This window comes from Erpetoichthys calabaricus, chromosome 10, assembly GCF_900747795.2.
Source record: "Erpetoichthys calabaricus chromosome 10, fErpCal1.3, whole genome shotgun sequence".
Classification (NCBI taxonomy): Eukaryota; Metazoa; Chordata; class Cladistia; order Polypteriformes; family Polypteridae; genus Erpetoichthys; species Erpetoichthys calabaricus.
In genome coordinates, this window is record NC_041403.2 from 8813976 (window position 1) to 8930382 (window position 116407).

At 41.7% G+C, this 116407-nt stretch overlaps 1 protein-coding gene across 1 annotated transcript; it reads right to left on the reverse strand.

The window, feature by feature from the left end:
- Nucleotides 1–17189: 17189 nt before the first annotated feature.
- Nucleotides 17190–116159, reverse strand: ap1m3 (adaptor related protein complex 1 subunit mu 3). Its single transcript, XM_028810855.2, has 12 exons — nt 115957–116159; nt 84739–84895; nt 70836–70903; nt 67443–67573; nt 56438–56585; nt 43348–43474; nt 40415–40557; nt 30735–30806; nt 30056–30214; nt 26683–26808; nt 22504–22579; nt 17190–18225 (listed from the first exon to the last, which is right to left on the reverse strand). Exons 1-12 carry the CDS (start codon nt 115996–115998, stop codon nt 18203–18205), a joined length of 1272 nt encoding a protein of 423 aa, XP_028666688.2. The 5' UTR covers nt 115999–116159; the 3' UTR covers nt 17190–18202.
- Between the last annotated feature and the right edge of the window lie 248 nt (nt 116160–116407).

Here is a 116407-nt window from a genome sequence, read left to right on the forward strand (position 1 = left end):
GTCACCTTGGATAACGAGGTCGGTCAATCAGTAAGTAGCAGGTACAACCACAGTTTTCTGAATGTGTTGTCATTTCAGATGAATAACGAATGATGGTGGACATCCAAGACTGAGGTCATGTTGTTGATTAAAAAAAATAAAAAATAATAATTAGGTGACCTGAGCTTATAAATACTGGAGTGTAAAGTGTTTATTGTAGCCCCTAGCGCCCAAAAAAAAAAACAACAAAACAAAACAGAGCCACTAACAAACTGTTGGTGTGTGTGTGGCTGTCCTGTGAATGTCACTCACATCTACAGCACAATGGCAGGGCAGTCATTGAACAAGTCAGATGATTTGAGTCATGTGCCCAAATAAACCGCCCTTTGTACAAATACAGCCACCGCAAAGCAGAGGATGACGAGCTGCAGGAAGTACCCTCAAGTGCCAGGCTGGAAATCAAATATTTGTTTTCTGATATATATATTTTTTTTAATTCCCCCATACATAATGATGTCATAATATCCATGAAATGGGCCATTGTCTTGTGGCTGCTGATAGTGCAGCACAGCATCGCATTTCAACAGCTATGGCACATAAATCACTAGTTGGCACTTAGGGCACAATGAAAAGAGAGACTCATCCTGCTGTTAAATGGGCAGGTCGGGTAGGGGGTGGCACAGTGCTTGGCACTTTAGTCTCACTCTGTACATTCTGAGTTATTTGTGAATTTCCCCTTAGACAGATAGATATGAAAGGCACTATATAACAGATAGATAGATAGATATGAAAGGCACTATATAACAGATAGATAGATATAGTTTATTAATTCTATCTATCTATCTATCTATCTATCTATCTATCTATCTATCTATCTATCTATCTATCTATCTATCTATGTTATATAGTGCCTTCCATATCTATCTATCTATCTATCTATCTATCTATCTATCTATCTATCTATCTATCTATCTATCTCTATCTGTTATATAGTGCCTTTTCTATCTATCTATCTATCTATCTGTTATATAGTGCCTTTTCTATCTATCTATCTGTTATATAGTGCCTTTTCTATCTATCTATCTATCTGTTATATAGTGCCTTTTCTATCTATCTATTATATAGTGCCTTTTCTATCTATCTATCTATCTATCTATCTATCTATCTATCTTATATAGTGCCTTCCATATCTATCTATCTATCTCTATCTGTTATATAGTGCCTTATCTATCTATCTATCTATCTATCTATCTATCTATCTATCTATCTATCTATCTATCTATCTATCTATCTATCTGTTATATAGTGCCTTTTCTATCTATCTATCTGTTATATAGTGCCTTTTCTATCTATCTATCTATCTATCTGTTATATAGTGCCTTTTCTATCTATCTATCTGTTATATAGTGCCTTTTCTATCTATCTATCTATCTATCTATCTATCTATCTATCTATCTATGTCTATCTGTTATATAGTGCCTTTTCTATCTATCTATCTATCTATCTATCTATCTATCTATCTATCTATCTATCTATCTATCTATCTGTTATATAGTGCCTTTTCTATCTATCTATCTGTTATATAGTGCCTTTTCTATCTATCTATCTATCTGTTATATAGTGCCTTTTTCTATCTATCTATCTATCTATCTATCTATCTATCTATCTATCTATCTATCTATCTATCTATCTATCTATTATAAGTGCCTTTTCTATCTATCTATCTATCTATCTATCTATCTATCTATCTATCTATCTATCTATCTATCTATCTATCTATCTATCTATCTATCTATCTGTTATATAGTGCCTTTTCTATCTATCTATCTGTTATATAGTGCCTTTTCTATCTATCTATCTGTTATATAGTGCCTTTTCTATCTATCTATCTATCTATCTATCTATCTATCTATCTATCTATCTATCTATCTATTATATAGTGCCTTTTCTATCTATCTATCTATCTATCTATCTATATATCTATCTATCTATCTATCTATCTATCTTATATAGTGCCTTCCATATCTATCTATCTATCTCTATCTGTTATATAGTGCCTTATCTATCTATCTATCTATCTATCTATCTATCTATCTATCTATCTATCTATCTATCTATCTATCTATCTATCTATCTATCTATCTATCTATTATATAGTGCCTTTCATATCTATCTATCTATCTATCTATCTATCCCTTTTTTTTTTTTTAATTCAGGTAGCACTCGTCTGCATCCATTCCTCCAGTATACTCAATTTGGAATTATGGGTGTTTAGTGCTTACGCCAGAAACACGGGGCGCCAGCCAAGAACCAACCCTGGAAGAGGTGCCAGTCCGTTCCATCCAGTCTAGACTGACACATTAGTCTAATGGAGGTATTGTTGAGGTTGTCAAAGGGAGAACATACAAACACTACACCAGCGGTGACCAGACCAGGAACTGAACTCAGGATTATGAGGCCCCACCAGGCGTTGTTAAGTGACAAACACAAAGCTATTGTGTCATCGTCACTTTTTTTTTTTTTTTTGGTTCGTTCCTCCTCAAATCGCACAGTTCAAAGTGCTGTGTATGGGGATGACGACAGCCATTCTTTTGTGCTGCCCAGTGAGTGTTTGGTCACCCTGGCAGTGACAGAATTGTCAAGCGGTGGCATTTCCATTCAGACAAAGAGGTTGCTGACCTTAAAGCAGACCCGCTGATGCGTGGCGCTTTGTATTCTGTCCAACTCGACTCCGCCGTGGCCTTCTGCCTAGTTGCTTTCAACACTTGATGTATCTCGTCTCAGATTACAGGATTGTTTGTAGTTAATAATGGCGCCACCTCTTCTGATTACAACAAATTAAATGCAGATAAAGGAAGGAAAGTCCTTGACAAGGCTGGGCTTGCGCATCTGGACATTCTGAGAGGTCACCTCCTTGCATGCCAGCCAGCATTTCCATTTCAAGTTTATTGTTGTGTCTACGTAATCCAGAAAAACATCTGACTGACTGGCACCCTGGTCAGCAAGCAGGCAAACAAGGACCGGACCTTCAAGCCTCTGGATCAGGGGTCCCCATCTCCAGTCCTGGAGGACCACTGTGGCTGCAGGTTTACATTCTAACTCTTTTCTTAATTAGTGACCTGTTTTTGTTGCCAATTAACTTCTTTTGAATTCATTTTAATAGACTGTTTTTTTAAGATTTGTTCCTCTGAATTGCTTCAGTTCTTTCCTTAAACAGAAATAAAATGTGAAGTGAGGGAACCAACAGAAGACCAACTAAGTCAGGGCCTCAAACTCCAACCAGTTGCTTAATGAGGCACCGATTCTTGTTGTTAATTAAACTCGTTCTTTAATTCCGTGGCTTGTTGCTGCTCTCATCGTGCACTAGCAGACATTTAAGAAATTATTGATTTTCTCTTTTCTAAGAGCACTGGAGACCTGAGACATTCCTGAGATCTTCATCTTTCTTTATTTTCAGATATTGTGTGATGGACACCAGTTGTTTTGGCCCATTTTGCATTTCATTATTGTTTGGCTGCTAATTAAGGAAACAGAAACAATTGAGGGGTCTGAATCTTCAAAAGCAAGTCAATTAAAATTAATTCAAAAGACGTTAATTAGCAGCAAAAACCTGCCACTAATTAAGAAAATGGTTAGAATGAAAACCAGCAGCCACTGTGGCCCTCCAGAACCAGAGTTAGGGGACTCCTGCTCTGGAGCTTTGCTTTCTTTTCCAAGTGACAGTCCAGGACCCGATGGAAGATCTCTACTACAGCACCGTCCATAATGTCTGAGACAGAGACCCCCTTTTTTTCTTGATTTGCCCCTCTGCTCCACAGTTTAAATCTGTAGTTCCCAAAGTTGGTCCTGGGTGGACCCCCTGTGGCTGCAGGTTTTTGCTCCAACCAGATTCACTATCTATCTATCTATCTATCTATCTATCTATCTATCTATCTATCTATCTATCTATCTATCTATCTATCTATCTATCTATCTATCTATCTATCTATCTATCTATATATAGGGCGGCACGGTGGCGCAGTGGGTAGCGCTGCTGCCTCGCAGTTGGGAGATCTGGGGACCTGGGTTCGCTTCCCGGGTCCTCCCTGCGTGGAGTTTGCATGTTCTCCCCGTGTCTGTGTGGGTTTCCTCAGAGCGCTCCGGTTTCCTCCCACAGTCCAAAGACATGCAGGTTAGGTGGATTGGCGATTCTAAATTGGCCCTAGTGTGTGCTTGGTGTGTGGGTGTGTTTGTGTGCGTCCTGCGGTGGGTTGGCACCCTGCCCGGGATTGGTTCCTGCCTTGTGCCCTGTGTTGGCTGGGATTGGCTCCAGCAGACCCCCGTGACCCTGTGTTTGGATTCAGCGGGTTGGAAAATGGATGGATGGATGGATATATATATATATATACTAGCCATGTGTGCCCAACTACGTTGCGCGTGTTAAAGTTGTCTGTGAAGGGCTCCCTGTTTAAACGCGGCTGCCAGTTGTGAATTGGGCCCTTCGTCACACAGCATTATGATTTTTTATAAGGGAAACAAAATTACAAAACAAAACCCTTGGACATTGATTCAATAGGAACGGCCTTCTCGGAATCACTGTCCGAATAGTAATTATGTGGTGGTGGAGGAGAATTTCTGCTTCTCTCTGTTCACAGTCCGTCTCGTTTTCACGACGCTGTCGTTTCCTCTCACAATCTCTTCTCAACCTTTCTCCAATCTCATAGGTTGCTTTGTGGCAATCCAAAGAGTAAGGAAGAACCAATGTTTCTTTCTTGAACTCCAAACACCGACTGATGGAAAATCACAGAAGTGTGTCCGACTTATATACTCTGACTGCCGACTCCAAGAAGCGGGTGAACATTCGATTTGGAGGAAGTGCTGCCAACGACGGTCGATAGAAACAGAAAAAACCACAGTCTCGACAACGAAGCAGGTGTTGACGCCAGATCTAAACACAAAGAGTGGTATCGACAGTGTTTGTAAAGAAAAGTAACAACCAAGGCAGTGTCAGGGGAACATGAATTCGCGGACAAACAAAGATCAAGATCCAAATGAAGATTATATATAAAGATTAGTTAATTTAAAGCACAACAATTTGTTTAGTTTGAATGTCTGCGTTTTGAGGTGTGACTGGAGTACTACAGTCTTCAGTACTATAAGCCTGGAGGAGATTCTTAATGCAATGCCTATGTTTTAGCTGTCTCTCTACTGCCATCTAGTGCATTCACGGACAAACAAAGATTAAGATCCAAATGAAGATTATATATAGAGATATATATAATGTCATTGTGTGTATGTATGTATGTTCCAGCACCACATCTGAACGGCTGGAGCGATTTTAATGAAACTTGGTACACGTTTCTCATTGGTCGACTAAAAATACTGTAGGATGAAATCAACCCTATCTCACCCCCTTCTGGGTAGGGGGTGATCTTGCGGTCTTGTGTGCATGTTATCATCCAGTTGATACTCGGAATGACCACCAGAGGGCGAACTGGGGGTGACTGCCAGCATCCTTTATGTTTGAGCGCCACCACGGCCCTGTTGCTTTCCAAATTAAATAGAGTTGGCTGGTTCGGAGCGTCAACTGGATGATAACATACACACAACACCGCAAAACAAGCACATTAGTGAGTCTTCATTGTTTGTTAATTTATTTTTATTTTTAAAGTTTTTTTTTTAATTATGTTTTTCCTGCGGTGGGTTGGCACCCTGCCCTGGATTGGTTCCTGCCTTGTGCCCTGTGTTGGCTGGGATTGGCTCCAGCAGACCCCCGTGACCCTGTGTTCGGATTCAGCGGGTTGGAAAGTGGATGGATAAAAATGTTTTTCTCAAACAATTAAAAAAAAAAAAAATACTTTATTTTCCTCCCGGGCAACGCTGGGTATTTCAGCTGGTAAGTGATAATTACTGATCTTGTTTAGTTAGCCGCTCTTTTTGTTTTCATCCATCCATCCATTTTCCAACCCGCTGAATCCGAACACAGGGTCACGGGGGTCTGCTGGAGCCAATCCCAGCCAACACAGGGCACAAGGCAGGAACCAATCCCGGGCAGGGTGCCAACCCACCGCAGGACACACACAAACACACCCACACACCAAGCACACACTAGGGCCAATTTAGAATCGCCAATCCACCTAACCAGCATGTCTTTGGACTGTGGGAGGAAACCGGAGCACCCGGAGGAAACCCACGCTGACACGGGGAGAACATGCAAACTCCATGCAGGGTGGACCCGGGAAGCGAACCCAGGTTCCCAGATCTCCCAACTGCGAGGCAGCAGCGCTACCCACTGCGCCACCGTGCTGCCTCTTTTTGTTTTCTCTTTTCTTATTCTGCATTCAGAAATGCACAGCGGTATGATTTTTATATTATAAAAAATTTAGAAAAATTTAAACTTTTTGCTTTAGCTTTAAATGCCTGTTTTTTTTTTATTGTTTTCCTCTTCCTTTTCTCTTATTCTGTTGTCTGCTCCCTTCATTGTGTCCTAATAGTGACATTTAAAAAACGAGCAAAGCAGACACCCGGGGTGAAGTGGAGGCGGAGTGGTGGCTCTGAATTTAGGGATCTGCACTGGCAATCGGAAGGTTGCCGGTTCGAATCCCGTAAATGCCACTAGGGACTCTGCTCTGTTGGGCCCTTAAGCGAGGCCCTTAACCTGCAATTGCTGAGCACTTTGAGTAGTGAGAAAAGTACAATATAAATGCAAAGATTATTATTAAACAATTATAACACTAAATGATTAAAGGCTGCAACTGCTTTAGCGTCGGACCCTCTAATTAGTCAATAATGGAAAGGCAGAAATTAGGATGAACATCCATACAAAATTAAAAAACAAAACATCCAGTTGTAACTGCTTAATTGTATTAAGACACTTAATTTTGTCATTTCTTCATCGATTCCAAAACCCAGAAATTGGGAAATAACAGACCACTTAATTAGGCTAGGAGTCCAATTGAAAACAGAACAAAACCTTTAGCCCCAGGGGGTCCCCAGGACTGAGTTTTGAAAACCATCAGTTTAAAATAACAAATCAGACAACTCGGATTAAAGTGCACATTGCAGACTTTCATTTAGGTCACACAACACTTTATCTACATGCCCCCTCACCCCAATTTCAGGACACCAAACTGTTTGGGACAATTTGATATTACAGGTGATTTATGATTCCTCAGGTGCTTCATGAGTTACCCCAGCTGGCTTCTCCCCTTTGGAGTCTGTGGCTGCCATTGTGCAACATGAAGACAAGAGCTGTGTCAATGAAAGTGAAAGAAGGTATCATGAGACTGAAAACTATTGGAGACATCAATAAAACCTCAGGATGACCAAACTCAACTGTCTGGAATATCATGAAGAATAAAACACACTGGTGGGCCAAGGAAGATCTCCACTGCTGATGAAAGCAGAATCCTCACTGTGGTCAAGGAAAAGCCCTAAACGCCTGTGCAACTGACCAGAAACAGTCTTCAGGGGTCCGATGTGTGTTTGTGTGTGTCAGCAGAAGACCTCATGAACAGAAACACAGAGGACACACTGCAAGATGTAAACCACAAAAACAGGATGGCCAGATTAAAAAGAGCCTACAGAATTCTGGGAAAAGGTCTTGTGAACAGACAAGACAAAGATGAATCTCATCAGAGTGATGATGAGGAGTTAAGTGTGGAGACAACAAGGAACTGCCCGAGATCCAAAGCAGACCACCTCATCTGTCAAACATGGCGGTGCTGGGGGGTGTTATGGTTGCCCACAGGTGCTGGACCCACATCTCTTCATCGGTGATGGAACTGCTGACCACTGTGGTACAATGGATTCTGAGGTGTGGAGAAACTTTTGCTCTGCTCAGAATGAAGCTGTGTGTTGGGGGGGGGGGGAGGGGGCATTTGCAAGCACTGGATTTTGCCGCTTTTCACTACGCACTTTTGAATTGGTTGTCTACAGACGTGTATTTGCGTTTGACAATCACGTCTGGACCCCCGAGATTAGGCCTGAATTGAAAAGCACAGCCAACTTTAAACTGGTATACTTGTTAGAGGCCCATGGAAGGGAGCAAGCGAGCGAACCTGTGCTGTCGGACTGTGGCTGCACTGACTGCTCCATTCAATGCCAGCCATACGACTGTGGATCCATTATTGTTCATTAGCCCCTCATCAATCATATTCAAGGAGGAAAAAAATACAATACAGTACAATACAATACAGTAAAATACAGTACATCCCACTTGCGTATACATGAAAAATAATTTTTTAAATGGCTTGTTTCTATCTGAGCAGCTCCAGTGTTAAAATCAATAATTTGCATAGCAGGTGTTGACCCTTCAACCATTCCACATTTGAACCCTATTTGTATACAGGACAGGAAGGAGCCTGGACAGTATGGCTACCTAGTAGCCGGCCTGGTCAGACATGTGATGCCACACGCAGTCCTCTTCAGTATGATTTCCTGTGTGCTCGCCATGGCAAATAAAAGTTAAAACTGGCCAACGGTCTACAAGAGATCATTGGGGTTCATTGGAGTTTGAGTGAACTCAAAACTACAGAGAGGGGGACCCCCAGTGGTAAACATATGCACTGCAGGAGAGCTTATTACAGGGAGAGATCATCACCAGACACCAGTGAGACTGAGAGACCACTGCGACTGTCCACGAGTCCACGTACAAAAAAAGGTCAATATACAAAATCCAAAATTGAAGCAGAAACCTTGACAAACTTTTAAGAAAAATCTGGAGGACATATGGGGGCTTGATGGAATGAATGGTCTCCTCTTGTTGGTCAAATTTCTTATGGTCTGTGATTCTTCTAACCTTGTTCTGTCTGTCTTGGATAAAAACAACAGTATGGACCAAACTCCCTAACCCTGTGTTTATTCTCCTCTATTTCTGTTTTATGAGGGTGAATCAGAAGGTAAAGGCAATTTGAAAATTATGGACTAACTGCAAAGCCTTGAAGCTAATGGAATATATGAAGAACGTTCAAAATGTTTCCACACTTTTATATTTTCGTTGGAAACGGTGAAGGCGGGAGGAGTATTAATTGGGCATTAAAAAGTTGGTATGACGCTGGAAAAATTGCATCGCAAAGGAAGGGGAATACGTATAAAAGTGATGTCATTTGTTTTTGAAATTCATAATATATAGAGTTAAAAACAAGTGCGGAAATGTTTTGAATGTCCCTTGTATATCTATATATAATATATATAAAATCCAACGTCTATCTGTCTATCCATCCGCTTTTCACAAGAGAACTACTTAACGGATTTAGATCGGGTTTTTTTTTTTTTTATATAATTTGCTTGAATATTCCGGTCGATTTTGCGTCTTATCTCATTGCATTAAGAATCATAGTTTGCTTGCAGCACCGATTTATGTGCACAAATCCGAGAGAGTAGGCTGCGGGATGAGGGTGCAGGGCCGTCTTCACTCATGCGCCAGCCTTGGGGCATATCTAACATCCGTTTAGCTAGCAAACGACAGAACTACAGTCATATGAATAAGTTTGGGAACTCCTCTTAATTCTTTGGATTTTTGTTTCTCATTGGCTGAGCTTTCAAAGCAGCAATTTCCTTTTAATATCTGACATGTCTTATGGACACAGTAGGATTTCAGCAGTGACATTAAGTTTATTGGATTAACAGAAAATATGCAATACATATCATAACAAAATTAGACAGGTGCATAAATGTGGGCACCCCAACAGAGATATGACATCAATACTTAGTTGAGCCTCCTTTTGGCCTCTAGACGCTGTCCTCCTATAGCCTCTGATGAGTGTCCTGATTCTGGATGGAGGTATTGTTGACCATTCTTCATACAAAATCTCTCCAGTTCAGTTCAATTTGATGGACAGCCTGCTTCAAATCATCCCATAGATTTTCGATGATATTCAAGCCAGGGGACTGTGACGGCCATTCCAGAACATTGTACTTCTCCTTCTGCATGAATACCTTTGTAGATTTCCAACTGTGTTTTGGGTCATTGTCTTGTTGGAATATCCAACCCCTGCGTAACTTCAACTTTGTGACTGATGCTTGAACATTATCCTGAAGAATTTGTTGATATTGGGTTGAATTCATCTGACCCTCGACTTTAACAAGGGCCCCAGTCCCTGAACTGGCCACACAGCCCCACAGCATGATGGAACCTCAACCAAATTTGACAGTAGGTAGCAGGTGTTTTTCTTGGAATGCGGTGTTCTTCTTCCGCCATGCAAAGCGCTTTTTGTTCTGACCAGATAACTCAATTTGTGTCTCATCAGTCCAAAGCACTTTGTTCCAAAATGAATCTGGCTTGTGTAAATGAGCATTGGCATACAACAAGTGACTCTGTTTGTGGCATGAGTGCAGAAAGGGCTTCTTTCTCATCACCTTGCCATACAGATGTTCTTTGTGCAAATTACGCTGAATTGTAGAACGATGTACAAATACACCATCTACAGCGAGATGTTCTTTCAGGTCTTTGGAGGTGATCTGTGAGTTGTCTGTCACCATTCTTACAATCCTGCCCATATGCCGCTTCTGTATTTTTCTTGGCCTGCCAGACCTGCTGGGTTTAACAGCAACTGTGCGTGTGGCCTTCCATTTCCTGATTCCATTCCTGACAGTTTAAACCTCTGAGATGGCTTTTTGTAGCCTTCCCCTAAACCAGGAGACTCAACAATCTTTGTTTCCAGATCTTTGGAGAGTTGCTTTGAGGATCCCATGCTGTCACTCTTCAGAGGAGAGTCAAAGGGAAGGAAGCCCAACTTGTAATTGACCACCTTAAATACCTTTATATCTCATGAGTGGACACACCTGTCTATGAAGTTCAAGGCCTAACGAGCTCATCACACCAATCAGCACTGAGTAGTGACAGGCATTCAAATCACCAAAATGACAAGGGGACCAACATTTGTGCACAGCCAGTTTTTCACATTTGATTTAATTTCATACAACTAAATACTGCGTCACTAAAAATCTTTGTTTGGAAAACACCGCAGTACTTAGATGTTCCTAGGAAATGAAAGACATACCACTGGTATCTTTATTGTTGAAAGAAGAGTCAATTATAATTATGCAGGCTGAGAGAGATTCCCAAACTTTTTCATATGACTGTACTTAACGGATTTAGATCTTTTTTTTTTTTTTTTATAATTTGCTTGAACATTCCAATTAAATTTCTGACTTCTGTCATCGTTAAGTATCATAGTTCACTTGCTGTACCGATTTATTTGTGCTAATTCATGACAGAGGCTGCAGGCCAAGGGGAGGGGGCAGCGTGATGTCAGGAGTGGGGAGCCGGGTAGGGCCCTCCGCACTTACATGCCAGCCTGTGTTTGAGTCGGTGTACTTCTGCATTTTGGACTGGACCTAGTGATAGCTGTTTGTTTATTGATTTTTTTAAGTTTGTCCTGTTTCACTATGTGGGCGGAGCTTGGGATATAGATATATATATATATATATATATATATATATATATATATATATATATAATATATACACACACACTAGCTGTCCCCACGGCTCCGCCCACAGATAGATAGATATACTGCTCAATAAAATTAAGTGAACATTTAAATGACACATCGGATCTCAATGAACAAAGTGGAAAATCTTTACTGAGTAGTCCTGTATAATTCGGTGAGAAAAAAATGATGCACCAGTGGTCAATGGAACCAAAATCACCAACCCATTGAGGTCTGATTCAACATCACACCCAAAATGAAAGTCAAAAATTGAAATTCCAGGCTGATTCAACTAGTGTGAGTTTCAACATGGCAACTCCTAACATGACTCAGTAGTGTATATGACCCCCCACGTGCCGACAACGTCAGGGCCTGATCCTGAGGAGACGGCCGATGATGTCCTGGGGGATCTCCTCCCAGACCTGAATCAGGGTATCAGTGAGCCCCTGGACAGTCTGTGGTGATACTTGGCGGAGTCGGATGAACTGATACATGAAGTCCAGGAAGTTCTCAGCTAGATTCAGGTCTGGGGAACTTGTGGGCCAGTCAATGACATCAATCATGTCGTCATCCAGGAACTGCCAACACACTCTGGTCACATGAGGCCGGCCATTGTCCTGTACCAGCGCAATGACTCAGAGGATTTCATCCCAGTGCCTAACAGCAGTCAGGGTACTGTTGCCTGGCATGTTGGAGGTCTGCGTGACCCTGTAAGGATATGCCCCAGAGATTATTAGTGACCCACCGCCAAACTGGTCATGCTGGATAACGTTGCAGGCTGCAAAACATTCACCATGACATCTCCAGACTCTTTCACATCCATCACATGTGCTCAATGCAAAACTGCTCTCTTCTGCTGTCACAAGATGGTGGACGTGCCAATTTGGGTATTCTCTGGCAAATGCCAGTTGAGCTGCAGGTTGATAGGCTGTGAACACAGGTCCAACTAGAGGATGACAGACACACATATCACCCTTATGGACAGTTTGTCAGAAATATGCACAGCAACAGCCAGCTGCAGGTCATTTTGTAGTCTCTGGAAGTGTTCCTACTGTTCCTTCTTGCACTAATGAGAAGATAACAGTCCTGCTGCTGGGTTGATGCCCATCTACGGCCCGGTCCAGCACTCCATTTGTAGTGACCCATCTTCTTGGTACCTCCTCCATGCTCTTGAGACTGTACTAGGAGACACAGCAAACCTTCCTGTGACGGCAGGTAGGGATGTGCCATCCTGTAAGAGCTGTACTACCTGTGCCACCTGAATGGGCTGCAGTTACTGCCTCATGCTACCAGTAGTGAAAAGGACACTAGCAAAACTAGAGAAGAATCAGTCAGAAAGGAGAAAGAGAGAGAAATTGTCTGTGGCCACCATCCCCTTTTTTTGGGTGTCTTGCTGTTGCCTCTCCATGTCACCTGTTGTCACTTTTATTTGCACTTTCAAGAAGGTGAAGTTGATTCACAATTACTCACTGGACAGATTGATAGCCCTGATGCTTCACTGACTTGCTGTCAGATGGGGATGATTAAGTGTTCCCTTCAATTTTTGAGCACTGTACAATAAATATAGTGTGTATATAAATTATATATACGAGAGAGAGAGATGTGTATGTATGTATATACAGTGCATCCGGAAAGTATTCACAGCGCATCACTTTTTCCACATTTTGTTACGTTACAGCCTTATTCCAAAATGGATTAAATTCATTTTTTTCCTCAGAATTCTACACACAACACCCCATAATGACAACGTGAAAAAAGTTTACTTGAGGTTTTTGCAAATTTATTAAAAATAAAAAAACTGAGAAATCCCATGTCCATAAGTATTCACAGCCTTTGCTCAATACTTTGTCGATGCACCTTTGGCAGCAATTACAGCCTCAAGTCTTGTTGAATATGATGCCACAAGCTTGGCACATCTATCCTTGGCCAGTTTCGCCCATTCCTCTGTGCAGCATCTCTCAAGCTCCATCAGGTTGGATGGGAAGCGTCGGTGCACAGCCATTTTAAGATCTCTCCAGAGATGTTCAATCAGATTCAAGTCTGGGCTCTGGCTGGGCCACTCAAGGACATTCACAGAGTTGTCCTGAAGCCACTCCTTTGATATCTTGGCTGTGTGCTTAGGATCGTTGTCCTGCTGAAAGAGGAACCGTCGCCTCAGTCTGAGGTCGAGCGCTCTGGAGCAGGTTTTCATCCAGGATGTCTCTGTACATTGCTGCAGTCATCTTTCCCTTTATCCTGACTAGTCTCCCAGTTTCTGCCGCTGAAAAACATCCCCACAGCATGATGCTGCCACCACCATGCTTCACTGTAGGGATGGTATTGGCTTGGTGATGAGCGATGCCTGGTTTCCTCCAAACGTGACGCCTGGCATTCACACCAAAGAGTTCAATCTTTGTCTCATCAGACCAGAGAATTTTCTTTGTCATGGTCTGAAAGTCCTTCAGGTGCCTTTTGGCAAACTCCAGGTGGGCTGCCATGTGCCTTTTACTAAGGAGTGGCTTCTGTCTGACCACTCTACCATACAGGCCTGATTGGTGGATTGCTGCAGAGATGGTAGTCCATCTGGAAGGTTCACCTCTCTCCACAGAGGACCTCTGGAGCTCTGACAGAGTGACCATCGGGTTCTTGGTCACCTCCCTGACTAAGGCCCTTCTCCCCCGATCGCTCAGTTTAGATGGCCGGCCAGCTCTAGGAAGAGTTCTGGTGGTTTCGAACTTCTTCCACTTACGAATGATGGAGGCCACTGTGCTCATTGAGACCTTCAAAGCAGCAGAAATGTTTCTGTAACCTTCCCCAGATTTGTGCCTCGAGACAATCCTGTCTCGGAGGTCTACAGACAATTCCTTTGACTTCATCCTTGGTTTGTGCTCTGACATGAACTGTCAACTGTGGGACCTTATATAGACAGGTGTGTGCCTTTCCAAATCATGTCCAATCAACTGAATTTACCACAGGTGGACTCCAATGAAGCTGCAGAAACATCTCAAGGATGATCAGGGGAAACAGGATGCACCTGAGCTCAATTTTGAGCTTCATGGCAAAGGCTGTGAATACTTATGTACATGTGCTTTCTCAGTTTTTTTATTTTTAATAAATTTGCAAAAACATCAAGTAAACTTTTTTCACGTTGTTATTATGGGGTGTTGTGTGTAGAATTCTGAGGAAAAAAATGAATTTAATCCATTTTGGAATAAGGCTGTAACATAACAAAATATGGAAAAAGTGATGTGCTGTGAATACTTTCCGGATACATTGTATGTGTATATATGTATGTATAATATACTAGATATATATATATATATATATATATATATAATAAAAAAATCTTGGATCGATACGTGATCTCCTATGGAAGACACTTTAACGTCCTATGAGACAAGGCAGTGAGACACAAGGACAGCTGCTATACAGGCTTTTAAATGATCGACACGCAGCAAGCTGAACACATAGCTCAGCAGAAAGCCAGCAGCTGATCCGTCCGCATCTCCTTAGCATGTGTTCAGCTCCCCCTCCCCCTTCACAACGTAAGCGGCACAGACTCGGGAGCATAACGCACCCCAGGGGCGGGTGAGCAGGGTGTAAAGACCCCTAGTATATCTATATAAAGAACTTCTATTCTTTGCAGTTACCACATCATTTTTAAATCATATATATATGAGGGAGAGTCAAGCTAAAGTTAGAAAATGTGATTTATCAGAAAATGGAACACACCTTAACAAACCTGATGCTGTCATTTCTCAATGGCTTTTCCACTCTTCTCAATGCACTTGCGCCACCTGCCTGGAAGTGCTAGTGGAATAAAAGGTTTTGTCTTGTCCTCACCACCACTTGTGCATCCGAGTTTTTGTCGAACGCTACATGCAAAGGGGAACTACAGTCACTAGGGCAAGTTACTGTGACTTGCTGGAGACCAACGTGAAGCCTGCTATTCGATCCAAGTGGTGAGGACTGCTGTCTCAAGGAGTCCTTTTGCTGCAAGACACTGCTAAGAACACCAAGGCTTGTCTGGAGAAACTGAAGTTTGAGGTATTGTCACATCCCCCTTATTTGTCAGATTTGGCACTGTGTGATTTCCACCTTTTTTGGAACTGCTAAAAAAAAAACATCTGGGTGTGGTTGTCGATTCAAGACAAATGACGACATGAAGAAAGCGGTGCCCGAGTGGGTTGTAAGGACAAGACGAAACCTTTTATTCTGCTGGAATTTCGGCAGGTGGTGCAAGTGCATTGAGAAGGGTGAGAAATGACGTGATCAGTTCATTTTTCTAACTTTAGTTTGAAACCCCCGTGTATATATATATATATATATATATATATATATATATATATATTATATATATTATATACACACACACAAAGGTAAATGAAAAGAAAAGGCAATTTGAAAATTACACGGTAACCGCAATGGATTGGGGCTGACACAATACACCACATTTGTGATGGCTTATGGGTAGTCTGAACAGACACAGCACAGCACTCTGCCATTAGTAAAGTTGACACCAAAGTCAAATGAACACAAACGCTCCACTGTAGTGAGATTTCTTTGGGGCAGTGGGAGTAAAGCCTGCTGAAATTCGCTGAAGGACGTTACGTTATGCAGATCAGTAAGCTATTTGGGTTCCCATCTTAGGTCCTCAGGCACTGTGGCCTGTACAGATCCATAGCTGATATCCAAATGTGCAGCAACAGCAGACAACATAATCCATCTGCCTTCTTTGATGAAGGCATTCGTGATGTCAACGTGGGCTTGTGAGCTTGATGTTGATGGCTCACCAGATCGAACTTTGTCGGTTGACTTGCTCTTCCCGCTTTAAACCTTTCTAGTCATTCATAAACGTTTAGGTGAGTCTGCTGAGCCAACATCCTTTGGTGAATTTCAGCAGGTTTCACTCCCGCTGCAAAAAAAAGATCTCACTGTGGCGCAATCCCACAGAAGGCATCCAGGTTCCTTTGGCTTCAACTACACTAATGGCAGAACACTGTGCTCTGCATGTTGGAACTACCCATAAGCCACTGCGACTGTGTTGTATCATGTCAGCTTCTATCTTTTGTGGTTACCACGCAACTTTCAAATTGCCATCAATTTTTGATTTACCCTCACACATGGCTTTAAATATTAGTGTTTCTGGTACGACTGTGATTTGGGATCTTGGGTGTTCCCCTACCTGTTTCCCGCAGGCTTTGGCACCTGTTGTACTTAACATGATTTATTATTTTGAAGCGGAAATGTTGATCGCGTGTTCCGATGATGCAAGGCCTATGACCGCAAAGGTTTGAATCCCAAGCCTGGTCACCTTCCGTGTGGATGTTTTTCCTGTGTGGGTTTTTCTTCCAAATTATAAAGCACAGGACTGTTCCTACTTTGCATCCAGTGCTGATGGGAGGTACTGGACTCCCCATGAACCTTAATGGCTGGACGAATGAATGACAGTGAGGCTACCAAACTTCTTAGTTTGTGGTCCACCGTCCATTATCTCTCAATGATTTTACGGCATTGTGGATACAAAACAGGAACCATCTCTAGACAGGATAACAATTCACTGGAAAATACACTCATAAAATTTGGAGGGATCAATCAAATTAGCAAGCACACTTTTGGGATTTATAAAGAAACAAAAATAGCCGGAGTTAACCCCAAGCCCATCTTGTGACAGCATGTAAACTCCACAAAGACCGTCAGTCAAGATTAATCCAGCCAGCAGCACAACCACCACACTGTCCTGCTGCCAGCGTTTTATAGTACAGGGTGGCATACGGAAACGGGGAATTTTCAATTGACGTTCAAAGCACGAATAAACACATTGCAAAATACATTTAATGATGAAATGTATTGTACAGGATACGCAATTAATGATGGTAATCAATATTCATTTTTTTGTTTTGAAGAAAACATCATGAAGGTGTTGTCCATTTCTCCATACAGTCAGACAGCCTGTTGTAGAAGTTCTGCATTGCTCGACGTAACATGTCAAGAGGAAGGCCGGCGATTTCTTCTTCAATAGTTCTTTTAAGTTCAGCAATGATTTAAGGACGTATGCGGTACACTTGGCTTTTAAGATGTCCCCGCAGAAGAAAAATCAGAGATCTGGGGATCTCGGAGGCCATGGAATGTCACTGTTGTGTGAAATGACGCACCATCGATTCTCGGGCATTATGCGATTTGGCTCCACCTGGGGACTTCCTTTTTTAAGGCTCAACCTGTTTCTTCGAAATTACGGACCCATTTTGTAATCGCATGAGCAGACGGGACACGATTGTGACGTCCTAACTGGTAAAGACGCCGAATTTCCCTTTGTGCAGCAGTCACACTATCACCATTCTTATAAAAGGCTTTCACAGCATACGCTCGTTGCACACCACTCCACTGGTCCATTATAACTAAAATGAGGTCGCATTTGTCCCAAACAATTGCCGATGCCCCAGGGTTGCCAACACCTAGTTCCAAAATTTCCCATTTCCCTGCACCACCCTGTGTACTTTTTGGAAATCATTTTTCAAAATAACACCTTGCTTTTTCATTGCTTTTAGCAGCTTCATTACAGGTTCACATACATCATAGAAAATTTATAATAAAGTTTAGTGTGTTGGACTAATTGGAAAAAAAACTCTTTCTTATAAATATGACAAAAAAATTTCCAGGGCCAAATGGGAATTCCTCAAGTTTAGAGGCCCTAGCCTAGATCAGAGAATTTCACTTTAAATGGAAAACATGGCAGTCTCAAGAGTGGGGAAGGATTCGGTGGTTAACTTGAACATCTTATTTTGTAAAAATGCCTTCATTACCAACAGAAAAAGGTCTTCAGAAATCCTTTAAGTTGTCCGAATCTGATAATCTGTTAAAAAGAAAAAGATAGAGTAAGGATTTTTAGATTTCATACTTTCGTGGAATAATTCAACATCGCAGCAAGTAAGAGGTTACAAGTAAAAAGCCCAGTCTGAGAAGATTCAAATTAAGAGTCACTGGCAGATTTCACCTTTCATTTTTTTGTTTTTTCTTTTTTAGGGTAAAAATAAATATAAGGAGGTTCATTGCTCATATTATGTAAAACATCTAAATAAGAGGGTCTTAACACTAGAATGCCTTAACACTAGAATTACCAGAGCCTACGAAAAAACTCGTAAATCCGTCCCACCTTAAATCGCGTCTTAGATCCGTTTGCACCTCTCCGCCAGAGTCCTTTGTCATCTAAATGTGCTGATAAACAAAAGCTACTAGCAGCCAGCTATTCCATCCCCCCACCGTCTTAGAACGAATTTCTCCTAGCTCATGGCTTGCCTTGATTTGATTTTCTGGGATTGAAGTGGAGTTTTAGAGTGGAAATAATATAGTGTTATTTGGAATACACGCATTTCATGTGTGTTCCGTTGCTATAGTAGTCTGTGCAAGCATATTTTTAAAACAGAAACGTTTTTCATATTCTAATAGTAAATGACAAAATGTAGGCATAAACTATATAACGTATGAAGCCTGAAGTCCATATATCAAAGAAACACTTTCACAAAAGGTACAAATAAGAGAACACGTGCGCTTTTCTTCAAAAATATAACTGCACAAAAAAAAAAGCCGCGTTAGCATGCCACATTGACATTCTTACTACAACCGCCGCGGTGGCGTAATGGTATCAGCTCCTGACTGGGGATCAGAGGGTGGCGAGTTCGATCCCGCACGGCTCCACTTCGAGAAATGAACTGCTCTTATTCTTACAATTTTAGAATAACAACAAAAATTTGATTTCAGTCTGTAACAGCCGGTGTAACTTATGATACTGGTAAAGGTTAGCTTTTTTTTTTTTTTTTTAATTCACTTTTCATTCTCGCAGTCGCATTCAGAATCAATCCATACAACCCCATCTGACATAAAGACGCGCTATAGGTCTGCAGTGTACCACGATGCATACTACCGTAAAGGGTTCTGACACACAAACGCTGGCGAAGCTGCCTTCTTCGTATCTCACCGTCACTTGAAATCAGCAGTTCTTAGCTGCTTATCAATCCATACAACCCCATCTGACACAGCTGTTTTCACATAAATAAAAGTGTACTTTTATTCAAGACTATAACCGAAGAATAAAGAAAGCAAGTTACAGTTGGTGGTTGATATGACAGCTTGCGTGTTTGCAATGCTAAGAACTGCTGATTTCAAGTGACGGTGAGATACGAAGAAGGCAGCTTCGCCAGCGTTTGTGTGTCAGAACCCTTTGCGGGGGGGGGGGGACGGTAGTATGCATTGTGGTACACTGCAGACCTATAGCGCGTCTTTATGTCAGATGGGGTTGTATGGATTGATAAGCAGCTAAGAACTGCTGATTTCAAGTGACGGTGAGATACGAAGAAGGCAGCTTCGCCAGCGTTTGTGTGTCAGAACCCTTTTGGGGGGGCGGTAGTATGCATCGTGGTACACTGCAGACCTATAGCGCATCTTTATGTCAGATGGGGTTGTATGGATTGATTCTGAATGCGACTGCGAGAATGAAAAGTGAATTAAAAAAAAAAAAAAAGCTAACCTTTACCAGTATCATAAGTTACACCGGCTGTTACAGACTGAAATCAAATTTATGTTGTTATTCTAAAATTGTAAGAATAAGAGCAGTTCATTTCTCGGAGTGGAGCCGTGCGGGATCGAACTCGCCACCCTCTGTTTCCCAGTCAGGAACTGATACCATTACGCCACCACGGCGGTTGTAGTAAGCGTGTAAATGTGGCATGCTAACGCGGCTTTTTTTAAAAGCGCACGTGTTCTCTTATTTGTACCTTTTGTGAAAGTGTTTCTTTGATATATGGACTTCAGGCTTCAGACGTTATATAGTTTATGCCTACATTTTGTCATTTACTATTAGAATATGAAAAACGTTTCTGTTTTAAAAATGTGTTTGCACAGACTACTGAACGGAACAGAACACACATGAAATGCGTGTATTTCAAATAACACTATATTATTTCCACTATAAAACTCCACTTCAATCCCACATAATCAAATCAAGGCAAGCCATGAGCTAGGAGAAATTCGTTCTAAGTCGGTGGGGGGATGGAATAGCTGGCTGCTAGTAGCTTTTGTTTATCAGCACATTTAGATGACAAAGGACTCTGGCGGAGAGGTGCAAACGGATCTAAGACGCGATTTAAGGTGGGACGGATTTACGAGTTTTTTCATAGGCTCTGGTAATTCTAGTGTTAAGCCTACGAAAAAACTCGTAATCCCGGGCCACCGTAAATTCCTTTGCACCTCTCCTCATCAGCGTCTTTTGTTTTGTAAATGTGTCGATCAGCACAAGCAGCCTGCTATCCCATCTAAAACAACCCCCCTCCCCGATGGAGCTGAAGTCAGTCGCAAACTTCTCCCATCTCAAGCCTCATTATCGTGGTGTGAGGTGCCTGGAGTTTTAGAGAGTAAATAATATATCTTTATTTGGAATCCATCCATTTCATGTGTGTTCTGTGTCTACAACGATCTGTGTAAGTGTAGGATGAAAGCAAACGCAACACAAGAGATGCTGAACACACAACCTAAAGCAGAAACTTTTTCCATGTTATACTAATAATGACGTCAAGTGTATAATGTGTGAAGACTTTAGTCCAAATATCAAATAAACATGTGCACATTTATTCAAGAATATAACCAAAGTAAAAAACAAATCATTCAATTTGCATGTTGCTGTCAATGAGTTACAAACCCAAGCTCAAATGTCAATCGACAGAAAGTTCATATGTCTTCTTGGATGGTGCGGAGGTAAGAACTGCTGCCTTATAACCAAAGTCCGGGCGATCCACATTTTGAATAGTGAGCTGCTATTATTATTACTATAAAATAATAAAAACATACATTTGATTTGAGTCTGTAGCACCCGGTGTAAGTTTTGGCTACTTGTAAAAGTTAGCACTTTTCTTTTTTCATTATTCAGTTTTATTCTCTTCGTGATGTTCACATGGTACAGTGAACTTGCCTCTCCCACTCTGAGTTGATGGCGTTTATCTCCATTCTTTTCACAAGAACAGAGATGCCCACCGTTGCTGCTGTGGTTAATGCCTGCCCAGAACTGTTTTGTTGTATTGTACAAAACGTCCATCAGAAAAGGGGAAAAAGTCTGATGTGTCCATCACGTAGTCTCCTCAGTGTTGTGTGTAACCCCCGGAAAAAGAAGCCAAAAGCTATTTTTTTTTCCCCCAACAAGAAACAATGTTATTCTGTGTAACAGAAACTTGTAAATACCAAAATATCAACTGTGATGGACACCAGGGCATCAGACTGCCCACACTCCCAACAAGATTACAGAAGCACAGTTCCAAATCCAAATAAATGAAGGTTTTATTTAAAATACCTCCAAAAATATTACAAATAAGCACAAAACACTGGTGTTTCTCTCTCTACAAGATACTCTCTCACCACCGCACTGCCCTCCTCCAGTCAAGTGTTGCCTCTCTACCACCCAGCTCCGACTCGCCTGAATAAGGGAGTGTGGCCCCTTTTATTACAGACCCGGGAGTACTTCCAGTGCCAGGGCGATTGCCCGATGGAAGTACTTCTGGGTTACACGGGAGTCCATTATTTGAGTAGGGAGCTTGACGTTTAAGAGTTCTTTCGATCAATGTCAAAAAAGCCAAATTCAATCCATTGTGACTTAACGTTGTATAATAATAAAATGTGAAAACTTCCAAGGTGGTTGAATACTTTGCACAGTATATGCCTGTAGTAAGATTAGTTAGCTCAGTACACACACATAGACATCAGTCACTCCAAAAATAGATAGATTGTTAGATACTTTATTAATTCCAAGGGGAAATTCACATTTAACTACTTGAATAGATGACTCTCGGCGTGTAAAAATCCATGTCCACGTAGTAAAAGTAAAAGTGTCCAGGGAACGAATCCACATAAAAGAAATAAAGTGATAGGAGTGATCAATAAAAAAGGAAAGGTTAGAAAAATAAAGTCGTACCCGGAGCTGCTGAAAAGGCTGCCACTCTCGGCGGCACCTGAGTCATGATTGATATGTTAATGCCAATTAGCCAATAAAAGGGGTCATTTTGCTTGACTTTTCACTACATTCATAATGGCTAACACGGTACAACACCCTAGTACCACAGATTCCATCTACTAAAACACGTTGACTCACCTCCACTTTGGGTGATGTACCTCACCCAAGGAAGGGCCTGGTATCCACTCTTCTCAATAATCTTCAAGTAGCGGACCTGTAATACAAGAAGAATTACACGCCAGCATGACGTCAACTCACTTTACTGTGATTATAAGCGAAGGAACATAAGGAATGTTACAATCCAGGGGAGACCACTAAGATCATCGAGCTAAACTAAGTTACTCCATTATCCTATCTCTGCCTTAACCACATATTATTGCTCCAGATTCCTAGAGCCCTTTCCTTGCTTAAAATCATTCTCCAAATAAACTGTATGAAGGGAACAAAGTTTATTCAGCTGGAAGAATTCTGCAGATTTTCAAATGCAGCTTCAGAGATGGACGAAGAACTGATTCGATTTCTCACTAGCCAATCCAGCTTTGTGCACCTCGAGGAACGTTTTTCACAGTTTGCCAGTGGCCATGTTATTCTGTCCCTGTTTCTGCAAAGTAACAGTTGTGGCCCCATTCTTGGTGTCGAGACCAATTAATTTAAGGTGAGACGAGAATGTCACCTGCATCATGTCACCCCTACTTTTTTGATCTTAATGAGAAAGACACATACCAGGTTTGAACAGTTTTGATGTTCAAACCCAAATTTTGCATCTCTGCTGTCTGTGGATGATACCATTTTGGCTCCATCTGACTGGTGTCTTCCATGCACAAATGCTATCTGCAATTCTGTGTGATGAGAAGCAGTCCTGTGAAGTGCCAGCACCTCTGAAGGTCATGATTTGGTAAGGTAAGGGTTGAACAGCTCACCCTGCTGCCATTCTAGGTGAACTAGCATTCCATCCATCCATTTTCCAACCTGCTGAATCCGAACACAGGGTCACGGGGGTCTGCTGGAGCCAATCCCAGCCAACACAGGGCACAAGGCAGGAACCAATCCCGGACAGGGTGCCAACCCACCGCAGGACACACACAAACACACCCATACACCAAGCACACACACTAGGGCCAATTTAGAATCGCCAATCCACCTAACCTGCATGTCTTTGGACTGTGGGAGGAAACCAGAGCGCCCGGAGGAAAACCACGCAGACACGGGGAGAACATGCAGACTCCACGCAGGGAGGACCCGGGAAGCGAACCCAGGTCTCCTAACTGCGAGGCAGCAGCATTACCACTGCGCCACCGTGCCGCCCGAACTAGCATTCTTCTATTAGTATTCTGGCATGGTGAACACTTGGGCGGAAACATGTCCAACGAGAATTATAAATAACCTGATCAAGTATTAGAGCAGAAGGGAACAGGATAATAACCACTGGGCTTGTCGCAACGGCAACAGGGTGGACCCGGGACGCGAACCCTTGATCACCGTACCGCCTGGCAGCAACGCCACCACTGTGCCACCTGCTCATAATACAAGTAAAGGCACCTGATCATTTGGAGTATCACTTTATTATTACAAAGTGTCATAAATAAATAGTTTCAAACAGATTTTTTTTAAAAAGCCACTTTCGAGCAAAAAGGGTAGGTAATTACTATTATTATTACTTTTATCAATCAAAGTTATACCTATTTCTTTGTCAGATCGGCAAAAGATATTTTTTGGGGTGTCACCGAATATTACTAATTAGTTTATGTATGCCATGAGATGAAAATAAGGTTGAAAATTGTTGGTTTAAAACACACTTAGAGGATTTCACTTTGCATGGACAGGTAGAACGCAGATAACGAATTATTGGGCTTGTGCAACGACAACAGTGCTGCAGCTGCATTATAGTGGGTATAGAAAAGAATCCCCCCCCCCCCTTCAAAATATTCCCATTTTTTTTTTGCTTTGCAGCCTTAAATGAAAACACACAAACTAATATTTTTTCCAGCTTACTTACTTAATGCAATCTCTAACATCCAAGTGAAATATATCACAGCTACAGTTTAGAAAAATTTGAAAAAATAAAAAAACAAGAAATACTGAGATGAATAAAAGATCACCCCCTTTAAATATGGTAAAATATCCATAAAATTGTTAGATAGGCCCCAAATAGTTGGACAATCTCTACCCTCACTTTTTAAAAAGACCCCAAGGTACTTAAACTCCTCAACTTGGGCTAGCTGCTCGTGTCTTACTTGAAGGGAATAAGTAATGTTTTTCTAGGAGAGAATCAACTGTGCTGACGTTTAATCTCTGATGAGTGGGCCAAAGCTGCAAAAGCAGAAGTGCAATCCTTAGTCTGCAGACCAGGTACTCTGTTCAGATTGGCTGTCTCAGCTGTGGAATGGCCAACTGGGGGAGGCAGCTTGATGGCTGAGGTCTCAAGGACTCTAAACAAATCCAAATCCTATTATGTGATATCATCTACTGTTAAATTCTGTTCCGTACTTGTAATATTTTTATTTTTATACTGTATTGAGGTTTACTTGTGTTCTGTCCTATGTATTGTATTGTATTGACCCCAGTGGCGTAGCTATTGGGTGGCAAGGGGGAGCATCAGTTCCCGGGCGCAGCATTCAGGGGGCACCAAACTGATGTTACGAAATTTTAGAATGAAATGTTTTCCATTCGGGGCGGCACGGTGGCACAGTGGGTAGCGCTGCTGCCTCGCAGTTGGGAGACCTGGGGACCTGGGTTCGCCTCCCGGGTCCTCCCTGCGTGGAGCTTGTATGTTCTCCCTGTGTCTGTGTGGGTTTCCTCCGGGTACTCCAGTTTCCTCCCACAGTCCAAAGACATGCAGGTTAGGTGCACTGGTGATTCTAAATTGTCCCTAGTGTGTGCTTGGTGTGTGGGTGTGTGTGTGTGCATGTGCCCTGCGGTGGGCTGGCGCCCTGCCCGGGGTTTGTTCCCTGCCTTGTGCCCTGTGTTGGCTGGGATTGGCTCCAGCACACCCCCGTGACCCTGTATTTAGGATATAGCAGGTTGGATAATGGATGGATGGATGGATGTTTTCCATTCTTAAATGCACTAAAAAGTAAATAAAAAACATACCCAACAGACAATAATGTATCCCCTCCACTACTCTAACATGTTCGACTCCCACCCAGAAACATTTTTGACGTTATTAAACTGATTTTACTGACTGTTGGAACCTCTATCACCAGTTATGAAAGATCTTTCAGTAAATTAAAACTTATCTTGTCCTACCTGACATCATCCATGGGGCACAGGAAAGATTGTCAGCCTTGGCTTTGCTGAGTGTGGAGCGGGAGGTCACCGACGGCATACGTTTTGATGAACTAATCAATAAATTTGCAGCAACAAAGGCTAGGAAAATTTCTCTTTGAAGTTAATAATTACATTTAGAGCGTTATACATCAAACTATTTTTTTTACTTTACACTAACTTCATTTTCATATATAACTTCATTATATTATTATATCCAATGTAATGGTTAAGTTTTTGCAATGTTATATTCGAATAATATTTTAGAATAATTATATTTTCGAACTACCATTGTTGTCTTAATTATTTTACTTCATTCTGTTTTTATAAATTTAGTGAAACCTTGAAAATATATGCATAAAAATTTAAATATTTAAAAATTTAAAACTATTTAAAATAAAAAATACAACATTTTTTTCTTAAAATACTATTATTTTAAATTAATTTTTTAAAATTTTCTTTTCCTTCCCCATTGCATTTTGGCAAACAGGAGAGGGCGCGAAATCTTCAGTTGTCCCCGGGCGCTGAAAACCCTAGCTATGCCTCTGATTGACCCCCTTCTTCTTGACACCCACTGCACGCCCACCCTACCTGGACTGGTCTCTTTTTGAACTGCCTTTCCAGAGGTTTCTTCCATTTTTTTCCCTACAAGGGTTTTTCCTTGTCGTCTTAAAGAGTCAAGGCTGGAGGTCAGTGTCAAGAGGCAGGGTCCGTTAAAGCCCATTGCAGCACTTCTTGTGTGATTTTGGGCTATACAAAAATAAATTGTATTGTATTGTATTCGCCAAGATTTGATACCTTTTTTCATAAAAATTAAAAGAGGAGTTGGCACACTTGGCAGAGTCCAATGTCCACATTAAGCCAACTCAACGTAATTCCGAGTTTGTGAACATAAGGCCTGCTACTCAAGCCCAGTGCTTTCATTTCTATCATTTTGACTAGAACTGCTGTCTGCGAGCACCTGAAAGGCAGACTTGGAGTATTGATTTTATTTTTCTTTTTGAAAACTTTGCTATACTTTTTTAATTTACCTTCTCAGTTCCCGCTTCTTACCTGTATTCCTGAAACGGTGAAGTATGGGATTTCAAAGTTGACGGTGATGGGCGGTTTCCCCTCCAGTTCCTCGCTGTCAACACTGGGCAAACCGAAGTGAGCCCGCATAAGGAATTCCTTTCCCCCCTTTAATTACAGTACACAAAAGAAAAAATGGAACATCATCAAGAGTAAAATGTATATGCAAGTTAATAAGTCGTATTATACTTCATACAATCATACTGAAAATGAATGATGAATAAACCCTGCGGAGTTTGTTTTGCAGTGTCTTTGGCAAAATCAGGGAAATGTATGGCATCTTTGCCAGACTCAGAAATAATTACTGAAGACAACGAGGAAGAAGGAATGGAAATAGTTTTGAGTTCCTTATAATGGTCCAATAGTGTCTGAATTGTCCCTGGGGGTTAGGGAAGAATCTGCCAGCTATGAGGGACAATTACTGTGGCCAAAAATGTGATCTGAGCTGTTGGGCAGTAGTGCTAACTACTACTCCACAGTCCCTTAAACAGCAAAAGACACAGATGGAAAGATAACCACAAAGAAAATACGACAAATGGCCACAAACCAGCAATAAGTTAAAAAAGAAAAAAAAATACATACATATATACATTTACATATACAGTAGAGTCTCGCTTATCCAACCTTTGCTTATCCAACATTCTGTATTATCCGACATCCCACCGCAAAAAAAAAAAACAAAAACGCATCAATCGGCAACAAGAACTGCAAGTTGCGAACGTGAGCGTAGTCTATTTTTTGTTGCTAAGTTCATTTTTTCAGTTAAATTTTTCTGCTGTTTTGATGTAAAACATGATTACAGTGGCCCTCTCTGGTGTGTGTGTGTGTGTGCGTGCGTGCGTCTCTCTCTCTCTCTCTCTCTCGCGTGCGTCTCTCTCTCTCTCTCTCTCGTGTGTGTGTGTGTGTGCGCGCGCGTGTGTCTCTCTTTCTCTCTCTCGTGTGTGTGTGTGCGTGCGTGCATTCGTGTGTGTGTCTATCTCTTGCATGTGTGTGTGCGTGTCTCTCTTTCTCTCACGCGTGTGTCTCTCTCTCTCTTGTGCATGCATGTGTCTGTCTGTGTCTCTCTCTCGCGCTCTCTCTCTAACGCTGCACAGAGAATGCACAGGGAGAGACTGAACACGTGCGGAAATCATCGGCGCGCACAAACCGAAAGGGAAACTGGCCTGTTCCTATACCGAGTGTGTGGTCGTGCACAGAGGCAAAAGTTTGGCAAACTTTATGGTCATAACCCGATTTGTACATGTTCAGAGATATTCGTGAACTGAGGTTCCACTGAATTAGGCTCGTAATGTGTAAAATTATAACATAGTTTGACGTTTAATAGGCTTTTTCTTAACACCTCCCATTATCCGACATTTTCGCTTATCCGACGTTCTGCCGGCCCGTTTATGTCAGATAAGCGAGACTCTACTGTATATATATATATATATGTATATATACATATATATATATGTATATATACATATATATATATATGTATATATACATATAGGGTGAGTCAAAATTATGTTACCATTTGAATGGCGGAAACAATTTTATTCACAAGACATACTTCATATGTGCAAGATGATTAACAGGAATGTCTTGTATCATGTTCAACACACAAAAACCAACGAGCTGCAGTACCATTTAAAGCCCGGACACACATTTCGCAGAGAATAGATGATACCACAGTCTGTATTCTGTCCTTTAGGTCATTGATTTCACAAACTTTCCTGCTATAACACGCATTCCTTCATCATACCTCATAACCAGAAATCACAGGGTGTCAAATCAGGGGAGTGTGGAGGCCATGGCAATGGTCTACCATGACCTGGAAAGGTGTGGTCGAGATAAAAATAATCCATTAGTGTTAACATAATTTTTATCATTTTTATTTATTATTTTTATTTTTTTATTTTTTAGCTATGTTATATGGGTTGGAGACAGTGGCACTGACCAGAAAGCAGGAGCTGGACAGAGCTGGAGGTGGCAGAGATATTAATATTTGCATTGGGTGTGACGAGGATGGACAGGATTAGAAATGAGGACATTAGAGGGTCAGCTCAGGTGGGACGGTTGGGAGACAAAGTCAGAGAGGCAAGATTACGTTTGTTTGGACATGTGCAGAGGAGTGATGCTGAGTATAATGAGAGAAGGGTGCTAAGGATAAAACTGCCAGGGAAGAGGAGTAGAGGAAGGCCTAAGAGGAGGTTTATGGATGTGGTGAGAGAGGACATGCAGGTGATGGTTGTAACAGAACAAGATGTAGAGGACAGAAAGATATGGAAGAAGATGATCTGCTGTGGCAAACCATAACGGGAGCAGCCGAAAGAAGAAGAAGAATATATTTTTTTCTTTCTACATCCTGTAAAGCACTTTGAGCTATATAATTTGTATGTAAGCGTGCTATATAAATAAATGTTGTTGTCCATCCATCCATTATCCAACCTGCTATATCCTAACTACAGGGTCACGGGGGTCTGCTGGAGCCAATCCCAGCCAACACAGGGCACAAGGCAGGAAACAAACCCCGGGCAGGGCGCCAGCCCACCGCAGATGTTGTTGTTTATATAAATATAAAAATATAAATATATATGCCATTATGCTCATAGAGTTCTACTCCTGGGGCACCCATTAGCCATGCTACAAAGCAGTGGTGTGAGATAGATGATTTGTATCATTTTCTTCCATGAAGAAGAAGAAGACAGAAATGCCTTGCAATCAGTAATATATATTTGTTAATTAATTATTAATTTAAATTAATGAATCATTATTATTCATGGTGGCACCAAAATCCGTACTAACCCCTACTCTCTCTTCTGTTCTTTGTCTGGTTTTCTGATGTTGGCGACCGGCGCCACCACCACCTACTCAAAGCACTGTGATGTCCCTCCATTGATAAATTAAAGACCAGAAGTCCACATGACCGTCATCATCAAGTCCTTCCATGTGAACCCTGAATACCATGAGGACTGATTGAGGTCATTTATGTTAGGTAGAATGCCTAAAGGGGGCTGGGTGGTCTCATGGCCTGGCACCCCTGCAGATTTTCTTTCTCCAGCTGTTTTTTTGTTTTTTCTGTCCTCCCTGGCCATCGGATCTTACTTTTAATGTTAATTACTTTATGTTAATTAGTGTTCCCTCATTTTAATTCTTATTTTGTCTGTTATTTTTCGTCTTTCTTCATCATGTAAAGCACTTTGAGCTACATTATTTGTATGAAAATGTGCTATAGAAATAAATGTTGTTGTTGTAATCATTAGAAAATGACCTAATCAAAAACACAAAGAAGAAAAACATGAATTTATGATATAATTTAAAGGCAGTGTACACCAATTAAACTATAGCTACAAATATGCAAATAGAAGCTTACCGGAAATGACTTGATTGTCCACACCACCACATTTTTCTCTGGAACCCATTTAGCACTACCAGTGCTCGTCTTGAACTTTGGAGAATCTGCATCACTTGGAACTGGCACCATGATCTCAACGTTGTTTGCTGTGGAGCGTTGTTTGAACTGACTTTTAGCCTTAAGGAGAAGGCACACAGTGGTGAAGTTACTCAGAAATTAATCAAAATCATTTTCACACTGAGACCACAAAGGAGGTTGGGAACATTCGCTGTTTACAGCTCGTTGCCGCACCCATCACACAACGAACCACCTGGATTGAGATCCGAGTGCAGGCCGTTCAATGGGTGACACCTCCATACCACACTAAAGAGTATGCGTTTTTTTTATAGTGGCTAGAGTGCCAGTCCTTCCACCAACCCCCAAGTTGTCCCTGCAAGTTGGAGCTATTGTATACCACCCTGGAGCAGTTTTTAGGTTAAGGGCATTGCTTGAGGGCCCAACAGAGAACTGGCAACCTTCCAGATATCAGTGCAGATCCTTAGCCTCAGAGCCACCACTCCACCTGTATTTCCCAATTGTGCAGTCTGTGTTTTGTTTCTTAACTTTTATGCTGCAAAACAATTTCACTCTGGCATAATAAAAGTCTACCCATCTATATCTAGGTTATAAAAATAATCTACAAAAATGAAAAAAATACCTTAACCATGATTTCCACACGGCTGTGAGAGTACTTTTCGATTACTGATTCAATCCAGAATAGCGGCTTCACCTGACCAAGAAATCAAAGGATTAGCGATTTAATAATAATACATTTTATTTATATAGTGCCTTTCCCATTCTCCAGCACATGATACACCGATAATCAACAATGTGCTATGTTTAAAACATTATTCAGAATCTTGATTTTTCTTTTTCTTCCATTCCCTTTCACCCTAATAAACCACTTTAACCTGAAACAATTGAAAAAGCCAGCATTTCACCAAGAAGTGTAAGTAATCTCATGTCTGCAGTACGCCTTATGGCAGTGGTTCCCAAACTCGATCCTGGGGACCCCCTGTGGCTGCAGGTTTTTGTTCCAACCAACGTCCATTATTCATTGGACTCTTAGCCTAATAAAGTGAGTCCTTATTTACCAGTTTCTGTGTTTTGGAGTCAATGTAGAAATTACAAACTAAGTTTGACAGATTTTTATTAAAATGTCATAAGCAGTTATATGGGGAATATGTAGACCCTCATTTTACAAGCATTGCAGCCCCATTGTTGCACAAATCTGTTGGCATCCTCGTGTCATGCATGTGCATCTGTGGATCATCCTGAGGGTTCCTCTAAGGTATGTAGTACCACCTCCGGGCGAGAGGGGGGGCACTGTGGATAACCGTGTCCTATCCTTTTCCTCCAGCGACACAGAGAAGATGTTCCCTGAGGACACCTGATATGATATACAGTCATCCCTCGCCATATCGATTTTCACCTATTGCGGCTTCACTGTATCACGGGTTTTTTAAATACAAGTGATCGCCCGCCTATCGCGGAAGTTACGTTCCAGACCCATCAGCGATAGGTGAAAATCTGCGATATAGAAAGATAGATAGATAGATAGATAGATACTTTATTAATCCCAATGGGAAATTCACATTCTTCAGCAGCAGCATACTGATACAATAAATAATATTAAGTTAAAGAATGATAATAATGCAGGTGAAAAACAGACAATAACTTTGTATAATGTTAAATGTTAACGTTTACCCCCCCGGGTGGAATTAAAGAGTCGCATAGTTTGGGGGAGGAACGATCTCATCAATCTGTCAGTGGAGCAGGACGGTGACAGCAGTCTGTCACTGAAGCTGCTCTTCTGTCTGGAGATGATACTATTAAGTGGATGCAGTGGATTCTCCATAATTGACAGGAGCCTGCTGAGCGCCCTTCGCTCTGCCACAGATGTTAAACTGTCCAGCTCCATGCCAACAATAGAGCTTGCCTTCCTCACCAGTTTGTCCAGGCGTGAGGCATCTTTCCTCTTATTGCTGCCTCCCCAGCACACCACTGCGTAGAAGAGGGCGCTCGCCACAACTGTCTGATAGAACATCTGCAGCATTTTATTGCAGATGTTGAAGGACGAAAGACCATATAAATAAACATTTTTATAGTTTAAGCCTTAAAATACCCATCCCACACGCTTTAAACACATGTAAACTTATAAAACACACTTTGTTAACACATATGATATGTGGATGTCGAGCTAAGGATATGAGTAACATCTCTCTATTATAAAACATTTTAACTTCAGGCAAGACAAGGCAGTGAGACAGGAAAACAGCTGCTGTACAGGCTTTTAAATTGTTGACACGCAAAGCGAGAAGCAGCACAAAGCCAGCACATTAGCATGTATGCTGCTCTCACCATTCCTCCCTTTGCAACGCAAAGTGGCAGGGGAGGGGGGTTTGAGTAAGGTGACCATCCGTCCCCATTTTCCGGGGACAGTCCCCTTTTTCAGACAACTGTCCCCACTCAGAAACATGTCCCCGTTTTGTCCCCGGTTTCAGCTGGTTCACTTTTTTGAACATATCACCACGATAATTTGAACTTGGCGTGCGTGCGCGGTGTTTTGACGGAGGTTATGCTGTACCGCATCCTACAACTTCGGCGAGAAATCACGTGATAAGCATTTCGCTTTGTACTCTGTAGTGTTTAGAGTTCCTACTCGTGATCTGTAGACTCTAGCCCCCATGTGTCCCCGGATTGGCCCAAAAAATTCTGATCACCTTAGTTTGAGCGAACGTGCATTCAGCCCACACACATGCCCCCCCCCGCCCCACTCCTCCTCCTTCACAACAAGCACAAGCAGGCATTTTGGCAGAGGCAGCACAAAGTCCACTTCAGCTTAGCGTGCGTTCAGCTGCCCCCTTCACAAAGCGAGTGGCAGACATATCGAGGTCTGATCGCTGCGTGTAGTGTTGCTCTGCGGTGTTTAAGAGTATAGAAAGTGTTTAAGAGCATAGGAAGTGTTTAAAAGAGTGTGGGAAAGGTTAATACCCGCAGCGTTGGGTATCCTGAAATACATTAGTCGAGCTCGTTCGTATTGGAGCCGTGCCCGCTTTGCCCGCGGCATTTCAGACGCGTGTTGTAGGCGCCTGCGTTCATTGATTTTATCCAGGCGGGCTCGTGTTTGTATATCCGTCAGTCAAGCTCGTATTGTGTTTGAATTTGGTGTAAAGCGTTCAGCGGTTTGTACAATCCCAAGCAGCACATTATTCCTAACTTCACTCCGCAGGAATGCCACACACAATATGGCGGCGACGCCTGCGCCCTCCGTACCAACATTGTGGACCTGTGGGGCTGCCGTACCCTCTTCCGTTTGAATCTGGGCTGCAGCGCAGAATCCTCTTTTTTGTGTGGTCGTGTCGGTAGTCGTTAGCTATGGGCGAGTTGTCGCTTCATTTCTCATTCACGTCAGTTGAGCTCTTTCGTTTTTGGGCCGTGACTCCTTCGTGCGCGGTGGATATGACTTCGCGTGCGGTTTATGAGACGTGCGCTATACGCGCCTGCGTAGTACGTCTCATGGTCCCATCGCCGTGTACCTGCGTCCATGCCATCCGGTTTACCATTCTCAGTTAGTAATATGGATAATAAAATAAATATAGGTCGCTACTTTGCGGATTTTCACCTATCGATTTTTTACTAATTAGCGGCTCTAACACTGAAGTCATTGTAGCTTTCATCATCCTGGGTGTCTGCTATGCTGGTTGTTAATTGTCACTATTAGGTTTAAATGAAGGGAGCAAACTACACAGGAAAAGGGGAAAGTAATAGGAAAACAACAAAAGAGAGTTAGGCAATTATAGCTTTCGAAAAAAACAGAAATATTTCTAAATGTCTTATAAATGTAAAAACCATACTGTTGTGTTTTTCTGAATGCAGAATAAGTGAAGAGTAAAAAAGAGCAGCTAATTAAATGAGATCAGTTGTTAACAATTATTATCACCGATTGTGAAGTTGGTTGGAACAAAAACCTGCAGCCACAGGGGGTCCCCCAGGACTGAGTTTGTGAAGCACTGCCTTATGCTATTAATAATATTCAAAACGCTGTACAGTGTGCTGTGATAGTTTTTCTGTGAAAGGTACTAAATACAATAACTGATTTTGCACTTTTTTTTATTGACATACTGTCCAGAATAGAATAGTTTTCACATTTCATAATTGAACATTTCCAAATCTGCTTAATCCAATTCAGACCTGCAGAAGAGCCAGAGAGCCTTTCCTGGCAGCACTGGGCATACAGCAGGAGCCAACACTGGACTTTGTTCTTTTTGAACTGTACTGCCAGGATTGCATTTGAGCAAAATGGGCACCAATGAATGCAGAGGCCATATCAGCCCATACTTTGAGGGCTTAAATTAGGAATTGGAACTGGCATTTTCAGACTTGGCAGGTTTAATCATCTTAACGATGTATGAGACGATACCTCTAGAAAAGAAAAGTGATTATGAAATAATAATTTTGAACTGCCTCTGAAAAAAATATAAGCATTCAACAGTAAATTACTTGGATCACGGGGCCACACGCATGTGCATGGGAGCCATCGTTAAGGGCTCTGGTAATAGTAATCTCTTCCTCTTTCTACAGAACCAAAGACTGACAGCCATTCCACCACCGACATCACTTCCATTATCCTCTTGGACAGCTTAGAACCCATATGACCAGAAGTTCGATCATTTCGGGTCAGTTCAATTCTGAGCTTCTGTCTGAAAGAACGTTATCAGCAACCTGTTGCATGTTTTTCATTGTTGCCTTATTTCTATATACAGGGTCACCAGGGTGGGGCCCCAACACTTTGACATCGTTTTGTCTCCTCTTTACATCGGCAAGAAGTAACATAACACACCATTCCCAAAGCCAAAAAATCAATTTCAGGGTTGCAACATACAGTAACATCAGGTCAAGTAGGAACCAGTCCTTCATGGGGTGCCAGTCCAGCGTAGAGCCCACTTACTCTCACACACACCCAGCCATGAACTTGTATTCACACAAGATGAATCTGGCATCACCAGTTCAGAAAACCTGCATGTTGGCCATGCTGTGATCAAAGGAGATTGATGGGTTGAAGCCACTCCACCAGTTTGTCAGACATCTTGTGTATCTGATGTCTAAGTAGGGAAAGGAGAAGGGCTCTGCCTCATGCTGTTGTAAGAATAGTTAATCATCTATATAAACAAGCCACTACTGCTTAAAAAAGGTCCTGTAAAGAAGATTAATAATATATAGGAGAATCTTGATCTTTGGATCAAATTGTTGTATTGAAAATTGAAAATATGTTACTTAAGAACATAAGAAATTTGACAAAGGAGAGGAGACCATTCATTCCATCAGGCCCGTTTGTTTAGCTAACAGCCAAGCTGTCCCAGCACCTAATCCAGATTCTTCTTAAACGTCGTGGAGGCCTTTGTCATGCCTATAAAACAACAGTGTTTCAGAGCATCTTTTCTGGTTTGTGTGTAGGATCTTCATTCTGCACATAAATGTATTCTGCATAACCTGCTTAATGTTTTACTGCCATTAACAAAACAGCTTATGTCCATCAGTTAGGATTTTTTTTTATGGATCCCATAATTTTTTAATGCTTTGCGATGTTTTAATTTAGTATGCGTTTTGACAGGTTCATGCAAATTGCTCAAGTCACATGGGTTGTACTTACAGTGTGTAAGTATGTGGAAAGGCAAATGCAGCCATTTCTAATCAGAATAATAATCAACTGTGTGCAGTCAGAAATAAAAAGTAAAGCCCCAAAATACATATGCAACATAAAAAGCTGGATAAGGCACACGTGACTAAGGTGTGTAACACTATTTTTACAAAATCTATGGTATATTATTATTATATATGGAAATCTGTAATGCACAGCTTGCTCTGTTACTATTAAGACACACACCAGGACAAAGAAGTAAAGAGAATAAAAAAATGCTCTAGGAGTTTAGCTTCACATCCCATAAATTGTTTTTACAGTAAGTTCAGATGGTGAAAAATATATGTAAATAATTGTACTATAACTCAGGTGTACTGAAAAGGTACTCACTATTGGTGCTTTGTCATACAGTCTGGATGAGAACAGGCCATTCTACCCAACAAAGCTCGCCAGTCCTATCCACTTACTTCTTCTAAAATAACATTAAGCTGAGCTTTGAAAGTCTCTCAAGTCCTACTGTCTACCACACTACTTGGTCGCTTATTCCAAGTATCTGTGGTTCCCTGTGTAAAGATAAACTTTCTTATGTTTGTGCCAAAATTTATCCTTAACAAGTTTCCAACTTCCTGATGAACACATTTTAAAGTTATAGTTTTGATCCACTAGAATTAATTTTAAACACTTCACTCAGGTCTCCTCTTAATCTTCTTTTGCTCAAACTGTAAAGGCTCAGCTCTTTAAATCTTTCCTCACCCCCTGAATCAGCCTAGTTGCTCTTCTCTGGTCCTTTTCTAGTGCTGCTATGTCCTTTTTGTAGTCTGGAGACCAAAACTGCACCCAGGACTCCAGATGAGGCCTCACCAGTGTGTTATAAAGCTTGAGCAGAACCTCCTGTGACTTGTACTCCATGTCAAGGCACTAGATAACCTGACATTCTCTTAGCCTTCTTAATGGCTTCTGAACACTGTCGGGAAGTTGATAGCTTAGAGTCCACTACAACTCCTAAATCCTTTTCATGAGGTGGACTCTTGATTTTCTGACCGCCCATTGTGTATTCAAACCTCACATTTTTACTTCCTATGTGTAATACTTTACATTTACTGACATTAAATTCCCTTCATAATTTTAAACACTTCACTCAGGTCTCCTCTTAATCTTTCTTTGCTCAAACTGTAAAGGCTCAGCTCTTTAAATCTTTCCTCATCATTCATTCCCTGTAGCCCTGAATCAGCCAAGTCGCTCTTCTCTGGACCTTCTCTAGTGCTGCTATGTCCTTTTTGTAGCCTGGTGACCAAAACTGCACACAGGACTCCAGATGAGGCCTCACCAGTGTGTTATAAAGCTTGAGCAGAACCTCCTGTGACTTGTACTGCACACATCAAGGTGCTATATAACTTGACATTCTGTTAGCCTTCTTGATGGCTTCTGAACACTGTCGGGTAGTTGACAGTGATGAGTCCACTATCTTTCTCGCCAGCAAACCCGCGATTCTCAAAAGAATCGCAAATCCAAGATTGGCAATCACTTTCTGTTCCCTCTGATATTTGGAGGGAAGAAAAATCATGGAGGGTGAGTGCATTCTGGGAATGTTTTCATTTAATTAAATAAATATATTTCTACTAAAGCGGTTTCTTTTTGGAGCCGTGACTCATCTGGTTCTGGTGTTTCAGAAGCGCGTTGTAGGCACGTGCGTTCATTGTTTTTATACATGCGGTCTCGTTTTTGTTTTTCTGTGACTGTCGTTAGCCAGAAGTCGTTTGGTGACGGCGGCGGTTTCGCATGCTGAAGTGACCATGGCGGCGGATCCGGGCTTGGAGGGCTACATTACTAAACGAATGCACAACCTGGCGTGCACGCTTTACCTCAAGTTTAGTTTACAGGTCGTGTTGTGTTGTTTGGACGCCACCTACTGACTCTGGGAAGTTGCTGGGTTTGACTCGGGGGTGCTGAGGCGCAGTGCGGGTGCGCTTTCGGTGCTTCTTCCATGAATATATACAAACATCACTAAACGAAGGTTGTATATACGGTGGTGTTCGCGTTCGGGCAGCGGTTGCATTGTGACGTGAACTTTAGTTTACAGGTTGTGTTATGTTGTTTGGGCGCCACCTACTGACTCTGGGAAGCCGCTGGGTTTGACTCTGGGGCGCTGAGGCGCAGTACGCGTGCGCTTTCGGTGCATCTGACATCCGTGCATATATACAACCTTCATTTAGTAATATAGATAAGGTGTTATTTTAACTTTCAAAGCTCCCATTGTGTTTTCAAAACCTCACATTTTTCCTTCCTATGTGTAATACTTAACATTTACTGACATTAAATTTCATCTGCCAAAACTCTGCCCAAGCCTGTCTGCTATCCAAGTTCTTCTGTAACATGTCACTACGGGGATACGTTTGATGATGAAACTGAAGTGTACAAAGTGAGCTGAAGGAAGATGAATCAGTGGCAGATTTTAGTCAGTATGATTAAAGTTGTTTTTGCATTTTTAGTTGTAAATAGTCACTGAGAGGAAAGTGGTTGTAGGACAAAATGCAGAGCCCTTTTCGGTTAGGCTTTCATTGGTACACAAGGCCGTCCCTGTTAACAAAAACAGACTTAAGAAAGATTCCAGGACTTTGTTTCAGCTGTGTCTCAATTCAGTCTATATTCCAGGGTGGGCAAAAAGCTAGAAAATTATTTGATTTCCTGAGCTGCAATCTGGGCCTACTGCTACCTGTACAATCCATCAGACCACATTTAGAGGCCAATGACCGGCTAGCTTTTTGAATTTTACTTTGTAACAGCAGGGATGTGCACAGCTGTAGTAAATACATGGGGATAAAATTGATGAGCCACAGCATGAAGCTATGGGAAAGAGTAGTGGAAGCTCGATTAAGAAGTGAGGTGATGATTAGTGAGCAGCAGGATGGCTTCATGTCAAGAAAGAGCATCACAGATGTGATGTTTGCTCTGAGGATGTTGATGGAGAAGTTTAGAGAAGGCCAGAAGGAGTTGCATTGCGTCTTTGTGGACCTGGAGAAAGCATATGACAGGGTGACTGAGAGGAGCTGTGGTATTGTATGAGGAAGCCGGGAGTGGCAGAGAAGTATGTAAGAGTTTTACAGGATATGTACGAGGGAAGTGTGACAGTAGTGAGGTCTACGGTAGGAGTGACGGAGGTGGGATTACATCAGGGATCGGCTGTGAGCCCTTTCTTATTAGCAATGGTGATGGACTGGTTGACAGACAAGATTAGACAGGAGTCCCCATGGATTATGATGTTTGCTGATGACATTGTGATCTGTAGCGAAAGTAGGGAGCAGTTCGAGGAGACCCTGGAGAGGTGGAGGTATGCTCTAGAGAGGAGAGGAATGAAGGTCAGTAGGACCACAAAAACAGAATACATGTGTGTGAATGAGAGGGAGGTCAGTGGAGTGGTGAGGATGCAGGAAGTAGAGTTGGCGAAGGTGGATGAGTTTAAATACTTAGGTTCAACAGTACAGAGTAACGGGGATTGTGGAAGAGAAGTGAAGAAGAGAGTGCAGGCAGGGTGGAGAAGAGTGTCAAGAGTGATTTGTGACAGACGCATATCAGCAAGAGTGAAAGGGAAGGTCTACAGGACGGTAGTGAGACCAGCTATGTTATATGGGCTGGAGACGATGGCACTGACTGAAAAAGAAGAGACAGAGCTGGAGGTGGCAGACTTAAAGATGCTAAGATTTGCATTGGGTGTGACGAGGATGGACCGGATTAGAAATGAGGACATCAGAGGGTCATCTCAGGTTGGATGGTAGAGAGACAAAGTCAGAGAGGCGAGATTGCGTTGGTTTGGACATGTGCAGAGGAGAGATGCTAAGTATAATAAGAGAAGGGTACTAAGGATAGAGCTGCCAGGTAAGAGGAAAAGAGGAAGGCCTAAGAGGTTTATGGATGTGTGTTATTCAAGATATGGTCTCATCTCTGCTCATCCATATTAAACTTTGTAAACACGTATGATGACCTCTTACCTATTGTAATATAGGTTTTATATGGTCTCTGAAAGTGAACTTTGACTTAATAAACAGAGACTAGCCCTGTCCTTACAACTAGGTGAGTATTTTCTCTCGCTGGACACTATCTGATAATCATTCTGAGCACCCAGGAAGAACACAAATTAAGTTCAGTTTCTGGTGACACAACCCAACTTGTGTGATGGAGAAGCCTTACATCAAGGAGAGAATCTCTGTACTGTAAAGCGCAGTAGTACACATTAGTCAACTGCCATAAAGAGTCACAGTTATCCCTACAAAGATGCAGAATAAACAGCAAAGAACCTACCATTCCCATTGAGGAGGAGCATGAACGACCTAAGGACCATTTGGTAGGGACAAATAAGTTCACTTCACAGTAACTGAAACGGAAAACTGGGTGAAGCTATACTCACAGAAGCATGATCCCAGGGTGAGTGCATGCAAAACAAGGTAAATGAGCTAAGGCACAGTTTAAAGGCATTTCTTCTTTTTCACCGATAAAGAAAAGAACCTAGCAGGCCAGTATAGAACACTTTTGTGACAATACGACAGTTCTCACAATAAAACAACTATATAACGTGACACAAAGTATACAGAAAGAAAGTGCAAGTGCTGTCAATGCATGCAGTGTCTGTGGGAGTAGCAGAGGGGGGTCTTTTTTGATCACTAAATTGGACAGATTTGCACAGAGGATGGCTTCTTACTTACATGTGTATTGAGCCGATAAGACATAAGTTCTGACTCTCCATCTGGAGGAATGAAGGAAATGGTGCGATCATTTTCAAAACGGGAAAGTCTGACACACTGATGAAATTTCACATCTTCCAGTTCCACTGATTTACTCTTGTCTCCTACAAAATAAAAATAGTACACTGTTTTTACATTGAACTTTAACTTTGGAAAAAAAAGTTCATTTTTAAAGAAATATATATTTTAGGTTACTTGCTCATACAATAAATGTAATAACTGTACAGTACTCTGATACCTACTGCCTATACTATATACACTCAGTAGCCAGTTTATTAGGTCCACTTGGACAATAAGACAATAACCTGCTTCTCCAAACAACCAATTATGTGGTTGCAAATTGGTGTATAGCATGCAGATTTGGTCAAGAGGTTCTTGTTCAAGCAAACATTAGAATTAGTAAAACCAGCTTAGACCATGAGTATCGATGGTGCCAGACATGGAGGTTTCAGCTGCCACCTAGTGACTTCCACACATTATACTCTGAACAATACATACACCGATTTAATATTACTAACTGATTTCAAGTGTAATCTTAGGTGCACATGTGACTTAAATGATTGCATAAGTACTCACATACTAAATGGTCTTTTATCCCATGACTCAACACATTCATAACCAGGTCAAAGAGGTAAGGACTTCAAGAAGATCCCTGGTGCAGACCTCCTCTAACTGGGCTCTTGTCTGTGACCCTGACTCCAGGTCCTCACTCCCTCATACATATCCTGGACAATCCTCACACACTTCTCCAGCCCTCTTTTCTCTCTCATGCATCTCCAGACCTTTTGACATGGCATTCTATCATAAGCCATCTCCAAAATTGTCTCCAAAGCCAGATCCTTACTTGTACCAGATGTTGTAGATTTAGACAAAAAAGGCTTCAATTAATAAAACTCTAACAAGATTTTTATTATAAACAAACAAAAGTAAATGGCATTAGTGGTATACTTCTTCATTCAACTGGATATCCATCATATTTCTGAATACACTTTCCCCTTGCTTGGGTTTCAAAAGGCAAAAGCCTGTCCTAGCAGCGGTGGAAACTAGGCACAATCCATCAAAGGAATGGTAAAAGAGATAGATAGAAAGGCACTATATAATAGATAGCGTAGTTGGCAGGATTAGATAGAAAGAAAAGCGCTATATAATAGATAGATAGATAGATAGATAGATAGATTCATATGAAAAAGTTTGGGAACCCCTCTTAATTCTTTGAATTTTTGTTTCTCATTGGCTGAGCTTTCAAAGTAGCAACTTCCTTTTAATATCTGACATGCCTTATGGACGCAGTAGGATTTCAGCAGTGACATTAAGTTTATTGGATTAACAGAAAATATGCAATATGCATCATCACAGAATTAGACAGGTGCATAAATGTGGGCACCCCAACAGAGATATGACATCAATACTTAGTTGAGCCTCCTTTTGTAAATCTAACAGCCTCTCGACACTGTCCTCCTATAGCCTTTGATGAGTGTCTGGATTCTGAACGGAGGCATTGTTGACCATTCTTCATACAAAATCTCTCCAGTTCAGTTCAATTTGATGGACAGCCTGCTTCAAATCATCCCATAGATTGTCGATGATATTCAAGTCAGGGGACTGTGATGGGCATTCCAGAACATTGTACTTCTCCCTCTGCATGAATGCCTTTGTAGATTCTAAACTGTGTTTTGGGTCATTGTCTTCTTGGAATATCCAACCCCTGCGTAACTTCAACTTTGTGACTGATGGTTGAACATTATCCTGAAGAGTTTGTTGATATTGGGTTGAATTCATCTGACCCTCGACTTTAACAAGGGCCCCAGTCCCTGAACTAGCCACACAGCCCCACAGCATGATGGAACCTCCACTAAATTTGACAGTAGGTAGCAGGTGTTTTTCTTGGAATGCGGTGTTCTTCTTCCGCCATGCAAAGCGCTTTTTGTTATGACCAAATAACTCCATTTTTGTCTCATCAGTCCAAAGCACTTTGTTCCAAAATGAATCATCACCCTGCCATACAGATGTTCTTTGTGCAAATTGCGCTGAATTGTGGAATGATGTACAGATATGCCATCTGCAGCCAGATGTTCTTGCAGGTCTTTGGAGGTGATCTGTGTGTTGTTTGTCACCATTCTCACAATCCTGCTCATATGCCGCTCCTGTATTTTTCTTGGCCTGCCAGACCTGCTGGGTTTAACAGCAACTGTGCCTGTGGCCTTCCATTTCCTGATTACATTCCTTACAGTTGAAACAGTCAGTTGAAACCTCTGAGATGGCTTTTTGTAGCCTTCCCCTAAACCAGAAGACTCAACAATCTTTGTTTTCAGATCTTTGAAGAGTTGCTTTGAGGATCCCATGTTGTCCCTCTTCAGAGGAGAGTCAAAGGGAAGGAAGCACAACTTGTAACTGACCACCTTAAATACCTTTATATCTCATGATTCGACACACCTGTCTATGAAGTTCAAGGCTTAACGAGCTCATCACACCAATTTGGTGTTGTAAGTAATCAGCATTGAGCAGTGACAGGCATTCAAATCAGCAAAATGACAAGGGGACCCACATTTGTGCACAGCCAGTTTTTCACATTTGATTTAATTTCACACAACTAAATACTGCGTCACTAAAAATCTTTCTTCAGAAATCACCGCAGTACTCAGATGTTCCTAGGAAATGAAAGACATACCACTGGTATCTTTTTTGTTGAAAGGAGAGTCAATTATTATGCAGGCTGAGAGGGGGTCCCAAACTTTTTCATATGACTGTATACAATTATCAATTGTCTAGGGGAGATATGCAAGTAAGAATTTAAATGTATTATGTGCACATAATAATTAATTTGAACTTGATGATATACATCTTTAAAGTGGCTCATGTTCCAAGTGCTCAGCACCTCTGTACTCATCACTTACGGCCTGTAATCTCAAAAAGAACTTTGTCATTGAGTCCCAGTCGTAATTCCGGCATCCCTGATAGAACCACCTTCAGCTTGACACTACCCACAATCTCGCTGCGCAGCACACTTCCATTTGCACTCACCTGAAAGAAACACATACAATAGTCAAATACCAAAATGAAAAACTCACGCCAGTAAATAAACTAAGGAAAAAAAAACACACAAACTACCCAGATACCACTAATCCTGACCATAATTCCCACTCAAACATTAACCGTTACTTTCAGTTTTATTAGTCCTGCATTTCAAAATGCCCTTTTTGTTGGCAAACGTTGCAATTTGTTTGCATGAAAACATAAATTCACACTCAGATTAACAACACTATACATCATTACACTGAGCTGTTGGTGTTATACTATTTTGGAAAGACCAAGGCAGTCTGGGCAGCAGAGTAAAGAAATACAGGACTTATATGTGCAGCATTTTCTCACAGACGTCTTTTAAAAAGTACTACCTAAGATCAAGATGACACCACAATCTTAAAAATCTGCATCTAATTTCTTGGGGATAAGTTTCGTGGGACATGAGGAACTACATACCCCGTTTATCAATGTTGCTTTAAAAACCTCTGAGAAAAAAATCCCCATGTTTTCTTCCTCTTCATCTTTTCCCACTTCTATGTGGAGTCGATGTGCTTGATCAACCTTCTCCATACTGCTTGGTCCTGCACCTTGTCTGTAGTCGGATCCATGTTCTTCAGATCTCTTTTTACTTCATCTATCCACCTCTACTTTGGTCTCCCTCACTTTCTCTTCCCCTGGACTTCCAATCCCATCACTCTTTTGCCCACATCTTCCTCGTCTGTCCTCATCACTTGTCCATACCACTTCAACTTACTTTCCTGTACTTTTTTAAATATCTCTTCCACTTTTGTCGTACCTCTGATTGTCTCATTTCTTATTCTGTCCTTATTTTGTAACTCCACACATCCACCTCAACCTTCTCATTTTTGCCACATTCAACTTCTTCTCCTGCGCTTTTACTGTCCATTGTCTCAGCTCCACACATCATAGCTCGTCTTACCACTGTCTTAAAAACTTTACCTTTAACCTTAATTCTTCGATCACCTTTCACCTTCTTCCAATTGTTCCCTCCATAGTACACTCTATGGGTTATCTCTGCTTCTAGTTGTCCATCTCAAGCTACCACTGATCCTTGATATTTTAATTTATCCACTAACTAACTTCTGAATCCTGATCATCATTAAACCTCATATATTCTGTCAGACCCCCTGATGTGGAACCTTCTCCAAATCAATAAATACCATATGCAAACCTTTCAGTTTTTCTCGATGCTTCACTGTCAGCTGTCCCAATGCAAAGACTGCATCAGGTGTTCCTCTTCCTGGCATAAAACCAAATGGCTCCCCCCTATTGCGGCCTCTTCCCTAAATGAGATAAAAAAAATGCAAGTACCACTTATGGCCTGCATCGTCACGTGACCATGTCATTTTTACTCCCATTGCCTCCCCTCACAATTCTCTGTTTATCTTGCCCTTTCCTTCCAATTTTAAGTTAAATAAACCTTGGCATCGGAGACCATCTTTTTGTATTCAGTATTCCCTATCAGATCATGCCTGTAAATTGCTCCTTCACAATATAATCTGATGGCTTCCAGGGTCCAAGAATGCCTCTGATCTTCTGAACCAAAGCTGAAGAAACCTAGACTCCAGTAGCAAAATTGTAAGCAGCCTGGGACTCCAGCACTCTTATTTAGCAGATTATTGCTTGGCAGAATTTGTTGCGGTACACCATGGCACTTAATTTTCTCTAATATTCCCTAATGGTTTCTTTCAAGGGAAGTCTTTGGTAATACTTATTTTACCGTATCTAGTAATTCATGTAATTTTCCAGCACTAAACTCTGAAGATGGTGGAAACACTACTGCAAGTTACTTTCACATGAGGCCCATGTCATATTCTTCCACCAGTGACTGCTGCTGGTAACTATTAGATGTATTTGGATATCAGAAACAAAAGTGCAAGAACTTTTGTGCAGCCCAACACACACACAAGGGGATATCACAAAAAACTAAATAACAGTGCTGTCTCATTGGGCCTTGGCAAACAGTTCCCAACATTAAAAAACTTGTGATCCTCCCCCTTTCATCCCATCTCATCCCTTGAGACTCTATTAAACTGGCAGAGCACACGGCACAGCAAACGTTCGCAAATCCACTGCTAACCCTCGAGACTCATTAACATCTCTTGGGAAGAAAGTGCTTTCTCCTGCTACCACACGGCACCCTTGTCTGCTTGGAAGAAATATCCTTGCAAGTCAAGCGGGTTTAATTTCTAATATGCCACGTGTCATACACCGCGCTGTAAAGAACAGATGTTCACTTTTTCCCTCTGTCTACTTTCTACCATCACTTCTGTCTTCCACTGAATCAGTATAAATAGAAGCTTTGCATTCCTGTCTACACATTTGCTTAAAACGCATTTCCTTAAATTAAACCTAATTTGAACATTTTAGTAAAGTATGTGGTTGGTTTGGGGAAGGGTGGGTCCACCATACACAAATTAACACGAGGACACTAACCCTTACATACTTTGACACATTTCCATAATACCTCCCATGCCCATTAGTCTTTGCAACAAATGACATAAAAATATTTCACTTAGGAGCATACAGCAGTGCAAGTGTTTTTCTTGGAGTCCGTGTCATATCTGTTTCCATCTCTCTCTCTCTCTCTATATATATATAAAATCTGTCTGTCTGTCCACTTTTCACAAGAGAACTACTTAACAGATTTAGATCGGGTTTTTTTTCTATAATTTGCTTGAACGTTCCAGTTGATTTTGAGATTTCTCTCATCACGCTAAATATCACAATTCGCTTGCGGCACAGATTTATTTGTAGAGGGCTGAGGGGATGGGGGGCAGGACTTTCTCACTCATACGCCAGCCTTGGGTCGTGTACCTCACCTCCGCTTAACTAGCGAATGAGAGAACTACTTATCGGACTGTGATCGTTTTTTTTTTATAATTTGCTCGAACATTCTGGGTTGATTTTGCAATTTCTCTCATCGCACTAAGAATCATAGTTCGCTTGCAGGAGTGACATATTCACGCTAATCCGAAGACAGAGGCTGCGGGCCAAGTGGAGGGGGAAGCGTGACGTCAAGAGTATGGAGCCTCATTGTCCTCTTTCACTATTATGTGGGTGGAGCCACGGTAGATGGCTAGTTTATCATAAAAGGAAGAGATGAATGCAGAAGTTCTACGAGTGATGTAACCTTTTGAGGGACAACTGGATTCTAAACTTTGAGGAAGTTGGGGAATTACCTCATGTGGGAATGTCTAACATAATGTGTTATTCCCAGGGTGTCCCGCATGCAGTTTCCAGTTAATACAAACTGCTGTTGCAAGAATCATTACAAGAACTAGAAAGTACTACCACATAACTCCTAAGTCATTGCACTGGCTTCCAGTCATGCTTAGGAGTCATTTCAAAATCATCACCCCTATATAAAGCCTTAAATGGCCTAGGCCCTACTTACTTGGGTGTAATTACCATTACATACAAACCAGGGAATGCATTAATATAACAACATGACAGTGTATCAAAGATTCTAAGGATCAGTAAAACAGCAGTTGGAGGTTTAGCTTTTACAGCAGGTACAAGAATACAAAGTTGTGGAATGATCTGCATGCTTGTATAAGCGTTGACCCTTTGGTCCCAGCATCATTTCCAAACTGAATATTCACTACTGTCACAACCTGAATACCAGAGCAGATGGCCTGCTAGTAGTTCAGGACAAACTGGGTCCAAGGGTGAAATAAGTGAGGTAGATGTACAAAAAAGGTAGACTTTTATTCCACAACTAGACAAAGAACCCGTTTCGACAACGTAAGATGAAACGGGCACGAGTTTGTGTCACCAGTGTATGAAGAACAAATGATAAGTAATGAAGAAGTTGTTTTGTAATGATTGTAGTCCGCTTTACTCATTACTGTACAGGCTTGTACTGTTAGTGGATGAATTTTCCAGGCCTATAGTATAATATTGAATGATGAATGTTCCAGTACAATATGGAATAGTAATAAGAATAAGCACCACAAGCCTGATATAGGTGTATTGGATGAATGCGTAATTGAATCAGAATGCGTAATTAGGCCTCGAGCTGTAGTCGAAATCGCCTTTCAGGCCTCTAGAGCTTTAATCGAAGTCGCCTCTCTCTTTGAATTTTTGCGGCCGTAAATCCGCCGCCTGCCGCGATGTTGGGGGTTGGATGTCGGTCTCGTAAGGTTTTTCGGGCAGCTGCGCAGAAGGCGACTGCGCAGAAGGCTTCGGACGGACGTGAGTGAGTGAGTGAGTGAGGAGGCAGGCGAATTATGTATTAAGATAATTTACTTTAAAAAGAACACACAGTTCTCGGTGAAAAAAAATGCAGTCCAGAGTCCAAACAATTCTGGGTGAGAGAACTGCAAAACAAAATCATAAAGACAAAGAGAACAGTAAAAAAACAAAGTCTCTTTTCCTGATGTTTATTCAGTCCATAAAGTGTTATTAGCAGCCTTAAAACAACAAAAACTGGACTCTGCTACAGCCCATTCCAAAAATCAAAGTATCAACAAACGTAAAATACACAAATAAACATAACCAATCCCCATCCAACATAATTCCACCTTACCTTGAGATTACTATTTAAAAATAAGAAAAATGGTAAGGTATAAATCCATTAATAAGTGAACAGGACTCGCATGTGGCTGTCTTTCTGGATTCCCAGGCTCACTATCAATTTGTAAACTGATAAGCATGGAATAACACGTGTGAGGCCAATAGCGGAAACTAATGGCTGAAAGTCGGAAAATTAAGAAACCACCCTCCGGTTAAGTCCAGAACCTTGTTAAATACATTTATATTTCCAAAAGTATTGGGAGACACCTCCAAATCATTGAATTCGGGTGTTCCAATCAATTCCATGGCCACAGATGTATAACATCAAGCACCTCAGCATGCAGACGGCTTCTACAAACATTTGTGACAGAGTGGGTCGCTCTCAGGAGCTCAGTGAATTCAAGCGTGGTACCACGATGGGATGCCACCTGTGCAATAAGTCCATTTGTGAAATTTCCTCGCTACTAAATATTCCTCGGTCAACTGTTAGTAGTATTATAACAAAGTGGAAGCAACTAGGTACAACAGCAACTTAGTCACGAAGTGGTAGGCCACATCAAATCACAGAGCGGGGACAGCGCATGCTGAGGTGTGCAGAAGTTGCCTTACTTTCTGCAGAGTCAACAGCTACAGACCTCCAAAAGCTCAAGAACAGTGCTGTGTAGAGAGGGAGCTTCATGGAATGGGTTTCCATGGTTGAGCAGCTGCAGCCAAGCCTGACATCACCAACCGCAATGCAAAGCATCAGATGCAGTAGCATAAAGCCCACTGCCCACCACTGGACTCAAGAGTAGTGGAGACGTATCCTCTGGAGTGAGGAATCACACAATCCGATGGACGAGTCTGGGTTTGGTGTTGCAGGAGAACGGTAATTGCCTGACTGCACTGTGCCATTGTGTAAAGTTTGAAGGAGGGGGGATTATGGTATGGGGTTATTTTTCAGGGGTTGTCCCCTTAGTTCGAGAGAAAGAAACTCTTAATGCTTCAGCATACAAAGCCATTTTGGACAATTTCATGCTCCCAACATTGTGGGAACAGTTTGGGGATGGCAACATGACTGGGCACACACCAGAGCACAAAGCAGGGTCTATAAAGAAATGGAGGAGTGAGTTTGGTGTGGAAGAACTTGACTGGCCTGCACAGAGCCATGATCTCAACTTTGGGATGAATTCGAGCAGATACTGCGAGCGAGCCAGGTCTTCTCGTCTAACAACATGGCCCGACCTCACCAATGCTCTCCTGGTCACAAATTCCCATCAACACACTCCTAAACCTTGTGCAAAGCCTTCCCAAAAGAGTTGAAGCTGTTATGCTGTATTTTCTTTTCCAGTGTAAACTCTGACAATTATTTATTGGTGTAAAGCTAATGCTTACGATGTATCTTGCTGGGCTCATTCAGGTGGTACTGTGCTGTGCTGCCATCATGTTGAGGCTATAATGTCACAACTACTTTAGCCTGGCATACCTGCTTAGTAATACTGATTACCTGAACTTGGTATTACAATCATTATGACCTATCACTGCCCCCATTCTCTTTCTGGTATACTACTATGGTCTGCTTTAAGCTGTTTTCCTGTCCATGGAGAAAACGTAGAAATACGGGTAGCCTTGCATTCCAAGAATGAAAAAAAATGTGTCTTCTTATTAGACCACTCAGCACAAACATAAAATTATACTATATAATATCCAAGAGAGGGTGGGTGACCAGCTGGACTAGGTCTTTAGAACTGTGACTTTGTCAATGACTGCATTATAATGGACCTTGGACCTCCAGACAAACCCAAAATCAAAAACGAAACTGCTGAAGAAACTGTTTTCCTCTTGCTGTTGAGTGTTACCTTTATTTAGAAGAACCCCCGTGACCCTGTGTTCGGATTCAGAGGGTTAGAAAATGGATGGATGGATGCACACAATGCTGAGCATAATTATGATACTCACCACACTCTTGTGACATACATGCATGACACAGCCCCTAGTAACGAGTGGCATCATAGCAACCCAACTCAAAACATTACATGATGCAGAATTCATGACAGTCCTGACATTCAGGCCACATGATGAATTGCACAATCACTTAGGAATTTAATTAAAGGGTATGCAACCACACCACCATATGGTTGTTTCTTCTTGGCTTCAGCTTCAAGAAAGCTACAGTCATATGAAAAACTTTTGGACCCCCTCTCAGCCTGCATAATAATTGACTCTCCTTTCAACAATAAAGATACCAGTGGTATGTCTTTCATTTCCTAGGAACATCAAATGTGGGTCCCCTTGTCATTGTGCTAATTTGAATGTCTGTCACTGCTCAATGCTGATTACTTGGTGTGATGAGCTCGTTAAGCCTTGAACTTCATAGACAGGTGTGTCCAATCATGAGATATAAAGGTATTTAAGGTGGTCAATTACAAGTTGGGCTTCCTTCCCTTTGACTCTCCTCTGAAGAGTGACAGCATGGGATCCTCAAAGAAACTCTCCAAAGATCTGAAAACAAAGATTGTTGAGTCTCCTGGTTTAGGGGAAGGCTACAAAAAGCCATCTCAGAGGTTTAAACTGCCAGTTTCAACTGTAAGGAATGGAATCAGGAAATGGAAGGCCACAGGCACAGTTGCTGTTAAACCCAGCAGGTCTGGCAGGCCAAGAAAAATACAGGAGTGGCATATGAGCAGGATTGTGAATATGGTGACAGACAACCCACAGATCACCTCCAAAGACCTGTAAGAACATCTCGCTGCAGATGGTGTATCTGTACATCGTTCTACAATTCAGCGCAATTTGCACCAAGAACATCTGTATGGCAGGGTGATGAGAAAGAAGCCCTTTCTGCACTCACAACACAAACAGAGTCGCTTGTTGTATGCCAATGCTCGTTTAGACAAGCCAGATTCATTTTGGAACAAAGTGCTTTGGACTGATGAGACAAAAATGGAGTTATTTGGTCAGAACAAAAAGCACTTTGCATGGTGGAAGAAGAACACCACATTCCAAGAAAAACACCTGCTACCTACTGTAACATTTGGTGGAGGTTCCATCATGCTGTGGGGCTGTGTGGCTAATTCAGGGACTGGGGCCCTTGTTAAAGTCGAGGGTCAGATGAATTCAACCCAATATCAGCAAATTCTTCAGGATAATGTTCAAGCATCAGTCACAAAGTTGAAGTTACGCAAGAGTTGGATATTCCAACAAAACAATGAGCCAAAACATAGTTGGAAATCTACAAAGGCATTCATGCAGAGGGAGAAGTACAATGTTCTGGAATGGCCGTCACAGTCCCCTGACTTGAATATCATCGAAAATCTATGGGACGATTTGAAGCAGGCTGTCCATCAAATTAAACTGAATTGGAGAGATTTTGTATGAAGAATGGTCAACAATACCTCCATCCAGAATCAGACACTCATCAGAGGCTATAGGAGGACAGCGTCTAGAGGCTGTTAGATTTGCAAAAGGAGGCTCAACTAAGTACTGATGTCATATCTCTGTTGAGGTGCCCATATTTATGCACCTGTCTAATTTTGTTATGATGCATATTGCATATTTTCTGTTAATCCAATAAACTTAATATCACTGCTGAAATCCTACTGTGTCCATAAGGCATGTCAGATATTAAAAGGAAGTTGCTACTTTGAAAGCTCAGCCAATGAGAAACAAAAATCCAAAGAATTAAGAGGGGGTCCCACACTTTTTCATATACAATACAATACAGTTTTTTTTTTTTTTTTGCATAGCCCAAAATCACACAGGAAGTGCCGCAATGGGCTTAATAGGACTGAACTGAAGTAGGATAGGCCTCCTTGCTGTTTCAGTCCTCTGCTTGAACGCTATTCTATATGTGGCATCACTGGTATGTCTCAGACTGTGGCAATCACGTAGCATCCTTCTCTTTCTGTGAACTTAGAGAGCTCATTTTTGAGATGTAATGGTAACACCACCTCATAGCTATACTCTGTTATGAGTTTTTTCATGATTTTTCTCATTTTTGGTGCTTCTTCCTACTTTTTGCTTAATGGATGATATTTTTAACCACAATCACCCTTCTTTTCTAATTTTCTTTTCTGTCATTTTGCTACTGTTGGATTAAGTGGTTACAAGGTACGATAATGAAAGATGTATATCTGACTCATTTCTGTTTAACTCTTCATTTATCCATCCAGTTTTTTTTTCCAGTAGTGTCAGTCCAGTGCCTGGTAGAATGGCACACTAGATGGGACAATAGTCCATTACAGTGCATTCAGAAACACAGACATACACAAACACACACAGACCCACCAATACAAGGCCAGCATGACATAAAACACATCCAGCTGCAACGAAAAATCCCAATTAACTATTAAATGTGTTTCCATTAAAGATCACATGAACGTGAAGACTGCCATTAATATTATTATTATTGCCTTTCCAACATTATCAGCTGTCTATAAAAAAAAAAACTGAGTGGATAAAGTCACTGTAAAAAATCTGTACTGAGGAAGATGCCATACAGTCTCATTCTTGTTCCCTAGTTTATGAGATGACTAGCAAAATACCCGCGCTTTGCAGCGGAGAAGTAGTGTGTTAAAGAGGTTATGTAAACATATATATACATAAACATATATACTTATATACACATCTACATATACACATATCTACATATATATATATATATATATATATATACATATAGACATCCACATATATATATACATATATCAACATATATATACACATACATATACACACATACATACATACATACATACACACATATATATATATATATATATATATATATATATATATATATATATATATATATACACACACATACAGACACATATATATATATATACATATAGCAAAATACCTGCGCTTTGCAGCGGAGAAGTAGTGTGTTAAAGAGGTTATGTAAACATATATATACATACACATATATACATATAAATACATATCTACATATACACATATCTACATATACATATATATACATATACACATATCTACATATACATATATATACATATACACATCCACATATATATATATATATATATACATATACAAATTTACATATCTACATATATATATATATATATATATATATATATATATAGATATAAATATAGACATACATATATACATACATACATTCACACACATTATATATATATAATATATGTGTATGTGTGTGTGTATATATATATATATATATATATATATATATATATATATATATATATATACTACCAAAATACCCGCGCTTCGCAGCGGAGAAGTAGTGTGTTAAAGAGGTTATGAAAAAAAAAAAGGAAACATTTTAAAAATAACGTAACATGATTGTCAATGTAATTGTGTTGTCATTGTTATGAGTGTTGCTGTCATATATATATATATATATATATATATATATATATATATATATATATATATATAATATATGTGTATGTTTCCTTTTTTTTTTTCATAACCTCTTTAACACACTACTTCTCCGCTGCGAAGCGCGGGTATTTTGGTAGTATATATATATATATATATATATATATATATATATATATATATATATATATATATATATACACACACACACATACACATATATTATATATATATATATATATATACACATATATATGTATACACACACATATATATAATATATATATATATATATATATATATATATATATATATACACATACATATACACACATACATGCAGTTTCAATAACATAGAAATCAATATAAACAACATTAACATCATTATCATATGAGAATATGAAGTAATATATAAGAAGCACATTTCATATAAATATAAATTATTAAACAGTAATATCCATCCATCCATCCATCTATTTTCCAACCCGCTGAATCCGAACACAGGGTCACGAGGGTCTGCTGGAGCCAATCCCAGCCAACACAGGGCACAAGGCAGGAAACAATCCTGGGTTTTTATTTTTATTTTATTTTATTGTAGAATCAACTCCTATCTGCGCACACCAGGGCGGCCGTGGGCGGATGCGTATGGTGTATTCACTCCATGTTATCGTGCATTGCGCTGTCACTGGTATTTTGATAAAAGAATTTGAACAACATATAAGAAGCGTATAAATTATTAAACAGTAAAACATTAACATTTAAGAAGTAAAGTAACATTAAGTACTACTGCAGTGCCTTCGGGTATACCTCATTTTTTGTTTGCTCATTACATGCTTAAATGTATACATTTTTTGGTGCACCTACCCGAGAACACGCGACATATAACCGAGCGTGGGAGAAGCATGGATTTTAAACACGCGTTGAGTTCATCTGCTGGTCTCCCTTGTGGAATAACTGGTAATGTTTGACTAAAATCTACAGCGAGTAAAACGACATTACCTCCTATTTTTTTTTTTTTACGATCTCTGAGATCTTGCTTTTTTTGGTTCAAGGCTTCATAAGCTCTTTTATGTTCTATGGTGTACTTATCCCAAACCATCATCTTTGAATGTTGCAAGACTTTCGCCTTGTATGTAGATCGGGGGTAATTACATTCATTGCATTCCTAGTCTGAATCACAATCTGATGGTATGGGTGGTTACCTGGCACTGTAGGGTTGCCACCCGTCCTTTAAAATACGGAATCGTCCCGTATTTGAGAATGAAATTGCGCGTCCCGTTTTGAATCAATACGGGACGGGATTTATCCCGTATTTTTTTTATCATTTTTTTTAAAGCAGCGTCTCATGCAAATCATCCCACACGCATTTTATGAAGATGCCTCCTTTCGTAGTTTTGATTGGGTAATACTTGACGTCATCGTTAGTTTGATTGGTCTTTTTAACTGTCCAGTGAGGAGGGCGGGTCTTTTAAGTACAGTCTGCAAAGTGTTGGCACCGGGATGTGGCACCCGCTGCAGTATGCGTCCCTTATTTTTTTGTATTAAAAGTGGTAACCCTACCTGGCAGGTAACACTTATGTTTGGTCATGAAGTCGTCTAAAATCCGCCACGTGCCCTCTTTTAAGTGTGAGAAGCAGATATATATAGCCAAATTCTCGTGCTTCGTTGCGGCGAAGCACTGCTTTTAATTTTTTAAGAAAAGAAAACCTTTTTAAACGGATCGAAAATACAGTATACCAATAACAATTTGTTAAGGATCTGTTTTTTTCTGAACCTCGCTTTTCACAGCTGTCGCGCTACGGCTTGTGTTTCGTTTATTTGACAGTATGTAGATCGTGGTAATTACATTCATGTCATTCGTTTTCTGAATCACAATCTGACTGTATGGGTGGTTACCTGCCAGGTAACGCTTGTGGTTGGTCAGGAAGTCGCCTTACATCCACCACGTGCCCTCTTTCTGTTCCCAGAAGCTGATCATAGAATGGTTTTAATAGTTTACTTTCAAATAATGCAAAGAGTATGCGACACGTGTTTCTCCCTAATTCTGGGCTCATCAGGCATACACACTCACTTCATCCCCTCTCGGGAATCGAATCTCTATCGTCAGCGCCAGAGTTGAAGCCCCTAACGTTGCGGTCAGCAAGTCGGCTAACATCCGCCATGTGCCGTCTTTCAGTTGCGAGAAGCAGATCATAGAATGGTTGAAACTGTTGCCCCTAACGTTGCGCTACGGCGTGTGGTTCGTTTATACCTCGTGTCTTCTCATTAAACTTTTATCTCGCGAATATGTTATTGCAATCCGCAGCGGGAGCGTTTCTATAAACTTAATTTAAACTTATGTTTTACACCCGTGCTTTGTTTCCCTTATGAACATGCTTGTATGCTTCACTCGCTGGCTTCTTATTGTTTCGCTCCCTTCTCAATTGTTTAGTGAATTTTTTGTTCTTCGCTGTTTGCGGCTCTTCCTTCATTTCTCCCTACTGAGTTCTTTTATCTCGCGAATATGTTATTGCAATCCGCAACGGGAGCGTTTCAATAAACTTAATTTAAACTTACGTTTTACACCGTGCTTTGTTTCCCTTATGAAGATGCTTGTATGCTTCACTCGCTCCCTTCTCAATTGTTTAATTAATTTTTTGTTCTTCGCTGTTTGCGGCTCTTCCTTCATTTCTCCTTACTCAGTTCACAGTCTTTTCACGTGATTACGTGGGAGGTGTGATGACGTGACACTCAACTCCGCCTCCCACGGCCATCAAGCTGCCGTCCATTACAGTATATTGTCAAAAATGAGGTTCCAGTTATGACCATTACACGTTGAATTTCGAAATGAAACCTGCCTAACTTTTGTAAGTAAGCTGTAAGGAATCAGCCTGCCAAATTTTAGCCTTCCACCTACACGGGAAGTTGGACAATTAGTGATGAGTGAGTCAGTCAGTCAGTCAGTGAGGGCTTTGCCTTTTATTAATTAGTATAGATCAAAAGTTGTACCTACAGCAACTTCACATAATACATTACTTCAGCTCTGCTTTTATATGAAAAAAGGCTACATGGATGACCTTATATGTTTGTTCTTACCAACAGATTGACAGACTCAATGACATCGATAAACACTTCATTCTTCCTGTATTTAATCCCCTCTGATCTCCAGGAGACTGCATTGGTAACAGTTGCTGGGGGACGCGGTGCTCCTACCTCCAGCTTGTGGCCTTGTTGGGTGATATACCTGTAGAGACATTTATAGCAGATTTGTCCATTACAAATTAGATTAGTTTAGATTTAGATCAGATACACTTTATTAATCCCATGGGGAAATTCAAATGCATACAGCAGCAGAAACATAAAAGACAAGAATACTGACTCACAGGATAAATAATACAGCCAATCAATCAATAACAACAACGATGACATTTATTTCTATAGCACATTTTCATACAAATTATGTAGCTTAAAGTGCTTTACAAGATGAAGAAAGAAAAGTCTATAAAATACAAATTTAAAAGTAAGATAAATACATCCATCCATCCATCCATCCATTGTCTCCCGCTTATCCGAGGTCGGGTCACGGGGGCAGCAGCTTGAGCAGAGATGCCCAGACTTCCCTCTCCCCGGCCACTTCTTCTAGCTCTTCCGGAAGAATCCCGAGGCGTTCCCAGGCCACCCGGGAGACATAGTCCCTCCAGCGTGTCCTGGGTCTTCCCCGGGGCCTCCTCCTGGTTGGACGTGCCCGGAACACCTCACCAGGGAGGTGTCCAGGAGGCATCCTGATCAGATGCCCGAGCCACCTCATCTGACTCCTCTCGATGCGGAGGAGCAGCGGCTCTACTCTGAGCCCCTCCCGGATGCCTGAGCTTCTCACCCTATCTTTAAGGGAGAGCCCAGACACCCTGCGGAGGAAACTCATTTCAGCCGCTTGTATTCGCGATCTCGTTCTTTCGGTCACTACCCATAGCTCATGACCATAGGTGAGGGTAGGAACATAGATCGACCGGTAAATTGAGAGCTTTGCCTTATGGCTCAGCTCCTTTTTCACCACGACAGACTGATGCAGAGCCCGCATCACTGCGGACGCCGCACCGATCCGCCTGTCGATCTCACGCTCCATTCTTCCCTCACTCGTGAACAAGACCCCGAGAATCTTGAACTCCTCCACTTGAGGCAGGATCTCGCTCCCAACCCTGAGAGGGCACTCCACCCTTCTCCGGCTGAGGACCATGGTCTCGGATTTGGAGGTGCTGATTCCCATCCCAGCCGCTTCACACTCAGCTGCGAACCGATCCAGAGAGAGCTGAAGATCACGGCCTGATGAAGCAAACAGGACAACATCATCTGCAAAAAGCAGTGACCCAATCCTGAGTCCACCAAACCGGACCCCCTCAACACCCTGGCTGCGCCTAGAAATTCTGTCCATAAAAGTTATGAACAGAATCGGTGACAAAGGGCAGCCCTGGCGGAGTCCAACTCTCACTGGAAACGGGTTCGACTTACTGCCAGCAATGCGGACCAAGCTCTGACACCGGTTGTACAGGGACCGAACCGCCCTTATCAGGGGGTCCGGTACTCCATACTCCCGGAGCACCCCCCACAGGATCCCCCGAGGAACACGGTCGAACGCCTTTTCCAAGTCCACAAAACACATGTAGACCGGTTGGGCGAACTCCCATGCACCCTCCAGGACCCTGCCAAGGGTGTAGAGCTGGTCCACTGTTCCGCGACCAGGACAAAAACCACACTGTTCCTCCTGAATCCGAGGTTCGACTATCCGACGGACCCTCCTCTCCAGAACCCCCGAATAGACTTTTCCAGGGAGGCTGAGGAGTGTGATCCCTCTGTAGGTGGAACACACCCTCCGGTCCCCCTTCTTAAAGAGGGGGACCACCACCCCGGTCTGCCAATCCAGAGACACTGTCCCTGATGTCCATGCGATGTTGTAGAGACGTGTCAACCAAGACAGCCCTACAACATCCAGAGCCTTGAGGAACTCCGGGCGTATCTCATCCACCCCCGGGGCCCTGCCACCAAGGAGTTTTTTGACCACCTCGGTGACCTCAGTCCCAGAGATGGGGAAGCCCACCTCCGAGTCCCCAGGCTCTGCTTCCTCATTGGAAGGCATGTTATTGGGATTGAGGAGGTCTTCGAAGTACAAAGTGCGGTTCAACAGACCTCCTATGACGAATAAAAAATTTGGACGGCGTTTTCCCTCGCCCGGACGCGGGTCACCGGGGCCCCCCTCTGGAGCCAGGCCTGGAGGTGGGGCTCATTGGCGAGCGCCTGGTGGCCGGGCTTGCACCCATGGGGCTCGGCCGGGCACAGCCCGAAGAGGCAACGTGGGTCCCCCTTCCCATGGGCTCACCACCTATGGGAGGGGCCAAGGAGGTCGGGTGCAGTGTGAGTTGGGTGGTGGCCGAAGGCGGGAAGATAAATACATACTGTACATAAATAAATAAATTAATATAACGAGTACATCGGGTGAAAGCATTGAATATCCTGTGTAAATGCGTGGACGCCTGGCACTATTGCTCACCTTTTCCCCAACAGACTAACACACTGGACACAGGTTAAAAGCACTAAGAATATTTTACTTCTTTTATAGTGCCTCCAAAGCACCACAACCACCACAATAAACGCAAACCAAACTCAACAATACAATTCTCCTCCACACTTCCCAGCAAGCTCTGTCACACTCCCTCCCAACTCTCTTGCTGGGTATCCCATAGTCCTTTATATAGTTCTTGACCTGGAAGTGCTTCTCCTCTTTTGTTCACGTGATTTGTCAGCACTTCCGGGCCAGATGGAGAATTACAGTTGTCTTCTTCATCCCAGAAGTACTTCTGTCCTTCCGACCCCATGACTTGGGCTATATTTAAAGTATAAACCCTCGTGTCTTCCGGTAGCATCACCTGGCGGCACCCACGGTACCCAGTAGGGCTGTAAAGCCGAACTACAAAGTCCATGATGCCCTGTGGGAATCTGGGGCACTGCTACGCTGCAGGGAACTCAACATCTGCAATCTTGGGGGAAGCAGTGTCCCTGAATAGGTGTCTTCCTCCATCTTTCTTCTCTTCGGGCGTCTCAGCCGGGTTGAGCAGCCGGCCGTCCATCACACCTGTTAGCAGTAGGCAGAAAAGACACCCAGAGGTGCTTCTTAGCATACTGTGGTGGACTAAGCCTGTGGCTAAAAGTTCTCAAAGAGAGCATCTACTGGAGGGGATGCATGTAGATTTCTCCAGGTGGCATCCAATTTTGCCACCATTTATCTTTTCCGCAACAGATTCCACTGTGTCCAGAGTTCGCCCTGTGATGGCACAGGCTTCCTGATAAGTTTGTTTAGTCATTGTGCTTCTTTTGTACTCAGTTGCTTCCCCAGGACACTGCAGCATAGAGCACCACACTGGCTACTATGGACTGATAAAACATTTCAGGCAGCTTGCTGCACACATCAAAAGACCAGAGTCTCCTTAGCTAATACAGTCTGCTCTGACCCTTTATGTATGGTACCACTGTGTCATCAGACCAGTTCAGCTGTTTTTTTTTCGTGAACCAGCAGGTCCTTGTAGCTCTGTACCACCTCCATGTTCAATCCCCACCCGCATAATGACTGGTCTCGGAGGTTTCTTGGCACGTCAGAAGTCCACCACCAGCTCTTTTGTTTTACTCATGTTGTGTTTCAGGTTTTCCTGTACTCTGACTCATCTCCATTATTAATGCAGCTTGTGATGGACAAGGAATCTGAAAATTTCTGTAGATGGCAAACACTGGTGTTGTGCTGGAAGTCTGTTGTGTAGAGTGGTAATTTATGGTACATGCTTCCTCAATTGGTTTGCCCAGTTGATTTCATACAAGGGACGCTATTGGCAGATGGTGGGGAAACTACCCAACCAGAGCATGTATTATGTATTAAATAAAACTCCTCAATGATATACGATATGCTTCCCACACGGTGATTTGCATACTTGAAAGCCCGAACGGCACGTACAGTGGAACCTCGGTTCACGAACGTCTCGGTACACGTACAGATCGGTTTACGACCAAAAAGTTCGCCAAACTTTTACCTTGGTTCACGACCACACACTCGGTATACGAACAAGCCAGTTTCCCTTTCGGTTTGTACATGTTCAGTCTCTCCCTGTGCAGCAAGCAAGAGAGAGAGAGCGAGAGAGCACGCAACACACACACACAGGCAGCGCGAGAGAGAGAGAGACGCAGACACACAGGCAGCGCGAGAGAGGGAGCTGGATACATCTTGATTTTGTTTTCACTTCTGTTTACAGCGATCGATTCGTAGCGTGCATTGTTGCAATGTTACTTTTCTTGGTGGTTTATTAAATTACGGATTTTTTCAAATGTTCATTTTTTTCCCTGTGCTTAAAACTCATTAAAAAAAAAGTGTTTTTAGCCAGCGGTTGGTAGCGCTATAGCGCGAACTATTGCAGTGTTAGTTTTCTCTGTTGTTCAAGGTTTTCTCAGTGTTATTCAATGTTTTTACATTTAGTTTACTATTATGCTGTGCATTCTATGGTTTAATTAACTATATTTGTGCTTAAAAACTTAAAAAAATATATATATTTACATACAGTTCGTATGGTCTGGAACGGATTAATTGTATTTACATACAATCCTATGGGGGAAACTGCTTCGGTTCACGACCAAATCGGTTTACTACCAGAGTTTTGGAACAAATTATGGTCGTGAACCGAGGTTCCACTGTATTGATTTTTGATTGTTTGCTTTTCTCTCTCTCTGTCTCTCTCTGACATTCTCTGCTCCTGACGCGCATTCCTTTGAAGAGGAAGATATCTTTGCATTCTTTTATTTGTGAGACAGAACTGTCATCTCTGTCTTGTCCTGGAGCACAGTTTAAACTTTTGACTAAAGGGTGTTATTTCATATCTAGAGGGCTTTGTTAATGTTTTAAAACATATTTAGAAGGCTGTAAGCAGGTTTTCTATGCTCTAACTGTGAAAATATAATAATATTAATAATAATAATAAATATTTATCTTTATTTATCTTTATAAATAAAGAATCTTACTTCGGAACGGATTAACCATGATAAACGAGGGTTTACTGTATATATATATATATATATATATATATATATATATATATATATATATATACTGTATATATATATATATATATATATACACACACACATACATATTATATATACTGTATCTAACTATATTTATTTTTCTAGTATCAGAATGTAGTTTAAGTTAATTTGTTTTGGTTTCAATAGATATATTTTTCATATTTTTGATTCTTGTATTTTTTTCACATCTTCGTGCCCCCCTAGGGGGGCCCGCCCCAGAGATTGAGAACCACTGACTTATATAAAGTTGTGTGTCTTCGGCATAGCAGTGGAAGCTTAGACCATACTGATGAATAATCTCACCTAATGGGAGCATAGAGATGTTAAAGAGAATTGGACCTAGAAGTGACCCTTGAGGGATACCTCGTGTGAGTGAAGTAGTGGCAGGTTTGTGTTCCCTAATGAAGACGTAATACTGGTGATCACTGAGATATGATGTGAACCAAGAAAGAGCAGCACCAGAGATACCAATAGCTGAAAGTCAGGACAGTAAAATGTCCTGGTAACTGTATCAAATGCTTTGCTTAAGTCAAGGAGAAATAGAATCTACGGTTATAAGTAAGTCATTGGTTACCTTAAGTAAAGCAGTTTCAGTGCTATATAGGGCTCTGAATCTCGATTGAAAAGGCTCAAGTAGGTTATGCAAATTTAAATAATCATTGAGTTGGGCAGCATCAACTCTTTCTAAGATCTAAGTCATAAATGGAAGATTAGAAATTGGGCAATAAAATTATAGCTGTAACGGATCTGAGTCAGGTTTTTTTTGAAACAGGGGTTACAGCAGCGTTTTTAAATTACTTGGAACAGCACAGGTGCGGAAACTGCAGTTGACCTTGAATTTTTACTAAAGCTTTTAAAAAACGAACTTATTTTTGTCTATGGAATCATTTTAATGTGCCAAGCTATTTCCTGAATTCCATGAAGCACACTGAAGCTGCAGAACTTTGATAATTTGGATAAACACAGCTACAATCACTCACATTTCATCCATTTTTAAAGCCTTTTCAAAATCAAAAGCCTAAATCCTCATCATAATATTGCACTGGACTGGTTGTTAAACAATTTGTTACCATCTGCCGAGCAACAAAAATTAAGTCCATCCCCACAGACTTTGCTCTCTTGCCCATGTCATTTCAAATAAACAAGATGCTTGCTTTGCTGTGCTGATTTGCCTTCCCTTGGGTTTCCTCATTGCACTTGGGCCTTAAAGACAAATTCTCCTCAGAGTGGCAGCTTTTAAAATTAGCAATGTAAAGGAGGAGGTGTATACTGTAGTTTGCTCATAAAGCTTTTTCAGGTTGCTGATTCACCCTTAACTTTTCATCTCTATTTAGGGGTAATAATTAACTCTGACCTGAATTTTAAATCACATATTAATCAGATCACTAGGACAGCATTTTTTCCACTTAAGAAATATAGCAAAAGTTAGACCCCTTATAACACTGCAAGATGGTGAGAAATGAGTTCACACTTTTGTTTTCAGTCGGCTAGTTTACTGTAACGTACTCCTCTCAGGACCACCCGAAAAAAGACATCAATCAATTGTAACGAATGCCGAATGCAACTGACAGAATCTTAACTAGGAAAAGAAAATCCGAGCACATCACACCAGTCTTAGCGTCACTACACTGGTTACCCGTGTCATTTAGAATTGACTTTAAAATACTGCATATGGTTAACAAAGCCTTCAATAATCTCGCTCCATCTTATATTTCGGAATGTCAGTCACCTCACACTCCAAATTGTAACCTTAGATCTTCAAATGAGGGTCTGCTTAGAATTCCAAGAAGTGGTGAGGCGGCCTTCTGCTGTTATGCACCTCAAATTTGAAATAGCTGACCGACAGAAATTCGCCAGGCTAATAGGGTGGAGCACTTTAACAAACTGCTGAAAACACATTACTTTAACATGGCTTTCTCACAGCTTCATCTTAATTTAATCCTGCTGCTCTGTACATTCAATTAATTATCATTATTATTCATGCTGGCTCCGTAAACCTCACTAACCCCTACTTTCTCTTCTGTTCTTTTTCTGGTTTTCTGTGGTGGCGATCTGCACCCCCACCTCCTGGTCAGGACGCCATGCAGTCCCTACATTGATGGATTGAAGGCCACAAGTCCACATGACCGTCATCATCAGGTTCTTCCATGTGAACTCTGAATGCCATGAGGACTGATTGAGGTCATTTATGTTAGGTAGAATGCCTAGAGGGGGCTGGGTGGTCTCGTGGCCTCGGTACCCCTGCAGATTTTATTTTTTTTCTCCAGCCGTCTGGAGTTTTTTTTTTGTTTTGTTTTTTCTGTCCTCCCTGGCCATCAGACCTTACTGTTATTCTATGCTATTCTTATTTTGTCTTTTTACTCTTTCTTCATCATGTAAAGCAGTTTGACCTACATTTTTTGTATGAAAATGTGCTATAGAAATAAATGTTGTTGTTGTGTCCTATAGGATGGAAATTTTGTAAGAAACTCTGAAACCAAGGGTGAATCCAATTAACAACACAACAACATAAAAGACAACATAATATAAAATAACATAACACTAAGCACAACATAACATTCTCCAATGCCCTTAATCCAGTTCAGGGTCAGGGTGAGCACTGGGCAATAACTATCCCTGGACAGGACACCAGTCCATAGCAGGGCCCACTTAAATACAAGAAGGTAATTAAGAATCCATAATCTTCCTCAGACATGTCTTTGTGATGTGAAAGGAAAAACACAGCACTTGGTGAACGTGGCAACTCCACATAGACAATGACAGGGCATGACATTTAAACCCACCATACTGGACCCTCCCATATCCTTAAAGACATCTCAGCTAAAAAAATTCTACATCTGCTCCATGAGACAGAGAGTGTGAGTGCGTGTTTTGAGTTCAGAGTGGGATAGCCTGGAAACCTGTTCAGGTTTGTTTCCTACTTTGCACCCAACTCTGCTGTTATTGATTCTGGTCTACAACTGATGGGATGAACGAGTGTTTGAGAATGTTGTCATGTGATCTTTTTATGGTTCTAATGGAAGCCTACTTCTCATTTGACCTTTGAATAATCATCTCTTATTCTTTTCTATTTAAAATGTTCACTGGTAGCCTTTCATCATTTTTGTTTGCCTTGAGAGAGCCTAGACTGTGCTATCACAATTTATGGAGTGTTGTCTTTAGTCATTTTATTGGACTAATTTTTTATTGGTCTTAAAACTCCAACAATAGATTTCATTTTGTTTACTTTTGCATGAACCTGTCCCAGTTTTAAGAGTATTGTGTTGAAGTAAATATTTAGCACTCCATTCAGTATCAGACAACTGATATAGTAACAATTTAGACCAGGGGTGTCCAACTCTGGTTCTGGCGGGCTGCAATGGCTGCAGGTTTTCATTCTAACCATCTTCTTAATAGTGAGCCGTTTTTGCTGCTGATTAACTTGTTTTGCCTTCGTTTTAATTGACGTGACTCAGAGCCCTTAGTTGTTTCTTTTTCCTTAATGAACAGCCAAACAATAATGAAACACAAAACAAGCCGCCACATGACCAGCAAACCTGAAAAGGTGAAGGTCTCGGTCATGTTAGTCTGCTCAGGTCACCAAAATATCTTGATGGTGGTCTTAGAAAAAACGAAAATCAACAGTCTGCTGTGGCAGAATGAGAACAGCGACAAGTCATGATATTCAACAACGGCTTTAAGAAACTGGTTGGAGTGCAATTGGCTGGAGTTTGATGTTCCAATCTAGCCGGTCATCTTTCATATCTCATTTCTGTTTGGTGCCCATTTAATGAAGAAATAAATCAATTCAGAACACTGAATCCTTCAAAACAGGGCTATTAAAATGAAGGGAAAAGGAGTTAATTAGCAGTGAAAACTACTCACTGATTAGGAAAAGGGTTAGAATGAAAACCAGCAGCCACTGTGGCCCTCCAGGACCGGAGTTGGACACTCCTGATTTAGAATACAGTGATCCCTCGCTATATCGCGCTTCGCCTTTCGCGGCTTCACTCCATCGCGGATTTTATATGTAAGCATATTTAAATATATATCGCGGATTTTTTGCTGGTTCGCGGATTTCTGCAGACAATGGGTCTTTTAATTTCTGGTACATGCTTCCTCAGTTGGTTTGCCCAGTTGATTTCATACAAGGGACGCTATTGGCAGATGGCTGAGAAGCTACCCAACTTACTTTTCTTTCTCTTTCTTGCGCTGACTATCTGTGATCCTGACGTAGGGGGTGTGAGCAGGGGGGGCTGTTCGCACACCTAGACGATACGGACGCTCGTCTAAAAATGCTGAAAGATTATCTTCACGTTGCTATCTTTTGTGCAGCTGCTTCCTGAAACGACATGCTGCTTCGCATACTTAAAAGCTTGAAGGGCACGTATTGATTTTTGACTTTGTTTCTCTCTCTCTCTCTCTCTCTCTCTCTCTTCTCTCTCTCTCTCCTCTCTCTCTCTCTCTCTCTCCCTGCTCCTGACGGAGGGGGTGTGAGCTGCCGCCTTCAACAGCTTTGTGCTGCGGTGCTTCGCATACTTAAAATCCAAACAGCGCTATTGATTTGTTTGCTTTTCTCTATCTATGTGACATTATCTGCTCCTGACGCGCACTCCTTTGAAGAGGAAGATATGTTTGCATTCTTTTAATTGTGAGACGGAACTGTCATCTCTGTCTTGTCATGGAGCACAGTTTAAACTTTTGAAAAAGAGACAAATGTTTGTTTGCAGTGTTTGAATAACGTTCCTGTCTCTCTACAACCTCCTGTGTTTCTGCGCAAATCTGTGACCCAAGCATGACAATATAAAAATAATCATATAAACATATGGTTTCTACTTCGCGGATTTTCTTATTTTGCGGGTGGCTCTGGAACACAACCCCCGCGATGGAGGAGGGATTACTGTATCTGTCTATTATAATAAAAAAAATCTTGGGACGAGACGTGACTTTTCGAAGAGACTTTTTGGAAACAAGTCCTATGAGACGGAGACTTTTGCCATGAGATTCTTTCAAGACACACCCTACTTACAACTATTTTTAAACAAGACCACGGTCATCAGGTACATTTCGGCACTTAACTTAGACAGACAACAATCCATTAAAGGGCTTACTTATGAACACACACACACACACTTACGAATATTCAGTATAGAATCACCCATTCCTTTAAATAAAAAAGTCAAACAAAGTAACGCGATCGGTTACACGGCAAATTGATTAAATATGTATCAATAGACTGCTGAAGCAGTTAGTAGAGCTCTTGCGGAAGATGAAAACATCAACTTACAATATCCCAAAGAATAACTTCAACTGTTAATACCGTCCGGTCTTCCACCAGCCGAACTACTGTTGAAAGAAGGATGTATCATAATGTCATCGCATAATTTATGTCTGAGTGATGGACCATGCAATGGAATAAGATTAGTTGTATTCAAAATTGGTCGAACAATTCTAACATGTAAAATTTTAACAGGCGACAAGAAAGGTAATGTAGTACATATTCCGCGAATAACATTAGACACAAAAGGAGATCTTGATATGCTCTTTGAATTAAAACGTTTACAGTTTCCCGTGAGAAAAGCTTTTGCTGTGACAATTTAGAAATCACACGGACAAACATCCGAAAAAGTCGATTTATTTATTAGAGAGAAAGAAACAATATTCACTCACGGGCAGTTATACTTTGCGTTGTCACGATGCAAGTCCAAACACGGAATCAAAATTCAATACGATCGTGAAGAAAAGTTAATTCCAAATATTGTTTTCACTAAAGTTTTAAAGTAAAAGTGAAAATAATGCATGAAAATAACAATCTCTTTAAATTGTATATCCGCTTAACCAAACCTGGGGAATGGCAAGTGAAGCGAGCAGGTGGCGGAGCCCCCTAGTCTATCATAATTACAAAACTGAAAACGGCACATAAACAGCAGTGAAAACGTATAAAGGAGAAAAAAAATCTGTGCCAGTCTGACAAAAGTAACCAATAAGCTGAGAATGATGACCGACTTACTCTTGGAGTATTTTGCTGTCTGTTGTTTGAGGAAATCCAAAATCCATCAGTTCATCTAACAGCTCGTACACGGTAACAAAATTATCTCGAATACTCTCCTCTTCCAGCTCTTTGAAATACTCTTTGAACACCTAGAGAGGAAAAGGCAGGAATAAGTTCTGGAATGATCTTTACACAAGTGGAGAATTACAAAATTCCAAATTTATGTTTATCAACTGCCTGTCATTTTAAGGCTTACTGTTATGCTGAATCTAGACAGCCTATTCTGTTTGAAATGCAGCTAATCAAAAGTAAAGAGAAAAAAACAAAAAATCTATGCAGGATTAACAATTAATACATCTCTTCCTGCTAATGTAGGAAATCTACAGCTACAGTGGCATACAAAAGAATTCAATCCCTTTGAAAGTCATCTTCATTTTCTGCATGACCAAAGATTTGCACAGATATTTATCCATTCAGTATGTTAATGTGAACTCTTCTGCAGTAACAATACATTTCCAAAGTTCAAATGAACCATTCTCTGTTGATATTTTACTGAAGAAGACAAACTCCAAAGTTAGTGTTTGCATAAGAATTTAAACCTCTGTGCTTTGGAAGCTCCAGGTTTACACAAATGACACAAAGGTCAGTCAGTCAGTCAGTCAGTCAATCCGCTATATCCTAACAGAGGGTCACGGTGGTCTGCTGGAGCCAATCCCAGCCAACACAGGGCGCAAGGAAGGAACAAATCCTGGCAGGGCGTACACACACACACACACACCAAGCACACACTTGGGACAATTTAGAATCACCAATCCACCTAACCTGCATGTCTTTGGACTGTGGGAGGAAACCAGAGCACCCGGAAGAAACCCACGCAGACACGGGGAGAACATGCAAACTTCACGCAGGGAGGACCCGGGAAGCGAACCCAGGTCCCCAGGTCTCCCAACTACGAGGCAGCAGCGCTACCACTGCGCCACCGTGCCGCCCCTGACACAAAGGTGACAGTCATAATTAAGCATAATGAGGTACGACTTGTGAATCCTGTACCTCTTACTGGCTATAAAATGACCCCTTTGTAAGGGCCATAGTCGTTGTTGGACAATCACTGCAAAAAAATGAAGACAAAGTAGAATCCTGCTGATGTGAAAAACAAAGTCATTGAAACACACAAGGCAGGAAATGGGGACAAAAAAAGAGCAAAGAGTTTGAATGTCCCTGTGCACTGCTGGATCCATCATCAGAACGTGGAAGGTTCATCACAGCAGTCGAACTCTTACTAAAACAGGCCGTTCATCCAAACTAAACATCAGAGAGAGACATCGACTAGTGAGAGAGGCCACTAAAAATCCAACCGTCACTCTCAGAAGTCAGCAAACCGGAGTGAAGGAGCAGGAGTCCACATTTTGAGGAGTACTCTGTAAAACAGGCCTCTACAGGAGGGTAGCAAGAAAGAAGTCATTCCTTAAGAAGGTCCAAATAAAATCACATATACAGTAGCATTTGCTATTATATAGTGCCTTTCACATCTATCTATCTATTATATAGTGCCTTTCACATCTATCTATCTATCTATCTATCTATCTATCTATCTATCTATCTATCTATCTATCTATCTATCTATCTATCTATCTATCTATCTATCTATTGTGGGGAACAGCCTGGACACGGACAGGCAGACATGATGGTTTTACCACACACATGTTTATTTATACAATATATAGTGCACATACCCAGTGCCTCAGCACCAATCACCCCTTAAGTCCTGGTCACACGCACAATGCCTTTCTCAGTCTTTGGTCCGCTTCCACTCCTCTCTACCAAGCTCCGTCCTCTTCCACCCGACTCTCTTTCCTGACTGGAGGGAGGGCGGCCCCTTTTATTCCCCCTGGAAGGACTCCAGGTGGATCCTGAGGGCTCATAGCCACACCCCTGTGTGGCGGAAGCTCCCATGGTGAAGCCGGAAGTCCACCGGGTGTCTTCAAGTCTCATCCCCACAGTACTTCCTGGTGTGGCGGAAGTACTGAGGGCCAACACTCCCAAGGCATTGGGGCGCCTCCTGGCGGTGACCACGGGCCCCTACAGGGTTGAGCTTCCTAACTCCGTACCCATGGTCCACAAAGCCACCAGGGAGGACGCGCCCTCGTGTCCTGGAGGGAGGCACAAGCCCTCCTCCACTCCTCCTGGGCGTCCCCGGCCGGGCATGGACGCCCGCCGGGCACCACACTATCTATCTATTATATAGTGCCTTTCACATCTATCTATTATATAGTGCCTTTCACATCTATCTATCTATCTATCTATCTATCTATCTATCTATCTATCTATCTATCTATCTATCTATCTTATCTATCTATCTATCTATCTATCTAGTGAAAGAAGCCCAGATCACAGAACAGACACCAAGGACACATAATGTCCACTCTATTCATTTTCTTTTATCGCACAGCACAATGCATCATAAACAACTCATAGTCCCTTTTTCTTCTTTCTTCTTTTTCCTTTTATCTTCTCTTCTGCCGCCTCCACTCCTCTCTTGCAGGCTCTGTCTTTTTCCTTCTGACTCCGGCTCCTCGATTGGAGTGAGGCAGCCCCTTTAATGTTGCGCCCAGATGTGCTCCGGGTGCACCCTGATGAACTTCCTGCAGCACTTCCTGGTGTGGCAGAAGTGCTGCATGGGCACCCAGAAGCACTCCAGATGCATTTGGTTCCTCTTCCGGCAGCACATCCTGGTATAGCGTAAGTGCTGTCATCTAGGGCTCCAGGATCGTTCAGGCGCACCCTGGCGGTGGCCAATGACCCCATCAATGTTGAGTTTTGAGCTGCAAATCCGGTGCCCCGATGTAATCCAGGGGGACAGCCCTCTTACACCCTTTGGGAAGATATTGCCCCTCTCCCGATCCTTCCCTTCTCCAGGGGTCACCGGTGGGGCAAGGTCCCCGGTCATCTGCCACAATTGTTATAGCATAAGAGTTCTCTTATATCAGTAAATATGTGTGCAAATCTTTTATTATACACAAAATTAGGATGACTTTCAAGGGGATTGAATATTTCTGCATGCCACTGTAAGTCACCTTTTCAGAGAGGAGCTGCCTAGAGGTGTCCCAACTGACAAATTTAAAAAATATAGTTACAATTATCTGCAAGCACAAAAAAAGGGCAGCTGCAGTAAGGAAAAAAGATAGAAACCTAAAAGAACAATTGATAACGCTAAGCATCTAGAAAAAGAAAATGGCATCAAATAAAAACCTAAGGCGACACCGATCCTGTTGCGAATGGCTACCTAATACTCAGATTTCCTACAGATTGAGGAATAGAAATTTGTCTTTTATTCAAGTAACATTGACAAAGGCAGAAAAAACAGGAGTGACACAAAGATACAATTGCAGTGGTGTCACATTCTATACTTACCTCCACTGTTTTATACAGGAAGGCAAACACAAGTGCAGCATTGGCATTCTTCTTAGTTATAGCGACCACTGTGAGGCAAAGTTAAGAAAACTCTACAAAGGAGACCAAGCCCCATAAATCAACATAAATCATAGCAGTAGAGTTTTGTACCGTGTTAGCCATCGATTGATACCGGAGAAAGTAGGGTGAAATGACACCTTTTATGTCCAAGGGTCAAAACTGGGATCCTCGACCGAGAGCAGAACCAGGTATACAATATCAGTTTACAAGAAAAGCAAGCCATACATTCACTAAGGGAAAACACAAAGATCATTATTAAACCAGCCGATAAAGGGGGTGCCTTAGTAATCATGAACACATCTCTCTATTATAAAATCTTGGGGGAGAGAGACTAGGGAGACGAGATGTGATCTTCTCGGAAGACAATTTGAAGTCCCGCGAGAGACACTTTAACTTGCTCCCAGCTCTTAAAATAATGAAAAGCGACAAGCAAAACACACAGCTCACCAGCATATGATCTGACCGCTTCTCCTTAGCGTGCGTTCAGCCACCCTAAACCCCCCCCCCCCCCACCTCTCCCCCTTCACAATGCGAGCGGCAGAAACGCGAAGTGGCAAAAGGACAGCTGCTGTACAGGCTTTAAAATGATCGACGGGCAGCAGCAACAGCAGCAGAAAGACAGCAGATGATCCAATGGCATCTCCTTAGCATGCGTTCAGCCGCACCCCCCCCCCTTCACAACGTGAGCAGCGTTATACGTCCTGCGAGTCAGAGATGTAACCATGCCCGGGGCTGGAAATAAAGGACAAGTATTGTTTTTACAACGTCACGCGAGACAAGGCAGTGAGACATCATTTAAAACAAGTCCACGGACATCTAACCTAGCAGTTGTTGGACTGCTTTTGGCAGACATGCTGTAGCGATCAGGTGCCACTAAGATTCACACCATCTAGATCAGGGGTCCTCAATCACGGTACTGGAGGGCCGCAAAGTGGCTGCAGGTTTTTGCTCAAACCCAGTTGCTTAATAAGAAGCACTTATTTCTCAAGTGACACTTCTGCTTCACTTTAGTGGTCTCGCTCGTTAAGATTTTGAACCCTTATTTCTTATTTTAGACTTAAACAGCTGTATTCTTGTTTTTTATTGCTCCTAATTAGCAATAACATGCAAATGACAAAAGAGACCAGCATTTCTCCATTTAGCTTGTTACCATTTACACCTCTGTGTATTTATCATGCACTATTGGGTTTAATTAAATAACTTGGAAGGAAAATGAAGGACTGAGAATTACTCCTCCATTTTAGCCTTCAAATCATTTGGATCATATCCTTAGAAAGGGGAAGAAAATCTAGGATATGGAGAATGACCTGACATAGCAGAGTTAAAGCACTAGCAAGCCATGAAATTAAATTATTGGCAAGAATTGCTTTCTAATTAAGCAACCAGGTGAGAACAAAAACCTGCAAGCACTGCGGCCCTCCAGGACTGTGATTGAGGACCCCTGATCTAGATGACGGTGATTTATTTATTTTTTTATAGAGGATCCCAGGGACGCTTCCAGCCTTGGCCCGCCCGCCCACACTCAAAAACAGAGACAAAACAACAGCACACTGGAAACTAACAGAAATTAAAGAATATAATGAAATTAAATAATATAAATAATGCCACCCCTGTACCCCTACGGCGATATTACAATAAACATACAAACACCACACAGCAAAGTCCATGGAATATCACACCGGATGTAATGAGAGATGACGAGAGTAAGTCCAGAGATCTGTATGTAGTAAGGGAATGAAAAACAGTCCTACCGGTAGACACTGTAAGGGTGAAGACGGATGGATGGTTCAGGAGCGCTCCTTTACTTGCGGGGAAGCCGTGAATCCACAAACAGTCCTCAGCACCCAGGTAGACAGACAATCCAGACCCCAACAACGGATACAATCCAGGACATAGCAATTAAATATGGATTAACAGAAGGCAGTTCGACAGGTAAACGAAACACAAAATACAACAACAAAAAACACTTCTTTTTATTCCTTGGACACCTGCCCTCCTTTTAAACTCCTCTGACCACCTTTGACCCCAACAGCCCCTACAGGGACTCCTGGGAGATGCAGTTTTTACTGATAGTAGCACTGCTACAATGCTTCATGTGCTCCCAGCTCTTAAAACAACAACAAGCAAAACACGCAGCTCGCCAGCAGCAGAAAGCCAGCAGATGATCCGACTGCTTCTCCTTAGCGTGCATTCAGCCACCCTAAAAAAAAAAACCCCTCTCGCCCCTTCACAGGAGCAGAAAGACAGCAGATGATCCGACGGCATCTCCTTAACGTGCGTTCAGCCGCACCCCCTTCACAACGCGAGCAGCGTTATATGTTCTGCGAGAAAGAGATGTAACCACGCCCGGGGCCGGAAATAAAGTACAAATATTATTTTTACAAAAGTTTTAAAGTAAAAGTGAAATTAATGCATATGTAACAATTCCCATGAAAATAACAATCTCTTTTAAATTGTATATTTGGTAAACCAAACCCAGGGGGTGGACGAGCGAAGCCCCCTAGTCTGATTATATAAAAGAGGCAGCTTTCTAATACCACTTATTACTGCAAACTACAAGAGGACCCCACTGATGTTTACATGAAAGAACTGAAGAAATTGTTAAGCAACGTACCTGTTAACATCAAGGACCACATCAGTAGTCGAATCCCTGAGGATCCAAAAGTGGGATACTTCTACATGCTCCCCAAGATCCATAAAGATGGGAACCCAGGAAGGCCAATAATCTCAGGAATTGGTACACAGACGGAAAATATTTCAGGATGGGTTGAAAGCATTCTCAAACCCCTTGCTATGTACAGGACACCACCCACCTCCTTAAAAAACTTGCTGCCCTAGACACCATTTCTGAGGGAGCCTTCCTTGTTACAATGGATGTGGAGGCATTATACACAAACATCCCCCATGATGATGGAACCATGGCCTGTCAGACGTACCTGCAACAACATGGCTTACAAACAGAGCCAGTGATACAATTGATAAAATTCATATTAATTCACAATGTGTTTTCTTTTAGTCAGGACATTTACTTACAACTAATGGGAACTGCAATTGGATGTCGTTTCGCACCCCATTATGCAAAATTATTCATGGCAAGATTAGAATGGGACTTCTTGTCAACCTGTGCAATAAAACCAATGCTTTACCTTCGGTACATAGATGACATTCTTATAATCTGGACCGCAAGCGAAAAAGACCTTCTTTGCTTCCATAGGAATTACAATTCATTCCACCCCAACATAAAACTTTAAATTATTCACAAACAAAGATCAGCTTTCTACCACTCGCATAAAGGACGGTACCCTTATGACATCAATTTTTCACAAACCAACAGACAGATGGACATATCTAAGAAATGACAGTTTCCACCCAAAGCATATACAGAACTCCATCATCTGCAGCCAGGCAATACGTTACAATCGTATTTGCTCAGACCCAATGGATCGGGACACACAACTGCAGAAACTCAGGACAGATTTAATCAAACAAGGATACACTCCCAAATCAACAGACCTACATATCAGGAGAGCTACAGCTATACTCAGAGAAAACCTTCTGGAATACAAAGGTGCAGAAACCAAGAACCGGGTCCCACTAGTTGTAACTTATCATCCACATCTGGAAACACTTTGCAAAATTATGAAAGAGCTTCAACCCATGGTACAGAAAGACAATAAACTGAAGGATATATTCCCAGAACCTCCCCTCCTTGCATACAGACAACCATCAAACCTCAAACAACTGATTGTCCGAAACTCTGTGTGTGGGTCAGCAGCAAGTGGCACATTTCCCTGCCTACAGAACAGGTATGGCACCTGTGCACATATCTACACGACTGATCAGGTAGTTATACCACATTGCCTGCAGGAGCATAAAATAAAGGGTTCGTTCTGCTAATGTGGTTTACCTAATCAGGTGCATAAGATGCCCCAACACTGGACTGTATGTAGTGGAAACTGGTCAGACACTGCGCCAGCGAATGAACTCACACAGATTTCATATCAATCAGAACAGTGTTGATCTTCCAGTGGCAGCACACTTTAACAGTAAAGGATCTGAGGGTCACTGTGCTTATGGGTAATTTCAAGACCCAACAGGAACAGAGAGAATGGGAATACAAACTTATACTTAAATTCAATACTCTACAAAATGGTCTGAATAGAGACAAGAGTTTTATGACCAGATATGTGGACTAACAGACTGAGTGACCAGCTGACCACATCAGAGGCCTATGTTACAGACAATCTTCTTCTTCTTCTTTCGGCTGCTCTCGTTAGGGGTTGCCACAGCGGATCATCTTCTTCCATACCTTTCTGTCCTCTGCATCTTGTTCTGTTACACCTATCACCTGCATATCCTCTCTCACCACATCCATAAACCTTCTCTTAGGCCTTCCTCTTTTCCTCTTCCCTGGCAGCTCTATCCTTAGCATCCTTCTCCCAATATACCCCTCATCTCTCCTCTGCACATGTCCAAACCAACGCAATCTTGCCTCTCTGACTTTGTCTCCCAACCGTCCAACTTGAGCCGACTCTCTAATGTCCTCATTTCTAAACCTGTCCATCCTCTTCACACCCAATGCAAATCTTGACATCTTTAACTCTGCCACCTCCAGCTCCTGCTTTCTGGTCAGTGCCACCGTCTCCAACCCATATAACATAGCTGATCTCACTACCATCCTGTAGACCTTCCCATCATTTAAAAACTGCATTTTGTGTTTACTTGTCTTATATTTGACTAATGGTTAAATGTGTTTGATGATCAGAAACATTTTGTGTGACAAACATGCAAAAGAATAAGAAATCAGGAAGGGGGCAAATAGTTTTTCACACCACTGTATGTATATATATATATGTATATGTAGATATGTGTATATGTAGATATGTATATATATATATGTATATATGTTTATGTATATATATGTTTACATAACCTCTTTAACACACTACTTCTCCGCTGCGAAGCGCGGGTATTTTGCTAGTTATATATAAAGATAATAATTATATAGGGTAATAATGCTCTGTCTCTGCCAATTTCTTGCCATTATCACTGGAATTTACAACTTTCTAGGCCGCAGGGGTGTCAAACTCCGGGCCTGGAGGGCCACAGTGGCTACAGGTTTTCATTCTCACCCTTTTCCTAATCACTTTTCACTGCTAATTAACTCCTTTTCCCTTCATTTCAATAGCCCTGTTTTTAAGGATTCAGTCCTCTGAATTGATTCCTTTCTTCATTAAATGGCAGCCAAACAGAAATGAGACGTGAAACGAGCCAACAGATGACCAGCTAAACTGGGATTTCAAACTCCAACCAACTTCACTCCAAACAGTTTCTTAATGAGAAGCTGATTCTTGCTGTTAATTAAGCCCGTTATTTAATCCAATGGCTTGGTGCTGCTCTCATTCTGCCACAGCAGATATTTCCAAATTTGTCGATTTTTCTGTTTTTTCTAAGAACACCGTCAAAATGTTTTGATAGCCTGAGAGATCAACCTTTCTGAGACCTTCACCTCTCTTTATTTTTAGATATTGTGTGATGGGCACAGGTGAGCTGGTCATATGGTGGCTTGTTTGATGTCTCATTATTGTTTGGCTACTAATTAAGGAAAAAGAGACAATTAAGGGGCCTGAGACAAGTTAATTAAAACTAAGGCAAAAGAAGTTAATTAGCACTAAAAATGGCTCACTAATAAAGAAGATGGTTAGATTGAAAACATGCAGCCACTGCGTCCCTCGAGGACCGGAGTCCGACACCTGTGTTCTAGGGTGTTGTAACACAGTCTCCTCCAACGTTTAAGTAATCCACAGAAGTTGGGACACCTGTGCCAATTATTTTGGTTCAACTAACAAGGCTAAATTTACTTTAATTGCTGCAGAACATTTGTAGGTTGTAATCTTTTAGATGATCTCTGACGAAGGTCCATTTATAATATTCTGAAATTTCCTTTTTTTCTGTTTTTGCTAACTAAACTTTAAATTTAAACATCTGGCAGTTTACTGTTTACAATTTCATTATTTTAGGTCATTCATTACATTTCAGATGATTGAAATTAAAGAAAAACTGGAAAAACTTTTGACCGGTAGTGTATCTTTTTTGCACCATATTTCGTTTGTCTGATTATTTCCAAAATCATTTACTGAAGGGGTATACATAAAGGTTCAGGTATGTCCTGCATTTCTATAAAGAACACAATCCCGGGGGACAAGCGAACCCTGCTGGAGACACATGGGTACCACAGGGATTCATGATCCCTGTTTTTCGGGACATCCACTTGACCATAAGTACTTCCATCAGCCTATGCCCTGACACCTGTCCATCATAAAACAAAGCTGTTCATTCTCCTTCAGTTGATTGGGAGTCAGAAGGAAGGAAGGCAACACTCACTGGAGTGAGGATGGACAGAGAGAAGAGATGGAAGGAAAAAAGAAAAAGATTTTGTTTGCAATTGTGCTTATATAACCTTTTATGAAACCTTTGTGAGGTATTGGGGAAAACCGGAGTGTGCTTCGACCCACCAACCTTTCAAAGGCACTTGGGCGTGTAGAAAGGGGACCTATAGGATAGAGCCGGGTTCAGATAGGAACACGTTGAGAACTTATTATGGACCCTCGAGTAAGGTGACTGTTCCCAAATACCCCACAAAAGGTGGTGGGTGCCTAGGTTTGGCAGGCAAGAGGCATAATGGCCTGGAAATTTAATATAGTTGGGGCTGAGAATCTGAACTCCAAGTCCCAGGATGCCCTGCAGGAATCCAGGACACCACTACACTCCAGGGAAGCTGCCATCTAGTGTTTTGGGGGAGGCAGTGTCGACAAGTAGCCAAGCCGACTTCCCCCATCCTTCCATTCCATGGGCATCCCAGCCAGGTTGAACTGTCGGCTGTCTCCCACACAGTGCTGATATCAAAACAAACTAGCTATGGCGTTTTTGACCCGATCACTTTGAGATGTGCCTAGACTTATGATAAAAGATGTAAGTCGCATTATTCAAACCCTGTGCCAAACATCAGGAGTTTAAAAGGAGAAAGGCTTCAAACTATGTGTTTCAAGTTACATCCACAATTACGAAAATAAGATCCAGACTATTAAAAACTTGTATCTACTATGAACTGTCCTTGAACAGATATGTGATTTACATCAGGCTTCTTTAAAAAACAGAATTTCAATAATTAGTCATTAAAGTTTATTCACGGACAGCTATACTGTATATGTATGTCAGCTTAATACTGCAATGGTGCTAAACGAGTTACATCAGCCAGGGATGAATCACCAAAAAACAATGAGCTGGCATTACATCATCAATAGCAGGAGCACCTATAAAATGGGCAACTCTACACAGTCGCACACACGTATTCCAACTAGTGCAGCAAAAGGCAAAGCGGTACTTTTAAGGAGAGTGAGCCACCTCAGACAGCCATGTAAAGAGTAGATAATCCATCCATTGTGGCACTCGGTGGTGATACTACAATCCATATTACTAACCGAGAATGGTACACCGGATATGGAAGCAGGTACATGCCCATGGACGCAGGAGACATAGTGCGCAGGCGCCACACAAAGCCCCCCACCTCAGAGTGAAACGGGAGAGACTACGAACGACACGCAGGCGCCACACAAAGCCCCCCACCCCAGAGTGAAACGGGAGAGAAGTAATATGGAAGCAGGTAACTGCCCATGGACGCAGGAGACATAGTAACACAAGAGGAGTCAGCGCCCCGCCCCAGAGTGAAATGGGACAGACTACGGAGTCCACAAAGGCTCACAAACCAAACCCGAGATAGTACGGAAGCGCGTCTGAAACCGCGGAAGCAAAACTGTCTCGGCTCCAAAACCAAGCAGCTCGACAACTAACACAGCTACAACAACGAGCCTGCATGGACAGATACAATGAACGTAGACGCCTACAACGCGCGTCTCAAACTGCGGAGGCAAAGCAGGCACGGGTTCAAAACGAAAGAGCTTGAGTGACCGAGATACAAAAACGAGCCCACCTGGATATAATTAATGAACGCAGGCGCCTACAACGCGCGTCTGAAATGCCGCAAACCAGGCAGGCACGGCTCCAAAAAGAAAGAGCTCGACTGACCGAGATACAAAGTGAAACGGGAAACACTACGGAATCTGCAGTGGTCCACAATGCACCGCATAATAGTACGGAAGGAGCTCCGTATTAACAATGGGGGGCCCCAGAGTGACACGGGCGAACGCTCCGTATTAAACGTACGTCATCCTCACACGTCCATACTATACAGCATAGGTGAATCACATTACAGTGATGCATTATTGACAGTACAACCACAGAAATCGCTCCGTATTAACAGTAAGTGCAATTATTCATATTACTAACGGTACACAACGTAGAACTACTAGAGTCACGATCACGTCTCCAAAACTATACAGCTCCACTAATGAAGCTACAAAAACGAGCCTGCATGGATAACAACAATACACGTGGGCGCCTACAACGCGCGTCTGAAACCGCGGAAGCATAGCTGTCTTGGCTCCAAAACCAAACAGCTCCACTAACGGAGCTACAGAAACGAGCCCGCATAGACAGATACAATGAACAGGGACGCCTACAACGCGCGTCTCAAATCGCGGAAGCAAGGCAAGCACGGGTTCAAAACAATGCAGGCGCCCACAATGCACGTCTGAAACTGCGGAAGCAAAGCAGGCACGGGTTCAAAACGCCGGGGGTAGGTGAGCGAAGCGAGCAGGGGGCAAAGCCCCCTTGTACATAATAACATGAGTCTGCTGGATATTTATCTTGTAAAAAAGCAAAGGTCTCTGTTTGAGCCAGCAAAATAGTGAATGTCAAAAACCACTGCTTCATTGTAAGGGTCTCCATTTGTTTCATCAGCAGGAGGATCTCCTCTCTGACTGGCATATTTTCATCAAGCGCTAGGTTGAAAAACTACTGGATCTGGAGCCAAAGCAAAGTCATGGTCCATGGGGATTTTATCATCCTCTGCCTTGGCCAGTGTGTCATCCTCCATCGGTCGCATTTTTCCTCTACTAAACCCCCGGTCTGGAAGGTGGAACGGAGAAATTGTTCCACTCAAACAATGCATGAACTGCTCCCTTTTTCAACCGTGGCCACCCTGTCTCAGACCCTGGTTCGTGAAAATCCTCTTTTTTTAAGATGCCAGCTACAAATTTGTGTATGGGAACTAACTGTCAAGCTCTCTCTCCAGATAGCGATGATCCATTTAGATCTGGTTTTCCGCATTGGAGGGAAAAAATGCATGAAAACTAAGTAATTTGTTGTATTTACTGGAGGCTCGACATAAAGGTACACAACAATGTTCAGCTATAGAGTTATCTGTATGCTGAAAATTGAACTTCTTTTTCTCGGATATTCTCGCCACTAAACAAAAATCAGAACTGCAATATGGACAACGGTGACTGAGCTGGCTGAGATTTCAGCAGAAGAACATCAGCACTCTTGTTGTCCCTCGTACCAAGTGTAAAACTAAGGGGGACAGGGCTTTTGCAGCTGCTGCTCCTTGCCTGTGGAACTCTTTACCGCATTACATAAAGGAGTCGTCTACAATTGAACTGTTCAAAACGAGATCAAAGACTCATTTCTATTCACTTGCATTCCGTGACCTTCGGCAATACTGATGGTTTCCTCATTGTGATTAATAATTTTTTGCATTTATATAGCGCTTTTCTCACGACTCAAAGCACTCAGCAATTGCAGGTTAAGGGCCTTTCTTGCTCCAGGGCCCAACAGAGCAGGGTCCCTATTGGCATTTACTGTTGTTTTTACGTCAAAGGAAGGTATGCTCAGACTATACAACACACTGTGAGACCGCATCTGGAGTATTGTGTGCAGTTCTGGTCACCATGGTGCAAGAAAGACATAGCAGCACTTGAAGCTGTGCAAAGGAGAGCAACCAAGTACATCCCAGGACTTAAGGACATGTCGTACTCTGACTGACTCAAAGAATTAAACCTGTTTAGTCATGAGGGGTATATTGGGAGAGGATGCTAAGGATAGAGCTGCCAGGGAAGAGAAAAAGAGGAAGGTGAGCAGCAAAGGTTTATGGATGTGGTTAGAGAAGACATGCAGGTGATGGGTGTGACAGAGCAAGATGATGAGGACAGGAAGATATGGAAGAAGATGATCCGCTGTGGCGACCCCTAACGGGAGCAGCCAAAAGAAGAAGAGTCTCAAGCACAGGAGACTACGTGGGGGGCTTAATCCAGGAATTCACAATCCCCAAAGGCATTGACAAAGTAGATCCTGTAGAATACTTTCAACATATTTGAGGATGTTAGTGGAAATTAAAGGAAAGAGCATTTAGGACTAAAGCCAGGAAACACTTCTTTACGTAAATAGTAGTGTGACTCTGGAACAAACTACCAAGACATTGAGTTGAAGCAGAAACCTTGACAACCTTTAAGAAAAATCTGAATTTTGGGATAGCTTAGCTATTACAGTGGTGTGAAAAACTATTTGCCCCCTTCCTGATTTCTTATTCTTTTGCATGTTTGTCACACAAAATGTTTCTGATCATCAAACACATTTAACCATTAGTCAAATATAACACAAGTAAACACAAAATGCAGTTTTTAAATGATGGTTTTTATTATTTAGGGAGAAAAAAAATCCAAACCTACATGGCCCTGTGTGAAAAAGTAATTGCCCCTTTGTTAAAAAATAACCTAACTGTGGTGTATCACACCTGAGTTCAATTTCCGTAGCCACCCCCAGGCCTGATTACTGCCACACCTGTTTCAATCAAGAAATCACTTAAATAGGAGCTGCCTGACACAGAGAAGTAGACCAAAAGCACCTCAAAAGCTAGACATCATGCCAAGATCCAAAGAAATTCAGGAACAAATGAGAACAGAAGTAATTGAGATCTATCAGTCTGGTAAAGGTTATAAAGCCATTTCTAAAGCTTTGGGACTCCAGCGAACCACAGTGAGAGCCATTATCCACAAATGGCAAAAACATGGAACAGTGGTGAACCTTCCCAGGAGTGGCAGGCCGACCAAAATTACCCCAAGAGCGCAGAGACGACTCATCCGAGAGGTCACAAAAGACCCCAGGACAACGTCTAAAGAACTGCAGGCCTCACTTCCCTCAATTAAGGTCAGTGTTCACGACTCCACCATAAGAAAGAGACTGGGCAAAAAACGGCCTGCATGGCAGATTTCCAAGACGCAAACCACTGTTAAGCAAAAAGAACATTAGGGCTCGTCTCAATTTTGCTAAGAAACATCTCAATGATTGCCAAGACTTTTGGGAAAATACCTTGTGGACTGATGAGACAAAAGTTGAACTTTTTGGAAGGCAAATGTCCCGTTACATCTGGCGTAAAAGGAACACAGCATTTCAGAAAAAGAACATCATACCAACAGTAAAATATGGTGGTGGTAGTGTGATGGTCTGGGGTTGTTTTGCTGCTTCAGGACCTGGAAGGCTTGCTGTGATAGATGGAACCATGAATTCTACTGTCTACCAAAAAATCCTGAAGGAGAATGTCCGGCCATCTGTTCGTCAACTCAAGCTGAAGCGATCTTGGGTGCTGCAACAGGACAATGACCCAAAACACACCAGCAAATCCACCTCTGAATGGCTGAAGAAAAACAAAATGAAGACTTTGGAGTGGCCTAGTCAAAGGCCTGACCTGAATCCAATTGAGATGCTATGGCATGACCTTAAAAAGGCGGTTCATGCTAGAAAACCCTCCAATAAAGCTGAATTACAACAATTTTGCAAAGATGAGTGGGCCAAAATTCCTCCAGAGCGCTGTAAAAGACTCATTGCAAGTTATCGCAAACGCTTGATTGCAGTTATTGCTGCTAAGGGTGGCCCAACCAGTTATTAGGTTCAGGGGGCAATTACTTTTTCACACAGGGCCATGTAGGTTTGGATTTTTTTTCTCCCTAAATAATAAAAACCACCATTTACAAACTGCATTTTGTGTTTACTTGTGTTATATTTGACTAATGGTTAAATGTGTTTGATGATCAGAAACATTTTGTGTGACAAACATGCAAAAGAATAAGAAATCAGGAAGGGGGCAAATAGTTTTTCACACCACTGTAGCTAAACAAAAGGGCTTGATGGACTGAATGGTCTACTCTCGTTGGTCAAATTTATTATTTATGTTAAAAATAATAAAAATAATACATGTGACAAACTGTGGTTCTTTTTTCTCCCCTTTTGTTTGATTCTCTTAATTAAACTGCAGTGCATATGTACTCACTTTGACAATATAATGCTACCCATCCATCCATTTTCCAACCCGCTGAATCCGAACACAGGGTCACGGGGGTCTGCTGGAGCCAATCCCAGCCAACACAGGGCACAAGGCAGGAACCAATCCCGGGCAGGGTGCCAACCCACCGCAGGACACACACAAACACACCCACACACCATGCACACACTAGGGACAATTTAGAATCGCCAATCCACCTAACCTGTATGTCTTTGGACTGTGGGAGGAAACCGGAGCGCCTGGAGGAAACCCACGCAGACACGGGGAGAACATGCAAACTCCACGCAGGGAGGACCCGGGAAGTGAACCCGGGTCTCCTAACTGCGAGGCAGCAGCGCTACCACTGCGCCACCCCCATAATGCTACCCTGTCTTGATTAAAACTAGACTATAAAATGTGAAAACTTCAAATTGTCAGTGCTTCTCCCCTATGGTAGAGGTGTTACTACATAAAATTATGAAGTTGCGCTTTTAATCCTCATGTCTGAATCCCTGTGAGAGACCCTGTGCAAGGCTCTTAAAAGTAAGCTGCTAGAACATGGGTGTCGAACTCTGGTCCTGGAGGGCTGCAGGTTTTCATTCTAACCATCTTCTTCATTAGTGACCAGTTTTTGCTGCTAAATAACTTCTTTTGCCTTAACTTTAATTAACTTGACTCAGGCCCCTTTGTTGTTTCTTTTTCCTTAATTCGCAGCAAAACAATAATGAGTCACAAAACAAGCCGCCACACGACCAGCTCACCTGTGCCCATCACACAACATCTGAAAATAAAGAAAGGTGAAGATCTCGGTAAGGTTGATCTCTCAGGTCACCAAAACATTTTGACGGTGTTCTTAGAAAAAAACAGAAAAATCACGAGTTTTGGAAATGTCTGCTATGGCAGAATGAGAGCAGCAACAAGTCATGGAATTAAATAACGGCTTTAATTAACAGTAAGAATCGGCTTCTCATTAAGAGATTGGTTGGAGTGAAATAGGTTGGAGTTTGAAATCCCAGTTTAGCTGGTCACCTGTTGGCTCGTGTCGCATCTCATTTCTGTTTGGCTGTCATTTAATGAAGAAAGGAATAAATTCAGAGGACTGAATCCTTAAAAACAGAGCTATTAAAATGAAGGGAAAAGGATTTAATTAGCAGTGAAAACTGGTCACTGATTAGGAAAAGGGTTAGAATGAAAACCTGCAGCCACTGTGGCCCTCCAGGTCCGGACTTCAACACCCCTGTGATAGAAGAACCATGAATTGCAAAATGCAATTGTCATTTTACTGTTATCCTTCATAAAAGCATTACCTATATATGTAAAATTAAGGCTTGGGAAATGACAAGCTTAATTATAACCACAACATCTAGAAGAGAACTGCCGAGCCTTTGATTCTCAAGATATTTCTACTTCTCCTCCAGGAGTTTATTTTTAATCTCCTCTGTGCCTTTGATCCAAACTCCTGAAAATCCATTGCATTTGTACTGTGAGGCATTGCATCATATTGAATCTTGTTGTGCAATACTCCTCTGATGCAAAAAGCTGTAAAAATGATTTCAATATTAAACAAATAAATGCAAAGGTAAATAAAGAACAGCATCAGTCAAGATAAACTTTGCAAATAAAGGATACAGTAGAGGTTGCTGTGTTTAATCCACATAAAATTCACTTTGCCGTGAGTTAGTAAAGGTGAAACATCAGCTTCTTCTTCCTTCTGCATCAAAATAGGCATGAAGTTCTCGATTTCATTCATGTCAACGTCCCCCATGTAATTCCGACATATGAGAACCTATAAAGAAGCAGATTAGGTTTAAAACAAAGCCTATTTGTAAATAATACATTACTAGCCTATATTGTGCACTGGAAGAATCTAAAGCAAAGTAGTAGGCAGACAGTGTGCCCATACCTAAGGAGCTGAAAATAAGAAGACTTACTGTGTGGATCTAAACAAACCACTGGCTTACTTTTACTTAATTGTTGTAAATTAACATATTCAGCGATAGTGGTCTGTGAAAAAGATATATCCTGCAGAATTAATATTACAGACGGCATTAAGTTCAAGGTAGGTTCGCAATGGATGATCCCAGCTTAAGAAAGTAGAGAAAAAAAAACTGACAGATCCATACACAGTTTAAGCAAAAGAAAATTAAGAGGAGACCCGACTAAAGTGTTTAAAATTATGAAGGGAATTTGTGCAGTGGATCAAGACTGTTATTTTAAAATGAGTACATCAAGATCATGGGGACACAGCTGGAAACTTCTTAATAAATTTCACACAAACATTAGGACATTTTTCTTCACACAGAGAACCACAAACACATGGAATAAGGGATCAAGTTATGTGGTAGAACTTTAGGGACTTGATATTATTTTGAAAGAATAAAATGGAGGGGATGTACTGGCAAGCTCTTGTTGAGCTGAAATGCCTGCTCTAGTCCAGATTTTTATTATGTTCTAATGTTAATGTTACAAAGACACCCATTTTTTCAATAGATAAATCCTGTATATATAAAGTGGATTCAGAAAGTATTCAGACTCCTTTGCCTTCTTCACACTTTACTATGTTGTTGACTTCATTTTAAATGAATACTGTATATCTGCCATTTTTGTCCACAAATCTACACACAGCAATCTATAACGATGAAGTGAACACATGGTTTCAGAAAGGTTTGCAAATTGATTAAAATTATGGATGTAATCAGACCCTTTGCTGTAGCAATCCAAGTTGTGGTCAGTCAGGTGCCTCCTGTTTGCTTAATTCTCCTTGAGATGTGTCTAGAAGTTGATTGGAGTCCACCCGGGACAAACTGAATTGATTGGATATCATTTAGAAAGGCACACAGCTGTGCACGTAAGGTTTCACAATTCACACTAAACGTCAGGGCAAACACTAAGAAGAAAGAATTCTAATTTAGTGGTGTTGTGCTGGAGAAATCTTTTTTTATAATAAGAATCAGGTCACTGTATTTGTGTTTGTTGTGTCCGGGATTTAGGTCTCGGTGGTGCACACTATATACGGATATTATACAGGGAGATTCACTCGAAAGAGGACCCAAATATTCTGCTGTAACTTCCATTTGGATGAAGCAATCTTGACCTAAAAAAATACGCTTCATGTAATTGATTGATGTAATACGTACGTGTAATTGATTGCATTACATGCGATGGTGGAAGTGGTTTCCATTTTCTGCCAGACACATTTCGACAAGGCACTCCATGTTCCTGAACATATCGGCAAGAGTCTCGGGGGGAATAGCAGCAATATCATATTGGATGTTTTCCTTCAAATCTTCCACAGTGTGAGGTTTGTTCCAATAAACTTTTCCATTGAGCATACCCCAAAGGAAAAAGTCTGGTGGTGTCAGATCCGGCGACCGTGGTGGGCAAAGCCTCTTTGAAATTATCCTGTTTCTGAAGAAGGACTCAATTTCTGTCACACTCCTTGCCAATGTGCAACATGTTGCTCCATCTTGCTGGAAGTAACCTTCCATTAACTCACGATCATCCAGTTGGTTCTGACTTTGCTTAAGCGAACTGGTGACCCAATAAGTTCGCACCATTAAGATGCACTGCTCAATACTGTATACCACCATTCTGATGAGAAGTCAAGTGACTGAGTGAAGGGGTACAGGCGGTGTGCACCCAGAAGTTGCAAACGGAGGTTAAACGTCACAACGGCTGTCCAGCGCCTATCTCATTGTTCCAACGCAGGGGCATCCCGGCTTGTTCGAAGCTCCATATACTGAGGAGCACATTAAACATTGTTTCGTTCAGATTGCTTCATTCCAGCAAGAGTTACTACAGAATATTTGGGGGCATCTTAAGAAGTTGAATATCCCTGTATTATATGTCTCATTGTCACTAACATCTGTCAAGTTAGTACGCAACCTTGGGGTGGTGACTGATGAGCAGCTATCTTTTTCTGACTGCAATTAGATAGATAGATAGATAGAGTCACAGTAAGCTGGGGGATAGACCCAGCCTGGAAGGACCGGGATGTGTCTTAGATGTCCCCCGGGCGACGAGGGGGCAACCGCCCTGGATCTTGAGTAGACCACAGGAAAGGAGCAAGGAGGCTCAAGCCCATTGGGGCCCATGGCCACCACCAGGGGGCACCCCAAGCCTCATGGAGCTCAGGAAACAGGCACTTCTGTCACACCTGGGAAGGTGGAGGAACATCCTTCCAGGGACGCCCGGAGTGCTTCCGGGTGCGAGGGCAGCACTTCCGCCCAACACCAGGAAGTGCTGCCGGAAGAGTGTCATCAGGCACCCGGAGCACATCCGGATGAGAATTAAAAGGGGCCGCCTCCCTACAATCAGGGGGCTGGAGTCGGGAGAGGAGAAGGACAGAGCTCCGGAGGAGAGGAGTGGAGGCGGACCTGAAGTAAGGAAGAGGCATTGTGTGAGAGGCCTAAACTTTGGGGGAGTTTTGGGGTTGTGTGCACTTTATTCTGTAAATTTGTATAATAAACGTGTGTTGAGTTTTGTACCTACGGTGTCCACCTTTCTGTGTCTGGGCCAGTGTCCACAATAGATAGATAAGATAGATAGAGGCACATTGGTAACTTTAGATGACATTTTCACTTTTTAACTTTTAGGAACCCTTTGTAATGTGCCATTTATTTGTCCCTTAAAAACTTTGGAGTTTTAGAGATGAAGAGAGATATAGAGTGTAACTGCCAGTATTTACTTTAACATGAGATACTTAACAAGAACATAGGTCAGGTCAGGCTGGGGAACATGCACTGATATAGGTTGCTGCCACACCCACCACATGACGAAACAGCTCAGGATCCCGATTAACATCCCCCCAAGCAGACACGAGGTCAAGTCCCACCCTCCGAAAATGACCAACTATCTGCTGCTGCCAGGTGTTACGTGTGGCGTCTCCTTGGCTTGGTGCATCTGTTCAGGTCCTCAACAATGAGGTTCCGGCAAGCCAGATCACCCTCGGGGAATCACGCCACATGGCCATAGTGCCTTAACCGACAATCCCACACAATGCAGGCAATGTGCTAGTACCCAAGGACTCTCCTCAGAGACACAGAACCGAAGGAGTCCAGTCTTTGTCTCAGGTCACTGGATAGCGTCCTTGTCTCACAGCCACATAGAAAAACAGGAAGCACCAGGACTCCAAAGACTTGTGCCACACACCCCTGTCCAGCGACCTCATGACCTCCACGTGCTCTCCCAATCCGTCTACTGACTTCATAGGAAGAGTCACCGGACACATGAATGTTGCTGCCGAGGTAAGTAAACCTCTCAACGTGATTGACATTTTCTCCTGCAAACAGACACACTGCTGATGGCTGTGCCCAAGAGGTCATTAAAGGCCTGAATCTTGATTTTTTTTTTTTATCAGGACACTCCCCAGCCCAGACACTCAGACTTTGGAGAGCTCTGATCTGATCCTCCATTAACTCCACAATGATCACAGCATCGTCAAGAAAGTCAAGATCAGTGAATCTCTCTTCACCAACAGATGCACCACATCCACTGGACCACACAACCCCGCCCAACATCCAGTCCATGCAAGCATTGAACAGAGTAGAAGCAGAACACACCCCTGACAGACCCCAGAATCAACTGGAAAAAATGCATTTGCACTCCATGAGAACCCTCAGTGCTAGGATGCGTTCGATGGCAGACTTCTTAGGCATAAAACCAGACTGCTCTGGTTACTGGTAGGTGAGCAAGTGCTCATGGATTCTATTGAGGATGACCCTTGCAAGGCTCTGTGAGCAATGTTATTCATCTGTAGTTGCCGCAATGTTGCCGATCACCCTTTCTTATCCAGATAGGGATGACAAGACCTATTTTCCAGTCAGTTGGGATGACACCTGTCTCTCAAATGGAAACAAAGATTGCTTGCAATGCCAGGAGGACAGCCTTACTACCATCCTGGAGAAGTTCATGCTGGATACCACAGATTCCTGTAGCACCGTATGTATCTTTTCACAAAAACAACCATAAAATACCTGGCATAAATTACCAAATTGTACAACTGACAGTAGGACTCTATGGATGTTCAGATCTTCTTATTTTATAAAAGGTCAGTTAATAGGGATTGATACTGGGCTGAATGACTTGTTCTCCTCTTTTCGCATTTCTTATTAAAGGTATAATGATGGTGAGCACAGGTATCTTGTGGCTCCTGAGGTGTAGGTTCAATTTCTTAGCCTTGCCACTGTTAACACGGGGTTTGCACTTTCTATACATATTTGTGTTATTGCATGTAATGTACATGTAGACCCTACATCATTTCTTGACATGATTTATGGTTTCCTTCCAAATCCCAAAAACTTATTAGTTACCTGGTGACTGTAAACTGACCCTGAATTGACTCAGGGTGTGAGCCTTAAAACTAGGACTGGCACCCGTAAAAATATAATGAAATAGATAGCTTCAGGAAAATAAAAATAATACATGGATGAAGAATTGTGTCACTGCAGTTTTTGCAATGTGTCCCTTTAAATACCATCTTGTTTATAATATGTGCTCGCCTCTTCAGCAGTAATCGGGGACACTTGAACACAACAGACTACAAACATTTAAACTAATTTTTGCTAATTTAGAAGCTAATGCTTGCTGCTAATGGAATAGATTATTTAATTCATGGCTTGTTTATTCATGCATCCGCTAGTACCGTTGCATATTTTAGTTTTCTCAAAAAGCACTAAATGGGTGAATTAGTACAACTAAATAGCTCAAATTTTTACGTTTTTATTCCCTTTTAAATATTTTATTCAGCTTGGAATTAAATACACACAAGTGTGAATGGATTCTCCATTGTTAGGCGCTTAATTATTACCAAGGCACTGTTAATGGAAACTGGATAAGAAAAAAAAAATAGTGTTATTAAGAATTAAAAATCTTTACAAGGAAGTGACCTAAATAAAGCCGATATTACATTATGCAACTTTTTGTCATGAGATGTGTCAGATATGCCGATTGCAATTGCTGCATGCACAATGTCAAATTACACACCTGAAAATTGCAATTCATGTCACGTTTATCACCTGAGCACCGATCTTCCAGTGCAGTCGTTACATGCCACTTTTTCTGGCAGCCAATAGTGTATTGCCTGATGGAGCAGCAATATAAGAAGTGTTGACAGTTCAGCAGCAATCTCTGTCTTGTAATTCATTTTTCCATTCTTTTATGGCATGTAAAATATGTGACATCAGACAGACGAGCTTCTCTCCTGGTTGTGTGTTCCTTACCTTGTCACTACTTCTGTAAGTATTCATCTGGTTGTCAGCTTGTACAATAATGTTTCAACTTTTATATTCAGTATGGATTTTAAGGCAGTATCTTTCAGTTACTGGACAGAGTAAATGTCTAATGTGCATATGATAAAATAAATCTGGTATGATGATACCAACTCTCTCTCTCTCTATCTATCAATCTATATATACTGTATATATTGTATATTGTGATAGACGGCCAGGAACCCTGCCCCACCGGGATGGAGGAAGGAGGAACCAGGAAAGCGGCACTTCTTTTCCCTGGGTACCCGGCCGGTCCTTGATCCCTGGGGGACAGCACTTCCGGGATACCAGGAAGTGCTGACAGACTAGGGATGGTTCATGCCCAGAGTGCTTCCTGGTGCAAGGGCAGCACTTCTGTCACACTGGGGAGTGCTGCCAGAAGTTCATCAGCCACCTGGAGCACATCTGGGACAGGATAAAAGGGGCCGCCTCACTCCAATCAAGGAGCCAGAGTCGGGTGGAAGAAGGACGGAGCTTGCGAGACAGGAGTGGAGGCGGCCGAAGGAACGAAGAACTGTGTAAATGCATGTAAATAATAGTGGTTCTGTAAATAAACGTGTGTGTGGGGGACACTGCGTTGTCATGTCTGTCTGTGGCCTGGCTATCTTTTACAATTATATATATATATACAGTAATCCCTCCTCCATCGTGGGGGTTACGTTCCAGAGCCACCCGCGAAATAAGAAAATCCGCGAAGTAGAAACCATATGTTTATATGGTTATTTTTATATTGTCATGCTTGGGTCACAGATTTGCGCAGAAACACAGGAGGTTGTAGAGAAACATGAACTTTATTCAAACACTGCAAACAAACATTTGTCTCTTTTTCAAAAGTTTAAACTGTGCTCCATGACAAGACAGAGATGACAGTTCCGTCTCACAATTAAAAGAATGCAAACATATCTTCCTCTTCAAAGGAGTGCTTGTCAGGAGCAGTGACTGTCACAGAGATAGAGAGAAAAGCAAACAGATCAATAGGACTGTTTTTCTTTTAAGTATGTGAAGCACCGCGGCACAAAGCTGTTGAAGGCGGCAGCTCACACCCCCTCCGTCAGGAGCAGACAAAGAGAGACAGAGTTTGTTTTTCAATCAAAAATCAATACGTGCCCTTCGAGCTTTTAAGTATGCGAAGCACCGTGCAGCATGTCGTTTCTGGAAGCAGCTGCACAAAAGATAGCAACGTGAAGATAATCTTTCAGCATTTTTAGACGAGCGTCCGTATCGTCTAGGTGTGCGAACAGCCCCCCTGCTCACACCCCCTACGTCAGGATCAGAGAAAGTCAGCGCAAGCGAAAGAGAAATGTAAGCCGGGTAGCTTCTCAGCCATCTGCCAATAGCGTCCCTTGTATGAAATCAACTGGGCAAACCAACTGAGGAAGCATGTACCAGAAATTAAAAGACCCATTGTCCGCAGAAACCCGCGAAGCAGCGAAAAATCCGCGATATATATTTAAATATGCTTACATATAAAATCTGCGATGGAGTGAAGCCGCGAAAGGCGAAGCGCGATATAGCGAGGGATTACTGTATATATATATATATATATATATATATACATACACATACATCCATCCATTTTCCAACCCGCTGAATCCGAACACAGGGTCACGGGGGTCTGCTGGAGCCAATCCCAGCCAACACAGGGCACAAGGCAGGAACCAATCCTGGGCAGGGTACCAACCCACCGCAGGACACACACAAACAAACCCACATACCAAGCACACACTAGGGCCAATTTAGAATTGCCAATCCACCTAACCTGCATGTCTTTGGACTGTGGGAGGAAACCGGAGCGCCCGGAGGAAACCCACGCAGACATGGGGAGAACATGCAAACTCCACGCAGGGAGGACCTGGGAAGCGAACCTGGGTCTCCTAACTGCGAGGCAGCAGCGCTACCACTGCGCCACCGTGCCGCCCTATATATATATATATAGTACTATGCAAAAGTTTTAGGCAGGTGTGAAAAAATGCTTTACACAAAGAATGCTTTCAGAAATATAAATAATGATTGTTTATTGTTATCAATTTACAAAATGCAAAGTGAGTGAACAAAAGAGAAATCTAAAGCAAATCAATATTTGGTGTTACTACCTTTTGCCTTCAAACCAGCATCAATTCTTATAGGTCCACTTGCACAAAGTCAGGGATTTTGTAGGATTCTAGTCAGGTGTCTGATCAACCAATTCTACCAAACAGGTGCTAATGATCATCAATGTCACACGTAGGTTGAAACACAGTCATTAACTGAAACAGAAACAGCTGTGTAGGAGGCTTAAAACTGGGTGAGGAACAGCCAAACTCTGCTACCAAGGTGAGGTTGTGGAAGACAGTTTTATGTCATGGCGAGATTGAGCACAGCAACAAGACACAAGGTAGTTCTACTGCATCAGCAAGGTCTCTCCCAGACAAAGATTTCAAAGCAGACTGGGGTTTCAAGATGTGCTGTTCAAGCTCTTTTGAAGAAGCACAAAGAAACGGGCAACGTTGAGGATCGTAGACGTAGCGGTCGGCCAAGGAAACTTAGTGCAGCAGATGAAAGACACATCAAGCTTATTACCCTTCGAAATCAGAAGATGTCCAGCAGTGCCATCAGCTCAGAACTGGCAGAAACAAGTAGGACCCAGGTACACCCATCTACTGTCCGAAGAAGTCTGGCCAGAAGTGGTCTTCATGGAAGAGTTGCAGCCAAAAAGCCATACCTCCGACGTGGAAACAAGGCCAAGAGACTCAAGTATGCACGAAAACATAGGAACTGGGGTGCAGAAAAATGTCAGCAGGTGCTCTGGACTGATGAGTCAAAATTTGAAATATTTGGCTGTAGCAGAAGGCAGTTTGTTCGTTGAAGGGCTGGAGAGCGGTACAATAATGAGTGTCTGCAGGCAACAGTGAAGCATGGTGGAGGTTCCTAGAACGTTTGGGTCTGCATTTCTGCAAAAGGAGTTGGAGATTTGGTCAGGATTAATGGTGTTCTCAATGCTGAGAAATACAGGCAGATACTTATCCATCATGCAATACCATCAGGGAGGCGTATGATTGGCCCCAAATTTATTCTGCAGCAGGACAACGACCCCAAACATACAGCCAAAGTCATTAAGAACTATCTTCAGCGTAAAGAAGAACAAGAAGTCCTGGAAATGATGGTATGGCCGCCACAGAGCCCTGATCGCAACATCATCGAGTGTGTCTGGGATTACATGAAGAGACAGAAGGATGTGAGGAAGCCTACATCCACAGAAGATCTGGGGTTAGTTCTCCAAGATGTTTGGAACAACCTACCAGCCGAGTTCCTTCAAAAACTGTGCAAGTGTACCTAGAAGAATTGATGCTGTTTTGAAGGCAAAGGGTGATCACACCAAATATTGATTTGATTTAGATTTCTCTTTTGTTCATTCACTGCATTTTGCTGATTGATGAAAATAAATGATTAACACTTCCATTTTTGAAAGCATTCTTTGTTTACAGCATTTTTTCACACCTGCCTCAAACTTTTGCACAGTACTGTATATATATATATATATATATATATATATATATATATAATCCAACTTTTTCTGTATGTCTTTTCTGTATGTCTGCTTTTCACAAGAGAACTACCTACTGGATTTAGATCCATTTTTCTATAATTTACTTGAACATTCCGGATGATTTTGCGACTTCTCTCATCGCGTTAAATATCATAGTTTGCTTGCTGTACCGATTTATTTGTGCAAATCCGAGAGAAACACAGCGGGCTGAGGGGAGGGGACAGGGCCATCCTTACTCACTCACGTGCCAGCCTCGGGGCGTATCTTACATCTGCTTAGCTAGCGAATGAGAGAACTACTTAACGGATTTTGATCTGGCTTTTTTCTAGAATTTGCTTGAACATTCCGGTTGATTTTGAGACTTCTGTTATTGTGCTAAGAATCATAGTTTGCTTGCAGGAGCAATATATTCGCACTAATCTGAGATAGAGGCTGCCGGCTGAGGGGAGGGCGAAGTGTGATGTTAGAAGTGGGGAGCCAGGCAGGGCTCTACTCGCTGTCCTGTTTCACTTCTATGTGGGCTGCATGGGATGGCTAGCTCTTTATAAACCATGCGCTGAAATCCTCCAAGACTACAAACTCCCATTTGTTGTTACACTGGGGGATGCTTACTTTGCCACACATTAACTTTCAGGCCCTGTATCATATTTTCATATTTATGAATGTCAGTACTTGTTTAATTAAGATATTTGGGTAACTGCTTGATAGATATACCAGTATTTTAAAGCAGTTGTTAGTATTTGTGTATTTTATATTGTATTACAGAAAAAGGAGCAATATTACTCACTTCAATAATGGAGGTACTCTAATAAAAAGCCATGGAATTGATATCTGTTTTTGCTGTTGTAATGAACATTACTGAGATTATCATAGATTTTCATTGATATCGTATTATGTAATATCATCTACTGTTGAACTGCGGTGAGCTGGCGCCCTGATCGGGAATTGTTCCTCCCTTGCGCCCTGTGCTAACTGGGACTGGCTCCACCAGACCCCCGTGACCCTGTGTTAGGATATAGTGGGTTGGAAAATGACTGTTGAATTCTGCTCTGTACTTTTATACTATTATACTATACTGTACTATTATATTGTACCAGTAATGGTGCACTGCATGATAACGTGCAGTGAATACACTTGACTTATAGTTTTCCTCCTCTTTCTCTGTACATTTATCATTCATTTGCTCAGAGGTTGATGTGCTTGTTCCTTACTGAGCAGCTCTTCTTTTCTCCACCCTAGCGGCCCGCTTCTTCTCTTCTTCCGTCAGCATCTTTTCGCATTAAAACTGATTAAGTCAGTGTTTGTGTTGCAATTACTTAGTATGTTTTCCTTAATTTTTCACTTAAGCCGGCACTTAAGTGTTCAATCTGCCTCAAGAATGTTTTAAGATGTGAAGAGGTAGGGGAAGTGATGGCGAAGGTGGTAGGGGTGAGAACGGCACCCGTACACGTGTGCCACACGGCCGCCCTGCTGGCCGCTGCCGAGAGTTGATTCTACAATAAAATAAAATAAAAAGAGGAATAACCTTGGAGGTCAATCCTCACCCGAAAGCAGATAGTAGACATCACGTAGTATGTATGTACCAAATGTCAGGTCAATAGTTCAAACGATTTGCGAGCTACAGGTGATTTAAAATCCTGGACACACAAATGAACAGCCACGGTAGCGTATTATATATAAAGATAGATATATATATATATATATATATATATATATATATTTATTGCTTAATACTGTGACAGATAGGGGGCGCTGTCGTCCCCTTGAACCCTCAAGATACCAGATAAAAGTCCAAATGTTATTTTATTTATAATAACAATGTGCACAAAGCACCCTCTACTCCACAATACTCCAATAAATGATCAATAAATCAATACAACAATAATCAACCCTCCAACTCCCAGCAGCTCAGTCACCCTTCCTTCCAACTTGGCTCGCCCGTCTAGGATCTCTCACAGTCTTTTATAGTCCATGACCCGGAAGTGCTGGGAAGTCACATGGGCTATCAGAAGCACTTCCGGGTCAGGTGAAAACTCCTCTTCTTCATCCCGGAAGTACGTCATTCCCTCTGTCGCTGTGACTAAGACGGGTTATAGGGAACATACAAGTCCATATGCCTCCCTGCAGTGTCCTCCAGCGGCCCCCATGGTATCCAGCAGTGCTGTGAAGGAAAACTCCAATGTCCATAATTCCCTGCTGGCATTCAGAGCACCTCCATGCTGCAGGGAGGGCTCCATTTGGCGGCCTGGGGGGTATTGGCCGGGATGAATGGCCCACAATACTCATATTTTACACTGTCATGAAAGTGATACAAGCCATAGCTTTAAAGATTACTGATAGGACATCTTTTCCATTTTCTTTACACATTCAGGATATGTGCATTTTAGAAATATTTAACTTAAACACAATATCATGCTAAACAGTTACAGAAACATGTTATACTGCTGGGAAACTATGATCTCATTTTAAAAACAGTTTCACCGTTTTGCCTTTTAAATGGTGATTTGTACACTAAGAATGTGAAAAGGCATATTTTAAAATTTGAAAGCATCATTTGAAGGATATCACATTTTCATGTATTCAAAACATACTGTGTAAGAATTCTTCGGCCTCATTGTGCATTTACAGTACAAATAGAGAAACGTCTTCTCTCCCATTCATGGATCATTAACTTGGTAAGTGAGAAGGCCTTGCATGTCCCAGAGATCTTTAGCACTATGCTGCTGGAAGCCTAGTTTGATTACTCTATGCAAATAAGAGATCTGACCAAAGGCAAATCCAAAATTTAACTATCATGATGGTTTTTACTAAAACTGAAGGAAGGAAAACAAAGCTCATGCAGAACTACAGACAACTACAGTACGAACAGAGTAAGATCTGGAACAGTGTACAGCAGCAAGCACTGCTTGGCCCAGTGAGCCATTACCTGGGCTAAATACATACAAGGCCTGGAATTAGGTGTGATACTAGTCAAATATCTCAAATATATGGGTCAAATGTTTACAGGCTAGATTTGACATTTGCACACAGCACTCTCATGGCATATAAAATTTCACTTCAATGGCTGGAAGTGACATATAAAATCTCATTTGACTGGCTGGGAAGAAGCCTGCATTTGTGGGAAGTATCAAGTAGACATTGACATGGATTCCTCAGAACAAACTGCACTGCACTTACTGACTTGTAATGGTGTAGCTCTCTCTTTCTACAAATTTGCCCTGTAGGATGTGGGATTATGCATGAGCCTTTAAGTGGGTGCCATGCAGATGAAATTTTGTTGTACACAGAGGGAAGGCTCAATGATAATTTTACTTGTATGTATACCCTGAACACCTTTTTATCAGAAAATGGTGCTCAAATGCTTAACCAGCTATTGACTCAAAAATCCTACTTGGGACCTTCCTCACTTCAAGTCAGAAATAATAAACACAACCTGCAATGGTATGATATGAAAGAACAGAACATCATATCGGAAAATGTCTTGCTTGAACACAAGCTTTCTCCCAAGTGTGACTGGTATCTGAGTACCCAGAGCTAGTTTGTAGTTGTGGTGTCACAGATTTGAGATTACTTGTCACATGGGCAAAGACCATTGCTAAACTGTTACATAATGGCTACTTGATGGTGAGTGGGATCAGACTGTTGGAGCTTTGTTTGACAAACCTGAAAGACCCAAATGGGTCATGATGTGCACCTGGCAATGTCTAGAAATGTTTCTGCTACATCTTGTACTTAAGCATTTAACTGGACAGTAGTGGAGATGGATATGCACATGTGGCTGAATGTTAGTTGCTGTTTGTCTTCATGGAAACCATTAAACCCACTCTTTGGATGGTGCATAGAAATCTTTGTGATATTTGTTGATGTAGGGGGGCAATGCTGATGTTGTCATAGTAAGCATCCTGAAAAGGCAGTATAAGAATGTAATCTCACCATGTTGACTTGCTCTGCTCTTCCAGTACATACAGCCCATTTTCATTTCAATCTCTATGCGGTAAACAATTTATGAAAGTCAAGACTCAGACTCAATAGGTTTTATTAATTTAAATTCTTGAGTATATCTTGAATTTTTATTAAACTGATTGCTGTGAGCTGTTAGGGAATGGATGAATACTAACATCCTTTATCCTTATGTTGCATATTTATATTTATAATTTATAGGAGTCTTATCAAATAATTTTGTCAGTAAATGGGTGCATAATAGCTACATCCATCCATCCATCCATTAACCAACCCGCTGAATCCGAACACAGGGTCACGGGGGTCTGCTGGAGCCAATCCCAGCCAACACAGGGCACAAGGCAGGAAACAATCCCGGGCAGGGTGCCAACCCACCGCAGATAATAGCTACATCTATACATATTAAAGGCAAAGCCCTCACGGACTCATCACTAATTCCCTCACTTTCCACATAGGTGGGAAGCTGAAATTTCGCATGCTCATTCCTTGCAACGTACTTCCAAAAGTTAGGTATGTTTCATGTCCTATTGCAACACCCAACTGGGGACGGGTGTACCCCTAAACTGTATATATCGATAGGGGAAACCCCTCCTCATTATTTCTGCGACTTCCAATATACGCAGGAAGCCCAAATTTCCCAGGCTCATCCTTTACACTGTATGTTTCATTTCACACCATGCCCCGTAACGAACTTTCGAAAATAACATCTTCTTTTTGGTGGTTCTCACCATTATGCCGTAACGAACTTTTGGAACTGACCTCTCCTTTTGGCGGTTTCATTCCTTATTTCCATTAACAGACTATTTATTTCACAGCAGAGACACACAAGGGCCGCCCCTGGTTCCCCTTCTTTTTTCTGCATCGCCGCTGTCCACGCACCTACCATGAGGTTGGCTCCCTGCCTATATACAGTCATATGAAAAAGTTTGGGAACCCCTCTGAGCCTGCATAATAATTTACTTTCAACAAAAAAGATAACAGTGGTATGTCTTCATTTCCTAGGAACATCTGAGTACTGTGGCGTTTTCTGAACAAAGATTTTTAGTGACGCAGTATTTAGTTGTATGAAATTAAATCAAATGTGAAAAACTGGCTGTGCACAAATGTGGGTCCCCTTGTCATGTTGCTGATTTGAATGCCTGTCACTGCTCAATGCTGATTACTTGGTTGATGAGCTCGTGAAGCCTTGAACTTCATAGATAGGTGTGTCCAATCATGAGATATAAAGGTATTTAAGGTGGTTAATTACAAGTTGGGCTTCCTTCCCTTTGACTCTCCTCTGAAGAGGGACAGCATGGGATCTCAAAGCAACTCTCCAAAGATCTGAAAACAAAGATTGTTCAGTCTCCTGGTTTAGGGGAAGGCTACAAAAAGCCATCTCAGAGGTTTAAACTGTCAGTTTCAACTGGAAGGAATGGAATCAGGAAATGGAAGGCCACAGGCACAGTTGCTGTTAAACCCAGCAGGTCTGGCAGGCCAAGAAAAATACAGGAGCGGCATATGAGCAGGATTGTGAGAATGGTTACAGACAACCCACAGATCACCTCCAAAGACCTGCAAGAACATCTGTACATCGTTCTACAATTCAGCGCAATTTTTACAAAGAACATCTGTATGGCAGGGTGATGAGAAAGAAGCCCTTTCTGCACTCACGCCACAAATAGAGTCGCTTGTTGTATGCCAATGCTCATTTAGACAAGCCAGATTCATTTTGGAACAAAGTGCTTTGGACTGATGACACAAAAATGGAGTTATTTGGTCAGAATAAAAAGCGCTTTGCATGGCGGAAGAAGAACACCGCATTCCAAGAAAAACACCTGCTACCTACTGTCAAATTTGGTGGAGGTTCCATCATGCTGTGGGGCTGTGTGGCTAGTTCAGGGACTGGGGCCCTTGTTAAAGTCGAGGGTCGGATGAATTCAACCCAATATCAACAAATTCTTCAGGATAATGTTCAAGCATCAGTCACAAAGTTGAAGTTACACAGGGGTTGGATATTCCAACAAGACAATGACCCAAAACACAGTTGGAAATCTCTAAAGGCATTCATGCAGAGGGAGAAGTATAATGTTCTGGAATGGCCGTCACAGTCCCCTGACTTGAATATCATTGACAATCTATGGGATGATTTGAAGCAGGCTCTCCATGCAACTTAACTGAACTGGAGAGATTTTGTATGAAGAATGGTCAACAATACCTCCATCCAGAATCCAGACACTCATCAAAGGCTATAGGATGACAGCATCTAGAGGCTGTTAGATTTGCAAAAGGAGGCTCAACTAAGTATTGATCTCACATCTCTGTTGGGGTGCCCAAATTTATGCACCTGTCTAATTTTGTTATGATACATATTGCATATTTTCTGTTAATCCAATAAACTTAATGTCACTGCTGAAATACTACTGTTTCTATAAGGCATGTCGTATATTAAAAGGAAGTTGCTACTTTGAAAGCTCAGCCAATGATAAACAAAAATCCATTTTTTCATGTAACAGTACATTAACGACATCCCACGCTCATGTGCCTCCTCACTTGGTTCCTTACTTTCCTCAGCTGTTCATCGTGCTCACTGCTCCCTTCTTCTTTAGTCTATCGCTTCAAGCCTGTTATTGTTCGCCTTGCTTCACGTCTTCCTGCTGGTGACTCCTGTCTTTTCGTTAACTCCACCGCTTTACTATGAAACTTACAACGGCACCATGCTTCAAATCAAATCTCTACAGAAGAACCTCATTGAGGCAACTGTCTTCACTTGAACTGGCTGAGGGGAGACTGGATTTATTCCTTGCATCCCTCTCATACCCTCTGACCTCCCATTCCAATTTCCATTAAGGGTCTGCTTTGTTATGACAATAAATAAGTCACAGGGCCAGACTCTAAAAAGGTCGCCATTGACTTGACACAAGATTACTTCTCACATGGCCAACTGTACGTTTCATGCTCAAGAGTAAGCTCAGCAGACAGCTTGGTCATTTTACAGCCCGAGGGCAGAACCGCAAACGTTGTTTACAAAGAGATCCTTACATCCTAAAAATGTGCATTTCTCATACACAACATTTACAATCATAAATTAAACTCTTTACAATCATCAAATTCACTCTCAATACCAAAATAAGTCTACGACAATTACATTGACAATCATGTTACGTTATTTTTAAAATGTTTCCTTTGCTTTTTCATAACTTCTTTAACACATTACTTGTCCGCTGTGAAGCGCGGGTATTTTGCTAGTTTTACAATAAAATTAAAAAATATAAAAATATCCCAAGCAAGACCAAAAGGTATAATTTAATAGCAAAATGGTTCAATTCTGAAATATGACCTAGTGGAAATGAGAAGTTCATTTTGTCCACTCCACTCCTGCCAAACATACAGTATGTGCATTTGTTTCCCCTCAATGTCACATCCCCTTAAACAGGCCGGTCACATCCTGCAACAGGCCTTCAGGCATTTTCAAGAATCAGCTTCCAGGACAGGAAATACTTGCTGTAGGTTTGTTACATGAGGGCTCGTTCAGTAAAATCTCATGAAATGATTAGCCAAACATCGTAAAAAGAATGCAGGCCCCACAACATTGCTGAGCTGGATATTGTAGATGTTTGTTTGATATTAACAGTAGGCCTGTGCAAAATATGACATTACTGGTGTTCTTTCTCCTGGGCTACTATGTACATTTCATTACAATAAAAACAGAGTAACATTAAAAATGTATAAAATAGAAAAAATTTGTTTTTGAAGTCATGTTTTTCCGCTTGCAAGAAATTCTATGAGATCCCAGGGGCCTCATGTATAAACGGTGCGTACGCACAGAAATGTTGCGTACGAACCTTTCCACGCTCAAATCGCGATGTATAAAACCTAAACTTGGCGTAAAGCCACGCACATTTCCACGGTAACTCATACCTTGGCGTACGCAATTTCTCCGCTCGGTTTTGCAGACTGGCGGCACCCAGCGTCAAAGCAGTGCTACTGTTCCTGTGTGGTTACTCTTTCTTAGATCCACATCCACGGCGGCGGCTTTATCAAATACACTGAAATTAACCGCATATCGTTCATAAATTTAATGCATCTGATTGTAATTAACCTGTAACAATATAATGGTCCACAGAATGGTCAAACTACTGTTCCTGTGTGCTCATCCTTTCTTTCTTAGCTCCACATTCCTGACGCGGCTTTATAAATACACTGAAATAAACTGCATATTGTTTATTTGTGTAATGCATCTGATTGTAATTAACCTGTAGCAATATAATGGGCCAGGGAATAGCCATAGTATTCCAAATACCAGAACTGCTTTAGCGTTGTTACGCTCACTGCACCTTCTTCTCCTTCTGTCAGCTGCTCCCGTTAGGTGTTGCCACAGCGGATCATCTTTTTCCATATTACTCTCACTGCACCACTCGGAGTATTTATATCACTGTATCTGAGTGTGAATCACAGCAGCAGATGATCGGAAAGAGAATTATCGGTATACAATTTCAAGTACACACTACCTCAACCACGGCAAAAAGCGTCAAAGCCTTTCCTGTACGGACCTCGCGTTTCAGAAACAGTTTCATCCCAATAACTATAAACGCACTCAATCAGTCCATCAAGTGCTCCTTGTAGAACTGTCTGTACTTATAAGTACAATCACCTCACTGTAAACTTACACTACAGTTATAATATTGCACAACCTGCGCTACTTTATAAAGCGCGTATGATGACAATATCATTTTTAAGATGAAATGCAGCAAAATATGTTGCTTATAGTATACAGATAAAACATTAACTTCATTTAAATAATCTGTATTGTTAATAATTAAACATGTGAGGACACGGTGCCGCAGCGTATAGCTAGTTCAAGGATAGCTCCTGCCTTTCGCTGTATTCTTGCTGGTGCTGACGCGACACTGGAAGGATAGACGAATAGAATAATTAAACATGTACTACGAAGATATTTCAATGTTCCTTAAAAGTTTTGAAGAATCGGCGTTCTAAGCTTACAAATGGCTTAACGTCTATTACAGAGCTGATTGTGTGGCGATTGGAGAAAGAAAAGTATGGACAGGAATTGGAGGTTAGTACGTTTGAAAGAAACAGTACTTCTGTAATAAATTATTTCATCGAAGGTCGCACATGGTGCAGCAAGCCTCTTGCGTGAGATATGAACAATCACTGTGCCACCGTGTTCCCATGTTTAATAACATGCTTTCATTCCTATCATCATGAAAATGATATCACGTATACATCTCAGTATTTTAATTATTCAGAGAGCTGTAATATCTCAAATGTAATGGATTATGTGTCCTGTCGGAGAAAGAGAAAGAACGGAAGCACGTAGTGATTCACACACATAGAGCACATAGAAGATCAAACACAGAACAAAGCATTTAAAATGCTACTTGAGAAACTAGTAAAATAAACGATTTTAAGATGAAGTTTATGATGTTCTACTTTAATGGCAAAATAAACTACGTGATTAAAGTGGAAATTTCGAGATTAAAGTTGACATTTTGTGCTTTTTTCACACTGTGTGCCTATGTTTTTTGTTTGTACCCTAATAAGCTTTCATATGACACTCAGACGGTGGGCTACGACTCGCCTTTTCACAGCGACTTTGATATGTGATTTCTTTTTTATTTCGGGCACTGTGCGACTTTGTGAATTTGATCTTTCGAGTTTTTCCGACACTCTGTCACTCGATCAACTTCCTTTTATTTATACCACTGTTTAAACCAACAAATAGTACGTTTTTCCTTTGCCTCCACTTGGTATTCGCTGAAATTCTTATATTTTCCCTTGTGCTTTTCCCAGAAGGCTATTTATATTGATTTGCATATTCAAAGAGGCGTAATTCTGGGAGGAGTTGGGGCGGGACAGAAGGCGCGTGCACGTGCGTTACTTTTCATGCTGATCGGGATTTATGTAGTGGATGAACGTGAAAGTATGCGTGCGCACAGATTCCTGCATCTGGATTTTTCTGTGCGTACGCACAATCCCGCTTTTGTGCTTACGCCATGTTATAGTGTGAGTTCTACGCACGGCGTTATACATGAGGCCCCAGGTTTGGAAAAATTGGGGCTTTCCATAAAGTGAGTGTAAATCTGATAATGACTAAAGTTCTTCTGGACATAATCTTCTTGTGTGTGTGTGCGCAGCAAAAACTAAACACAAACTGGAGAAAAACAGAATTGTGGAATCTATCGTTATGTGTGGGGTCACTCAGGTTTTCAACATTGGTAAGATTTAAATAATGTAGTCTATGCTATGCGTAAGACTCACAACCTGTTAATCAGATATGTGTGGTGTCGGGACCTTCACTATTTGTCATGTAAAAATATTATAAGTTAAAACTGCTTGAAATCTAAGTAATCTAAGTAATGTGTGTGGACAATATCAAGTTCTTGGGTATCCACATCACATCGGATCTGACCTGGTCTTTGAACACATCTCACCTGGTAAAGAAGTCCCAACAAAGACTCTTCTTCCTCAGGGAGATGAGACGTGCTGGATTCTCCTCTCGGCTTCTCACAAACTTCTATAGATCCACGATAGAAAGCATTCTCTGTCACAGTATGACAGTGTGGTACGGCAGCTGCACAGCACACAGGACAGGAAGGACTTGGCACGGGTGGCGAGAACAGTACAGGGGATTGTAGGAAGTCCTCTCCTAGACCTGGACTCTGTATATGCTGGAAGGGTGCAGAAGAGGGCCAAATGTATAGCTGCGGATCTCACCTATCTGGGAAATGGACTGCTTGTACCACTGCCTTCGGGAAAGCGGTACAGAAACATAAAAACACGCATCAGCAGACTGAAAGACAGCTTCTTCCCCAGAGCTGTGAAGTCCATCTGCCCCTGCTGATACACACACACACACATATCCATCTACCCCTAACCTGCCCCCCTGTAGACATGTACACGTAATCAAACACACACACTCGTATTCCTCCCCTGCAGACCCACGCACACAGATCACTGGTCTCTGCAGGCGTACTACCTCAGGAAAAGTCTGGACTTGATGAGGTTTTGTTGCTGCTGTCTTTTATACTTATTATGTTTATTTTATTATTTATAGTGCATTGTGTATTTTAAATATTCTGCCTTGAAGCCGAGTCCTACCAACAAAAAATTTCGTTATGTGTATACATAATGACAATAAAGAATTCTACGTCTAATCAACGTAAAACTCTGTGTATGGAGGGTCAATGCTTGCAGTGCACCATCTATTGGAATGTATTATGGTAATGTGTTTACTAATAAAATTGTATTTTTCATTCCGACAGATCTCAAAAATTAGCACTGCTTTAGCAAATCCCATATGAAATGGTTTATAGCAACTGGACAGACACACAAAAGAAAAAGAAAATATATTGCTTTTCGGGGCAGCACGGTGGCGCAGTGGGTAGCGCTGCTGCCTCACAGTTGGGAGACCTGGGGACCTGGGTTCACTTCCCGGGTCCGCCCTGCGTGGAGTTTGCATGTTCTCCCCGTGTCTGCGTGGGTTTCCTCCGGGCGCTCCGGTTTCCTCCCACAGTCCAAAGACATGCAGGTTAGGTGGATTGGCGATTCTAAATTGGCCCTAGTGTGTGCTTGGTGTGTTTGTGTGTGTCCTGCGGTAGGTTGGCACCCTGCCCGGGATTGGTTCCTGCCTTGTGCCCTGTGTTGGCTGGGATTGGCTCCAGCAGACCCCCGTGACCCTGTGTTCGGATTCAGCGGGTTGGAAAATGGATGGATGGATGGATATTGCTTTTCTCACTACTCAAAATGCTTTATTTAGACAGTAACAAGCCACTTTCAGTACCGCCAATGTGCTGCATCCAACGGCAGCCACTTTTGTGCCAGTACGCTCACCACACATTTGCTATTGGGTGGTGAAGGGATTACAGAGACAGTTAGCCACTTAGGGACACAGCATGATTAGGAGGACAGAATGACTAGACCATGGTGGGCACAAGACATTGGGATAACACCCTACTCTTTACACCTCTTCTAGCAGCAATCCAAGCTTTTCCTAGATCACGGCTGTCAAACTCCGCAGTGGCTTCAGGTTTTCATTCTAACCATCTTCTTCATTAGTGACCAGTTTTTGCTGCTAATTAACATCTTTTACCTTAGTTGTCTCTTTTTCATTAATTAGCAGCCAATCAATAATGAGACACAAAATAAGCTGCCGCATGAGCAGCTCACCTGTGCCCATCACATAATATCTGAAAATAAAGAAAGGTGAAGGTCTCAGTAAAGTTGATCTTTCAGGTCACCAAAACAATTTGATGGTGGACTTAGAAAAAACAGAAAAATCAATAGTTCTGGAAATGTCTGCTGTGGCAGAGTGAGAGCAGCAACAAATCTTGAAATTAAATCATGGGTTTAATTAACAGCAACATTCAGCTTCTCATTAAGAGATTGGTTGGAGTTTGAAATCCCAGTTTAGCTGGTCATCTGTTAGTTAACTAGCAGTGAAAACTGATCACTGATCAGGAAAAGGGTGAGAATGAAAACCTGCAGCCACTGCAGCCCTCCAGGCCTGGAGTTCGACACCCCTGAACTATATCGGGGTCGCCAACTCTGGTCCGGGAGGACCACCGTGGCTGCACAATTTCATTCTAACCCTTTTCTTAACGAGTGAACCTATTTTTGCAGCTAATTAACTTTTTAAACTAATTTTAATTGACTTGCTCTTGAAGACTCAAACCCCTAATTGTTTCTTTTTCCTTAATTAGCAGCCAAACAATAATGCGATACAAAATGAGCCAAAACATGACAAGCAAACTGCGACCATCATAGAATATCTGAAAATAAAGAAAGATGAAGGTCTCAGGAATGTTCATTTTCTCAGGTCCCCAAAACATTTTAATAGTGCTCTTAGAAAAGAGAAAAATCAACAATCATAGGGAATGTCAGTTATTGCACAATGAGAGCAGCAACAAGCCATGGAATTAAAGAATGGGTTTAATTAACAGCAAAAATTGGTGCCTCATTAAGCAGATGGTTGGAGTGAAATTGGTTGGAGTGTGAGGCCCTGACTTAGGTGGTCTTCTGTTGGCTCCCTCACTTTACATTTCATTTCTGTTTGGGTGCCATTTAAGGAAAGAAATGAAGCAATTCAGAGGAACAATGAAGAAATTTGGGGGAACAAATCTTAAAAAAAGCAATTCAACTAAAATAAATTCACAAGAAATGAATTAGCAGCTCAAACAGGGCACTCATTAAAAAAAAAAAAGGGTTAGAATTAAAACCTGCAGCCACGGTTGGGGACCCCTGCCCTAAATGTCTCTCATCCACGTGTTTGCTGGGTTAAAACATGGTGGATTACGCATTCCATCTTAACAAAAGTGTGTTAGTCGTTTTATATTTTTCCAACACACAGTCTTGGAGTTCAGCAATGAAGCATTTCACTTTGTATGGTGCCGAGTATAACTGTATGTGACCAAAAAAAAGATTCAATTTTGTGCTCTCAGAAACAAAAGAAAATTAACACTCCTGGGAGAATGACCCCACTAACACGTAAAGAGAAGTACAGAACATTTTATTAACAGCAAGAATTGGCTTCTAATTAAAAAACCAGTTGCAACCAAAAGTAATGGTCTACCAACAGCCAAGTTCGCAAATACAGATTTTGCAGTTCATCTGTTGATTCAATTTGCATCTTCTCGCAGGTTGCTTGTTGTTCATTAAGGCAAGAAAGTAACAATTAAGGAGGCTGAATCTTATAAGGCACGGCCATTAACTTTTTCAGGGCTGATGTCGACTTTTGTCAAAAGGAGGAGTTGACGATGGTAATCGACTGTAAACTGTGACAAAACCAACCGTTATGTTTTAGTTGGACTCTTGTTACTAGAAGGAAAGTTAGATTCATTGGTTTGACCGAGATTTCCTGCGCTCGCATGAGTAGCATGGCACAAACGACGGCAAAAATGGCAGTAACTTCTGGCGAGAAATCAAAGCGAATGCGTCAAGCAAAATACTCCGTGGACGACATTTTGCCTATTATCTCTTAACTGGACTATGACTTGTCAGACTCAAATTTTGATACAAGTGATTAAAAACAAATGTGAGGTTCCAGCTTCAGCAGACTGGTCCCCAGCTAATCGTTGTACTGACAATGTTCGACAGGGAGGACTGCCACTTAACAATGATAAGAGGTACAAACCAGATTTCGATGTACTGCGACCATGTCCCAGCCATGCAAAGACGGCCTGGCCGCAGGCCTGCTGCATATTCTTGGCAAACTGGCAGCCACAGCATGCTGCAACAGACGTTTTATGTTGATTTCTGTGTGAAACCATTGCTTTTCAGAAACTATGTTTTTTTCGAGAAAAAATATTCAGCCCTCAAAGAGTTAAAGTTATATAGGTTTACTAATTAAGAAAGAGCAAAAATGAAAACCAGCTGACACCACTTAAATACTCCGTCAGACTCTCCTTTGCGGTCTGATACACACCTGGCCGTCTTAACACATGGGCACATTGGGCAGTTACCCGGAGGGACCCCACGAACACATGCTAATCTGCGTATGCTGTGACTTGCTGAGTGCTTGTGCAGGTAGGGGTCCCAGTGCACTGCTTTGCCCAGGGTGCCTATAATGCCGTTAACATGGCCCTGGATACACAATCTGTGTAATTTCATTCAATTAGGCTGTACTTAACAAAATAGCTAAAGACTGCACGAGATTTCCTGTTTAAAAGTATTTATTTAAGGTCTACTACAAAGATTTTGTTTATGTTGATCCTCATTTCCAATGTTACTACCCCAAAGTTTTTCCATCTAGATCAGAGGTCCTCAATCACCGTCCTGGAGGGCCGCAGTGGCTGCAGGTTTTTGTTCCAACCCAGTTGCTTAACTCTTTCAGGGCTGATGTCGACTTTTGTCAAAAGGAGGAGTTGACGATGGTAGTCAACTGTAAACTGTGACAAAACCAACTGTTACATTGAACTCTCATTGCTAGAAGGAATGCTAGATTTGACCGAGATTCCCTGCGCTCACGTGAGTAGCAAGGCGCACACAACGGCAAAAATGGCACTGACATCTGGCAAGAGATCAAAGCGAATGCGAAAAGCAAAATACTCCGTGGACCACGTTGTGTCTATTATCTCTGAACTGGACTATGACTTGTCAGATTTTGATACAAGTGATCGAAATTGAATGTGAGGTTCCAGCTTCAGCTGATCGGTCCCCAGCTAGTCATGGTACTGACAATGTTTGCCAGGGTGAACTGCCACTTAACAATGATAAGAGCTAGAAACCAAATTGTAATGTACTGTGACCGTGGCCGCCGTTGCTGCAGTCCCAGCCATGTGAAGACAGCCTGGCAACAAGCCTGCCACTCATTCTTGGCAAACTAGCAGCCACAGCATGCAGCAAAAGACGTTTTACAGTATGTTGGTTTCGGTTGGTTTTTTGGAAAAAATATTCAGCCCTCAAAGAGTTAATAAGAAGCACTTATTGCTCAAGTCACACTTCTGCTTCACTTTAGTTGTCTCGCTCATTAAGATTATGAACCCTTATTGCTTATTTTAGTCTTAAACAGCTGTATTCTTGGTTTTTAATTGGTTTTTAATTGCTCCTAATTAATAACATGCAAATGACAAAAGAGACCAGCATGTATCCATTTAGCTTGTTACCATTTACACCTGTGTGTATTTATTATGCACTATTGGATTTAATTAAATACTTGGAAGGAAAGTGAAGAGAAAAAAGTGAAGGACTGAGAATTACTCCTCCATTTTAGGCTTCATATCCTTTGGATGATGTCCTTATGTGAATTTCACATTGGGATTAATAAAGTATCTATCTATCTATCTATCTTAGAAAAAGGAAGAAAATCTAGGATATGAGAATGACCTGACATAGCAGAGTTAAAGCACTAACAAGCCATGAAATTAAATTATTGGCAAGAATTGCTTTCTAATTAAGCAAGCGGGTTAGAACAAAAACCTGCAGCCACTGCGGCCCTCCAGGACTGTGATTGAGGACCCCTGATCTAGATCAATATTTCTTCTGTTCCTATATTTCTATGTTTTTTCATAGCAGTACAGTGTTGTACCGTGTTAGCCATAGATTGATACAGGAAAAAGTTGGGTGAAATGACACCTTTTATTGGCTAACTAAATTGATTACAAATGCAAGCTTTCAAGGCAGCTAAAGCCCCTTCATTTGTAATCTTTTTAGTTAGCCAATAAAAGGTGTCATTTCACCCTACTTTTTCATCACAATCTCACATTTCTTTTAGCACAATTAATGAACTACAGTTTCTTGTGTACATAAATTTATTGCTTCATACATCTTAACAAAAACATATCAACTCTGCGCATCTCAAACTAGTCTGTGCCTAAGCAAATTAACTTGCCAATTGTGATTGGTGACATGTGCCTTGACGTCACATCCTGCATAGTGCAGACGCCTCAATGTCTGTCAGTCACATGCTGATAGCAAATAAAAATATTGTAACGTCCCGGCCAGGTTGAAGGTCCTTGGGAGTAACTGTTGGGCTCGATTGAGGGAGTGCGGGGGACTGACAGCGGGAGTCGGCTTGATGCTGAGAGAGGGCGGGACCCGGAATGAAGGGGACGGAGGTAGAGTTTTTTTGGGGGGAGGGGGGCCTAATAGGAGAAGGTTCGAGAAGGAAGGTGTTGTTGACTTACGAAGTCGGCATCTTTCTCTTTTTTTTTTTTTGGTACTGATTAACGGCGTCTTAAAACAATGACAGATTTATAGGAAACTGTAAATAGTTCAAGTTCAAGTTTGGCTGATACAATCCTGTTTTATTTTTCTCTTGTTGCAGTAAACTCTTCTCTGATCCATATTTGTATTTCTTCCTTTTTGAACCTGACATAGAGTTCGCTACAATATCAACTGCTACACTTGGAAACCACCGAAAGAAGGACGGTGCCATAAACCAGGGGTTCTCAAAGTCGGTCCTGGGGGCCCACTGTGGCTTCAGGTTTTTGCTTCAACCAGATTCATAATCAGTGACAATTGATAACACTGATCTCAATTAACTAGCTGGTTTTTCTTTTCTCTTATGCTACATTAAGAAAGCACAGAGGCATGATTTTTACATTTATTACTAGGGGGCTCTGCCGCCTGCTCGCTTGTTATTTTCATGGGATTTCTTACATATGCATAAAACAACTAACTATTTTACATTACAGCAAGTAATTAACCATAACCACAGAAAATTATGTTGCACGTTGTGTTAGAGGTACTCGTTGCATTATATGTTTTCGTTCTTTTTGGCTTTGAAATTAACACGCAAATACTTTTTAAACTTAGACTTTTACCGTAAAACAATTTTTTGAATTAACTTTTTGTCAATATCGCATTGAATTTTGATTCCGTATACTGTATAAATTGCCCGTGAGTAAATATAGTTTCTTTCTCTCTAATAAATAAACCGAACTTTTTCAAATGTCTGTCTCTGTGATTTGTTAATTGTCACAGCAAAAGCTATTCTAATGGGAAACTGTAAACGTTTTAATACGAATGGCATATCAAGATCTCCTTTGGTGTCTAATGTTACCCACGGAAGATGTACTACATTACCTTTCTTGTCACCTGTTAAAATTTTACATGTCATGGCTGTGTAACCGATTGACAATTTTCACGTTAATTCGTTTGACTTCATTGTTTCTCGTTGCTAGGATTGCCCATGTACTCATTTCTTCTGTTGATAATCCTTCGGGATCAAATTCTTCAATAAGATTCGGACAGAATAAGTCTTCTTTTATTGGGAACTTATAGTGTGGAAAACGTAAAAATTTATAAGAGCTGAGAGCGCAGGAACTGAGTCTGACAAAAGCATTCACACGAATGAGAGGTGAGAGGACTGTGGGCGTGGTTGAATATGGTTGAGAGGAGGGCGGGACTTGAAAAAAATCTCATGGCCAAAATCTCGCGGGACTTGAAAAAATTTAGTCTCGTCTCAAGATTTTCTTTTATAAGTATAGAGGTAGAGAGATAAGACATTGTCGTACATGGCTGGGTGTCAGACCCGGCCGGGACGCCTGGAAGGACTAGGTGGGGGCATATTTGTCCTCTGGGCCACGAGGGGGCAACCACCCTGGAGCAGAAGAGGCCCACGGAAGGAGAGCAAGGAGGCTCAAGACCGTTGGGGCCTCAGGTCACCGCCAGGGGGCGCCCCGAGCCTCATGGAGCCCGGGACTTATTTACTTCCGCCACACCAATGGAGGACGATCCTTCCAGGGTCACCCGGAGTGCTTCTGGGTGCTCTCCTGACGCTTCCGCCACACCAGGACGTGACGTCATGGAGAGCAGCTGGAGCTCATCCGGGTAAGGATAAGAGGGGCTGCCTCCCTCCAATCAATGAGCTGGAGTCGGGAGCAGGAGCAGGACGAAGCTCCTGGAGAGAGTGTACAGGTGGCCCAGGGACAAGGCGAGAGAAGGCCCAGGAGAAGGGAGACTGGGGCTAGATGCACTGTGGGACTTGTGCGGGACTGACTTGTGTGTTGTGTGGAAGACAAATAAAGGTATTGTGGATAAAGATGTGGTCTCCGGGCAATTATCACAACATTTAGAAATATTTCCATGTTTGCTATAGATTTAAATGCTTAACTCACTTTTGTTGCGTTCACTATATTATACCCTTTCTCTGTGTAGTTTGCTCTCTTCATTGAATCTTAATAATGACAATTAAAAACAAGCAGAGCAGACAGCCAGGCAAACAACTCTGAAACATGAAAGGCTGCGACTACTTTAGCATCAGACCCACTAATTACAAAACAATGGATACATTAAACAATTAGAACACCTGGGAAAACAGAATGAACATCAAGATGAAAATATAGTTAAAAAGCTTAGTACATTTTCTATATTTAATTTTCCAAAAGTTTTGTAATTTCTATATTGTTTCCAAAACACATCTGGGCAATAACAGTTCACTTAATTAGTCCAAGATTCCAATTAAAAACAGAAGATAGTTAGAACAACTAATATATATATATATATATATATATATATATATATATGGTTGAAAACAGTTTTACTGTCAAATAATGCAAAGAGTACACGACACGTGTTTCGCCCTAATTCTGGGCTCATCAGGCGTACACACTCACTGCACTCCCTCTCGGGAATTGAACCTCGGACGTCAGCGCTAGAGGCAAAGCACCTAACGTTGCGCCACGGCGTGTGGTTTGTTCATTTGACAGCATGTAGATCGGGGTAATTACATTCATGGCATTCGTAGTCTGAATCACAATCTGATTGTATGGGTGGTTACCTACTAGGCCACCAAGTCAGGTCGAAGTGATCACTCGAGTGAAGGCAGCTTCACAAAAAAACAGATCCTTAACAAACTGTTATTAGTATATTTTCCCTCAATTTAAAAAGGTTTTGTTTTCTTCTTAATAAAAATTTAAAAGCGGTACTTCGCCGGTGCGAAGCGCGTGGATTTGACCGACTGACACATACAGACATATTCATGAGTGCAGGTACTTCGCAAAGAAAGCACCATGTAAACCTAAAGTTTAAATTAAGTTCATAGACCTACAAAAGGTTGCCATTCATTTCAGGCAAGATTGCTTTTCTTCTGTACAATTATATGTTGCATTCTCAAGAGTGTGCTTGCACGGCTTCGGATATAGATATAGATATATATATATATATATGTATGTCTATATATAAATATGTAAGCTTATAAGTACTGCCTTACTTCTCTTTAAGAAAGGAAGATGTAATGATACTTGATTTAAACGATTCCATGTCTTCCTGGGTTTGCGTAGCTTATTGTCAATATCTTTACACCTTTTTTTAAGACTTATTGACTGAAATGGGCTTTCACGAAAAAAGTTAGGGCTTTGCTACAGGATACACCCTCCACAAGTTAAGCAAGTAAAAATAAAATATATATTTCTGTTTTATTTAAACCTTTTAAGTTCGTATGCATAGCCCCATTTGGCTGTTTAATTTTTTTTTTTCTTTCTTCAGTGATATTTAATCTCCTTAAAGAAAAAGAACATATCCATTTTACTTTTTTTGTATCTCTTTAGTAATATTTTACTGTAAAAGGATAACCAGTATTTAAACCTTTTATGTTACTTTATACATTTATTTTACACAATGTTGAAAAATTAATAAGAAAGCTACATATTTTGGCAGCTGCTGCTTTCATTTTCAATGAAATGAAAAAAGCTCTCCAAGAGAAAACGTCAATGAAGAACAAACAGTTTTGACTATCTAAAAATCAGAAACCCTCATTTATAAAAGTTTGCTGCAGATGACTTAACTGAAAATAAATGAATAGTTCCTATTTGTATAATACATATTTACCTATTTTACTTATGCCTTTATTCCACCAACTTACAACATCTGAGGTACAATTTGTTACATTACTTTTGTTTTTTGCAGCACAGGCAGGTGAAGTGACTTCCTCAGGGTCACACAGTGGTGTCAGTACCAGGATTTGAACCGACAAGCTCCGGGTTTGCTGAAATATTACTGAAGAAAGAAAAAAAACGAAAACGGGCCAAAAAATGAAATCCATCCATTATCCAACCCGCTATATCCTAAATACAGGAGCCAATAAGTAGATATGTATATATACATATATATATATGTAAATGTATGTATGTATATATGTATGTCTATATTTATATCTATATATATATATATGTAGATATGTAAATTTGTATATGTATATATTTTTTTTTTGTTCTTTGTTTCGCCTTATACAATTTCTTGTATTAGGAATTTGGTAGTTTTCGCATACCCCTTGGGGTCAGAGTGCAGGGTCAGCCATTGTACAGCGCCCCTGGAGCAATTACAGGTTAAGGGCCTTGCTCAAGGGCCCAGCAGAGCAGGATCTCTTTTGGCAGTGACGGGGATTCGAACCGGCAACCTTCGGAATACCAGCGCAGATCCTTAGCCTCAGAGCCACCACTCCGCCTAATATATATATGTATATGTGGATGTGTATATGTATATATATGTATATGTAGATATGTGTATATGTATATATATGTATATATGTTTATGTATATATATAGTTACATAACCTCTTTAACACACTACTTCTCCGCTGCGAAGCGCGGGTATTTTGCTATATGTAGATATCTGTATATGTAGATATGTATATATATGTATATATGTATATGTATCAGTAAGTGTGCAAAATTTCAAGTCATTTGGACAATTTCAAGATTTGTACCCGACAACAAACAGGTGAAGTTAAAAGAAGCGTGGTAATAATCATAACCCGCAGTCACAGGGGGTCGCCGGGGCCGACGTTCAGAACCCCTGCTATAAATGATGTTGTGAGAAACTGAAAAACTAAAATAAAATGTATTATTATTATTATTATTTTTACAAACAGAAAAATTTTAAGTTCTTGATTTGAGTGAGGGCGCATCCTGTTGAACGTTCTGCTCCCAAGCTTGAATTTGACATTTCCTGCTTATCAGGAATATGAAAACGTTTTTTTGACACTTAGATTTATTTTGCAGACATCTGCTAGTGTTGTGTTTAATTTAAAAAAATTCCTTGTATCCCTTATTAAACATGTCTGTGCTTACTGGGTGACATGATCTGTTTTTCCAAAAACGTAAGAGTGATTGGCAGCACTGCTCACTTCCATTCTTTCCTCCCGAGTTTCGATCTGCGCAGAGGCGCGACTGCGCGACAGCTGTAGCGGAGCAGCACGGCTATGACGACACGCGCCGGTGCCACGTTACCTGAACATTCACTAATAAGGAAGAAATCGCGTGTTGTGTGTTACGCTAGTTGACCCCAAAGTTCCGAAACTGTGGCACTTGCCACGCGTACTTAATAAAAACCAACCCCTAAAGTCTAAACTTTCTTTGCCTCTCATTGAAAGTTACCTAGAGGTGACCTCACCCTCTGCCATTGTGTCCGCTGCGATCTTTTGTCTCCCTGCGCGCTACTTTATTGGGGCGTCACTGACGTTGTGAAGCTCGCTTAGCCAGCAGCTGACGCGCCTTTACTTTCTCGGTCTCCCCTCCACGGCGCGCCCCAGTTCACCATGCCGCGCGCGCGCATACACCTGTCGCGGCCCGAGGCGGAGGAAGACGCAGGTGCTCTCCGTACGCGGCGGTACCGGCGCCTGCAGCCCTCCTCGGTGTACCTCTTCCAACTTACCTTCCCTCTAACGTCCAGCACGAAGATTGCGGACGCCGACATCTTCCAGGTTGAGGTCAGAGAGTACGAGTACCCGTTTAAAAGAAAACGCCCAACTTCGGGGTTTGTAGCATTGCTTTTCTTTTTTTGGGTTTTTTAATATATTTGACTACATGGAGTGTCTCGGATCTCCTCCCCCTTCTCTCTTACTTTCAGACTTGCTTCCGGGTTTTTTTTTTTGGCGTCACAAACCTGTCAAACTGCCTTAAATTAGCATACAGAAAAGGGGATTCTTTAAGGCTTTGGCATTGTCTGTAGTGAAGAGAGTGACCGCAGGATGCGCTTCTTTGAATATTTGAATAATTCCATGTTGTTCTGCTTTTTTCTGTTTATCATCATACATTTTAAGGTGGTGTTTTGCGTGATGATACGTGTCACACTCCAGCTACCTCTGACATTACAAAGGCGACTT

Bases quoted from the DNA above. Each gene is read 5' to 3' on its own strand.
- ap1m3 (XM_028810855.2), bottom strand. From the start codon at position 115,998: ATGTCGGCGTCCGCAATCTTCGTGCTGGACGTTAGAGGGAAG. The intron at 70,904-84,738 runs GTATCCTTTATT...TTTGCCTCACAG, and splicing joins TAAACACAGCAACCTCTACT to TGGTCGCTATAACTAAGAAG. The intron at 18,226-22,503 runs GTGAGTCAACGT...TCTTTTTAACAG, and splicing joins GTACATCACCCAAAGTGGAG to ATTATCAGATTCGGACAACT.